General features: G+C 43.2%; 10 protein-coding genes and 1 long non-coding RNA gene across 17 annotated transcripts; 7 read left to right on the top strand and 4 right to left on the bottom strand.

Annotated features, from left to right (window-relative positions):
- Positions 1 to 36,209: 36,209 nt before the first annotated feature.
- Positions 36,210 to 37,295, top strand: LOC306712723 (urotensin-2 receptor; the record flags this gene model as incomplete). The annotated part of the gene is made up of 1 exon (XM_079182126.1): positions 36,210 to 37,295. The coding sequence occupies one exon, from the start codon at positions 36,210 to 36,212 to the stop codon at positions 37,293 to 37,295; it is 1,086 nt and encodes a 361-aa protein (XP_079038252.1).
- Positions 37,296 to 46,229: 8,934 nt separating this feature from the next.
- On the bottom strand, positions 46,230 to 66,731 carry ogfod3 (2-oxoglutarate and iron dependent oxygenase domain containing 3). The gene is made up of 9 exons (XM_079183347.1): positions 66,521 to 66,731; positions 64,723 to 64,949; positions 62,918 to 62,993; positions 62,774 to 62,816; positions 61,135 to 61,199; positions 60,393 to 60,449; positions 60,084 to 60,237; positions 55,440 to 55,563; positions 46,230 to 46,505 (listed from the first exon to the last, which is right to left on the bottom strand). The coding sequence occupies exons 1-9, from the start codon at positions 66,589 to 66,591 to the stop codon at positions 46,369 to 46,371; spliced, it is 954 nt and encodes a 317-aa protein (XP_079039473.1). The 5' UTR covers positions 66,592 to 66,731; the 3' UTR covers positions 46,230 to 46,368.
- Positions 66,732 to 66,919: 188 nt separating this feature from the next.
- hexd (hexosaminidase d) lies at positions 66,920 to 70,301 on the top strand. Of its 3 annotated transcripts, none has more exons than XM_079183345.1 (12): positions 66,920 to 67,124; positions 67,198 to 67,316; positions 67,412 to 67,527; positions 67,768 to 67,855; positions 67,957 to 68,121; positions 68,215 to 68,398; positions 68,716 to 68,787; positions 68,910 to 69,108; positions 69,269 to 69,430; positions 69,524 to 69,631; positions 69,930 to 70,019; positions 70,127 to 70,301. In XM_079183345.1, the coding sequence occupies exons 2-12, from the start codon at positions 67,230 to 67,232 to the stop codon at positions 70,296 to 70,298; spliced, it is 1,443 nt and encodes a 480-aa protein (XP_079039471.1). In that variant the 5' UTR covers positions 66,920 to 67,124; positions 67,198 to 67,229; the 3' UTR covers positions 70,299 to 70,301. The 3 variants fall into 3 exon arrangements, with proteins under 3 accessions (XP_079039471.1, XP_079039470.1, XP_079039472.1); XM_079183344.1 differs by having other exon boundaries at positions 67,215 to 67,316; XM_079183346.1 differs by lacking the exons at positions 66,920 to 67,124; positions 67,198 to 67,316 and having other exon boundaries at positions 67,459 to 67,595.
- A 953-nt stretch (positions 70,302 to 71,254) lies between these two features.
- On the bottom strand, positions 71,255 to 74,205 carry cybc1 (cytochrome b-245 chaperone 1; the record flags this gene model as incomplete). Its single annotated transcript, XM_079183348.1, has 6 exons — positions 74,059 to 74,205; positions 73,052 to 73,139; positions 72,903 to 72,944; positions 72,590 to 72,760; positions 72,338 to 72,482; positions 71,255 to 71,426 (listed from the first exon to the last, which is right to left on the bottom strand). Exons 2-6 carry the CDS (start codon positions 73,137 to 73,139, stop codon positions 71,255 to 71,257), a joined length of 618 nt encoding a protein of 205 aa, XP_079039474.1. The 5' UTR covers positions 74,059 to 74,205.
- A 375-nt stretch (positions 74,206 to 74,580) lies between these two features.
- narf (nuclear prelamin A recognition factor) lies at positions 74,581 to 81,054 on the top strand. 2 transcript variants are annotated; one of them, XM_079182454.1, is made up of 12 exons: positions 74,581 to 74,864; positions 75,424 to 75,518; positions 75,613 to 75,678; positions 76,019 to 76,147; positions 76,265 to 76,397; positions 76,953 to 77,087; positions 77,867 to 77,985; positions 78,320 to 78,449; positions 78,702 to 78,774; positions 79,059 to 79,181; positions 79,319 to 79,476; positions 79,597 to 81,054. In XM_079182454.1, the coding sequence occupies exons 2-12, from the start codon at positions 75,462 to 75,464 to the stop codon at positions 79,836 to 79,838; spliced, it is 1,365 nt and encodes a 454-aa protein (XP_079038580.1). In that variant the 5' UTR covers positions 74,581 to 74,864; positions 75,424 to 75,461; the 3' UTR covers positions 79,839 to 81,054. The 2 variants fall into 2 exon arrangements, with proteins under 2 accessions (XP_079038580.1, XP_079038579.1); XM_079182453.1 differs by having other exon boundaries at positions 75,446 to 75,518.
- Positions 81,055 to 81,921: 867 nt separating this feature from the next.
- Positions 81,922 to 84,805, top strand: LOC306713596. The gene is made up of 4 exons (XR_013767599.1): positions 81,922 to 82,168; positions 84,019 to 84,129; positions 84,224 to 84,517; positions 84,617 to 84,805. It is a non-coding gene; the product is annotated as an uncharacterized lncRNA (long non-coding RNA).
- An 895-nt stretch (positions 84,806 to 85,700) lies between these two features.
- On the top strand, positions 85,701 to 88,234 carry LOC306713595 (uncharacterized protein). Of its 2 annotated transcripts, none has more exons than XM_079183350.1 (4): positions 85,701 to 85,840; positions 86,867 to 87,232; positions 87,380 to 87,504; positions 87,605 to 88,234. In XM_079183350.1, exons 1-4 carry the CDS (start codon positions 85,765 to 85,767, stop codon positions 87,740 to 87,742), a joined length of 705 nt encoding a protein of 234 aa, XP_079039476.1. In that variant the 5' UTR covers positions 85,701 to 85,764; the 3' UTR covers positions 87,743 to 88,234. The 2 variants fall into 2 exon arrangements, with proteins under 2 accessions (XP_079039476.1, XP_079039475.1); XM_079183349.1 differs by having other exon boundaries at positions 87,610 to 88,234.
- Positions 88,235 to 88,591: 357 nt separating this feature from the next.
- Positions 88,592 to 95,560, top strand: fdxr (ferredoxin reductase). 2 transcript variants are annotated; one of them, XM_079182411.1, is made up of 12 exons: positions 88,592 to 89,020; positions 89,211 to 89,281; positions 90,392 to 90,487; positions 91,557 to 91,679; positions 91,827 to 91,940; positions 92,064 to 92,165; positions 92,302 to 92,409; positions 92,833 to 92,917; positions 94,111 to 94,310; positions 94,418 to 94,589; positions 94,668 to 94,841; positions 94,994 to 95,560. In XM_079182411.1, the coding sequence occupies exons 1-12, from the start codon at positions 88,939 to 88,941 to the stop codon at positions 95,122 to 95,124; spliced, it is 1,458 nt and encodes a 485-aa protein (XP_079038537.1). In that variant the 5' UTR covers positions 88,592 to 88,938; the 3' UTR covers positions 95,125 to 95,560. The 2 variants fall into 2 exon arrangements, with proteins under 2 accessions (XP_079038537.1, XP_079038538.1); XM_079182412.1 differs by having other exon boundaries at positions 92,305 to 92,409.
- An 8,974-nt stretch (positions 95,561 to 104,534) lies between these two features.
- aco2 (aconitase 2, mitochondrial) lies at positions 104,535 to 110,364 on the bottom strand. The gene is made up of 17 exons (XM_079181993.1): positions 110,324 to 110,364; positions 108,912 to 109,054; positions 108,350 to 108,608; positions 108,166 to 108,258; positions 107,914 to 108,072; positions 107,622 to 107,772; positions 107,408 to 107,512; positions 107,031 to 107,122; positions 106,680 to 106,785; positions 106,427 to 106,584; positions 106,258 to 106,335; positions 106,061 to 106,168; positions 105,700 to 105,978; positions 105,409 to 105,600; positions 105,092 to 105,224; positions 104,811 to 104,932; positions 104,535 to 104,692 (listed from the first exon to the last, which is right to left on the bottom strand). Exons 1-17 carry the CDS (start codon positions 110,357 to 110,359, stop codon positions 104,561 to 104,563), a joined length of 2,346 nt encoding a protein of 781 aa, XP_079038119.1. The 5' UTR covers positions 110,360 to 110,364; the 3' UTR covers positions 104,535 to 104,560.
- Positions 110,365 to 110,688: 324 nt separating this feature from the next.
- Positions 110,689 to 112,417, top strand: phf5a (PHD finger protein 5A). The gene is made up of 4 exons (XM_079183086.1): positions 110,689 to 110,794; positions 111,154 to 111,177; positions 111,863 to 112,029; positions 112,226 to 112,417. The coding sequence occupies exons 1-4, from the start codon at positions 110,743 to 110,745 to the stop codon at positions 112,313 to 112,315; spliced, it is 333 nt and encodes a 110-aa protein (XP_079039212.1). The 5' UTR covers positions 110,689 to 110,742; the 3' UTR covers positions 112,316 to 112,417.
- Positions 112,418 to 113,225: 808 nt separating this feature from the next.
- Positions 113,226 to 121,696, bottom strand: tefa (TEF transcription factor, PAR bZIP family member a). 2 transcript variants are annotated; one of them, XM_079182341.1, is made up of 5 exons: positions 121,469 to 121,696; positions 117,023 to 117,406; positions 116,542 to 116,747; positions 115,600 to 115,811; positions 113,226 to 115,169 (listed from the first exon to the last, which is right to left on the bottom strand). In XM_079182341.1, exons 1-5 carry the CDS (start codon positions 121,551 to 121,553, stop codon positions 115,145 to 115,147), a joined length of 912 nt encoding a protein of 303 aa, XP_079038467.1. In that variant the 5' UTR covers positions 121,554 to 121,696; the 3' UTR covers positions 113,226 to 115,144. The 2 variants fall into 2 exon arrangements, with proteins under 2 accessions (XP_079038467.1, XP_079038466.1); XM_079182340.1 differs by lacking the exon at positions 121,469 to 121,696 and adding an exon at positions 118,643 to 118,911.
- Between the last annotated feature and the right edge of the window lie 200 nt (positions 121,697 to 121,896).

The following is a 121,896-nucleotide window of genomic DNA, read 5'->3' on the forward strand; positions in this document are numbered from 1 at the left end:
AAGTCGGCGTTGTTTGGTAAACAATTTGAAAAAAGCATACATAGCATAAATCCCTCTCTTTACCCCTATTATATTTATGATGACTCATCCTGCACGATTACCTTAATTTCATAGTCATTTTTTATGTTCATATACATACTTTTGTAAATATATTTATATTTGTATATAGTAGTTAAATGTATGCTTACCTCTGTTCTACTTTCTTGTGCATGTTTTATTTGTTTATTTGTATATTCTGTGTATGTACGTTGAGAGCAACGGAAAAACCGGAGTCAAATTCCTTGTATGTGTCCACATACATGGCCAATAAAGCTGATTCTAATCCTGATTCAAACCAAAACCTCATTTGGCAAAGAAAAAAGCTTAAGTTCAATTTAAATGTATTTTAATTCTAACTCATTGATTTCTCCCTCTGACTGCATCCTAGTGTTTCATCAGAGACAGAGAAGGAGTGGGAGGTACAGTGGGGATAATCTCATTCCAGATTGTGGTGGTTCTCCAGCGACGCTTCTTTAGTCACACCAAATTGAAATTGCTCTTTAAATTACAGCACTATATTCCATTTAACGTGGCGCTGTGTCACATTACGGAAGCCAAGGAGGACCTAATGTGCTAATATGTTACTCTAAATAAGTGACAGCTATTCTGCTTTAATTTACTTTGTATAATCGCAGACGGCCGTGTGAGCAGCGACGCGTGTCAAGAGTGTGATCAGTGGTTTCGTCGCGAGTGGATCCGGCAAGCCTGTCAAAGAGCGCAGCGAGTCAAACTTTTGAAACGTCAGTTAGAGTGGAACTAACTGACTAATGTCTGGTAATATGTGCAGCAGAAGTCAGACTCCATCAAAACATGTCGGCCGTTGTTTTAGTCAAGAGTGAAGTAACTGATGTAATCTTACCTTTAAGTGTCCCGCGCCAGTGTATGCAGACTATTTCTTTTCCTTACTCTTAACAAACACACACACACACACACACACACACACACACACACACACACACACACACACACACACACACACACACACACACACACACACACACACACACACACACACACACACACACACACACACACACACATAATGGTAATAAATGCTCAAACTACTTTAGCAATTAGTGACTTAATCCGTTGCTTTGCTCTGGTATTATGAGTGTGCTGGAGAGGTCGCCAAGCTCTTCTTTGATATATAAATTGACAGATTCATGTAAGTGCTCACTGGTGCCACGTCCCCGGCCGGGATTATTCGACTTGCTTTTTGGAGTGTTGGGGCGTTTTATTGACCTCCGACAGCTTCAGTCCGGTCACGACCGGATGATAGTGTGTGCTGGTCTCTTCAGTGTTTTCTGGGGAGGTCAGGGACGAGAGGAGAAAATGAAGAAGGCAGTGACAGTAGAGACCCCGGTTCAAGACCCCAATTTCCACCATCGAGAGGCCAAGCTGAAGGCTCTGATTGCCCATTTTCTGGCTGCACTCTGGGCAACTATAAAAGCAGGCGACATTTGTGCTGAAATGATTAAAAGGAAACGAATTCATGCCTTCTTATTTCAATGAACATTTCAGATGTTTGTCTAGTACAGAGATGGAGATGTGTTTTGTTTTTTACAAAAACACACTTTCAATGCTTTGACATTCACAGGTCAAACTCCAGTCAAGTCCACTGTGTAAGAGTAATGGCTGAAGTTTTAGAGGCACTCTGTGAACGAGTCTACAGGAGGGATGAATATCATTCCTCCAATAGATGTTCCCTTATTTGGTGTCCTGATAATTAATGGTGGAGAGCGTCTGTGGGACGAGATCTGTGAAGGCCGTTGCATATTATCATCATCACTTTCACTGACGGACCTCTTGTGCCTTGTATAGAATCATCTGTATTCGTTGTGTGTCTCCACTTATTCATTCAGGTTTCTCTGCATAATTTGTCACCTTTCTATGGCTAAAAACCACTGGAGGTTAATGGAAAACTGTTTCTTTGTCATTTGGGTGAACTGACCATCTAATTGTTAGAGCCTGCTCTAAATATAAGATTGCATTTCTGCTCGTGATTGGATTCAGGGTTGAGCCGAGCTGCCTGGTGATGAGATTTAAATTAGTATGCTCATCATTGACATTTCAACTGCTGCAACACATTAAGGCTGAGCTATTATTAGTAGCTAGTATTAGCTAACAATAATTCATATTACCTGGGGACCTTCAGTATGTTGTCATACTTGCGGAGGTCGTGTGTGATCTTAATCCGTAACTATTCAAGGAAACGCTCCACTGCAAATAACCAAGTGATGATATCAGACCCTCTGTGATGTGGAGGCGTTTTGTTTTTTGTTTTTTTCTGAAAGTTTTTAGATTTTTCCTCGCTTTTTCTCCCCGCAATGATTGAAGTCGGATAAACGGAGGAAAGGTAATCTCATTTGATCAAACAGATATCGACAAACTGCATAACTTTGAAAAAAGGTCATAAATCGCAATGTATGAGTCGCAACACTCAAGACATAATTATGGTGATAACAAAATATTGTGGGACCTCTGGTGATTCCCACCACTAATATATATTATATAGTAAAAAAATATATATATCTTATTTGTTATTAATTAGCGTTAAATACAGACTTCCCTATAAACAGAGACATGTGGGGTTGATTTCTCAATGAAGTCGTCTGGTAATACTAGTCCTCTGCAAACATGACTTCAGTTTTTGGAATTTTACGTCAGTAACAATTAATTAAATCACATCTTATTAAATACCGAACACAAGATCTCCATCCTCAGTGTCCTTTACAGTAGAAGTGTCCTCATGCTGTGCGCAGCATAATGTCATAAATGAGCAACATTTCTTCATCAGAAGTACGGCGTTGTCAGTTGACTTGTTTATTAGCAATTAGCAACACCAAATACTGACCTGCACATTCCCAGAGCTGTAACATATGAGACGATAGCTTCCTTAACGTTTATGTCAAATACTGGGTTGTCAGATTTAACTGGTTCGCTAATGTTTTAAACACAATAGCACACAAGAGGATTAATAAACCGTAAATACATTAGAGAATCCTGTAATCTCACTCGTACGATGTATCAGTATATCAGCAGTTTAGCTGACCGGGACAGAGGCTTGTTGACCGCATTTAACTGTGAAGGAGAAAAGCGTTTGCAGACGTACAAGAAAATAGATCCAGTCTGGTCAGAAAAGACTACACGGAGATATGACAATAGAAGCCCTTCTTTAACACTGCGTCACTTCCTGACGTCACAACCAATTCCACCACAAGGACGCCTTTCACCGTAACACTCTGACCTGCAATTACCTGCTTCATCACTCAATCAGCAGATGCACTCTGGGACAGGAAATTGACAAGACGATCGTGGCCAAAAATAGCTCGGCCATTTTCCTCCAGTCACACGAGTTCCCCGTTTCGAATGCCTGAGCACAATGTCAATCAGCCCTGAAGGGAAATTAACAAAAGGTCTGATTGGACTGAAAACGCAAATACGCCTCGGTATGTCACGTTTGAGGTTATGTGCGTATTTTTCATGGGTTCATTCCTAACCTTATAGCTGTATGCGTCAATATTATGAAATATGGCAGAAACGTGTGCTCCTTCTGCTTTGCAATCACGTTGGCCGGCGCTGTTCACCCATGTGGTTTTAAAGTGTTTTTATTACATATAAGATGGCGTCATCTCTTATTTACTGCTCTACTTACAAAGAATATTGGTCTTTTAAAGTCCGAATTGTCTGACATGTATTCATGAAAAGTTTGTTGCAACTCACAGATATTTAGATATTTAGGCATAGACATACATTTAGACATAAATACAGTCACAACCCAGAATAAGGATCCCTCCATGGCGGAAGAAGATCCCCACTATGATCTCAGTGAACAGAGCGGAGATCTGCTGCTCCCACGACAATGGGACATGTTTTACAAACTGTTATGACCGGTGTTAACTGTATTCATAGAGTATGTAGAATGTTAATGTTGGCATGGTTTAGTCTAATCTCCATAGCTCTGTGTCAGCGCTAGAGAAAGGTCTGGCTCCACACATTATCATTCCGCTCCGGCTTGCTTGCATTTCTTTAAAGCAATCACAATTGGTGTTAAGCCTAGAATGCAGCGGCCCTTTCAAAAGCCATAGCTCAGACAGTGGTAGGGAAGGAGAACGATTAAAAAAAAGCAGCCAATTGCAGACTTCCACCCACAGTGTACATTAGTCAGACAAGTGTATATCTTTTCAAAGGGTTCTCCTTCACTGCCTTAATCTGTGTGTCATGTGATTCTTTTAATATACAACTATGATGCTTAATCAACTCAGAGTGGTTTTTATCTTAAAAATCACTCAACAAATCCCAAATCTGCTACGGAAAGTGAAAGTAAGAGCTCTTCTATGACTTGGATGAGCATGAAACGCTCACGGTTAAATAGTTCAAATAATAGTTCAAAAGCTTGAGACCAGGTTCTTTTGGTGAAATGTCGAAGGTACTAGCTCGTGGCCATAAACACTTTGAAATAAACGTTATTAACCAAGACCCCCAAAGTGTCAGCAAGAAGAATTCAATCCCGGAGCCTAAAGTTCTGGCGGGTATAGAAGCTGATAACGCTGAAAAAACTGAAAACGCAACGAGCAGCTTAAAACGATTCACTCTCCAACTCGATTCAATTCTGGGTCAATTCAGCCAATATGGCGACATGTTTAGGTGATGAGTGCATTTGCTACCGCTCTGATTCATGCTTCTGAATGGCCTCTTCTCCATGGTATCGGTGGCTGAGGCTCATGGTGTATTGTAGTATTTACAGCCGTCGGCCTTGGCAAAATTATTGACAAAACAGGATTTCTCAGAAGCTGGGCATTGGGAATCCCAATAAGCTACTAACTCTCCATTGCAAACAAAGGCTTTACCACTGAAATGAACACAATTCACAGGACTATATTCAGAAGGGTTCACATTTGATGTTGGGTATTCTATTTTAGAACTTGTGGCTTCAGTGGCTCACTTTTTGCTTGTGTATTTTAATTGTTCAACTGCCACTTTATGCATTTGCAAATTAGCTGCAACTCAGCAGACTATGTGAGCGCTCGATTACTCTTTCCAGAGTATCCTGAGCGGGCAATTTTTGAGGGCAAAGTTCAGAAGACAACGTACAGCTTGATGCAGCCGAAAGTTTGAGGAAAGAAAATTAATTAAAGGAAAATGCCATCTCCATACAAACCACCGCAACAACAACGAGGTTGTGGGGCAGATTGGTCGGGGAAACCTGGCACCGGTATCAGATCATAAAAAGATCATTAAATTAAATTGTCACGATATGGATCACGTAAGATCATGTTCTCATTATGTCTGGATTTCTTGCAAAGATAATGGATTTATCATTTCAGCATAATAAGATTAAAAGGACACTTTGAACTTAGTACTGAAAGTGACAGCTGATGTTCTACAAGTGCACACACACACACACAGGTGTGTCAGGTATCACTGTACGCTTCAATTTACACGCACCTCACAGGGTAGTCTGCAGTTTATCCCTCGTTGTAGAGGCATCTCATTAGAAGCAGTCCTCCCAGCATCGGTTAGCTAAACCTCCATGATCACTCCGTCGTTGGCACACAGGGATCATACGCAACCTCGGTAGGAGGATTACAGCCATTCATCTTTAGCTGCCACGGTGCGGCTCTGGAAACGCGCCGTTGGAAGGTCACGTCCCTCAATGGAAGATCAGGCAGCTAATTGGTCCCTGATCAATTAAACTGCCTAGTCAGCGGATCGCCCTGATGTACCAGACTGCAGGCGGTCAGCCTCGGGCAGAGAGGGATACCACTGTGCCAGGAAAGGCCTATGAACCGAGAGATAAGAGTCATGGACTTTATTTTTTTTATGCACCAATTTATGGTCTAAATGTCTTTATTCCTGTCGAAAGGAGTCAGCTGAGGTGGTTCGGGCATCTAATCTGCCTCCTGGGAGCTTCCCACTGGAGGTTTTTCGTGCACGCCCAACTGGTAGGAGACCCCGGGGAAGACCCAGAACGAGTTGGAAAATGTTGCGGGGGAGAAGGAAGTCTGGGTCAGCCTGCTTGGCCTGCTGCCACCACGACCCGATCCCAGAGAAGCGGAAGTCAATGGATGGATGTTTTTATTCGTGTAACGGAAAACACAAAATGTAGGCACCAGGTGACGATGCAAAATATAAAAATTAGCTGGAACTCTGACAAATAATTCTTGTCCTGTATTTATTCTCCTTGTAGGCATTATTTACTCCGCTTTGTGTCTTTAACCTTTTTTTTTTTATTTGCATACATGTAGCACTTGTAGAATTCATTTGAATGATTTTATAAAACCCTGGACTCATGTCTTTCAGCAAGATTTCTGCTCAGATTCAAAATGTACTGCACAATCCAAAAATCCCATGTATGATTTTGAGGATAAATCAGTAATATTTTGAGAATAAAGTGATCCCTTTTTGAGAATAAAGTCATAATATTTCAAGAAAAGAATCGACTACAGTATGCTTTGCATCGCGTTGCTGCTCTGCTGGTGGTAGTACCTCTTCAGAGCCTCAGAACTCCGTTCGGATCAGCATGAATCTAAACCATTGTGGGTGCAGCGCAGCTCTTCCCTCAGCTTTTCAGTTGGAGTCGTCCTCGTAATATCATAGGAATTCTCCAAATAGTTTTTTTCTAACAGTGCTGACACAACGTTGTAGTTGACGGACAAGAATTCGGTCTAATTCTTTGAGGGCTGTATCAGAGCCATAGACCTTATATAAGAAGTGGACGTAGTCATCGTGACGTCACCCATCGGTTTGTGAACTGCTGTTTTGAAGCCTCGAGTTTGACGATTTCGTCGTCGCCATCTTGACTTTCTGCAACCGGCGAACGGAAGTTACCATATTTGGAAAGTGGAGGAGTGACGTAGAGACGCTGTATACGGCTCTAGTAGCGGCAGCCACCTGTCAATCACAGTAAGCCCGCCCTAAAGCATACTCCACTTTATGGTCTACTTGACTCTAAATGGATCATAATTTACTAAATGTCTAAAATGACTTGAAACTAGCGTTTGAGGCCATAAACTCTTTTCTCATAGACTTCCATACAATCAGACTAATTGTCGCAACCAAAGAAGTCGCCCCCTGCTGGTCAGTAGAGAGAATGCACATTTTTAGACACTTCCGCATTGGCTTCACTCAGCACAACCGGAGGTTGCCACCTGATAAAGCAGCTTTTTTTTATCAAGATTATTACTCATTACTTATTATTATAATTCAGTGGTCACTGGTTATTGGTAGGGACATGTCCCTTGCAACTAAAGATGGTAATTCTGCTGAGGAGGTTTAGCCTCTTTTTTGACCTCAGTTCCTGCAGCCTCACAGAGCTTCTGGCGTGGCTGTTGGCACTTATAATTAATGTATGCTGGGTCGTGCCCAACTCGAGTGCTGCTGTTTTGTATGCAGTTGCAGTTATCCAGGAAGTTTTCATCGAGTACTGTAATACAAGCTGAAATGTCATACCTTTTGCTGATCTTAGGATGTAACACCCAAACACTGTCTCCTAGAAATTGAGCTTAATTAGTAAGCTGGTGGAAAGGTTACAGTGAAGAGTTCATCTATCATGCATGGACATCTACCTAATCCGCGCTGAAATCCTTAAAACCCCATGCACAAGCCATGTATTGCGCTTTCACTTCACTTCCATAGTTCTTACTCATTCATCATTCCTCGGACAGGCACAGATCATGAACACGTACACGGGCGCTAACAAGATGGAGCTTGTCAAGAGTGGAAAATTTACAAATCTGCTATCCCAAGGGTGTGATTGATCCCGCTCGGACAGAGATGGTGCGCGTCAATCAAACGTGCATCAGTCACTTTCGCCGACATACGCAATATGCGGTACCAACTGGCTTTTAGTTACGCTCTTCATATAGGGGAAAAGAAACTTAATTGTAGTCTGAAGGGCTGAAATTGTAGCGCTCTGGGAGCTCATGAATGCTGTGAAAATATAACATTAATTAGAACAGATGAGCGGAGGAGGAGGGGGGAGAGGGGACGGTGCAGCGGCTGGACAATATGTTGATGATATGCATTAGATCTCAGGCAGTCTGCCAGTGTTAGCATACATCATCACGTCATGTAAAACAGCAGCAGCATTATACAACCCCTCTCAAGGGCGTCATTTTCAGTTCACCTTCGGGGGGAGACATAGGAAGCCTCTGTACCGTGAAGAATGGTGTACTCATAACTGTCTATGCGCCTATGCATTGAGAAAAATAGGGCCTCTGAGCTGTAATTGAGAATTGCACTGCAGCAGTGGTCATTTGATGAAAAAAAACAAGTAAATGTGGACCCTTTTATATCTATAAGAATAAACTACATAAACACCTCAGTTTATAACAATACAATCCAGCACCACAGCCTCCACAATGAATGAATAAAGTACCTCTCTAAAAGACATTCATGAAGGTAGGATGTACTGCAGGACTGTTTTAGACTATTGGTTATGGGGACGTGTACCTCATCAACGTATCCTCATACATAACACTTCTGCCTGTTACATGCATACGGACTTTTCTAATTAAACAACTTAGGTCTATGCAACAAAAGTCCTTGGTTAGTTTTAGCAAAAGTTTTTTTGTTGTTGAAGTAAAATGAAAAGAAATAAAAATGATGTACAATTTTCTCTTTGAATGTAGTGAGGGCTGGTACCTAACTTGCGTTACATTGAGTGTTGCATCATGGGTTGATTATATATCATTGATGTTGCTCGGCTAGCGAGTTTCTTCAAGCCTGTCGAGTTAATCGCAGCCCTGCAAGTGATTAGTGAGTCAAATTTAGCCCGCAGGTGTTTCTTAAAGCTCAAAGTCGTTAATTCAAGACGAAGAAACATTCCGAAATCAAATCATCTATTAAGCTCCTTCCTGCATGTCATGTTCCACTTTTAAGAGATGATGCTGCAGAGATGAGATCTTATTGCTGAGCTAGCAGTAATGGCAAAACATGATTAAGTGTTTCTCGTCTCACGGAAAAGGTTGTGGCCTTTTTATTTGGGCCAAAAGAAGCAAGTGTATTTCCAACTATTCCTTTAATACCCAGCTGAAAATCCCTGTTTTACTGAACTCTTGTGGTGAAAAGGTTCGGTTGGCATCAGGTTGCTCAATAGTAGATCATTGGGGACTTAGAGAGGGAACATGTTGGTGACATGTGAAGTGAACTCACAATAAAAAGCAAATGGTTGAGAGGAAAAATACTTTCTCTGTACCGTAAACAGAGCTGTTTTGAATTATTTCTAAAAGTCGGCCGATACCCTCCACTGCTTTGTTATAATAACTTAAGGGGCTCATTTCTCAGAGGTAGTTTTTGTGTTATAGTTGGATGGCGAGCCAATGGCAGTTAACAGGACAGTGGGAGTTCTTAACAATAAACTCAACAAACAACACTCTTGCAAAACTCAACAAAAAGAAAAAGAGGAATTTTTTAGTTCTTAATAGTTCTTAAAATTATTTGATAAGTTGAGAATGTGTTGCAGATACAGGGGTGCTAAAAGGTGTAACACCCCACTTTTCAGTGCCTGTCACCCGCTACATCCTTTGTTTTAGTTATTTTGTGCAGCACAAGCTTTCCAGTAGGTTTAAATGAATATTTTGTGTAGTGTCCTGTACTAATTTGTCTGTACATATACTGTTGAGGCAGTGAAGTTTGGAGCGAATTTAGCCTGAGGATGTCAGCTGGCTGTCCAGCTTCCTGAAGCTATGGGACTGTGGTTTCACAAAGATGTGACCTGTGTGAAGGACCTTTTAGAGAGGGTGTGTTGCAGACAGAGAATCTGTCTTCGAACAGGTTTGAAGGGTTTTTTCTCTCCATCTGTTGGGACCCATTTTAAAAGTGTGTAATATCTGTTTTGTGCGAGACAATCCAGGCAGCTGCATCTCCTTCCATTAAACCACATGAAGCTGTAATGAGGAGAGGAGCTGGATTAAATGTGACAAATACCAGAAATGTGTCCGTAGTAAAGCGATTGGTCCGGTTCGTCCCTCATCAACAGGCACATGAGGAATTTTACCACGCTGTATTCACTGCATCTAGCAAGACACACGTCAGCTGAATTCATTTGGTGCTCTAAGGCAGTATAAACCCAAAACACTTTTTTTTTTTTTTGCTGTGATTTAATAGCGATAAACAGATCAAAAGGATGCCGAAACAACTCGACACGATGACGCTTTGATTTGTAAAAAGTCTGAATTCATGCTTTTTTTCAGGGCTGTACGCAAGACGACAAAATAAACAACTTTTGTGGATTGTTTTCTGTATGGTGTTTGGATCGATCGGTGCTAGGCTATTCTTACATTGTGACTGCTTTATAATCTTCATCAATCATCTCGGCATAAACATATTTTAGTCTATGTCATAGACAGTGTTCATACACATAATTTAATACACATAGGGTTCTGTCCAATCTGTCCAAATATGAGGTAACATCGTAGCGCTAATATGTTTTCCCTCAATTTCTGATTCAACAATGTCAGGACGTCAGTGACCACAGGAGAAGGATCTCAAACACTGACTGGGTTTGAGGACACCGCGTCAATTTATCGCTTGAGTTATAATGTTTCGACAATGTTTCAATGACATGTATTTGCGCGTATTTGCATCTTTGCATTTGTATGAGTCACACTGCGCAAGAAGTTCCCTTCGCGTTTGTTGTGAACAATTAGACTTGATGTTTGTATATGTGGTAAGTGAATCATGTGAAATATATTTGAACGATATTAACTGTTTCACTCTTGTCCATCCTGCTATAATTGGCTAGCAACAACTTTGCAACACATCCACCCCGTGCCCTCCCGACGCTATCGGCTAATCTCCTGCTGACATAGAACAGACTTGTCACCTCGCCAACTCCTTCTAAACAAAGTCATCATCACAACTGACAAGCTGGGTGTGCACATCTTCAACATTGTGCAGCAGCAAGCATTTAGCTCTTCTTCTACGCCAAGTCTCCTACGCTCGTCTGTTCCATAATGTGTCCACTGGAAGGTCTCCTCTGACAGCGAGGTTAGTCGGGGTGAGCGTTTAAAATCAATAGAGGTGCACTAGAGCAGCTCTCCCTCAAGGAGATAACGACAAAGAACAAATGGGGACACAGAAGGAATGCAAATGACACCACACTCGGTACAACCCGACTGAAAGATAAGAACACAGATAAAAGCACATAGGTGTCATTATCTTGGAGTTTTTTGGCATTGATGCCAGCTCCTGATTTTTCTTCCCTAAAGAGTCCATTCACATTCTCGGCCCTTCAAGACGGAGTTATTTGACTTCTTGCCCGTTCAAATTTTCGTACAATAACTTATTCAGGATTCCACTAACATCCCACTCGAAAGTAAGCAGGGCTAATTATTCTTGTCTCTGACGTTCCGATCAACCAAGAAGAACAAGTCACATGCTTCCTCTTCACAGTGGTTTATCAAGATTCATGAGGATTTATTCCAAGCATGAAAGTCAAGCACAGAATCTGAATTATGTAAAGCTCATGTTGTTATTTTTAGGCAACTCTGTGGGGGGGGGGGGGGGGGCTACTTCTAACAGCAAGGATTAAGGAAGGTTTATCATAATACCTTTTTTTCCGCCAATACAGAGATCACGGCTGTTGAACCACTGCAGATAAATTACATAGTTGGCTCAATGATTAGCATAATATTAAGGTCATTAGAAAGCAAGCAGCCTATATCCATCTCCCTAAAGAACAGACTCCAGACTTGACCACCATAATTGCACAGCGCCGACCTGCTAAAGTCATTTGCAGGACTAATTACTGCTATCCATAAAGGTTGGTGCTGACGAGTGCACGTTTATTGAACGTGAAGCCTGGTGACAGGAAATTGATGGTAAAAACCTTGGCTTTTGTCAATCATTGTACAGTCCATTGTAATGAAAGTAATGAGATGCAAAATTGAGTCTTAATGGACTTCAAGTGTATGTACTTCGCCATCAGAGGTTCATTACTGAAGAGGAGGAAGACGGTTATTAACATACCGTGTCATACGTAGTAATTAGTGGGCTAAGAAGGCGTTTGCCGGCCTTTCCAACTTGCCAACTCTTTCTACCAACAGACACACACTTTAGCGTCTGTATGAGACGCACAGTGCTTCCAACGAACTCCAATGTAAACCAATCTGCGTCGGTGTTAGACAATCAATGTAAATGATGTAGCATAGGAGAGAAAGTGTGTTTCGGGGGGCTTTGACGGGTCAAACAAACACAGGACTTTCACCCAGGAGACCAATATTCATGTCACGCATGAAATCAAGTTTGCCACGATCTTTTGTTGCAAAAAAAACACAATAACCACAAAAACCTCAAACTAATGCGCAAATTTAAAGAAAATGCATAAAAACAGGTGTATGTAGTTATTGTGTGTCTACATTAGCAAAAATGCATATTAAAATAGATTTCTGTTAGCAATTCTGTGCATGGCAATTTCTTTTCAAAGTACAATCTATGTGCTTGCAAAAGCTCTTGTCCCACCATGCTCAGGATTATATATAAAAAAATTATATATAAAGTCAAATATAAGGACTTAGCTGAAGAGTCTAGAAAGGAGAAAGCGCCAGACAAATCTCTCCCTATAATTTGAATACCGGCTCAATGAACAGTGACAAATAATGTTCCTTTCATACACCTAAAGTAAACACACTCGCATGAATGGAGTGCTGTGTACAAAGACCTGCACTTAATGCCCCTCCACATACCGCATGTAAAGAATTCACTTCAGTGATCCGCCCTCGTTTACCTGCTCAGAATTGGACAATTTAGCTCATAACGTCGCTGTGACCTCATCCCTGAGACAAACCTTTTTGATCATGCTTAACCATCCGTGTTCCATATAGATCATGCGCCGTCTGAAAAGGTTAATGCATCGCTTCAGCCTCATTACATGTGTAAGAAATTGTTTCTCATGTCCATTTCATAAAGTCACATTAGATTACGAAGCCAATGAATGTTTCTAAATTGATCATGATGAATCCTGCCGTCATAGGGATAAAACAGTCATACGTGTGCGGTCAGAGTATAATTTCTATCCAGATTATTGATTCTACATACCGCTAAGATACTACAATAACAACATCATATGAGTGACGAGGTAATTGGAATTATTTTGGGCGATATGAAGACGGCGAGGCAAAGGAGCAGCAGTTTTCACTGTGTTACACTAATTATAGTAGTAATCTCTTCATGAACACTGACATTTCACCAAATTATATTATTCTTTTCATGTTTCTTTTTTTCTCTTTTATTTTCTACAGTGTAAAACAAAGCTCACAGCTCACAACACAGTTTTTCACCTGAAAACGGCAACATTTTCATTGTCAGATCCAGAAAACGTCCCCTCTAAAGATATGGAAACGACGCTGTTTTAGTCATCATGTAATTACTTGTAAGATGCACAGATGTGTGAAATTATACATCTGTAAAAATCTGGTACCCATTTGGAGTAAAACCTACTTTGCGTCCAACGGTATTTAACACAGGACACCGTTTTACACTTGTTGGCAGCCAAATATTCAACAGCCATATGGACCAGGACGGCCACATGTTCCTGTAACTTCCCATCTGGAACGGACACGACGAGCGCTTCTCGTTCATGAGAAACCAATCTAATATACGTGACAGATCATCGTTGCTAGATACAGGCAGACATAACGCGGGGTTGTCCAGAGGTCAAAGCATTACGACTGCAACTTGTTCGTTGCGTTTTAATTATCATCTCTTCCAGGCGTAAGAGGAGATTATGCGTTCGATTATGTGTCTGTCTGTTCACAGCTAATCTTGCTTACTGCTGAACCCATCGGCCTAACATTTGTTGTGCTCATTAATGAATAAATGTCCGAGGTCTCTGGACAGAGCGGCACACTCTGCTCCACCTAGGTGGCAAAAAGTAGATAAAGAGCTTTTTTTAAATCAGCCATCAAACTCGAATTAAGGCACGTAATGTTAGAAAAGAAATTGACTTGAGGAGTAAAATGCTTCAGGTTATGGTTACGCCCGTGAGACGCAACTGAGACTCGAGCCCCTGCATAGTTAGTCAGGGTGTGGGCAAAACTGGTAGTAGTGGGATGGACCCAAACGCGGAGAGACACGGGAGCAGAAAGATAATTTGAAGGTGATTTAATAAGCAAACAAAAAATGTCCAAAAAACAAAACTTGCAGAGCAACGAAGTCCAAAAACGTGGAACCAAAATCCAAGGGAGATAACCTCAATCACGAGGGATACATACATGAAAAAACAGAGCAGAACATACAGCAAAACAAGGAGCAAAACAGGGAACATACCATAAATGATCACAGCCGGGCAGAACAGAACAGAGCAGAGCATGTAACACAACAGACGAACCGACACAGGGGGACACACAGGAGACACACAGGGTTTAAATACACTGGGGAGGGTCGGGTGATTAGACACAGGAGGATTCACACAATCACACAGGTGGGAAAAACATACGAAGGCAGGAAGTGAAGAGAACACAGGACACAGGCAGGGAAAATCAAAATACAACAGAAAACCCAACTAAACAAAACCCAACCGTGACATAGTTCATATGAGAGCGTACCTGTTGCGTGAGACGTAGGAGTGGAAAAACAGGGGTCAGGGGGGTTTTGACAGTTGTGGGTTGTATTCCTTCAGTCAAACATTACACCCGGCAGAGATCTGCACTCTAAGTGCACTTTTCTACTTTTATGTTTTAATCAAACCCATTTTGCCGCACTGATAAAAACCTTGTGTTTAGTTATTATACAGTTTCCAAGTAAACTATGTGTTAGTAGATTCTGGGAGACAAAAACCGTTGGTCCGCTGAGGCGCTGTCCATGTGCTGAAGTAATTGTTCCCCATCCCGATGAAACTTCAGGGTCCCGGTTTTGGAGGTTTGAAAATAATGTCACCCTAAAGTTGTGTAAAAAAAAAACATGGTAACATGTACTCGACAAAGACTGCAACAGCTGTCGCCTCAAACTTTGTATTGAGACAGAAAAAGTTTCATCACTGACACAAACTAGTCTTTGTTGCCAATGTTAACACCGTGAGTGTAGACATACATGTGCTATGCGACACGTGCGCTAACTGAAATCCCTCCTTCGCGCACTCATGCCACGCCACAGACACCGTTCATATTCATCCTAAAAAAAATTAAGACGCATGAATAAAATGGCGGAAGTTAAATACCGGCCAAATACCAAATTGCATGCGATTTGGCACACAGTCTCGGTGTCACCAGCTGCTTCTTTTCGCCTGCCAGCGATGAGCTTCTCCAGGAGAGAGTTCCAGCCCTTTCCCTGCAGGTGCAGCTAATAAGCAGGCATCACTATGGATGACACATTCACTGAAACACAAGTTCAAGTCAAGAGGTGTGGCTGTCGAACCCTGGCATTTGCAGAGTGCTTGAAATAACTGTGCGCAGGTTGGCATGACATGATACATCCCATGTTCTTAACGTTGATTTTATTTCATATATACATAACCAAACTATGTGGAATGCAATCTCGTTCACTTTACTAGGGAAGAAAGCTCTGGGCAAGCAGTTAAAATGTTCATTCTATTGACTCTTATTGTGCTACAAATAGGTATTAATTGTGTGAATCGCTATATTTCAAAATAAAAGCATGTATCATGTTGTGACGACCCCGTCTACCTGGGTGGCTGCTTTCCTTGCAGGTGTGGCAGAGGATCGTCAGGCAGAGTGGGAACACCTGAGGCAATTAACAACACTGGCCCTGTGTGCCAGTGCACCCTTTATAAAAACCCTCTGGATCCTCAGTTGTCTCTCGCTCCTTCCTGAGACACCCATTTTGGTTTTGGTTGCGGTTATGGTTGGTTTCTACACTATACAACACTGCATATACACGCACCCACTCACTTACACTGCTGAAATGACTGACTTCACATGTCAGTTAGTTTATGTTTGTCTTTTATATTACTTTAAAACCTAATAGATAAACTGCTTCATTGAGTGCGTCTCGCTTTTTTGTCATGGCTGTTCGGGCCCGGTTTGTGACAATGTTCACAAAGCTGCTTATTTTTGGGGCTGTGTATTTGCATCTTTCCTCGCTGTATCTCTTGGATAAAAAGAAACGTGTTAGAGAGGATGTCTGGTTTCTGCCGCCCACCAACTCCTGATTGGTGTCATTTCCAGCTGCTTTATAATCCTCCACAGCCTCATAAACGGCCTTGACATTATACACACGCCACAAAGCTGGAGAAGTTGTTCTGTGTAGAGTTGCAAGGCTGAAAACTGAGAGACGCACCAATTAATACTGGCTGCTTTAAAGAAGTCAAGGGCATGACCCGAAGAGAAAAAATATCTTTGAAGTGACGTAATCCAAAACAAAAGTACAAACCAGGAAGTTCACCAAGTTCTTTTTGATGACGCATGAGATTTAGAAAGATCTTAATATTCCAAACATACTCAATAATTATGCTACACAAATATTCTGCTGAGTGTTTACTCTAGATTGCCTCCTAATAGCAACAGCCAACCCCTACTTTACATTTGCACCAGCTAACCTCAAACAACTAGAATGTTATAGTAGGCTTGACATTAACTGGGCTCCTGATAAAAGGACAAACACAAGACACCTTGAGTTGTGATGGCTTGTAAAGCGTTTGCTTACTTTGACAATGACAAACTCTTATTGTTGGTGTTTTTCCCATTATACACTATAGTTTCATAAGTTGTTTCAACATGATTTTTAAACATTTAGAAATAAAGGCATATGAATATTATGTATATGGATGAAATAGATGTATAATATGTACAAACAAAGGATAGATAGATGGATGAGCAAGTGATCGCAAAGGACAAAGCCCTTGAATGTGTCAATTTTAGAACGGTCAGTACTTTGGGCTTTAACTGGGTCTTTAAATAAAAGCCAAGAATCTAAAAGGCTACAGAGGTAAAAAAAAAAAATAAAAAGAACAAATAAATGTAATTTAAAATAAAAAGAAACATGTATCGTTGCCAATCTTGCAAACATCGTGAAACAGCAATTTGCCATTCAAAAGCACTGATTAACGCCAGTAGTGGGCTGACATCACACTGACATTACAGGCTGTTTCTTCAGATAATTGATGTCACAGAGGTAGAAAAATAAGCATGACAGGGATAAACAGAGCATCAATGGGTAGCAATTGATACATTTTGGGAAATTTAGTTAAATATATAAATGAAAGGGTTGTTACCAATGTAAGAACAATGGTGGGTTGTTTATTATCACATGATACATTTATCAAGATGGATGAACATCAAAATTCATACCAGTTATTGACTTGACCTAATGTGACCATCATATAAATCATATAATCATATAAATCATTTACAAAAAGTTGGGTACTCCAAAGTCTCAGTAGCTGTATCAAAGTCATTAAGATGCATCATCTAGGCACCGTGAATGCCTTTACTGAATCAATGTATAGGTGTTTCACACTGTTGGTGGCATTGGGGGAAAATTCAGGGGATCACCAAAGTCAGAAAGATTCATCCTCTGGGGACCATGAGTATCTGAACCAAACTTATGGCAATCCATCCAATAGTCATTGAGATGTGTTATGTGTCGTGTTGTTTTCTCTCTGCTCTCTCTCTTTATCCCTGTTTGGACCCCTCTATTTAGGCGCCACCCTTTTTCCCTGCCCAGCGGCTGCAGCGTGTGAGCTCAATCGCCGAATGGTGGTTAAAAGGCCGGGAGATCCACACGGACACCCCCCGTGGTCCAAGTGGCAGTGTTCAAGCTGTGTGTGTGTGTGTGTGTGTGTGTGTGCGTGCGTGCGTGCGTGCGCACCTATCCAACAGTGGGCTTAGGCGTGGTTACACAGCCACTAACTGTGCACCGAGGAGCAAACAGGGGACATTTTTTAGGTCCCCTGATGGTCATGCCTTATATCAAGCTGAAATCATCTCCAAAGCCCTCTGGTAGATTTTTTTTAATTTTAGCCAAGTGGGGACTTGCATGTGTGTGAGTGTTTAAGTCCATGCGCAGCACTCATCCTACAGGCTGGGGCAGGGATTTTAACGACCCCATTCACACACGTCGTTTAAACACTCCTCCATTGTGTGAATGGCTTGCAGCCCCAAGCCTGTCTTTCAGACTGTGGAGGGGCTAACAGGCCACTTAGTGAAGACATCAGTCTCTTGAAACATGTTTGTTTTAGAAAAATGGTAACAAAATAATCAACTTTAGTGGATACCTTAAGTTTTATTTTTGGCACTGTATTAATTTAAATGGCTACCAAGAAGGCAGGAGAGCAACGTGTATTTTAGAATCTAAAAGAATGGAAGAAAATACAAAAACAACCAGGGTTAAATTAAGAATATAATACTTAAGTACCTAAATACTTAATAAGATTCTTTCTTTTCAGTTTTAGTTCACTAAAAACTGATTTGTCATCAGCCTTTCCAAAATACTTGCCTGACCGGTTTGCACAAGCACTGGATGTAAATCAACTTTTCAATATACTAGTGTGCTCAGTCTACACTTGGATTCACTTTACAGTAAAAAGGTCCACACTTGTACTGTAAGGAATGACAGAGGTCCACCGTTGGTTGGTAAATAATGACACAAGTTCCCTCTTGGATAGCATGGAGTGACATTAAAACTCCACGTATGAAAAGAAATAAGCTAAATTAATAGTACTTGTGAAACAAATTATCTAAACTAAATAATTCTATATTATTCTTTAAACATGTTGTGTTTTTGAAAAATATACATAAAGGCACAGCTGTAGTGGATGGCGTAACCATTTTCAATCTCAACACTATTAAAATGAAGTGTTACCCAGAAGGCAAGGAAGTAATGAGAACTTCAAAATCTAAAAAAAAAAAAACAGAAAAAAAAAACAGGATGAAATTAAGAATAAAATGGTCACATTTGGATCCTTTCTTTTCACTTTTAATTTTTAAAATATTTTTTATTATGAGACTTTGCCCTTGGACAGTTTTTACAAGCACTGGATTTCAAACAATTTTACAATGCATCTCTGTCCTCAAGCTTTATTTATTGGAATTATTGTTGTTGATTCATAGTACAGGATGAAAAAGGTCAACACTTGTATTGTATGGAATGACAAGATGTCCACAAAAAAAAAATCAATATTGTATGTCAAAAACATTAAAGGTAAAGTATGTCGAAGAAAGTCACAAAGTCATTGTATAGTATGCTGAAAAATTATCAAAGTATAGTGTGTCGAAAAGGTCGTAAAACGTCACAGTATAGTTTGACGGATATAGTCACACTGCCACTGTCACAATAATATGTCATAGTTTAGTATACCATAAAGAAATCGCCCCAAAAATATCAGATACAATAAAAAAAAGACATAAAGGTCTATGGTACCAAAGTGAGAAAATAAAAGTTACAACTGACTGCATTTGATAAAGGTTCCAAAAAATAGAAACACACACGGCTAATTTCACCCTTTAACAGGAAGCAGTCTCACAGGCAATATACATGTTAGCCCCATCGAAGCGTGTTGTCTCCACTTTTGTTTAGAGCTCTGCTGTATGTTAACATGTATTGGCGAAACAACCGTGTTCTTTTGACATTTACTTATTCTGAAAACCACTCTGTCCATATTCTCCACCTCTTAACTCCACAAGGAAGTAAAGAACGGTCATCAATGGCAGAAAGTGTGTGAACTGAATCACTTCTCTGTGCCCGCTTCACGCTCAGTGGGAAATATCGCATCTCATCATCGTGGTTAGCAAGACCAAACACTTTAGAAACACATTTCTCAAATCAAACACTATAGAAATGATCCCTGAAAATATAGTCTTAACAATCTTATGGCTGAAAACAGTAAGTCATTCACAGGACAATAATTCCCTCTGAGGGTTCCTCTCTGCCATCAACAAGCTCCTCCTCGTCCTGCATCTCATCCAGTCATGTGTGTTTATGTAAATTACACAATATTTCACAGCTAATCTCTGCATGACTCTGACAGCACAGCGGTGATACAAAGAGATATCAGATACAATAAAAAAAAAGACATAAAGGTCTATGGTAACAAAGTGAGAAAATAAAAGTTACAACTGACTGCATTTGATAAAGGTTCCAAAAAATAGAAACACACAAGGCTAATTTCACCCTTTAACAGGAAGCATTCTCACAGGCCATATAAATGTTGATCCCATTCGAAGCATGCCAACTTTCAGAAAGCACAGCGGTGATACGAAGAGATCACAGTTCCGTTTTTCTCATACTGCACGCTCACTAAGATAGCAAGCCTGCAGTTTAAGTACTTCAGAGATCCTACAGCCTCGTCCTCCTTTACTGGGACCCCAAAAAGAGGAATTTTAGAAAGCTTTCAATTAAAAATGAATATTTGTACTAAGATGAGAGTCCACAATACCTTTTACATTTTAAACATTAAGCAGAACATCCTTTGTCACAAAATATTATGGACCAAGTCAAAGAAAAGCCATATTACAGTATGTCTAAAAAGTTTAAGTATTGTATATTGAAAAAAGTCATATAAAGTATGTCCAAAAAGTTTTTGCCAAATCCATGCAGCATAGCTAAATTACAGCTAGCTGGCTAACCTTAGCTTGCTTGCTCGCTAACATTGTAGCTAGCAAAATATGAATTACTTCACAAGCTAAAAAAGTCATAGTTTAGCTTTAGCATGTCGAATAAAGTAATAAATAAGTCACAGTATAGCATATTGAATAAAGTCATAGTAGGCCTATATTATGTCAAAAAAAGTCATAGTAGTAAAATGTAAATTGGGTAATCTTTTCTTCCAATCAGAGCGGTGAAACGTGCCACGCAAACAAAAAATAATTAATAGAAAGACTTATTATTATTATTATTTGTCTTAATAACTATTAACCACCAAATACTTCAGTTCAAAACAGTTTTAAGGTCTTAAATCCATCAACTGACTAATTCCCAAACTCAGGAGCAGGTGAGATTGGATGTTGCTATAGTTACCATCAAGTACACGGGATGCAATATATTAGCATTTGAATATGAATTTGCAAACATAGACAGCTTATTAACTTAAAAGGAGAATTTGTTGAGTTACTTGCAACAGCTTAAACTTTTGTTCTGACTTGTGACTCTGCAAAGCAATAGACACATTTTATTTGTAATATACAGTGTTATTTCATTACTGCTAACGGGTCATAATGTGTGGAGTTTTGTGAAAACTGTGCCATGGAAAACATAGTGAACGCTGGACTAGCAAATAGTGAATCCCTAAAAGAAGACATTATCTGCCCTTGAGAATAGAATAGAATGCTGGATGGAACACGCACTGTTCTGTGACTCGAATAAATTAGAATGTTGACGTGTCATCTTATGTATGAAGCCAGGTTAATATGCAAATTAAACTCAGTATCTTCCAAAACTTTACAGAGGACAGCCGGACAGCTCTGAGGCTCTGAGGCTCTGAGGTAGGCCGTGGGAAAACAACTGCTCATAATTTATAGTACAGTTTTATTTTATTTGACTGTGGTCAGGCTTCCTGGGGGGCTCCCTGTTGACGTGAAGGTCTATCATCCGGCTCGTTGGCTGAGGCTTTTCAACCTATTACAGTCGGGTGTTGCCCTTTCATGTAAGCAGATTCATGCTCACTGTGTTGAGCTGTTTGGAGAGTGTCCTGCAGTATATGTTAACAACTACATTCTGGTTAGTAGCCCATGGCTTCTCGGAACCAAAGGTGACGGTGAGCGTTCGAACTGTGGGGAAGACTCAGTAGCGCTCTGCCAACTGCAGTTGTAGAAATGTTGTATAGTATGGAAAAAAAACAACTCCACACAGGACAGCTGGACAGCTCTGAGGTAGGCCGCAGCATATTTTCAGAACTGCCCCCCAGGTAGTAGCTGGCTTCTCGGAGCCATGCTGACGGTGAGTGTTTGAACTGGGGGGAAGACTCAGTCGCGCTCTTGAGTCCTGCCAGTGTTAGCTCGCTGCGTGGGGCAAGCCGCAGGCTGCCGTCAGCAGAGTGTAAAGATGGTCGGCCAGTTTTCAGTGCTACCTGGGGGCAGGAAGTCTTTGTGCCAGTCTGCCTCAGAGCTCACTTCAAGCTTCCCGTGGGTCTGATGTAGGATGCTGTGGTAAGATACTTGCACCAAACTCCTGTCGTGTAAAACAGTAGCATATCTGACCTGTAACTTTGGATTCAGAATAGACTTTGAGTGCTACCACTTTTTGTTATTTGGCTCAGGATGTTTGGTGCCACCATACTGATTTTAGGATTACCAAATCCCTCCTTGAATATCAAATTGTTCACATTGATTATTTACTTAGTAGAATAAAAAAGAGCTTATCTTACAGGACAGAAAGGGAAATGTAGACATCTTTATTTAAAAAATATAATGAAATTAAATGTATTATAGTCGTCATTATATACATATGAAATTCAAGCTCTGCATTTAACCAATCCCTAGCATATTGGGAGCAGTGGGCTGGGTTTAGTGTCTTGCTCAGGTATACTTTGGCACAGGACATGTAGCAGCCAAGGATGAAACCGCCGGCCTTGCGGTTACTGGACGACCCTCTCTACCCAATGAGCCACGGTATTTATAATCACACAGTTGTAGAAATGTTGTATAGTATGGAAAAAAAACAACTCCACACAGGACAGCTGGACAGCTCTGAGGTAGGCCGCAGCATATTTTCAGAACTGCCCCCAGGTAGTAGCTGGCTTCTCGGAGCCATGCTGACGGTGAGTGTTTGAACTGGGGGGAAGACTCAGTCGCGCTCTTGAGTCCTGCCAGTGATAGGTCACTGTGTGGCTTAGCTCACTGTTAGGGGGCAAGCCGCAGGCTGCCGTCAGCAGAGTGTAAAGATGGTCGGCCAGTTTTCAGTGCTACCTGGGGGCAGGAAGTCTTTGTGCCAGTCTGCCTCAGAGCTCACTTCAAGCTTCCCGTGGGTCTGATGTAGGATGCTGTGGTAAGATACTTGCACCAAACTCCTGTCGTGTAAAACAGTTGCATATCTGACCTGTAACTTTGGATTCAGAATAGACTTTGAGTGCTACCACTTTTTGTTATTTGGCTCAGGATGCCTTGATTTTTGTACAATTACACTTGTTTTAACTTATATTCAGGAGGTTTTCATGTAACATAAACATGAGCAGCCTCCCCTCTCCAACCCAAACACATTAACCAATGTACCTGTAGTGTTACCTCAACAATTATGGATATAATAGAATAAAAATAAATACAATGAAATAAATGAAAGGAAATAAAGGAAAAAAGAGAGTTCTGTCATCGCCTGTATTAATAGAGAGCTGGCCAACCAGATTTTAACTTGAGTTTTGTTCAAAAGGCAAATTATTATTTCACTTTTGTTATGACTGCGAGTCATAATATAGGATTTTATATGCTGTGTGCCTCCCTGCCTGAGGTTGGGGCTGTGTAGTGTGACAGTTTTCAGTGCTACCTGTAGGTGACCGGTGATTGGACGGGGGACTCATGAGGCGGGACATAAGAAGGCACCTGTGGAGGCCGGCCGTCTCTCTCTCTTCTCTCCGACTCCCAAACGGACCGTGCTGCATCGGATACAGATCGGGGCGACCGCCCTAGTACATTCTATAAACAGTCCCTGTAGTGGTAGGGGTGAGCCGCTCTTTTGTTTACTCTGTTTTCTCCTGTTTTGGGTAGGGAGTTAGGGAAGCTGCCTGTCTTTTCTTTTGTTCAGTTTGGGTAGGTTAGATAGTTGATTAACAAAGCTTGTTTTGTTTATTATTTTGGGCCAGGCTCACCCTGACGTATGACCAATGGCGTCACTAATAAATATCATGGACTGAACATTGGGATAACTGGTCGTTCTTGGGAGTGGGAGAGAGAGAGGAAGTCCTTATACTGTGTTGCGTCCAGGTTCCCCTAGACCGGGCGTAACACTTTTCACAATAAAATGAACGAATGTGAAAAGCAAATTCCTTCTTTAAGCTGAAAAGGACAATTTGTCCGAAGAAGAATGTAATAGATTTCTTTTTTTCTGCATTGTAACATAAATGTACATTATTTCTGCTCTTGAGAAACATTTTAAGAACTCCAATATGTTGATACTCTTTGAAAAAAACCTGCTTTTTGTGTGCTGCCAACCTAAAGTCCTCACGTGAAGTCATTCGATCAGAGGAAACGCTTCGTCAGGCTTCACGTGACGAGTATGTTGTTTGAAATTCTGCCTCAAGTGAGTGTGTGTGTGTGTGTGTGTGTGTGTGTGTGTGTGTGTGTGTGTGTGTGTGTGTGTGTGTGTGTGTGTGTGTGTGTGTGTGTGTGTGTGTGTGTGTGTGTGTGTGTGTGTGTGTGTGTGTCAGATGTGGTGAACTCCTCCGTTCAAGACATAAGCTGTTGTTGGTAGCGTGACCAGTTGAGTTTGAGTTAAGTAGTGTCTCTGTCCTTTTAAGTAAGTCGTTTTCAGTTGTTGCCTTGTGAGCATTTCAGTAACCGTTAAGAAATCGTTTTTGTTTACCCATCCTTTACTCATCCATCCCCTCATCCCCTTGACCTTACTCAGGGAGCGTAACAAGATGTTTCATTGACAGAATATGACAAAAGCATTTCTTCCTTGGTCGATATCAAACCACAATGCCACTTGTTTTATTTCTCGTTGCATTCGATGTGACATATTACACGAGGATTCAGACGTGACGACTTGAGTCCCTTTCACTGAAATGACACAGGTTCCGTCAGGGTAAGGTTGCCATTCGGAGCAAAAGCTGGAGAGAAGTGATTTGACATTACGGTCCAAAAATGAAGTGCTTCATGGAGCGATAATACGCCTTGTTGCTGATTGACCTGAGGGGCGTCTGCATCGTTCAGACAGGAGGACAGCTCCACTGACACCCTCAATCAAACCAAGCTTCAAGCTATGATTCAAAAGAAATCAGCCGTGCTCTGTAATGTATTCCATTTCATCGCTTATCCGCCTCTAGAGATTTCTCACTGTGTATAACAGAAAGCCTGAAGAGGGACGATAACGCTCTTTGCTTCAATTTGAAGTTCTTAGTCCAAACATAAATTCAGTTTTTTGGGGGGCATTTGGGACGCTGAGCTCAGTTCCTCCATGTGTCAAACTATCTGAAGGCCCTATTGCTGCTCTCGTATTGATTGTATGGCCATTCCGACATGATTACCTCTTGTTCCCACTGACAAAGTTAAAAGAAAAAGAGCTGCTTAGCAGTTCTCCCAACTCACTATCGGTGTAGAGTTATGAAGATAAAGCTAGTCTGAACTGCCAGTTACATTCTATGTATTATGTAGATGAGGCAGAAAGAGAAGCAACAGTCACAGAATAAACAAGGTGCAACAAAACCTCAGCTGGCTGAAAGTCTATAATATCTGATTTAAGTGGGATGAAAATCCTTCATTTTTTTTATATCAGCTATACATGATGAACAATTTTGGAAACAGCATGGTACGGGTTTGTTTTGGTAAATGTTCTGCTTTCAATAGCCCGACACTTATTAACTGGTAATTAACAGGTTCATTTTTTTGAGAAAAAAACCCACAAATGGTGCAAAACACAAGAACTGCTTTCCTTTTATTAATGCTCCACTGACTGGATGCGCTTTTACTGCCGCATTTCGAAGCCATATATCAATCCAATTTGAATGTTTTGTGTTTCTGTTGGCTTACCGGAATTCATTCCCGCATTTTGATCAGGTCACGGGTGTCCCGATTGACCGACGACCGATTTTTATCCGCTGATACCCTTTCCCAATAGTTTGATCGGCGGTCTAAAAGCCGATCAGAAGAGCCGGACCAGCACCGCGGAGCTCACCGCGATGCTTCCTGTCTTAACCGCTCAATCGGTCAACATGTTTACTTCACATATAGACCGTAAATTAACCTATAGATCGACATGCGTAACCGGAGGCCGGGGCGTGCGTGCAGGTTATTTCCCGCGTGCATCAAGCGCATCAATCACTTCTTCCATTTCAGGAAACAGGAGTGATTCCTTTGGGAAATAAGGCCAGCAACATCAGCCAGCTAACAAAATAAAGAACGGTAGAGCCAGATCACAGATATATCTACTAGCTGCCAGTCTGATCCATAGGCTGAAAGTGACTGGGACATCATTCCTCATCTAGACCTCCACAGTGTATTCACAGTGCACATCACAGATGGTCTCACGATACCAGACTCCATCTGTTAAACTGAGTTCCCACTATGAAGTCAAAGTCTGGAAAACATCCCCTGAGGATCAGTTGAGTCTGGTCAGATATGAAGTGTTCAACCTCAGGGGTTAGTGTTGATGTCTGAGTGAAGGACAGAATTGCCAGTCCTCTGCTGTGCAGCCTACTAATAGTATGATATAAGTGGCCTTGCCAGACCATAATAGGCCTTTCTTAAGACAGAATGCACCAAATTCCAAAGTCACCTACTTTGGAGTTTAAATTTGGCAAGATGAATGGGACACAGCGGTAAAAAGAAACTGAAAGCGGGAAGTTATAATTTGCGATTGGGATAACAGTATTGTTGCTGACAGCAGCAGCTCCGCCAGCAGCAGTTGTGTGCACTGATGTGTGACAAATGAATCGCTGGTGAAAAGTCCACTTTCAACCACGTTGACCGAGATAAAGTATGTGAATCTGTTGCACCAGCAAAAACAGTAGCTTTCAACTCTTGAGTGAGACCGGCAAGAAAATGACATCAACACTACAGAAACATCAGCCCAGATATCTCCGAAAGCATTGGAGCAACTTTTCATGATAAATGGTTCATTTTGTTTAGGGATGCTCTCCAAATACCCATGAGTGGAGCCATTAGTCGGGAAGGCCCCAGGTGGACTAACATATTGTCTGTATAATCACGGCCCCAGGTCCTAAAAATGACTCAATTGTGCTGAAGATTTTAATAATGATTCTCATAATTGAGGTGTATTGAGGAAAAAGCATCAATAATCATGCTTATTTATAGAGTATGATCATATCTATAGATAAGACAAAGAACGAACCACAAGCAAATTCAAATACCGAAGTCGAAGTAGTGTAATAGTGTTGCGGTTTTTTATTCTAAATCAAAAATGGAATAAGTTTAAATTGAAAATCACATCAAATCGTGACCTTGAAGTCGAAAGTCAAATCAAACCGTGGATATGGAGAGTCGTGACACCCCTAGTTAACGCGTCCTGGCATGATCAGGCGACAAAAGTGCAATTGAAAAGATAAGTGTGTCCACGGCTCGAGTGAACCATGAGGTTCCAGTTTGTGTTTTTTAACGACTATTGGATTGACATTTAAGAAAGTCATTCAATTTCCCCTCAAGGTGAAATGTAATGCGTTTGGTGACGCTTTAACGTCATCATCGGGCCAAAACATGAATTCATCCAATACTTTTGGTTTATGTCCAAATACCATATAATGACACTCCATCAGCCCGAGCTGTTTTTAGTGCTAATTAGCAAACGTTTAGCATGCTAACACTTCAAATATAGTAAACGTTACCTTCCAATCATCAGCATGTCAGCATTGTGAGTGTGTTAGCATGCTGACGTTAGCTTTTTAGCTCAAGGCACCAGCTGTGGCTGAGTACCATCTCTCAGAGGACTATTGCTTCTGTTTGACACTTGAACATAAAAAGAAATGTCAAAGTGAAAGCAAATCTCTCAATCGTGATCTGAGTTAAGCACATTGATTGCATAAATATTCACTCACTTCAAGTCGATATTCATGAGAGGCACCGTTGAATTTATGTGAATTGATCTGAATCAGCTTTGCACATCTGGACACAGTCAGTTATCCACTATTCTTGAATTCTTCAAACAAAAAGGTCTTACCTTGATTGATGCGATGAATGTAAACATAAAAGATGTATTTAAATCTGCACTGTATGTAGGGAGAGACACTATTCTTTTCATGTTTTTTTCAGTTGTATACTTTGCCATGAAATGATCCCGGATTCTTTTTTAATGACAGCTCGTCCTTTTTCAAGACACCCAAAATACAAGAGTCTAACATATTGATTTTTCATGATATCACACGTTATATTCAGGCATCTTTTCATAGCACTAGCAGTCAGTGAACATCCCTCAAGTCCAGCCACAAAGCCTGAAATTGACTGAGGTCTGGACTCTAACTTGGTCACTCCAGCATATTACCATTGATTCTTTAAAGCAATTCATGTGCAGCTTAAGCTTTATCTACAGCGATGTTGAAAGACAAATCTCCTCCCAAGTGACAGTTGTATATTGCAGCAGGTTTTCCCCTCTGCCTTTATGTTTCCCTCCACCTTCACAAGTCTCCCAGGAGGCCTGCTGCAGACAAACATCCCCAAAGCGTCATGCTGCCACCACCATCCTTCATGCTAGTGCTGGTGGGCTATGATGACTTTGTTCTCACCGATAAACCTTTCCTCCACTTGGTCTCAAAGTCGCATGACCCCCCCGGGAAAAACTCTAGCCCAGATGCCTTTTCGGATGATTTTTTTTGCACCAGCGGCTGCATATCACACGGTGTAAAAGTCAGAAAATGTGTTTGTTGTCTTTGTGATTTGGGTAAACTGAACATTTAATCTTTTTTGTGAGATTATAGATATTTGGTCTCATGCAGCAACCTTCTCTCAACCTTTACTCTTCTATTTTCTCTTAATTTTTTGTTTATAACAAAAGTCAACTCCAGATGCACCAAACGTTCTTAACCATCCAAAATCTGCTCTTATCCAAAAATAGGGCTGAAACGATTCCCAGAGTGTCGTCCCCCAGGTTTATTAATTGATGGAATAATCGGTAGAATACGAAAATAATTGATAGCTGCTGCCCTGGAGGATAATGAGACAATTCTGGGGATGATTGGTGCAGCTATTCAGCCCAAGACTACAGCTGGGAGGAGAGTGGACGGCTGCTCCAGAGTGGGAGGCGCTGTGGTTTACGCTGGCTGAAATAGAGTTTCTACTGTCTGTCGTTGAAGCTGGCTTTGCTGACGGTGCGAGGCTAGAATTAGGCACAATTTGTGCTCAAGTGGATACCGAGAAACAAACATGGTGTAGCGGATGTGTCTGGACAGATATAGGTAACCTAATATGGGTATAGGTAGGTATAACTAAACTTGGGTTTCTGGTAGTGGTGGTCATTTAGTAGAAAGCCACCGCTCTGAGAAATCAAAAGGAATTAAGAGGTACTTAAGTCAGCAGTCAGACGGTGGTCAGTCAAGAAGATGACAAGGGGGACTGAGTTGAGCAGGCTAAACGTTAGCGTGAATCTAAAACGATGAAAAGAACCAGTTAAAAGGCTATCCTGAAAAAGAAAGAAGCAACCTAAATAAGTAAAGGAGAGAGTTAACAGCGACAATGTTGATTTAAAAGTTGGTAACCCTATTGCACACTCTTATAGTTTACATTAATAGTTCATTTGAGGTTTGGTAGTCCTCATGCATCCGCGGGAAGTGGCATATTAAAAGATGAATCTCTGGATTTTATGAATTGATAGCTCCTTTGAATGAATATTGATTTGAATCGGATGATCAATTTCTTTGAACCCATCCCTACTCCTAAATGCGGTGGCGTAGTTGTAGAGAGCAGTATAAAATGGAAATACATTCTATCACTGAATCGAACCGTGGAGCATTTTCCCTCCGTTGTTTGTTTAAGTCTGCATTGATGACAGGATCATTGCAACTGTTGCTGACTCCTGCTCCTCCATGTGACAAACTGGACCAGCGCCAGACCACAGCCTCCTGCCGGTCGGGCCTCTCAAAGGCAGCAGACTCTCTCTCAGTTCCTGGGATCAGACAAAAGCAGTCTCTGCAGGGTGTCCACACCGTCTGTAGGTTGGGGAAAGGGAAATGGTATTGTCAGTGTAGACGTTATGTCCTTGTGTACCCTTAAAATATTGTTTCCTATCACGTCATGTGAAAAGCTGTTCCAGTATGTTTTGTCAAAGGTTCACGAAATGTGTGCGTCTATCTACCCAGTGACTTGTTTTTCTTGCCGCTGTTTATATTCATTATGATGCAAATTCAGAAAAATGCATTTTCTTTTTCTTTTTTTTGCATGTATTTCTTGTGTTGCAAATGGCCTGCAACTGCATTTCGTTGTGCATCCCTGTGTTGCATAATGACAATAAATGATCCTTGAATATGTATTTTTAGGGATATTTGTGTATATGTACATTATTTATGTGTTGATTTAAATGTGTACCATATTACTGCCTAACCTCAATCGTCACCCCTCACACCCATTAAACCAGATCACAAATAAGATGGACACAAACGTGCGCACACACACACACACACACACACACACACACACACACACACACACACACACACACAAAGACCCGTCTATATACATTTTGCTGGACCTCTGTTTCTCACTCTTATACTCATCAGTCTAAACATTTGTTACTCTCCTCAGTTTGCTTTTGTCCCTGTCTTACTTTGTATCATTTTTTGAGTCGTTTGTGTTCATGTACTTGTCTACACTTGTTTTGTAGTTACTTTTCGACAAAAAAAAAAAAAAAAAAGTAAAGACCGTGGTGGGCTAACTTCTAAAGCTGAGGAGAAGACAGGGTATCATCACATGAAACTTGGGAATGTTAGTGGTCCATTGACAGCCAGCAAAACATTGCTCCGAAGTTAAGCAAAATAAGGCATCACCATTTTCAAGGGGATCCAATTTGTAATTGCAATGGGCAAGAAATAAAAAAAAACACAAAGCTTTTGTTACATTGTGAAGCCCTTTTCATTTGTTCCATATAGACAGGTCACTGTTTATATATTGTACGATATGTCTCATGTGTGACTAAATTGATGTGAATTGTAGCCTGAGGTTTACACTACTGTTCAAACGGTACTGTTAAAGAGCCAGCGGGCCCTTCGCCACAGTATTTTGTAGAAGAAGAAATGACAAGCCGTGACCCAAATCGAGTAAAATGTTCAACTTCTCAAATGGATTTAATGAAAAGATGGTGCAGTTTGAACCTGAGCTGAAAATATCCCCTGCAGTCGTAGTAGTAGGGAGCTCTCTTGTGCAGAGAAATTGTTCCTGAAAGTCCCCGTCCCACACATGTTTCACGCAAACGAGTAAAACTGCTTTGTTTGTTGTGTCTGTAGATTCGTCCATTTGTAATGCAAAATGACCACTTGCCTAAATTCGAGCTGTGGTCTGTCGTTTGATGTCATCTGACATGTCTTCAATTCGTCTACTTATAGTGTCATTTGACAGAAGTGTAGTTTTCAGTTTATCCTCTGCTGATATTAGCATTAACGCCAAATATTAAGGAGTGTGAATAGACGGCACTCCGCTGCATAACAAATCCCCTTCAAAATAAAATGAAAACATTTTCAGGCAAAGGCCCACGATCCCACCAGTTGAGAATCACTGTATTTAAACGATGAGTCATTCGTTATCTCTACCAGCTTTCCAAATTGCCATAATGTGTAGTGTGATTGTTAACGTGTTTGTCTTTATTATGTTTCTAAGTAGTACCCTGCCTCGAATGCAGTGCGTGCTTGGATAGACTCCAAGCCACTCGTGAATGGAGTAATGAACGTAATTATATCGAGCAATTATACACCAATCACTCCTGTTTTGAAATCACTCAAGCCCTTTGTGGTGCAAATAAAAGCCACATTTCCTGTTAGTCCCTTTCATCGTTGCGCTGTAGATGAAAGGAAACAACAATGCGGTTTCTAGCAAGGAAAGCTGATTTTAAGGTTAAAGGGTCTGAAAAAGGCCAGGTTGACTTAAAAATCAGGCCAAGACACACAATTTGTGGTGCTTGCAGGAGGAAATGATTGATTTAATTTGTAACTTCAATCAGTGAAAACGAGTGTCGACACCATCACGACGTAGTCCCGGTCCATGTGAGCGTCCTAGATGTCACACACAAACACTCGCCTCTCTACCTCGCTAACAAAGAGACCAATTAGAAAGGCCTTTACTGAGAAGTGGGCGGTCACACACAGGTAATCAGTGCAAGAAGAGCAAACACTACCAGGCAAAGAGCAAGATCTCCCAAAAACATGATACACAAACACAAGGATTGCTGGAAAAAGCGATGAGTTCACAAGGTAGAACAAAGACAATCTGGCAGAGGAACAGGGGAAAAAAACGTTCTCGATGGCATGTCAACGCTGCTAATAACTACTCTGGATCGTTTTTGACTGCCGTCTGTACCTATTTGCATTAAGAGGCGCTTGCGGTCCGCCTTCCTCCAGCGTCATTAGCCTATTGCTAAGCTTCCGTGTGAAAACAGAGTCATGGGTACATCCCAAGTCTCTTAATTGTCATTTCCTCGCTTGAACCGGAAGTTGTTCTGCGCCGCCATATTGGCGGCCGTCCCAAAGCTCTTATTTAGCTCTGAGGATCGAGGAGGGACCTCCGAGGAGCCATGAGCGAGGACGCACAAGAACAGCCTTCCAGGAAGTGTTTTAATGGACGGCCCGCCCCCTCATTGTTTATCAGTTATGTGATTGGACGCTGCAGCCGATCGGACTGATACGATTTTTTTCAACATGTAAACAGTGACGACGGATCGCAGATTAAACTCAAGCTTCATATTTGATTAGTTTTCTGATTCACTATCTGGTTTAAATATATCTATATCGTAAACTGAACAACAAAAGGACCACAAACAACTTTCTTCATTTATTAGAATGATTTGTCTTTTCATGATCTGATATTTCCCTCAATCGTCTTTGCTACCTGGTGATGAAATGAGTGACATTAACAGTGACGGGCCTTGGCATTGTGCACCTACGTACGCAACATGACGGTGGACGTCGTCAGATGTCGGGTGAGTGCAAGGGAGTTAATAGGCAACGTGGGACAGAAGGCAAAATCAGGAGAGCCATTGAGGGCAGGTGTGGATAATCACGGAGGCGGGAAACATGTGAGGGCAGGAACTGAAACAACAGGAGGTGTTGGTCTTTCACAATGAAACAGAAAAATTATGTACACTGAGTTGCAGGATTTCACCAAGGATCACGCCGAATATCACTATGGAAACAAAGCATATCAGAGTGGACGTGAGCCGAGAATAACCAGGAAAAATCTGGCATACTATAAATCTGAAGTTATGTGGGCCTATGCATTCAAAGCACACGGTCTGATCCGGCAATGGCGGCAAATTAGATGCCGACAAAACTAGAATTTGCAAGACCGTGCACACATTCGAATGTGCACAGTCCTACTGTACACAGAAGTCCTCTTCACAACCCATAATGCGCCAAAATGAGTTCTGTGGAAACATTTCTATTTTGAACTAACAAGTCTGACCTTTCCACATCTGCACTCCTGCGTTATTCCACAATCTGGATATCAAGCGCCTTGTAAATAATGTATCAAACACCTCATCTTATTTCCATCTGCGACCGTTGCCGCCACACACACACACACACACATGTTGCGATGATCCCACAGCAGATGTTGTTTTCTACTCGCCAACACGGAAGACGCGGCAGACGTGATGTCATTTGCTGCCGTCCAAACCGTCAGCACGGCGCCTGGCATTGGGACTCAGCGGACGGTGCCACTGCGCCGAGAATTTCGAAAGGAGAAACTCATCATATTGTAACGGTGGAGCTGTGATTTATGCCCTCCCTCCCGAGGACGAATGTGATGAATGGATCGCCTCTTGCATAAGACTTCTCAGGCTGAAAAGTGTCTTGACAATAGAGCCTGGCCTTCACCGCACAAAGCCACCTCTGCTTGGAGACGAGATACATTCTGCACACAGCTATTCTTGCTTCCTTACTCTTCTCATTCATGCAGATAGAGATGGCATTTCTTCTTCTTCTTCTTCACCAGTACAATCTTTCTACTTGGCGGATGCTTTCCCCTCGTCCCTATTCTCCCATCACTCTTCCTGTTCCCTCCCTTTCTTCTTTTCGACCCATCGCCCCAATTCCCATGCCTCCTTCCATACAAACAATACTTAATGTGCAATCAGACCCTTTTTACACACAGTCCATGGGGGAAATAAACACCAGTGCTCTCTCTCTCTCTGCTTTAGCTACGATGACGTGCTGCGCAAATAGTATGTGTCCAGTATTTGTGAGGCCGTGGGATCTACAGTATTAAAATAAATAAAAATAAATAAAATGTGGAACATGCAAACCGTAGTTACGCCTGAAATTGATTTGAAATATTCCCAATCCCAATAAAACCACAGAAAGCATATATGTGTGTGTGTGTGTGTGTGTGTGTCCTTATCATCCACCTAACACAATACAATTGAAGAAAATTGAAGAAAAGCATAGCAAATGCTGGATTGAGTCAGCAAAGCCCCGATTTGGTTTGTTAATATTTCACATATCACACGTCCACATTGCACCAAATTCAACACCGTGCACCCTCGGGTCCCCCGCTGCGATCCACCCGCCAAGTGTGAAGTGGATCCGATGAACCGTTCTCAAGATACGCAAAGGACACACGGACAAAGACTTCTGGCTTTATAGATAATATTGGCTTTATAGATAATATTGATGCAACAACGCAAATGTATTACGAGAAAAGAAATACTTGAGACACATTTGCAAGGCCTCAAAGATACACAATATCTTCTGCATACTCCATTAGTTGCACAAATCTAAGCCTTTTAGGACTCACACCTGCACTTTAAAACTCACATTGCATTGCGTTCGTCACAATGTTCACGTGTCATCAGCAGCAGACAACAGATGTAACACAGGCCGAACCAGTCTGACATTTTGTTCTTTTTGTTTTCTCTCTCTCTCTCTCTCGCGCTCCACAATCTGTGTGGCATTAAGATTCATATTGATCTGATTCTTACTGTCCGTACGAATCTGCCTGACAAGTGCAGAGCTGTGCAACATCAAAGGAAGTACACGTGTTCCTGTGGTGTACCTGCTGTACAGGAACTCTTGTCCTGTAGCAACTGATTCAGTCGTTTATCTGGGAAGTGTGTGTGTGTGTGTGTGTGTGTGTGTGTGTGTGTGTGTGTGTGTGTGTGTGTGTGTGTGTGTGTGTGTGTGTGTGTGTGTGTGTGTGTGTGTGTGTGTGTGTGTGTGTGTGTGTGTTTTAAGTAGGAGGGAGGATGTGACATGCAACTGCAGACAGACATTATAGCAACAAAGTACAGTGGGTGTCACTTTGTTAACTGCCACCTCGCCTTTTTGTCCACTACACTTTCAGTACAACATGAACCAACTAATGACCGTTCAATTTGTGGCTCCGGTGCTGCTCTGCCCATGAGCTGCCCATCTAACTGTGATTGATGCACATACACACACACACAGACACAGACACACGCACAGAGTGCCTCAGAGTCTATTTCTTTTTTTTCTTTTCTTTTCTGGCTTTGAGGATGGATGGTACAGTATCCATCCAGGAGATCAGTCACCCGAGGATGGATAGAGTCTGAGGACACCGCTGTCTGGGAGAGATTATTGGCTCGTGATTACTGGCTCAGAACATCCTCATCGATTAAAGAAGACAAGAGGGGCTGCATGAGAGCTCACTGAAATGAAAGAAAGAAAAAGGACAACCGAATAATATTGGGTGGGGGGGGGGGGGATATATCCTGTTGGTGTTGTCTGTGTGGACATATTAAAACAACATGCATGCCTCTCCTTCCCTGTTCATACCCAATAGGTATGATGTCAAAGTGCCTGGTTTATTGAATTGCTCACGCACGGGGAAATATTCGGGACATTAATTGGATCTGGTCTGTGGCACGAGAGTCAGGAGCTCTCACGGTGCGCGCGTGTGCGCAAGTGGCCAGTGCGAGAAGGGCGGATTAATGATCAACTCGTCGTTATCAATCTGGGGAAAAGGCGCGTTGGAGATTAATTTGGGAGATGTAGAGCAGTTTGTTTATTTATCTTTTATGTTTTTGGAATCATGAACGCTGCAAATCCGCGCGTAAAAGTGACTCCTGCCGCTGTGGCATCAGGTGCGCACTCGGTGCTGATACCAAACTTTACCCCCACACACACACGCACACATTCATATTTCTTCCAATTAAACCGAGCGGAGACCGGGTGCACGTTGCACCCATGAGACGGCTGAATATCATGGTCCATATATATTTTTTCTGATATCAGATCTTCAGAGTGAGTGTCCTCCAGGTGGTGACGTCAGGAGCAAAGAGCAGCAGGCAGAGAGCAGGAGAGGCGGAAAGAAAATCAAAGAGGACGCAACCTGTGCCACCGGCGCGCATCTTTTCCCCAAACTTCTCCGGCACCGTCCGAGAGCACGGAGCACAGCAGCAACAACAACAAATAAACACACACACACACACACACACACCCGGAGATCATCGAGCGAGCGATGAATAACAAGTCTGTCAGTTTGAACGCGAGTCCGCCGCCGCGGGTCGGCGGCTCCGGGACCGCGGACCACGAGCTCGTCATCACCTCCACTTTCGGGACGCTCCTCTCCGTCGTCTTCATCCTCGGGGTGTCGGGGAACGTGTACACGCTGGTGGTGATGTGCCACTCGATCCGCTTCGCCACCTCCATGTACATCTCCATCATCAACCTGGCTCTGGCGGACCTGCTCTACCTCTCCACCATCCCGTTCGTGGTGTCCACCTACTTCCTGAAGGACTGGTACTTCGGGGACGTGGGCTGCCGCATCCTGCTCAGCCTGGACCTCCTCACCATGCACGCCAGCATCTTCACGCTCACCGTCATGTGCACGGAGCGCTACCTGGCCGTGACCAAGCCGCTGGACACGGTGAGGCGCTCCAAGAGTTACCGCAAAGCCCTGGCGTGGGGCGTCTGGCTGCTCTCGCTGGTGCTCACCGTGCCCATGATGGTGATGGTCGCCCAGACCACTAAGGACACGCCGGACGGGGGTGTGAAGAGGATGTGCGCGCCGACCTGGGCGCCCCTGGTTTACAAAGTGTACCTGACCGTCCTGTTCGGCACCAGCATCATGGCGCCGGGGCTCGTCATCGGATACCTGTACGTGAAGTTGGCCCGCACTTACTTGGAGTCCCAGCGCAACACCGCGATCAGCAGAGGCGGCAAGCGGTCCCCCAAGCAGAAGGTGCTGATCATGATCTTCACCATCGTGCTGGTGTTCTGGGCGTGCTTCCTGCCGTTCTGGATCTGGCAGCTGCTGTCGCTGTACCGCACCGAGCCCCTGAACCTGGCCTCGCAGACGCACACGTGCATCAACTACCTGGTGGCGAGCCTCACGTACAGCAACAGCTGCATCAACCCGTTCCTCTACACGCTGCTCACCAAGAACTACCGCGAGTACCTGAAGAACCGGCACCGGAGCTTCTACAGGTACACGTCGTCGTTCAAGCAGCGGCCGCCCAGCCTCTACTCGTGGGGGAGGTCGGCGTCCTCGAGCAACCAGTTCGAGTTCAACTCCGAGACGCTGGCGATGGGGACCCTGAAGTGACTTGCGAACCACGTGGGAGAGAGGAGAGAGCTTTTGTGGGCGCAATAGGTAAGTGTTGACACCTAGCAGGCCAGCGCGCTTTCTCAACAGGGGCGTAAGTAGATACTGCTTGGCACAACTGCCCCCCCCCCCCCCCCCCCCCCCCCGTTTTTTTTAGGGGCTGGGTGGGTAGGGGGTTGGTTACAGTGATGCTATTTTAAATGCTGTGTTTGTAATATATCTATGTTGAACTGGCAATAATATATTTGCATGATAGATATTCCTATAGCGCAAAACCTCTCTCCGTAATGGTTTTCATTATTTTAAATAAAATAGTCTGTTGCAATCTTTAACAAAATGATATGCTTATTCTACATATGTTTTAAAAACTACTAATAAAGTATTTAACGAAAGAAACAATTCAATTAAATGAACAATTTCTTATCATCTTTGGTATTTTTGTCATATACAGATCCAATGATTGTAGTCGTCCAATGTCAAGTCTCTGTTTGATCATGTGACAAGACACGTCTGTGTCCTTATACGAGGGTTTGGCGTGATATCGGGAAAAGTTACTCCTCATTTAATGCGCGTTTCCCTCCCGAAAGTCCAGCAACACCTGTCAATTTCAGCTCCTTACACGCGTACAGTATTTTCAAAATAAACTCCCGTCTTCACAGGAAACAACTCAGTTAGGTTTAGGCGCCAAAACCGAGGAAAAGATCGTAATTTGGGTTGAAATAACTAGGGAAGTGACGTTACTGAAATCCGCAAGTTACGTGACAAATACTGCTACGTTGACTTCTCATGTCACGCGGGGAACAAACGGCGGGCTCCTGGGCAGAAGATTGTTTTTCTGGTTGACCCATGCACCCACCGCCACTGCTGCTTGATTTCGTACGAATTACAGCTCATTTTCTTTCGTAGGTGTAGCTTCGAACGCTGGATGAGAACAGCCTGCGAGACAATACGATATACGGTATCTAGTTCAAGCTCCAAATCTGTCCCGAATGACGAGTCGAGCACATCTGCGAGCCGAGCGAGCGGTCATGCCTGTCAAACTTAAAAGAGGCCGGTAGGTAACTAGTGCTCGCCATTAGCAGTGTGCTCCGGGGCCCATCGTAAACCACCTCACGCCACTGTTTCTCACAGTTGATTGTTTCTGTATGGATTATTTTCAAGCGAAGAGGCGTTTCTAGTCACTACAACATTCATTCTAGTTAGAGGAAAACCGACAGTTGTTTCGCCCCAAGGCCCATTGAGCCCCATTAGCACAGTGACACTTCTCTCTGCCGCGCTCCTTCGCTTCTTCAACCCTCAGAGGAGGAACCGATCGTACGGGGCCGCGTTAAAGGCCTCAGCGGTGATTACAGAAGCCGAAAACGTGTGTGTTCGAGACAGACGTGATTTAAAGAGAAAGCTTATAATAGGTTAGTTTCCACTGCAACGACTTGGTTGGTTATTGCAGCAGCTAACTCAGTTTAGAGAAAGGACTATAGTATCTAAACATACAGTATATAATAATAGCATATGTTCTAACATTAGCTTGGCCTGACTTGGCCTGGGGCAAAAATGTTTTAGGATCCTCACAACTTTATTAGGAATATTCATCATGGGACTGCTCCTGCAGGCCCGTGGGTAGAGGCTCCGAACATGAAACGCAACATCAGCAGTTTGAGTTCAGCCGGGGACATTTGTTGCAAGTCGTTCCCCTGTCTAACCTTCCCCTCATTTCCTGTCACCTCCGCTCTGTAAAGTCTTTAACAAAGGCTTACAATGCACCCGAAATAGGTTCACGATTCGACATTCAGAGCATTGATATAGCAGCAAACAGCTATTTGCATATCTAAAGATATAGTGGAGTAATGTCTGCCTGAGCAGAGAATGAAGTCGTTCTCCCTCTGTGTGTGTGTGTGTGTGTGTAGTGTGGAGGCAATAAATCTGAATTTTGTATTTGGCATCTTTAAAAAAAACATACAATAAAAACCATCATAAAAACATGATATAAAGTAAATGTCTCATAGGTTTTGAGACAGGACCCCTTTACAAGACCAAAACAATACTGTTGGTGTTGTCTGTGTGGAAATATTAAAACAACATGCATGCCTCTCCTTCCCTGTTCATACCCAATAGGTCTGATGTCAAAGTGTCTGGTTTATTGAAGTGCTCACGCACGAGGAAATATTCGGGACATTAATTAGAATCTGGTCTGTGGCTCGAGAGTCAGGAGCTCTCGGTTTGTGCGAGCTCTCACGGTGCACGCACGCGTGCGCACGTGGTCAGTGCAAGAAGGCCGGATTAATTATCAACTCGTCGTTATCATTCTGGAGAAAAGGCACGTTGGGGATTAATTTAGAGTGGTTTGTTTATTGGAATCATGAACGCTGCAAATCTGCGCGTAAAAGTGACTCCTGCCGCTGCGTCATCAGGTGCGCACTCGGTGCTGATACCAAACTTTTTTCATATTCACCCCCCCCCACACACACACACACACACACACACACACACACACACACACACACACACACACACACACACACACGCACACATTCATATTTCTTCCAATTAAACCGAGCGGAGATCACGTTGCACCCATGAGACGGCTGAATATCATCTTCAGAGTGAGTGTCCTCCGGCGGTGACGTCAGGAGCAAAGAGCAGCAGGCAGAGAGCAGGAGAGGCGGAAAAAAAATCAAAGACGACGCAACCTTTTCCCCAAACCTCTCCGGCACCGTCCGAGAGCACGGAGCACAGCAGCAGCAGCAATAACAACGACAAAAATACCACAGCAAATTTGCAACTAATCAAATCATCAATACAAATTCAGGGGCCCCCGAAAGGTCTTGGGGGCCCCGGGGCTGTTGTCTTCTCCTCCTGGTTCACTTTTTATCTACCACACAACATCATTAAAGCTCAAAACAATCTATTTCCCGAACAATCACATGCCGAGTGAAGCCAGACGGGTGTTTTGCTTTGTGACTAAATTTAGCGAAGAGGAACTGATTTGAGCCCACATCTGGATCGCGAAGGCGTCCTCTGGCTGGAGACGGGGGGGGGGGGGGGGGGGGAACTGCACCTGAATTGCCAATCGCTTTCACTGAATTTGCACGCGTCCTCCCACAGAGGCTGCACACACTTCCACTATGGTGGCAAACTCAGAGCCAAAACCTCCCACTGCTTCCAATTGGTCTTCCAATTGGTCAGTCTGTTAACTTGACTGAACTGCGGCCTACTTCCCAATGTTGAAACTTTATCATAGCATTGAGCTTATGTGATATTTACACTTCTTTTTTTTTGTAACTGATTACGTGATTTGCTTCACATCCAAAGAGACTTAAGGAGCACAGAGAAGGTGACGGCTCCTTCGGTTCAGGATGTTCCTTTATGCGTGTATCCTAATGAGTGATGCATAAACATACCTCGAGTTTTATGGAGAGTTCATAGCTCTTTAATTGAGATGGCCCCTATACTGAAGGGGACGGCCTTTTACTTTTGTCTGACTCGTTAAAGTCTTATCCGAACATCTGCTGTGCAGCTACTCTGTCCTTTGTAGATTCTCCAGGCAGCGACTGGAGAACAAACTGAGTGTGTACAGCGAGCTGGGTGGTAATATTATGGACAATATGTCTGGACAGTTCCTCAAACCGCGACAGACGTCTTGATATCTGAATGTTATCTAGAGCCATGACATTTTCAAACTATTGTCCCAGGCGGGAACGCACACGTTGCCACACTGTTTTGTGTGTTTGCATGTAAAATGTCACAAACTGCATAAATTATTTGCAGCCAATGGCCCCTTGGTGCTCCACAAACATTGTCACAGGACCAGATCTGCTCTGTGTTGGATTTATCAGCTTATGGCTGCATAGATTCAGGATTCATGAGAAATCTAGGAGGGATTTGTTGCTTTCTCTCCAGAGCCTCTCCCTGAGCTGGAGAGAAGCGCTTTTTTTTGTTGCTGTGCAACACCTTCATCCTCAAAGACATGATTAAATTGTTCTTAATATACAGTAGCCTAAAAAGTTAATATAAACAGTTATTATCTCTGTAATCCCTCTATAATTACCAGGAGGATCACACGCGGGCATGCATCCGTGCAGTGAATGTGCACCACTGTGTCTGTCCATGGCTAATCTCGCATTCTGCAGCAGCAAACTGCATAATATTTTGGACGGCCAGTTATGGCATGCATGCTCTTCTCAAGACGCCTTTTAGTGCCTGGCATATACTACCATTGACTGTCTGCTGACTCCTCACACACTCCTAATCACTCCTACTCTTAACTGGCCCCCAGCCGTTGATTCACGGTCCAGTGCATCTACAAACCCCCCAGCTGCTAGTCCGCTGCTCTTTCAGTTTGCTCACTTTTAGTGTTTTAGCTACCAGTACACACTCTGCTGAGTACCTCTGGGCTGCTGCTCTTGGGGCCAGAGACACCAGGCGGTGATTGAGAATAAATGAGTCTGTACATTTAATCCAAACTTCAAACTGACAAAGATCTAATGGGCTGGATGGAGGTACTCCTTTGCTCAATCAGAAATAAGATGCATTCTCTGCAAGTTTCATTGAAGCTAGACTTATGTGTCTAATTAATTATGGATATAGATTTTTTTTCTTGGCTGCCCCAACAGGCTGTCACCTTATAATGTGTTTGCAAATAGTCACCTACTTCAATCCGGTCTCACTGCCAACGTCAGTGCCAATCTGCGTCGGTATGAGACAGCCGGAGCAGCTGATGAAGAATAAAGAATGAGAATGTCAGCGTAGGGTACGGTTCAAACAAACACAGGACTTTCACCCAGGAGACCACTGATCCCGTCCCGTGTGAAACCAAGTTAAATCTGACCTATTTTATCATACTTTAGTAACTTCTGGACTTTACTAACGCCAGTTGCGTAACAAGCGTAGCTGCATGCATGTAACGAGCAGAAACTTAACACAAGAGTCCAACATTTTCAAAAGAGGGGTACCTACAGCATCACAGTTTTAAGCGTAGGGCCACTGACCAAATGGCATTAGAAGAGTTGGGAGTGAGATTGTGTTTCTTAATTACACATCTACTGGATGCAGAGTTGTGTTTCTGGCCACTTGATGAAGTCCAATATTCACAGTCCTATTAGCTCTGTTTTGGTCTCCACCAACTCTGAAATATGGAATATCTTATGCTCCACCATGTTCACCACTTATAGTCACTTACTGTGTCCGCCTACCGTTTGGGAAGGTTATAGAGTACAGTGTGTTTTTAGAGATTTTCCACTGATAACAGCTACTTGCCTCGTCTAAAGACAACCTTGACGAGAGCAGTGAGACTCAACCAAAACAGTTAAAGTTTGGTCATAAAACCAAACCAATGAGCATATCAAACCAGTCATTAACATAACTAAGTGTGCATCGTAATATTTGTATCAATACAGATGTCTGTTTAATGGTTTTACAGCTTCGGCATATTGCAGAAATTCGCCTGCTTGTAGTCTTTTAGTCAAAGCTGAAAAAATGTGAGTGATGTCCCTTTAGTATTTTCTTACTGTTATACAAATGTTCTTAAAGGCTGTGTATTAATCCTCATGACTAATATATGACAAATAAATGATTTTAATCCATAAAAATGGTGGAGTGACATTTTTATGAACAGAAGAACCCACCACTCAAAACAGCTTGTAGTTAGAAAGGACAGACTGTCAAAAATAGATACAAAAAATAAAATAACCTTTTGACTAAACATCATAAATTCACTTTGGAGACATTCTGAAGTGAAAATGATATTCACAGCTGCAGGGTGACTTTAAATGTCAGAACACAATGCATGTGTCATTTCTTCAGGTGTTAAAATGCAATCAGAGGAGTCTGTCATATCATCTTTTGTTAGACAGTAACTGAAGACTTTCCATCTTACAGATAGTAGCTCTTTTGTGGTTTGAGATCCTAGTTGTAACGTTAATAACGCCATCACTCTGCCCCTTGACCGCTATCGAAAACTGTGTAGGTGTTTGAGTTTGTGGCTTGAATTAAGATAAGCTTTGATATTTGCTTTTAAATGAAAGATTTAGGTCTAAGTGGAGGGAGTTATTCCCACATTGTTTGGGGAAAAAATAACTGAAGTACCAAGAATCTTAAAAGTAGAATTGTCAACTTGTTACACTCCGTTTCCATTTTCAGTCTGACTTTGCCGCCAATCTAGCCCATTTCCCATCAATTGTCCCAAACCGATCACTAGAGACCAACGTATCTGCCTGAAGCGAACAGCACTTTAAAGCGACATCAATGCGTAGCCAAGCCAACATACTGGCTTTGACAGGTTTTTAAGAGCAGAGCGGAGCGAAGTAAAAACCATGAACCACTGTGCCTGTGGCACTGATTGTTGGTCCATTTGCGGCGCTCATTGGATCAATTGGATTGGATTTTCAACCCACTGTTTCATGGCATGATGCCAGATGAAGCGGTCAACTCGTTGGAGTGGGCGGATTCGAGGTTGCGGACCCAGGCGAGAGATTGATTTGAGCCGTGAAGACTTTAGCTGAAGTTGTGGGGTCGACATCATTTTTGTCGACTGCGTGAAAGGTTTCGTCATCGGTAACAGAAATCAATAACTCATCTTGACAGCATTAAAGGGGATGGTGAACGAATAGGGTAAAAGACGTCCAATGAGGTTTGGACCTACAAAGAATCCTCTGACCGGGTTGATCAATATGTCACAAGAGCCGGACAACATGATTGTGTGCTTAACAGTGACCAGAGCATTTGCTTTGAAGACTTAAAAGAGATCGATGACTCCTGTGATGGGAAAACTAGCCACGGGCATCAGGTTTACTGCTCTTTATGTGAGTAGATTAAAAAACGTTGACCAAGGTGCTGAAACACATGCGACAGGCGTCAATGACCCCGTCACACTGACGCCTATACTTTCTCTTTGTTGCTATTTTACCGCAATATATCCAGCATTAGCAACTGCCATTCTTCCCACACAGCCCACCTCTACGCGTAGGACTACCGCTCTGCTTCTCGACACTGATGAATGAATGTAATAATAGGTCCCTCAGGAGCTGAGAGGAGCAATATTGCGCTATAGGCGCAGTGGCTTACTACTCTCTACCAACTCTTAGTGTAGGCGGAGATCAATCGAGCACTAAAGGGAGATTGAATATAGGAAATCTATTCGTCAGGTAGCCACAAACACAACACGAATGAATGCTTATGTTGTTCTGTGTCTGCTGGATGTGTCATTAAGCCTGTTTGCCGACATATGTATGATGTTAAAGCTACAACCTCTAAGATCTCCGTTTCATTTTCTTTGGCGGCACCTATGGCGTAATTGCATGTGTGTCTTTGAATCTTACTTTCGTAACACTGGAAATGCAAGGGCTTTATTAATCCTGCAAGAGGACATTTTTTGGTGACTTAAGAGACATTTATGAAAATGAAAAGCTTTGAGATGCTTCAAAGAGCGCGAATGAAGAAAGAGGCCGTTGACACAGGACGTTATTTTCTGTTTGTTTAAGAACGGTTACATTCTAAAAGCACAAATAAACACATCCACACCTCACTAACCTGCGGGGACGGTGCTGGATTTTGAATGAATGCAGCTCAAGGCACGCTTCGTCCTTCTGTGGCCTGTCTGCTTTAACCAAGTAAGGTGATAACACGTTTTCAGCCATTTCTAACAACAATGAAAAACATATGAATTGATGGATTGCCCAAGTCTTACAAGTTTGCCAATATATTTGTAGTCATGTTCAGAAATCAAAAGAAAGCCATTGGCTGCCTAGAGAAGGTAATAAAAAAAAATTTTAAAAAGTTGTTAAATGTCATAGCAGGGTTTGCACATAACGAATATGTGAATTCAAGTAAACTAACGAAACGTGCTAAACCCCTGGTATGGCCCTGAAATGGAAACAGCTGCGGGTACTTTAAACTGACTTACGTGATCGAGCTGACTGCATAAACAAAGACCGTGTTCAGAATGCCAGCCCAAATCCTTTTTTTGGCAAATGCAAATTTGTATAAGAAAGTCCGGACAACAAAAAAAACACATGAAATGTGAAAAGGTGTACGACATCAAAAGATTAACACTACGTTTATTGTGTAACGTTTATCTTGTAACTGGTAGTAACTTTTACTTAGGCTGGACTTTCACTATCCTATGACTAAGCACTTTAACAAAAGTACGCAATCCAGACAGCCTTATGGTTAGAGACTTGAAACCGTAAAAAAAGGATATTTGGGATTGTGATGGACTGAAATTAATATTGCAGAGAGAAACTATATATAGATACTATATACATACTATGGTTCAGTACGGTTTGTTCTGAACAGTTATGCGGAAAATAAGAGGCAAGCACGATGACTGCTCGGGAAGTCTTAGTGCTCAGGTAGTGAAGAAATGAGGCAAAGAGACAAGAACTTTTCACGTCAGTATTTTATTTCAAACCGTCCTCACCGACCACACTGAAGTAATTGGTAACATACTAGAAAGAGCAATCACTCCTGGACAAGGAGAGGGTTCTTCTTAGAAGAAAACGCCTCCTGGGTCATGAGGTGGGAGCGAGTATGAGTGGGGACTTTGTGATGAAAGGTTGATTTAGAAGGAGATTCACCAAGGAATTGACAGCTCTCCTCAAAATGAAAAACACACCGCGACACAGAAAACACACAATCCCACTTAAGCTCCTCTGAAACGGTATCAGTCGAGAGAAAATCTCTGCTTGAGCCGTCCTCCTTATGATCAAAAGAAACAGATTATGTGTATAAATAATATACACATATGACTAAATCTAGCAATTATGCAATTTATTACGCAATAAAAAAAAAATGTATTAAAAAAGAAACCGCTGTAGAAAATTGGATAAAAGTTACAAAGTAAGAAAAGTAAGAAAAAGGTGAATGTGTGTGCTTTATTTCTGTAGCAAAATCCGTGCGGGGCAGCAAGTGAAAATTAAGGAAAATAACATGATATTGGCGGTGCAGCTGCGGGACACCAATGTGACGAGTAAAAATCTCACTTCTTCCTTCCCCTCCTTTCTTGTCTCTCCCCTCTGGTCGCCCTCTCTGCAGGGCTTTTCCCGCGCCAGTGAGCAGTGGGCGTGGCCCGTGGGGGGCCTCAGGGCATGGCGGGGTCAGAGATGCCGTGTGCTGGGTCGCAGGTGAAGGACACGGTGATGGCGTAGCGCGTCCCCCACGCCACCTTCTCCACGCGGTGGAGGTTCTCCGTGCCGGAAGAGAAGAAAGAGACTCGTCCTGGGCAAGGAGGGAATGAGAGGAGAGAACAAATGGTTTAAAAAGGAACATTTTGGGAAATACGCTTATTTGTCGTCTCTCTAAGACTGAGATAATATATCAACAATAGGTCTGCATTACAGATCTGTCAGGACGTGGCTCATAGCTTGGCATTAAAACTGGAAGCAGGAGAAACTCGCTTGTTTGAAAATGCAAGAAATTCACCCACCAACACCTCTGCAGCCCACTAATTTACACAATGTTATTTACATTTATGTTTTTTTTAAAGATACAAGTCTACATTTTGGGGAATATACTGACTCGCTTTCTTTCTGAAAGTGACATCAGAAGATTGATATAAATTACACGTCTGTGTGCCACGTTCGGCGTCGGAGTCACAACGCTGTTAGCCTAGCTTAGCTTAAAGACAGGTGGGGAAACAGCTAGCCTGGCTCTGGCGAAGATTTTAATAAAAAACACCAACCAATGTTTAGCCCATTCAGTGAACAGAAATTATTTCAGGTGGAGTTGAATAGCCCCAGTGATGCCAGTTGGTTTCCCCATTTCCTACAGTCTTTATGCTAAGCTAGGCTAAACACGTCCTGAGTTGAGCTAAATTGCAGTTAGCTCCAACATGCGATTCTTTCTAAAATTGTCACGTTTACATTTCTCTTCATGTTGTACAAACAACACACATCGTATTAATTAGAGAGCTTTAGAGGTTTTGAGTCATTTCTGAACCTTTTCAACTCTCTATGCTAAACTATTAGCAAAGATTAGCACAACTCCAGCTCTGTATTTAATGCACAGAAACGAGAGCAGTAATCATATCCTCATCTCAAACTTGGAGAGACAATAAAAAATAAAAAAAGCAAATTCCCCAATTGTTCATTCAAAGTATATCATAAAGAGTTGTCCATGAAACAGAGGGGCATTTGATGAGGATCCAAAAAGACAAGACACAAGCTGGAACCCTGAGGAGATAAAGGGACCCGCAAGGACACACTCGGCTTAGTCCAGGATTGTATTTTAGCGAAAGCTGAGATGCATACTTTTGACTGTCTGATTTAAACCCTTTTTTAAGTTATTTCTTTCTTGGACAGACACACAGTGTGAACTTGCACACAGCGTGTTGCCTCTGGGTAAACTCTTTATTTAACAGAAGCTTTGCTTCGCAGTGCCAGCTCGTGAACTATTGCCGTTTACCAGCCAGTCTGGTTCTTTCTGAACTCAACCCACTCTTGCATTGATGTTTACATAGCTCGTCGGGCGGTTGTGTGCCATAACTGAGAGGTTTATATTTTAAAAGTTTTCAGGCTCTTGATTTGGTACAAAACTTCCAGGTTCTTCGCCTTTTGAAAGGGGTTATCTCATTATGTGAATATGATTAAAAAGCTGGAGTCGTTGTGCGCCAATTAGTTTGCTCTGTTTTCCCTCCAAGAAATACTGACGACTTAAGTCTGTGTGTTCATCTGCGATTGTGTTTGTGTGTGGGAGGGTAAATCCCACTGGCAGGGCACTGGCTGAGGTCGTCGGGGGAAATCAGTGCTCGCAGTAAAACAATGGAACACTGAAAACCCAAAGACTGGGAAACAAGAAGAAAGAGAATTAATGGCACACAAAAAAAAAGAAAAGAATGTGAGCGGCAAGACAAGTGGTGGTCGGCTTGTTTTCTGTCATTGAAAAAGAGGGCATTTTCCCCCCCCAAGTGCTCAAATTAGCCACACAGCTTTAGATAACTGCACAATGAAATAATCTTTGAAAGTAATCCCTTGCACTTGTCAATATAAACGTTCCAAGTGTTTGCTGTGAAGGGCCCAGCAGATTCAGTGCAGTCAGCAGAGCAGATTAGTGGCAACACAATGGGGGGATGTTTACGGAGGAAATTCAACAGGGTTCACACTCTACCAGCAGTCACTTTCCAGGACATTCTTCAAAAAACAGTGGAGATACCATTTTATTGTGCGAAAGTTTTGTTACCAGTGGAATAACCCTCACCTTCTTTCAGGACTAGGAGTAAAAAAAAAGCTTCTTTTTTTAATAGACGTTTTTTATTTCTATTTCTGAGAATAGTTAGGAGAGCTCTTGAGGTGTGAGAGTGGAGTTTAATCCCAGCTTTAGGGTTAATGCAGCAGTTCTTGTCCGTGAGTAGATACGTGCTTCTTTCTGCACAGCGATACCATAGTTTGGTGGAAAGAAAATAGTTCCTACTATGAAACTGTTCACATGAAGGTCTGTGGATTATATTGACTGACTAGGTAATTATTTCTGGAAAGAATTTTTCAAACCTATTGTTTTTTTGCCAATATTTCACACCAAAGCCATCTAGATCGCTAAATAGCATACAGGTAAGAGGAAAAATATGTATTTTGATTTTGGGGTGTACTGTCCTTATTCTGAACCTGAACTGCAACTTCCCCGGTCTATTAAAGTACACTGTCTTGATGAAAACCGCTGTTTTTGTTGCTGACTTTATGTGGATGCAGAGAAGAATACGTGCTGTCCCTGCAGAAACCGATGCGCTCACAACCATACACTGTTTGTTTTGCAGCCTGAGTGAAACTGAAGCTTTGTTATGCTGTCCCAGAAGTAAGAAAACCTCTTTTAAAATCCCATTGACACATGTAATAACGCAAATAATTAAAAATCAAGCCTTAGAACAGAACTTCTAGCTGCTGACTGCTAACAGCGTGAACAACGGCAACAGTTCGGGCAGAGCTAACAGAGTTTACCTGAGGGTGGACACTATGCTTCCACGACATCAGCGTCGGTTGGGACGTCTTATCAGCTGTAACGGACATATGAGAGCAGTGTAGCGGCGGCTGTGAGCTAGCGCGCTCACATGCACTACAAGTCACGAGCGGCTGGCCCAGCTATGCCAACAAAGCAAGGAGAAGCTCTATTAACACACAGAGAGGGAGAGCTACGTCATTCTCTGCTCAGGAAGAAAATGCTCCTCTATATCTTTACATAGCAAATGCTGCTATAATAATGTTCTGAATATCAATTAGAGAACCTTCAAGAGTTCGTACTGGGAAGCTGATTTAACTCCAAAAAAATAATCCGCTGATTTACAAACGTCTCTTTCCCAATTCTGCGGGAAAACGTTTTTTTGCAGCATCACCAGACAGACCTAAAAGTTGTATTCCATGGTTGGGCAACTACAAAAGTTGTCTTCAAAGCCCGATGCTCTTCCTGGGGACTTGGGCTAAAACGTCTCGGCTCAACAACAGAGGCAAACCAGTGAGCAAATTGAGGTCGCTGTTGACATGTAGACAGCAGGACAGAAAGGAGCGAATGCTGAAATGGAATTTGCTGAAATAATACATTACATATCAAAGAGGCCCGGGTTTCTGTAGGGACTAAACAACCCTACTGAGACCAAATGTGAAACTATTTTGTTGAGCCACATAGAAGTGGAAACGTTCTCTTTTGTTCCCCTGAGTCGTAGCAATATACTGTTTCCAGGAAACAATCCGTTTTTCTAAACCGCCTTTTATGAAAAAGGCAAGCTCCCGGTACTATTCTTGTATCATGTTCAAACCCTGCGTATAAGGATTACTGTCTCCGTCTTGCATCAACGGAATGAATTGGAAATAAGTGTTGTTCACCGTGTGGAATCTTCCTCATAAAAAAAAGCAGGCTCTGCTTGAATGTTTAAGCTTAAGGAAACTATTTTAAGAGACCGAATCCCAATTACAGTCGATAAAAGTTTAGCTCAAGAAAATATTTTCCCTACTTGGCCCTGTAGCATTTAGACTTCCATTAGCAATGAGGTACAATGATCTAATAGAAATTAATTACGTGGAGAAATTCCTGTCTTTTAGCATCTCATGGGGGGGGGGGGGGGTGGTGTCTAACAGTGTGTCTGCACTGACGTAGTGTCTGGCCGGCAGGAGCTAAGGGGAGAATGAAAATACCTTTCAACTGGCTGATTATCAGTCAACATGTATGCAGATATCGATACATCTATAGTAAGCTCAAATCGGCTGACATTAACAGCCATGTCAGTTTATCTGTCAGGCTCTCAATGGTACCAACCTCGCCTCCAAAAGTCTGGATTAAGGCGCGTTTTTTCCCAATGAAGGCAACACTGGCCAGCACTGCTGTGTGGCGCTGCTCCGTTAATGGATAATGCATAGCTTAAAAGGCGTGGTCATGGCTGCAGTCCGCCTTACACACTGGGTTTGTTACAGTAGCTTGCTATGCTGTATCGTGAATAGGTCGGGGGGGGGTTGTACTTAACGTCAGTGACCCAAAGGTGACGATTGTGCAATGTCGACAAGATGCTCAACCCTGCGTGACTCGTCCAAATGCCCACAAACGCCACCAGCACGGTCACAAGGCGCACAACACGTCAACGCACTGTCCAGTCAATGGATCGATTACTCCCACAGCCTCATGATGGATTAGCAGAGGATGAATCACACAGGCTGCACGGTGTGTCTAGGGAGGCTGGGATGGACGTTAGAGGTTGATGACGTGGGGTGATGTTGAATTAAAACGGAGGTCGAAGATTCCGGATAGATCACGGGTGGAAAATAATTTACGGGGAACCATCTTGGAGCCTGGTCTCCAGTTTTCGTAATACAGGCGAAACAACCCCCTGATGTCATCATGGGTGGGTTTTTTTGGGGCTTGGAGGCTGCAAACTTTTTGGACTTTGGGCACAGAGTTTAAAATGCATTGGCATTCACCAGGCAGGGGGGCGGGGGTCTAACAAAACTATGCTTTTGGTTGCATTATGGGAAGTGTAGGATCCAGCTTTTGGAGGATCTAGTTTTTGGAGCTCCATACTAAGGACTTGAGATGTTTCAACTTTCGAAAGGGCCCATTAAGGACTAATGATTAATGGTACGTGCTCTAACTAGTGATCTACCTGGGCACACCCAACTGGTCAATGAAAAGACAGGGCTTAGATAAAAACTTTAAAAAATGATTTCACAACCACTACAACTAAAAGAGCTACAATTACCACCTCACTGATGTATGCCTCCGCCAACTAAGTCAAGTTGCAGTTTCGATCCATGTCTGTCCAAAATGTTTGTGAGAAGTGTGAAAATGTGTGTGAAGTTGTCAAAATTAGCATGTAAATTGCCAAAAACAATGTTTAACAATGAGCTGATTAGAATTTGGTGGTCAAAAACACAAGTAGACATTTTTGCTAAATTTGAAGAAATTCGATCAAGGCGTTCCTGAGAAATCGCGCTCACCAGAGTGGGACAGACGTGAGGCCACAGGGATCTTGACCTCATCTTAACGCTACTGTAACTAGTGTTCCGTTTAAGTAACTTATCTCCATTTCGGCTGAATATCTACATTGTTGAATTAAGTCTCATGTTCCAAAACAAATGGGACAGCAAACTGAAAAAGAAAAAAGCTAAATCTAAAAAAGAAAAAGAAAACTCAGCCGATCTTGTGAAATCATCCCTGTTATGTGCCAAGAATCATTTCAGACATTTCATTTTCATTGTATTCTGTGTGTCTATGTGTGCAGAACCGCAGCCGCCAAGGGCAAGCTGGCGGTTTTCAGGTGGCAGCCCAGCTGAGGTTATCTAATTCCCCTGTGGTTGTCTACGCTGGCAGGTTAACCCCTATTGGCTCCTCTGAATGGCAAACGTGCCTTTTCCACCATCTGTATCTGCCTTTTTCAGCCAACCACCCTATCTCTTCATCGCATATCAACTCTTTATCTATCTCCAAGACATTTCCTGTCTGTGCCCACCCTCCTTACCGCCTCTCTCCTTGCCCTGTAGGGGACGCTTTCACATTCAGCAAATCCATCAGTCGTCTCTCTCGCTCTCTTCTAATCCTCCACTCTTTTTTTTTGTCCACCCTTCCTCTTAACTTCCTCCGCAACTTGCACAATACTTCCACTCCAGACACCCCCCGATGCTAATTGTCATTACATTCTTGACTTCCGTTCTCTGGCAGCTATTTCCTGATTGTCGTCACGGGGGGGGGGGTTATAATTACACCATATTCGACGCTGTCGCTTCAAAGAGCCGTAATTATCTCAGCGAACTAATCATCCGTCCAGGCATGAGGATCAGACTCTCACCAGGTCGAAGCCCGTCTGTCAACTGCCTTGCATGACGCACAAACAGTTTCTCAACGAGGTCGGATGTGTTTCAGAGGAGACAAATAAGTGATGTGGGCTGTCGATGCATAATGCATGGGGCTTTGCGGCGTCTCCCGCTCGATGCACCTGTCTAAATAAAAATCACAGCGACGGGCGTAATCACAGAGGTCGGGTCTCACCAGCTGCTTTGACAGGCCTGTCATAGTTGAAATCTCGAGCAGGCTCCAACTCCGCTGAGAATTAGAAATCAATCAAGGAGGACCGTGGTGAGACCGTAGTTCTCTCTTGTCCCCATCCCTTCGCCGTCTCCTTCTAGCAGGTTGCGTTGGGTTCAAGATTACACTGTCACCATAATCTCCGCAGTTTGGAGGTTATCCTCAATTCACCGAAGCAAGATGCCCGTCATGAGAGTGACGAGGCGGCACACGCTCTTTATTACCATACGTCCTCCGGTCAGCGTCCGTCTCCGTTCCATCATAGGACGGAGGGGCGTGAAGGCGGAGGGAAAAGTGAAAAATTGTAGGCGAGGAAAGAGAAGGATTGCTCTCTTTTTTTGTGGTGTAATTTAAAAGCAGCAGAGGAGTCAGATTAGAGGCCAGGAGATGATGGACCAATGGGTGAGATAACGGGAGGAGGGCAGAGCGGTAAGGGGGTGGGGGGGGGAGTGGAAGAAGGGACAAGGTGACCGGAGACGGCAGGGGATGCTCACTGTCAGATATGATAAAAGTGGAAGTAAGGCTGTCAGGGACAGGTAACAGCCTCAGGAGACGGTTTCCATGCTGAACAGATTCACTCAGCCTTTGCTCAGTGAGGAGCCCACAGCGCCCACAGAGGCCATGCAATGAGTGCTAAGCTTCCACTTTTATAGAAACCTCCTTTGGAGTATAAAGTGCTGCATAAAAGAGGCATAGGCTGCAGTCATGAGATAAGAGTCAATGGTACAAATATAGCTCTTGAATAAACTGTTCTAACCTGTTGGCTGATTGCCAACTCCCAGTTAGAAAGCCAGCTAGCTTTGTGGTTGGCTAATGCTAGCATGCTCCCAACTTGGGAGCGTGTTACTAGTTAGCTCAACAGCTAAAGTAGTTCGCCATCTGCCCCTGCAAGAGGTCACCAAGTCACCAAGCCTCTAGCATAGGAGTGGAAGGTACAAATTGTATAGAAAGTACACCGGTATGAATTTGCCTTCTGGTATGAATTTTAAAATAGACTGCACCGATCGATCAGCTGCTATTGAAAGTGAAGACATAAAGCTCACAATTTGTCACAACTGCATATCCAAAATAAGCCGTGGAGGAACAACCTTCAAACCATTTGGAACAACTAACTGAATAAGACAGTCGCTATATTGTAATTTATTTCCGTGCACGCTCGTTAACAGAGGTTGCGTTGACTTGCATGGTGCGTCCAAGTGGTACTCAGTAAAAGATTTGTATCGGGCGAAGGTATATGCCGCTACCATGATGTGTTGAAATCGAATCTTGTAAAATTTAGTTTTTGGAGAGAACCTTGAATAAATACAGTTGTTTGAAGGAGATGTTTTCACAGCAATATTAGAGAGGGAATTATGAGCTGTTTAACTTCCTAACAGTAGCTCTAAGCAGCTTATAATACATCATTAAAACATCAAAGGAAGTGTTTGAATAAAATGCAATCATTTATTTCCTATTCATTTGAATTAGGCATTTTCTGTAAATAACCACACATTTTACAGTGGTTTACAGTGACTTAAGGTTGGTTGAAATTATGCTATGCAGTTGCCTTACCTGTGCTCCACCCCTTCAGAAGCATTTATATTGACGTTATATATATATACCGTCACTGTCTGTGCTTCAAAATTATACCGTGATATCAATTTTAGACCATAACGCCCTGCCTTAATTTAGCTGTCAATTCCCTTTCATTACTTTTTGGAATTTGGCATCTAAGGACAGAGGGTGTTTTATGTGCAGACTGTAAGCCCCTTGAGACAAACTTATGATTTAGGGCTACAGTACATACTGTAAATAATACTGACTTGAATTACACAAAAGCTCCCCCCCCCCGGTCCACTTTTAAAATTCCTCAACCTTTCTTTGACTTTCCGTAACGTAACCACATTGCCTCCCATGACCTTTCCGTGTTGTTTTTGAGCTCATTGTTAAGGCGAGTGTTTTTTTTGCGCTTCACCTGGCTCCGACATAATTTTTTCCCTCGGGAAGTTGAATAGTTTACAAAAAGTTTAAAAAAGGGGTACAAGTCAAAACAGCGGAGCAAAAGGGCTGAAGATGTCTGACACAAGCTGTCAAACTCATTCTGGCACATTCCTTTAAAGCGAGCAGCTTGCAAACTTCCCTTATTTTCCTTCCCGTTACCCCAATTTCCTTGTTTTTAAAGTCCACACAATTTGCCGCCTAAGTCCCATGTTACCTCAGGGAATTGTCTCTGAAACCCATGTGGTTTTTGCACAATCCATTTACTCACAGCCTTGCCTATATTTTCTTTACGTTCTATACATAGACAGACCACTGGATTTCCCCCCCGAGATCAAGATGCTGTTATGTCTAACCTGTCTCGGGTACTATGTGCGAGGTAAAGCCTAATCCCCTGAACCTTCAGTCGGAGCTGCTTATTACCCACTTACAAAAGGATTACGCCCACTAAAACCACCTCCAGATTCATAATGCAGCCGAGTACAGCAATTATAATTTGCGGCTCTAATAATAAAATCCTTTATCTATTTTTAGTGAGGGTTAATAGGCTTATAGACAAAGCCAGGGGTTACCAGGCGTTACTGCCGATATTCTGGATTTACAATATCCTGCCCATCGCTGTCTTTGCAGCTGAAGCGGCAAAAAGCACTACGTGGGTCTACATTAACAGCTGACAGTTACCTGCCCGAGGTTCCACTGTCCGGTTGTCATTTGGGTCCATGAAGATAAATCTTCCTCCGGTGAAGTCAGAGCCGTAGTCAGACAGGTACAGCAGTGAGGTGTAGTCGAAGGAGCCGTAAGTCACCTGACGGAGAAAGAGAGAGGAAGGCAGTATCTGCATTAATCTGAGATATATGTATTTACCATTAATAAGGAGATGTTCGCATGCAGAAGCGTTGACCTAAGATGGTCTTAGGTCAGCGCTTGTGCATGCCAAAGACTGGATGTTTTACTGATGAGAGGAGGAAAAAAAAGAGACTGTTATCTTTGACTAAATGCATATTGTTTAACAAGGCAATTAAAATGCCGACTGGGGGAGCTGGGGATCGACTGCCGATCTTCTGATTAGAGGACGACCCGCTCTCTCCCTAAGCCTCAATCGTACTGCCACTAATTCATGAAGTAAATAAGAAGGCACGACTCTGTGGAATTCTCTAACCAGCAAGCTCAAAGCAGATCAAAGATATTAAAACAGTCCTGATTAACACTTGGCCAGAACTGTAGCCATGACACCAAACTGGTCAGTTGTTATGCCCTTACGAGTCAATGCTAGAAATGTTTTGCGTTCTTATGTTTTTGTTTCATTTGAATGTTTGTGTTTTGTAACGGATGGCTGTTCGTGTTTATGATCTAGATTTGAAACTGTGACATTACAGTTTAATGGTTGCCCATTAAGGGACTAGTGTTGGAAATTAGCATTGGATGTAAACACATGTACAGTTCATAGGACACTTTTATGTTTGTTAAACATGTACAGCTCTTCAAACTGGCTGGTTTACCTATTCAAGATCATTTAAGGTGACGCAGAAATTTATTTACGCACAATTTCTTCACTCTTCATGATTTATAAAAAAGGCCTGTTGTGAATTGGGTTGCGATGGTTTGTCATTTCTAATAAATAGGTCCACAGTAAAGAAAAAAAGGTTTGGGAAACACTGTGCCAACAGTATGATCTGTATTTGCATTCATAACATTTCCTGTAAGATCCAACATCAAAGCACTACAGCTTGTGCAATCTGAGCCACTGTCTGTCACCATTCTTTGCATGTATTATTAATCAAAAATGTTTAGCGTTTTTGAGAATTGATGCAGTATAACAAAACATAATATTGAGATATTCAAGTGTCTCGATTTTTTCTTGCACCCCTCGTCAAGACAGCTCACTAAAAAACCCAAGAGTGAAAGAAAATTGAGCACCAGCACAAAGTTGAATAAAGACCATCTCCAGTTGCATCATGGGAGGTGTGGAATCCAATGCTTTCAGAGATGGACCCATACAAGGGACTTATGCTGTCGGATTTCCGACTCGGAAAATTCGGCACCGAGCCCACCAACCCTCAAAATCCAATCCAAGTAAAAAAGCTTAAGTAATATTCTGTTTATTAGCATTTCTGTCTTACTTGTGTCTCATTTAATCAGTCACACATACAGTGCTGTCCAACTTCTATGTGTTGGCATGTTGCTACGGTGTTTGTATGACCACACAGAGCCTCCAAAGCTTGGCTTTCTCTCCACTGCAGTGTCTCAGTCACGCTTGAGGCCACTCTGTCAGACATCCTGGTTGGAGAGAGTAATGTGTGCTGCTGACTCCTCACCTGAACTGCTCTCCTCAAAAGACCTTTGGGACTGATTAAATACAGCAGAGTCTTAAAAAAAAAAAACCTGTAAGCTTTTGCACTAACATGAACCTCATAACATCCAAAAGGGATACATAAAATGTGGGCATACTTTGCAAGTCACACTGGTGCAACCGTTTATGCAACTAAATGGATTGTGGTTTTAAGGCAGGCCTGCAATCTGGAGCCCCGCCTTAAGATAAACGAATGAATTGATGCCAAATGGGACTGTGCTGTGCTGGGCTGTTCACGCTGCACAACAATAAGAGATGCTCAGATCTTAATGACACATCAAAGAGTGAGTTGACGAGGAAACCAGGAGTGGCTGTCTTTTCAAAGAGTCAGAGAGTCATTTTAGTCAGATTGCTTTCACTTGAGCTCACCTCGAAGTGAACTGCTGGGAGTTCCAAGAGTCGCCGAAAAGAACTTCACACCACCCCACACTCTGAAAGTGCAACTTTCCACATTACATAACAATTCATTTATATGAATTATCAGCTTGTATTTTGTCAGGACATCTCTCAAGGGTCCCCGTTTGGTCGCGCTTTCCAATAATTGTCGTTCATCATTAGCCAAGAAGAGATTTGTATCCACTCTATTCGACTTTTAAGCCAAATAGACTTGCCGCCACTTTTATAAGCAGAAGTTCTCAGTGCCTATAACCGCCACTGCTGGCATTAATTACTTTTTTGGGCCACACATATCATCAACATATTCATTTGTTACGGTGAATGTGTGAGCTAACGTTTTCCAATCAGCACATCCAGCAAAATGGAGCGACGTTAGTCCAATATTCCCTCTTTGTTTTTAGCTCCATTTTGGTTTCTACCAACCCCTGTAAAAACTCTCTGGCTCTTTAGCTGCTAAAAGCTCCGCTATGTTTACTAGCTAGTCGCCATCTTTACCTGCCTGCTGTTTGGTTTCGGGGCAGGTAGCTTTATGGGACAAAAAGCAGTCGCCTTTTTGCAGTTGACAACAAGGTCAATGCGAGCAGAGTTTGTGGGCCAGACAACCAAAACAATGTGCTAAAAGATGCTCAAATGTGACATAGAAGTGAGATGAAAATGCAGCTCTTAAGGGTTGGTTCACCAAAAACAATTTCTCAATCACTTGAAAACAGTGTCTGAAGGCAATTTCACAGGGACGACGAATACTCTATTAACCAACTGGTTTACTTCAGCAGCAAGACAAGACAAGGTCAGGAATGAAAGAAAAAATACTGCATTTGACATTAGCGTTAATTCGGTTTCATTAAGATGGCAAGATCATCCCTGCCATTACGACTGGTGCTATGACACCGTATCAGTGACATGATCGATGGGGAGAAGATCCACCAACAAAGACGTCTGAGGCCATTTACATTTAAATGAGGGTTAGGTTAGCCAATTAACACCAAAATGGCGGCAGAGACAGATGGGGAAGAGACGTGGATCCTTACAGATTACATTATTCCAGCTGTCGAGGGCCAGCGGGAGAGGATGAGGTGACAAATATTAATATGGACGAGGCAACTGCAAACACTCCACAAGAAATATTGCGAGCAAAGTAAATATGGACTGTTGGCCTCTTTCTCATTTCAGAGAGGAACACAGGAAAATATTGAGGCAGATGCTTCAAAAGCTTTATGAATGCAGCCAATACATAACATCCCCAGGCCTAGACATAAAAATAAAAATCTTTCTAAAAACAACATTCAGGGATGTCAGCTGTATTTCACGCAATGATCCGTTTTATAGCCTTGGTACGACAACAAGAATAAACATTAAATAAGAACAAATATATACTCCCAATCAGAGGAATCCCTAATAAATCAGGAGTTACCCACTATAATAAATTCCACTTTTTAACTAAATAAGTTGTAAAGCATTGAAACTTTTCCCCCTCAGACACACATCCCACTTGTTTGAAACTTGCCTCAAGGTCTTCTATGAATCCCGGAGCAACTTTAACGTCTCATGACAACGAACAAAGTGCAAAGTGTGGGGAGAGGATTAAAGCAGTGACAAAAAAGCTGCTCACCATGAATATTTATAGAGAATCAACGATGTATCACGTGAACAGTTCACATAACACAACAGAGGCATGGGCTCTTGGAAATTAAGAATCCATCCTGAAGGGGAATATTTCAGACTTTGTGTTTCTTCTCCTTTCTTATTTTAAGAAATTATTTGAGAATAACTAAAACCAGCAGAAGCTCAATGTCTGAACTGATGATTCATGTGAATGTGAGAGAACCAAAAGGGATTTTCTGGGTACAAGTTAGATGTTTGTTTTGTTTTTTTATTTCTATACCGACTGTTCTTCCTATTTCACAAAGATCGGTGTCCAAAATTCATTTCAAGATAACAATTTGAAGATGATCGAAATCGTCTGACGATTGTACACCAAGTTACGTGGCAGTTCACATCCAAGTCTCTCCAAAATGTCATCCCTTCATCATTTTATCCTGTTGGGACATTTTGTGTGAAATGGGTCATAACAAGCACATGAATTCTTGAATTCTTAACTGCAAATTCACTTCATTCTTGGAGTCAAAGTGGACGTTTGTGCCTAATGTGAAGAAATTCGCTCCCTCTTGAGATCGTGCGTTCATGATAATGGGACGGACGGACGGCCAGAAGGACGCGACCCCCTCCTCCCACTGTACCTGAGGGTGAGCCCAGCTGACCTTTGGAAACTCACTTTGGGAGCTTGCATCTGAAATGGGATCGTTTCCATTTTTACACAAACCTAATGAACAAAGGGGAGGATTGGACGCTAGCTTGACTGGAAACTGGAGAGCTTTGCTTTCCGGTTAAATCAATCCATTGAAGATATCAAGATGATTCCCATAAGCCCGTTTAATGGAAGCAGATGTAATCCAAGCCATGTCATTAGGGATGCACCGATCCAGATGTTTTTGCTCCCAGTAAGAACTCTAACTCTTAACTCCTGCTTCTCAACGAGGTCACCCGAGGTAGAAGGAGTCGCGGCTGTTTTTATGCGTTACCTTATCTATGTGCGGGTGCCAGTACTCGTCATGCTGGGTCTTCGCTATCGTGCTGTTGATTCTGGAGAAGAAGGTGGGCTTGGTGAGGTACATCAGTTTTGGGTCCAAACCAAACGTCTCAGCAATAACTGCCTGGATTCGCTCACGTACGCTTCTAATGGTGAACAAAAAAAACAGACAGATGAAAGTCAGATTGAATGATCGGAAGTATGATTTATAACCGTCGTAGAGTACCGTCTACAAAGTACCATCATTTGAGTTTATGTCACTTTTTTTCAAATACTTTTTTTATTAAGATTCCTTATTCACCTGTACAGCTGGAAATCCTCTTGTGTGAACACATCACTGAGCTGGTCCCCAAAATACCTGCAGCCACGATCACAGGCAGAAAGTTCCGCACGCAGACAAAGACACACATGAGCGGACAGACAAACACGAGCACAGACACAGGAAAGAAAGAAGAAAAGGGAAAAAAAAGAGAGCAGAGGAGATGGGACCCGTTAGCATAAATCAACGTTTCGCTGCACGGCACAGTGCACCATTACCCAGACGGGTGTGCCACCCAGCCATCCAAACACAGCAGATAGTAATCGACTGACTGCTTCACATGAGGGAGTCCCCAATGAGGGGTGAAGGGTGGGAAGCTGCCTGGGAGTGCCATCGTCATCGCTTCCTGATTAAAATCAGCCAAATGGTCCTTGAGGAGCCCGTGTTGGAGAGAGATATTGGGGGAGGGGGTGGGGGGGGACTGAGGGAGAAATGAATGAAGGGAGGAGGTGTGAGGGAGGGAGGTGCAGGTGATCCCAAAAAAAAAGAGAAGATAAACTGGGGTTCTGCTGGCAGTGATGAATGAGGGTCGTATGGGTCACTGGAGCTGGAGAGGACAGCTCACAAGGACCGGCATCAGTAAGATTGATGGCTAACGCCATATATTTTGGGGAATGTGTTTATGCAAATTAATGTTACAAATTATGCAGGGTGTCGTCATTCCCGCTGGCATAAAATGAGTGTACACACCGGAAACAATAAAAGACAATATGTCCTTTCCCACCTGTAGATGTTGACAAACTGTTTACCCATCGACAACGCTCCAGAGTGAAGGTCCATTATGGAAGCCTGGAGGCGTTAAAAGGAAGAAGAAAAAAAATAGGAATTAGTGCAAATTAAATACCAGTAGGACTAATAAATGCTGGCAGTTGATGTCATCGTTTCAAAGTTTATCGCTGCTCCCTCTGTGGCATTCTCGTTCTGCCCTTTACTTGTTATTGCTCGACAACTCCTTTGGGACACTGCTCTGATTTTCACAAGCTAAAAAAAGAAGTTATTTTCTCTGAAGCCCCCCCCCCCCCGCCATGTTGCTCCCCACGCCCCTTCGCTTAAGTGTCTTAACACTCCATAAACAGTCCCTTTATTAGGCTGAGGGCCTGAACTGCTGGGGACGGACAGCAGGGGGTAGGGCATGCCAGGGAATCCAGACGTAGATGACTCCAGGTTCTATCTGCTCATCAAGCCGGAGCTCCGCTTATTGCGGCAGCCTGCCTCCTAGTGTCGAGCGAGGTTCCTTCCAGCAGGCAGTCTGTGTATTAGGGAGCATGCTGTATGGGGGTAAATTCGGGACAAATATGGGATTTCTAAGCTGATGCTGGTGGCAATAGCTCTTAAATGAAGATATTATTTTTCATGTAAAGAATATTGGAAACACTGCCATGGCATATTCAGGTATTACAAAACAGATCAGATCATTAAGTGTTAACTCACAGTAGTGATAATAATAGTCGTATTCTTTCCTGCAGACTTTGCAAAACACTTTGGTTTGGATCTCATAAGGCAGCAATGATCCACGAGTATTTCCCTCCCCACTCCTGTGTACCTGTTCTAACAAATGTATTTTTGGATGGATGTCTGCAGGACCCGGGACACCGGAATCCATGTAAGCGATTGGATTTTTAAAATTTCCCTCAAGTGTTTTAATCATAGACTGTATATAAGAAGTGGACGGAGTCGTCGTGACGTCACCCATTAGTTCGTGGACTTCCGTTTTAAAGCCTTGAGTTTCGTGATTTTTAGGACAAATGGGACTGGATTCGAGTTGTGGGACACAACTACTCGGAAGTCGGGACCGTCCCGAATATTCCGGGACGTTCTCACCCTAAATGTACCAGTGATTTTGTGTGTCGTAGTCAATCAACTACACATTGTGAATCCTTATTATACTTGTGTATGAATCAGTTAAATGTAGTCTGTTATTAAATGGATGAAGCGTTAAGGTGGTATTCTATTATTGACAACAAATCCCATGAAAGGATTGAAAATCAACAAAGAATTGATCCTACTAACAAGTATTATCTGTGTATCTAAAGACTGATTGTGCCGTAGAGCTGTTGAGAACTTTTGCACTGGGTGACATCTTCCTTCTTTACCAGGAACACGCTGCAAGTTTAATTTGTATTTTACTTTATGCTTCGAAAAGCGGCCAGCAAACACGTTTAACAATGGGTAGAAACGCGCAAAAACACCTTTTTGGGTCCCTTTTAAATGAATGTAAGGAGAAAAGCAAAGAGGCGATCACTAGAAATCAACAAGAAGAACGGACCGGCCTCTGATCAAGTAGACCCGAGTCAGTCAAGCATTTATCAAGCCCCGCCCTTCTGAGAAATGATTCCAACAGTTTAATTTGCCGTTATACTCACTCCTCCCTCTGACCCGGCCAGCGCCAGCCCTCTCTCAGCCAGCCTGCGAGTGGGAGACAGAAAGCATGACGAATGATTCCGCTGCGCTACAGCGATGGAGGACAGAGAGAGACACGCTGCGCATCGTAGGACTAGAGTGTTTACCTCCTGAGGGCCTGAGCTTCCTCCCTCGTCACCACGCCGTCTGTGACCGCGCGGCCACACTTCTGAGGGGTGCATCCTGGGAGAGAGACATGTGAGAGAAGGATTTAGAACAATGGTGGGAGTAGCCTCGGGTGCTTTGAAGGCTTTGGGCCTCACAGCGGGGAGAGAAAGTGGCCCTGTGGACAAACAAAGTGCCATGTAGGGAGTTCATTGGAGGTCTGCTCATTAATGCCAGAAAATTAAAAGGCTTTCCCGCCAACCTCTTGATGATTAGAAGTCTCTGCTCGGAGCTTGAGCCCCCCCCCCCCCCCCGCTGCTGTGTTTCCTTTAGACACTGGAGCCACACTGTTTGAACTCCCAGCAGCCTAATGTGTTTAAAAAGACAAATTTCCAATTTGTTCTCTTCTTTCTGCCAAAGATGTTCTCAAAGCGTTTTCACATTTCACGGGAGATTAGGGGGGACGGGGGGACGGACATTTATACAGTACATTTGGAAGTGTCTGTTAAAGTGAGTAGTGGATGGATCTGCAGGGAATCATGAGTGCTCTGATGCCAATAACTGAGCAGAATATTTACTTTCCTATTCATTTACGATTTGTTTATTTCCAAGTTAAATGAATAAATGTCAATTTTATTGGAAATCTGCCATCAGCCAGGCTGAAGGAGACAAATATAAGTCATTCTTCTCATGACAGATTAGTCTGTAAAAATAAACATTGCCCCTCGTACAAGCGCATCCTCGTATTTTCAACTTTCCTTCATGCCAACAATGCGGATGAATAAATGAATACTCAGCAAAACTGTTACATTCATCCTGTGAGCAAGTAGACATTAACGGAGAGTCCAAACCGAACTGATTTTCATTCTGCAGAAGCACAATTATTCATCCAATAAATAATGAAACTGTTATGTAAAAGATGTGTCCGAATGAGAAAAAGCAATCGCTTTAACAGAATGACGTATCCAGCAATATTACGTATTCCATGTCTGAGAATGGCTTCTGAGTTGGGATTGTTTATTAAAATGTATATTTCCAAAACAATGAAAAAAAACATTATGCTTATTTTTAACCTTATTTCAGTTTAGTCTTACGTTTGGCTCAATTTGGGGGGGGAAACTGCACTTTTCACTTTACAGTGAAGTTTCACTTCAACAAATAACATCATCAGAGATGCTCTGCTCCCTGCTGTGCTCTGACCGCGGGGACGGTTCACGAGTATGAATGAACACGTCTACGTAGGAGGCTGAGGTCTCTTGGCTTTTTAGCCTCGTATCTAAGTGCACAAACAAACTGGTTGGTATTTGCATTATTTCAGCTGGTCCGCCGATCAAATAGTACAGATACAGTAACACAATGCTCAGCTAGGCTTGTGCTACGCCGCCATCTAGTGGATTGCTACCATGCTGTTTCACACCGTTTCAGGAATCAGGAGAAAAAGGTTTGAATTCCCATTTTAAAAGACTTTTTCAACCCTTTAAGTTCCAGTTTAAATATGTTGTTTAATGATAACAGAATTCACAGAAATTCAGTTTGATGGTGTGTCAGAGAACATTGTTTTCCAACCTCCAAGATTTTATAACTGACTAACGTTGGAAATTAGGTGAGACATTTTTTCGACCTGGATCCTATATTCCATGTTTTGTGTCTAAGTGACTAATGAGTCAAACATTAATGTTAATATTTTACCAGCATTTGGTATTTATCAAGCAGGCGTGACTTTATCTCGGCCCAGTCAATGATTACACAGCAGAGAGGCGTCAGCTGACCGCCTGACACAGTGCAGCGGCGCGGACCAGAGCCTCACCTGGATAGCGTTTGTAGTTCTCGTAGTCCTCTGAGCACTCGACGGAGTAGACTCTGGGCCGGGGGGAGACCAGCTCGCCTTGGCGGACTAGCGTTTCCGTGATGTCACTGTCCAGAGAGGTCACGTACAGCCACACCGCCGCCCCGCACAAGGTCACGACGACCAGCAGCACGGCCACAAGCCCTCGGGAACCCCTCCATGCCGATCCCTGCCGCAGCGCATTACCTCTGAGCAAGACAGAAACACCAAACACGGGCTCAACTAACTAGAACAATATGAAATTCTGATTGAAAAAACAACATATGGACATATTTATGTTTAGGAGAAAGATTAAATATCTAATCTTTAGTAAATGGATTGTCAGAAAGAAATGTTTATAAACCAGCTATGATAGGCCAACCGTCCAGTTCACACAACCAACAACCCTGAGTCAGCTGTAACAACTTAAAGTCACAAGTTGTCTTTGAGAGTCAACGAAAGAGAGAAAGAAGTAGAAATAATTAGCTAAAAGTAAGTAAAAGCAATGGCACTGCTGTCCTCAGCAAACACCTCAGTGCCGTCTGACCTACTGGAAGAGAAACAGCTTTGGTGACATGGCCACACTGTGTACAGATAGGCATGCAAAAACACAAGAGGGAATATAAATAAATGAAAGAGCTTTCTTCCCGGCAATATTCCTGCCAACATCTGTCACAGGCAATGCTTGGTGTGTGACGGTGTGAATGTGCGCTATACAGTACGCGCCATCCGTGTGAATGTTAAGGAATACATATTCATGTTGTGCCAGAGCGTGTATATCTGTGTACAAATCCAGCGACTGTGTGTGTTTATGTGAACCCATTCGATTGTCTGAGGGAGCATGCATTCACACACACACACGAGTACGTACGTTTCTATATGTGCATCTAAAGAGTCCTCTCCTAATTTCCTGCACATTTTTCATGCAAGTGCGCAGTTTGGTGTGTATGCAAACGTGTGCGAGGCCTCACTTGCATACATCCAAAGCTGCCTCATTTACTCCATTCATATTTCATTATAGGCCTACAGGAGAACAGCCATTAGTCTTCAAGGTTAATATCAGTGGACTGTTAGTGAGACTAATAATACATGTGAAGTGCTCTGTAGTCTGAACGCACGGAGGAAGGGGAATCACTCTGTGATCTTTAACGTGATTCAACTAACAGTTATTTTCATTACTGATTGATCTCAATAATCTGTTGATGATTGAGTTAAGCAAATAGAGGGATGTTGGTCCTGCCGCCAACCTCATCTTAACATACAGAAATGCACAAGTGAAGAAATGTAAAATGACAGATTAAATAAAAGTAGAAATGCAAAAACACAAAAGAGTAAAAGTAGAAACCTAGAAAGAAATTGAAAACATTGATGAATCTATTCATGTCCCAATGAATTAACTACAAGTATTTCCCTAGTATTCATGCAACTAACATCAATTCAATCTATATTTCAGCATGCATGTATATTTATTTATGTTTGGTAACAACAGTATTTATTTATTAGTTTATTTGTGATTATCCTCCAGAACACAATCAGGAATGTGATATGTGGAAGACCATATGCTAACTCAAAATAATGCTACACATTAGCATGTATACATTTATTTTCTCTTTGAAGACTATATTTATGATAATAGTATCAATTTGACACTATTATCACCATTTTAGTCAGGTCCTAGTTAAGGTGCCCCCCTCCTTCCTGGTGACAGTACCTGACTTGCACAGCGCCACCCTGTTGGGCTTCACACAGGCAGCACACTAGCGTCGTTTCACTCACTCACCTTTTAATTTTCTTCTCTATCTCTGTGGCATTCGCGCCCTGTGGATTCGCCCTCATTCGCAGCAGCGCCATTTTGACTCAATTTGTCTGCTAGGTAGCATTAACAAAATTACCGTCATACACGGTTATTCTGGCCTTGACTAACCATACCGTGTAGCTCGCTAACAGCTCGTACCACCACCTGAATGCCTCTCCACTTCCTCGTGGACGCTCGCCCGCCAACCCATTGGCTCCCCGGAAGAGAAAGCTATGTTTTCATTGGTCCCCGTCCTGCTCCAATTGAGTTCGACTACAATGGGTAGTTGCAAAAACATACGATTTGGGCTATGTGCTTAACCTGCATGCTACTCTGTCCTATGCTTTGCATATGTTTGCAGACGTTTTACAGCATGTAGAGTGCGTTCTTCTATCCATTGCTCTGCCTGCGGAGACTAAACTAATCGATTACCTACACCGCGTGTTTACGTTGAATACGTCAGGAAGAGGTGGACGTTTCTTGTGCAGGAACAAAAGTTGATCCGCCTCACAACAATAACATCCTCCTCGGAGTGCCAGTGCTCCCCTAATATCCCATCTCTGGTTCTGGCTTGGTCTCTGCGGTCCCGGTGAGTCAAAACAAATGATCTGATGTTCATTCACAAACATACAAAACATAATCACCTGTTCTTAATATGAAAGTCTGTCCGTGCCTGCAGTCTGTAACAGGCAGAATGAAGAGTCCACCGTGGCCTAAAGGAAAGAAACTGGTCCACCTGGATTTGAAAGGTGCCCCTCCGAGGGTAGAATACCTTCACAAGGTCAGCACACAGCAGCTTCCTCTGTAATCTGATGCACCACTGTAACTGTAATTTTTTTTTTAAATCAGGTTTTCTGTCCACTCTGTGTGTTTCAGCTCATCGAGCTGTTCTCTCAGCTGGGAGTCGATGGCCTGCTGGTGGAGTATGAGGACATGTTTCCTTATGATGGGGAGCTGAAGCTGCTGCAGGCCACAGCTCAACCGGTTTACAGGTGCGGTTTGGTACAGAAACACCCGGACACCGCCTGATTCATTCCTGATTTATGGACTGGGTGGAATTGTATGTGCTTGTTTATCTGCCTTATCATGCTGTGAGATCCTGTAATACTATAATAATCCTTCCTGTGTGGGATAAACAGATCAAACTTCATGTAGTCTGGCGTGCTATAAAAAAAAAAAAATGCTTTGGTTCAGTAAGTTCAATGTCTGTTTACCGCTTGCTCTGTTCTCAGCCGAGAGGAGGTACTGTCGATGCAGGACTTTGCCAAATCTAAGGGCTTGGAGGTCATCCCACTTGTGCAGACGTTTGGTCACATGGAGGTGAGGCGAACTGTTTGTATTGGCTACGAGTGCTTAGTCTTCAGACGGTGTTCAGCATCCGTGTTTGTTGTTCACCGGCGGCCGTCCCTCCTCTGTTACAGTTCGTGTTAAAGCATCGGCCCCTGTGGAGCCTGAGAGAGGCGGCGCCCTGTGTGGGCACCCTGAATCCCCACCGAGAGGACGGGGTGAGGCTGGTGATGGAGATGCTGAGGCAGGTGGTGGAGCTGCATCCGGGCTTGAATACGCTGCACATCGGAGCAGATGAGGTACGGATCGGTCCCTCGGCAGACGTCAGCCAGTTGTGGCGGCAGGCGTCATCATTTCATCATCATTATTATTGTTTTTTTTAATTCCTCAAGGTGTACATGCTCGGCGAGGGGGAGGAGTCCAAGCAGTGGTTGGCTTCGCCCGGACGTACGGTGGAACACCTTTTCCTGAGTCATGTGACCAAGGTGGCCCAGGCCATCAAGGAGGCGTGGCCACACATGACCGTCATAATGTGGGATGATATGATGAGAGGCATGGGCCAGGACACACTAAAAGGTACTGGTTCCCTACTAAACCAGATGAGCACTGGTGTCTGAAATGAGTATAGTTACTCTAAAAAAATATAGAAAAAAGATGTCAACAACAAGGATAATAGCTAAGAAATAGAATACGTGTCGGTTGATTGCTCAGCTGCATCAAATTACATCAATGTCATGTGACTAAAGTAGAAGCTTTTTGATGCTAAGAAGCCCCATGAAAGAGGCAATTTAATGTAATTGTTTACTGGTATTTTAGTTAAAAATGCAAAGTAAACACTGCATACAAATCAACGTCTTGACTGTTTTCATTGAGATCTTTTTATCCATGTATAGCTAGTGGCCTGGTGGGATTGGTCCAGCCCATGTTGTGGGACTACACCCCTAATCTGAATGTGGACACTACTGGTAGGGAACCTACCTCATACTGTGGAACTTAGTACTCAAACATCAGGCACTTACACAGCGACAGATACACTGCAACATGCCCAGAGCCTTGTTAGTAGTGATGTTTATTCCGTGTTGTCCAGTGTCTCTGCTGGAGAAGTACTGCAGTGCCGGTATGTCCGACCTGTGGGCCGCCAGCTCCTTTAAGGGCTCCACCAGTGTTTACACCTGTGTGCCCAGCACGCAGAGACATGTGGATAATCACGAGCAGTGGCTCAAGGTGGCTGCTGCTTTATCTGCCGCTGTAAACCTGCAGGGCATCGCCATCACAGGCTGGCAAAGGCAAGTATTCAAGGGATTTATTTTCAGTTTCTAGTCTATAAATATATTGTCCTTTTTGTGGCTCAGACTTTAGAATTTGTAAGGGTCCAAAGGCCTTCATTAGCTTTTTAACACAGAGCCTTTTACATGATCCATTATACCCCCCCTCCCCCCCTGTCAGGTACGACCACCTGTCGGTGCTGTGCGAGCTGATGCACGTGGCCCTTCCGTCGCTAGCGGCCTGTCTCCAGACGCTCAGCCACGGTCAGTTCAGCGCCGAGGCTCAGAGCAAAGTAGCCGAGAGTCTGGATATCTCCTCAGTGGAGGTAGAGGCCATGGGGAGGTGAGGTCAGACGTTGTTTCGTCGTGAACTACACTGTCACTGTTACAGTGTGCATCTTTAGGCTAACAGGATCTTGCTCCGTGTGGCCTTCAGGACGACTGCGGACGAGTCGCTGTTCCCAGGAAGGAGGCTGGCTGAGTTAACTGTGGAGCTCAATTCACTGCTGAACTCGGAGGACATACGATTCTTTGAAAACGACATGTGAGTTATGGGCGGTTATCGCAAGATGTTAATTCCAATGTCTCTCCGATGATTGTTTGACTTTCATTCATCAGCAGATCGATACCACTCTCATGTCCGTACACTAAAATGAAGATGCAGCCAGTTAGCTTAGCTTAAAAACTGAAAACAGGGGTAAAGGTCATATTGGCGGTCGCCATCTTGACTGCTGGCCATAGCTTCCTATTTAGCATACACACACACGAGTGGTATCAATCTTCTCGTCTAACTCTCAGCAAGACAGCGAACAATATTTGTCTGTATGCCTGTGCTACTGTAGGTATGTTAGAGGTTGGTTCAGCCCCTACCACCAACAGAGGAAGATGATAAGCCCTCTCATCGGCATGCAGATTCACAGCCAAGCATCAACGTGAGAATAATAATAATTATGCCAAAGCTGCACTCTCTGCGTCCTGAAATTGCTTCAGAACTCGGTTTAGCATTTAACAGAAAGCCCATCTGATCACGTCTTCTCAGGTATTTGACTACGCTACAAGAGAAGGTGGAGGCAGTGAGAGAGGAGATGGTGCGTCTTTACCCAGAGTCGACAGCAGAGGAGTGGATCGAGGAACACGTCAGCCCTGTAATGGCTCCTTTACAGAGGATAACGGAGGATATCGGAGCCTGCGTCAGTGAGCTGGTGCCGTAGAATATTTCAGGATCTTTTTCTGTGACTAATAGCGCTAATTGCACCAATTGTAGCAACAACAAAAAAAAAGACTTTATAGTTTGTTTGTTTTTTATATAATTCCTCCAAATGTATCAAAGACAAGACAATGTACGTAGACAATAAAATCAACCAACAAAAACATTCTTCTCATTTTCTTTCCAGCAGAGCAGAGCACACCGACATTCACCATCTGCCATCCTAACAGCCAATGATTCCATACACTTTAAAGAAGTTTGTCCAAAGCACCGAAGTGTTTGCCTGAGATTCAGTCTTTGGTTCACAAAAAGTAAATAAACATTTAAAAGACAGAACAGCAGCAGGCTAAAGCATTTCACATATAATTAACTCTCAACTGAGCCGCGAGAATCAGCCATGCCCGATTACAGTTTGCACATGCGTTCATCCGGATTGCGGACTGGGTATGAATACACATGAAACCAAAGGTGGTCATCAACTGGGTGGTCCGGGAAACTGTGGGAAAAGCACTTTCCATTGACTTGCACATAAACACATATTATCAGGAAGGCAAACTGTAATCTGGAGTGTATTCCCAAATAGTAATTAGATCAGAAGAGCTAAGGCATGATATTCACTTCCAGAGAACTGCATCTAAATACAATGAAAGAGTCTCTTTTTCCATATTTCCTGGGACTGTCTTAGAAAACATTTGCATGTCAAATCATTTAAGTTGTTGATATTTCCATCCCAGTTCGCATGAAAATAAAGAAATATTTTTACCATAGTCTCCCGAGGAAGGAAGTATGCTGGGAGAAACTGAAAGAGGCTATATCCTTGGTGTTTCATGCACATGCTAACAGTACAACACGTAGTGAGGGTACCACTTAAACTGCCCCCTCTGTAATGCCGTAGCAAGACCATAATGCCCCTAAATCAATCCACCCGAAGTTGCAGCAGGGTTGCAAGTCGCAGAGGGATCAGAGTTTGTCTGCTTCACCATCTGAATCACTGCTGTTATCCAAAGAATCTTCTTCCTCCTCCTCCTCCTCCTCTTCTCCATACTCTGCCTCTTCCTCCTGCTGCCTGCTTTGCTGCAGCTCCTCCAGGCCCAGGAAGCGCTTCAGCAACGCAGCCAGCGCCTCCACATCACTGACAGAAGGAGAACAGGATATTCTGCATTATCTTGTGTAGTTTGTTATGCTTTTTTTCTCTCCATATTATTGCTTGGCTTAAGAAATAGTTTAATTATCAGACAATAAGAAGACATTGATTCGAGGTTTTGCAACAACTAAATACATTCACGACTGTTAATAGAATCCTTTATTTCAGCGGAAGCCTTGCGGAGTAGTTGTTGCGCTGTGACAGCTAATGGGGATCCTCGTAATTAAACCCAGAATACGGCATATTTTAAATTTGCAGTGTGTGAAGTGTTGCCAACACAACGTTGAAGTTCTGAAAAAAGCGGGCAAACATTACATATATAACAACGCAACATTAGCATAGCATACCGTGTTTCTGACGAATTACATTTCTAAATTCACTCTCCTTTTGGCTCTATGTTGGTCCGACCCCTGAGAAAAATATCTGCCTCTTTAGCTCTCCACTATGTTCACCAGCTAGTCGCTAACTTTGTCTGTCGTTTGGTGCTGAGCAGCTAGCCTTCAGTCGCTGTCTCAAGTAAAGTTGTGGGTAGTAAAAACCAAACCGATGAGCTCGAAGAGGCTGAAGCGCTCCATAGAGCTGAGTTAGGTGGTTACGTTGACCCATTGTTAACGATATACATTTTCAGAATTTCAAAATGTATTTTTGAAATATAATTGCAAGACTTTTTTTTCCCACAGACGGTGGGGGACACACCATGATCTGAAAGGATTCATCGCGTCGTGTTGTTTTAATAAAGTGAGCCGTCACTGTGTCGTCATGTTGTCCACATTAACAATGAAGGCTTCCACACAGATCAAATACATCGTCTAGCTATTGCTGAATACATTCAGGCCTGTGGTGAAGGATGCAGTATAGCTAACTTTCATGTGTTGGAGCTGTCGGCAGCAGATACCTACTTGCGTTCCCCCAGCGTGGCGCTCTGAGTCAGGGGGTAGGAGAAGCCGGCAGCCACCCGCAGCATCAGCAGGTAGCCCTTCCCCAAATAGCGAACCTTCTCCTCCTGGACGCAGATGTCACACAGCTGTGTCAGATCTAACACAACTGAGAGAGAGGGGGAGGAGAGGGAGAGAGGGGAGGCTCAGGATCTATGATTCTGCACTCTCACTCTCTGCAGAGACTGCCGTACTCGCTCTGGGGTGTTTACTGACCTTTCTCTTGCCCCTTCTTCCATAACGTCAGGACTAAAGCGTACAAGCTAAACGTCTTGAGCTCAATCAGGTTCTTGGTTTTGTCGAACACAGCCTCCTCCCATTCCTCCATGTTCTGCATGGCTACAAACAGACAGCCTGCCACGTAGAAAAGCTTCCACGGGATGCTGTCTGTGTGGTCCACGGGACACATAGGATTATAAAAAGAAAGAACAGAAAGCAACGCGAGTTGAAGCAAGCAGGTGTGGAATGTTATGTAAATCGGACGTTGGGCAAATTGATTAACAAAATAAGATAAATTCAGTTTGTGTACCTGAGCTGTAGTACGCAGCTGCCAACCCAACAGATGCTATGCCTGCAATTAAAATGAGGCTTATTATTATTAGAGAGAATGCAGAGGAGATGTTTATTTCATATTTGATTGTGTACACTGTATGAACATTTGCACACACACACACTTACCGACAAGAATAGACCAGGAACGAATGCCCGGAGATCTCTTCAGATGAAGCAGGGTGGAGCTGTGCTCCGCTACGATCATGTATCCCATCTGAACAGAAGCAAGAATATTAACCCTATTTCAAGTGAAAATAATACCCCTACCTTAAAGGGCCAGTTCACCCAAATCATAAAAATATCCTCCAGGTTTGACGTTTATTAACACATTTGTCCTATTTCAATAGGCCTTTTTTCACAGCACACATTTAGACTTTCTATGTTCCATAACAACAGCGTGACTGAGCTAGGCCTCGCTCAGCCATTGTTAGTAGGAAAGCACGTGTTCCTCATAACACCACAAATAACTGTGTTCTATACAAGTGTACCAGTAAGCCACCATTCAGCAGAATTTATTGTAGTGTCTACTGTGACACGTCAAATTGTCTTTTTAAAAAAGGTATATTGATTCGCAATAAATGAAATAATAAATGAATACTTACTGCCTTAACGTGGGTTCTGTTTCATCACCAGTGAGTCGTAGAGCCTCACTGTGTATACATCTAGTTTTAAGATATTCATTATTATGAGCTTGTATGTTGCGTACTTCTAAATTACTTGAATTGAATTGAACTGGGCCCAGGTAGTGTTCTGCACTATGAAAAACTATAAACTATGCACAGAGAATGGAACCCCGAGTAGGTTAATCCAGCCATTGTCTGACCAGTTCCTTTGGATAATCCAGATATGTTGCTGACAACCTCTTTTCTTATATGAATGGAACTCTTTTCTACCTGAATATATAATCACAGAACTGATAGCCATCCATTTCTGCATGGCTTCATATCACAAGGGACAAGAGAGAAAATATATATACATTGTTTCGCAATTTGGGTGAACTGACCCTTTAATTCGATCTGAAAACCAAGTAAGACATGGAAGGTGATAGGTTGGATGTGATGGGAGTCCCCACACAACTGTCTGTCCAGAACAGTACAAAGATACCAACTGTGCGACATTGTTGTTTCACTTACCTTAAACTCTTCTTCCTTTCTGTAAATGTGCGTCTTGCAGGTTTAGCAAAAGAGCATTTGTACGAGGAAGCACGTGTACTAAACTATAAGGAAGTTCTTTTCACATTATTGCAGCAACTGTCCTGCATGGGTAATACTTCCTTCCTGGATCCGTCTGCGCTGATGGACGGGATCAGGTTCTCCCCGCCTTCAAAATAAAAGCTTTACCTGCATTTAATAAAAGGATTGGGCTGTGTAGTCCGTTCACTACGCAAGACTTTCACTTTCCTACAACCCAATTACATTTTCAAAACCCAGTTTTTATTATTTATTTATTTACCAAACTAGGCTTAACTTTGGACAACTTTCCTCACATACTTTGAACCAATTATGAGCTTTTAACGCAAGACATATGATATTTTTGAAATTTTTATTTGCAATGAGAAAATGCCCTTACTTTGGCAAAAAGTCAAAGCTTCCGGAGCAGACCTCTAAGTCGTTTGCGCATGTGTGGATTCACCGGGGGTGCACAATGGAGTCAGACGTACATAGATATGAGTGAATACTAGGGGACCCCGACGCCTTCGAAAAGCGCTAGTTTGAATACCGGTATTATGCAATAACCGCACAGGTTCAAGCGAGCAGTGGCGGTGACACCGACCACAGACCACTTGACTTGATACTAAAACAAAGTGCTGAGTAACTGCCGAGTTCACCTGCTGTGCTGTAGCAGTCTTCTTTAACCATTAGCTGCTCTCGTCTGACTGTCCTCTGCATTTTTTCCCCCATGTCTTTGTCCGACAGAGCAACGAAATAAAACTCTTCCGGTGAGTTACCCTTAAAATTCGACCTTTTAATGTCAGCACGAGGCCTGCTGTCACACTGTTAAACCAACACATTGATTCAATTATGTGTCAAGAGCGAGGGGGAGGGGGAGGCCTGTAACGTAATGTTTAAAGTTGGCTCAAATCGATTTTGACGTAAGTTACGTTAGCGGTACACATTGTGTAAGAAATTATCGCGAGCTGTATTAAAAATATTCACCACAGAGTGGACATTTGTCGGATGCTACATTGTGAGTGTGTTTGTATTCATAATATGCATTGAGGGGTTTCACAGGATGATGTAATAATTGGCTTTTATGGCTGTTTTTGTTTGGTGCTGTGTATGTAATTAACATTGTAATGACGGGGTAAGCTAGTTCCTGTTTGTTGCCAGTTTCCCCACCGGTATAGAGCTGCTGTCTGGGTGATAAGTGGGCTGCCTGTGATCGGATATACGGTCAGAGGAGGGTGGAGCTGATCAAACCATCATCACACAAGCAGCGGGCTGCAGACAACAGTCATGATGTGAGGAAATGATCAACACTGCTGTCTGTCTTAACAGATGCATCACCCTCAATTCACAGATCACCGCCAAGGAAAATGTCCGAGGTCAACATACCAAAGCGCAAGGAGAAGTGTGAGAACTGCACCAAACAGGTGAGTTTCTAGACCAGTATCACCGCGCGTTGTTTTAAAACTGTGTCGTTCTGTCAATCGTGAGTTTGACATTTATTGATCTTCCCACACACAGTGCAACAAGAAACAGAGTGACGATGGTGCCGACTCGCACCAGGAGACAGCGGAAGTCAACGGGCAGGTAATGTCTGTTTTTACTCACGGATTTTAAAGTTATTATAGATCGATCTTGTTTACTAAAAGACGGCTCCTCCCGTTTCGTACGTCAAAATCACGTGGAGTACTGCCAGGACTGCAGAACCGGTTGGGTCACTTCTTCTGGAGCTTTCTAAAGTCTGACAAATAACCCTGGATACGAAAAATGTACGTCTTTACCGAGCATGCGAGGAAAGATGGTGTCAAATTGCATCATGGGTAGTGTCGCGGACTCATGGTGGAAGTCCACGACTAAATTGCCCCTTTTTTTTTTAAATCTCTCAAATGTGTCTCTTTTAAAACACTCCCCCTTTTGTTCTCCTAAGGTGCACGAAGGATCCCAGCTGCTGTTTAGTGCCTGCCTGTCCTGCGAAGGCTGTCTGTCAGAGGAGGAGAGCCTGAAGATCTCTCAGCAGAGCCTGGAGCAAGTGGAGCTGGTTCTGGCGCTCAACAAGGTACAACGCGGCCTTCTGGAACCCGAGAGAGTCGAGGAAGCCGTCCGGTTGCACTTTTTGAGCGATACCTTTCTTTACATTGGACCCCGTTGTTTTGTTTTCTCTGTCCCCCGTCAGAAGTGTGACGCGTCGAAGCACAAGGTGCTGGTGGCGTCGGTGTGTCCGCAGTCTCTGCCTTTCTTTGCCGTCAAGTTCGGTCTGGACGTCACCGAGGCCGCCCACAAGCTCTGTGGCTTCCTCAAGAGTTTAGGTGAGCGAGTGGGAGTCGCGTGTCACAATGGGAAACGATCTCAACACAGTGTTGAAGGGCTCTTGTATGCAGTTATTTGAGGTATTGTTGTGCTCCTGTATGATTTATTTGTCTGCGTGTCACACATCAGATCCAGGATCTGTGCTTCTTTGTTCTTTCACATGTTGTGCCTCACAATGTCATTAAGTTTCACCGTTTAAAAGACATGTCCTCATGACTGGTGTGTAGAAACTTCCCCCCCGCTCATCGGCATCTATCATAGATGCTCGACATTCTCCCTGAGCCACCGCCTGTGTTCTGTTCCAGCTATTGAATCATGGCTGAAAGAGAACCCACATTGTTCTCACTCCTGTATTTTGGATCTTGTGTCTGTATTTATATGTTGACGCGTCGCTTTTCTTTTTCTATATGATTTCTGTTTTATTTAGTTATTTAAAAAGCTTCCTGTTGACAGGTGTTTTGCCGCAAACGCTAAACACAGTGCGCCTGGCCTCTATGCATGAATGTCAAACTACTGTCAACTAAACTAGTGTCTCTGGGTTTTTTCCCCTGCAGGAGTGCAGTATGTGTTCGACACTACTCTGGCGGCAGGCTTCAGCATCTTGGAGAGCCAGAAGGAGTTTATTCAGAGGTTTCGCAGGAGGCACCGCGACTCCCACGCCTTGCCCATGTTCACCTCCTCCTGCCCAGGTAAACCTCCCTTTCCTCCAGTCCTCACCCCTTCTCTCATTCTCCACCCCCCTTCTGCGCTGTTTTGTTCCCCACCATCGATTTTCCCGCCAACTGAACTAAACCTCTAGCCTTTTAGTTGCACGCCGTGTGCTGAATAGGGGGAGACGGAGCTCGTTATTAGATGTAGAGATAGCGGTGGTGTGTGCTGGTGAGGAAAGATAGAAAGCTCTTCTTTCACCACTCCCTTCATCAGAGATAAACAGCAAGGGTTAAAGACTTTCTTGACAAATCCGTAGACTAGACTTTTACAGGAGTCTGACATTATTGTAGGGACGAACCTGATGAGTCATTTCATTATCGATGAAACTGTTGATTTTTTTTTTTTTTACTAATTTATTCATTATTTAGTCTTTACAAATGCACATCACATTTTTCCCCAGAGAGTCTTAAAACGTCAGATTTTGCCAAAAGCCATTAATATATCCCATGTGTAATAATATATAAAACAAAGAGAGGCAGTACATTCTCACAATCGAGGCGCTGGAAGCTGAGAACTTTTGTTTATTTCTTATCGGTTTTGCTTATTAATAAATGACGAATAATCAACTTAACAAAATTGCCGGCTGTTCATTTTCTGTAGATTGACTAATTGTAACTGTAGTGGAAAGCAGACTGTTCATCCAGTAATCATATTAACAAACCAGGAAGGAATCTAATATTTGGGTATTCGAATTGAATACAAAGATTGTTCCACTGTCTGCCTGTACGCCGTTAGTGAATTCGGGTGTGCTTTTCAGGGTGGATCCGCTATTCAGAGCGCGTGCTGGGCAGCCTGGTCACCCCTCACATCTGCACAGCCAGGTCTCCTCAGCAGATCATGGGCTGCCTGGTCAAGGACTACTTCTCTAAACAGCAGGTGAGCATTCACCGCCACGACGGTGAACATGCATTTAGTTTTGTTGTGGGACAATTTATCGGCAACACCGACAGTTGTATCGATAAGAGCTGGAGGCAGCGGGTTAAAGAAAGGTGAGCTGTGCGAATTCCTGACTGAGACCAAGCGGCCTCACATCAACCGGATGCAGAACAGAAATACGGAGGCGTCTTTCCCCTACCCTCACTTTGAGTCATTTATTCTGAGTTGTGTCGTAGCCAAACTCTGTCCTGTCCAGATGTTGTAAAAAAATGCTTCATAAACAAAACAAGTCTTTCTTATCATGTTGTTTTTCCTCTTCCTTGTCTGTGAACAGAAGCTGAGTCCGGGTAACGTGTACCACGTGCTGGTGGCTCCCTGCTTTGATAAGAAGCTGGAGGCCGTCAGAGAGGAGTTCTACAACGGCCTGCTGGAGGCCAGAGACGTGGACTGTGTCCTCACCTCAGGTTCAGTCCTCTTTATCTCCCACGCCGCTGCCTCGAGCCAAACGATATTAGCAAATGTCGATTAGTTTGTTTCAACTCCTAGATTATGTTAATGATGTATAGAGGTCAGGTGTGTCCGAGGACCCCAGCAGTGTAAAACGAGTAGCACGATTTTATTCCATTTCAAACGAGGCTTATCATCAAATGCATTCTGTCATCATACTATTTTTAGATCATGTGGTAACAGTGATTTTTATTTTTTCCCTTTTTAAGGTGAGATCTATTACCTGATGGAGCAGAGGAAGGTTTCAGTGGAGGAGCTGGACTCGGTTCCACTGGACCATGTGTGAGTTAGTTCTGTCCTATCGGTTGTGTTTGGCGATAAAACGATGAAACGCATTGAAGCTATCATGATGCAGTACTGTGCTAAGTAGTGCAGTGCAGCTTAGACTGTTTGACTATAAAAAGATATTATGTACATGCTATTGTTTACAAAGTTGCCATTGCAAGTATACAACAAGTCTGCATATATTCTTTGATCATTTTATCCATCCACCCTACATGTTGTTTACAATAACGTGGGACTCACAGTTTCATTATGTTCACTGGGTGTTTGTGTCGTCACTGCAGGCTGGGAGAGGCCGGAGACGCGGCGCTGGTGAGGCACGAGGGCTTCCTGGAACACATCTTCAAACACGCCGCCAAGGAGCTCTTCGGTCTGGACGTCCACGAGGTCACGTACAAGACCCTCAGGTGAGAGACGCCTTGTTCTGCTGGAACACCGTGTAGCTTCCGTACCATACTTATTTTAGAGAACTTTGTTTCATATCGTCTCTTCCTTTTTGATTTGGACGTCAAATATCTGAAAACTTGTTGGGTTTTTTTTGCAGGAACCGGGACTTCCAGGAAGTGACCCTAGAGCGTGATGGGGAAACTCTGCTGCAGTTTGCCGCCGTCTACGGTTTCAGGAACATCCAGACTCTGGTTCACCGCATGAGAAAGGGACGCGTGCCCTACCAGCTGGTGGAGGTGCTGTCCTGCCCAGGAGGTAACGCCACCCACAACCAAAAATATTGCTTTAAAGTGAGAGAAACGTTGCTTGAAATCCTGCCTTTCGACCTCGGATCTGCCGTTTTTTAAACCCTTCTTTTGTCTCCCCACGTGGCAGGGTGCTTGAGCGGCCGCGGGCAGGCAGAGAGCGACGCGGACGGCCGGGTGGATAAAGACCTTGTCCAGCAGATGGAGGAGGCCTACAGCATCCTGCCGGTCCGTCTGCCGGAGGTCAACCCCACCCTGCACACCCTCTATCAAGACTGGCTGCAGGGCCAGGACTCCCCGCAGGCCGGCGCACTCCTGCACACCCAGTACAGAAGTCAGATCCACACGCAGCCCCCGCACATGCAGTGGTGAGGGCGAAGGGGAGGGTTTTGCCGTAAAGACATGATGGCAGTCGAATGAGCGCTCTGCCTCCTGGTTGATTCCGATTCCGCTTGGACCATCCCATCAGTCATGCTGGCTCCACGAAAGACGAGCTGCTCGTCGGACCAGTGAGTGTCAATGGGTGCATTTCTTCCATTAGGCCACAGGGGGGCGGTGCCTGTGTTTTTAAAATTTGGTGGATCTCCTGTTCCAAACCTGAGCCAGAGAGCCCGGAGTCCAGAACACACATTCCTCAGCAGACTGGAGCAGTGATGCGTGATAACGGCTTCCAAAAAGATTAGGTACAGGGTCAGCCAGTCAGCTGATCTGCCGGCTGCTCTGAGAGATGAGGAAAATCCGTAGCATGTGCAACTTCCCGTGTCAATCTCCAGAGCAATAAGCCACGGAGGAGACGTACGAGACGCTTTCTCAGCACGACTGGAACTCATGAACCGAACCCGCTGATGCTGAATGTTCATCAATGTGTGATCCAAATATAAACCGCCCGATACGAAAACATGTCGTTTTACGTTGTGTTACAGTTGTCGCCGCTGTTCCTCAACGACACGTTGATAACTATGCAGCAGTGTGGTCGTCTTCTCTCAACAGTCGATGGAAGGCGAGGCCTGCAGGTTAAAAAGGCCGTTTGATGGCACTTAACCTGACAGTGAGCGTCTCCACCAGCCCAGTGTTGAATCAGAGTAATTCCTTTTTTTTAATGGTACATGATGATTTTGTTTGTATTGTCACTTTGTTCCCATTCCGCAATCGAGTAAGTTATATGTTGTTGTTTTTTTTCTTTGTTTTACAAGATCATGTGTGACATGTTGCGCACTAAAATATTCTGACAAACGAGTTGTGGATGATGTCATTGTTCACTGAACAGCCTCTGCCTCCAGCAGAGTGAAAACCTTTTGTGCTGCTGGTAAATCCACAAAACACAGTTTTTCATGCTAAATTCATTCATTGTCATCGTATTGGGATATCTCAAAACTTGGAGCAGATTTAACCAAAACTGCCTTCATGGCTCAATACGACGAGAGGTTGGTGAAAAATGTGTTTTCTCTTTTGTCATGTGACTGAATTGAACCTTCAACGGGGCTTCATGTGTGCAGCATGTGTGGTGCTGAAACAATCTATCGACTCATTGATCAAAAATCTAATTGAATCAACACTTTTTATAATGAAATTCTTTGATTAAAAATTGCCAAACAGGCCTGAGCACTTGGCTGCTTTTCTCTTTCTATCAGTGGTAACTAAATCATTTTGGATAATGGACAAAACAAGCAATTTCCTGGTGTCTACACCAAAAAAAGATAAAGGAATAGGAAAAGAAAATCTGCTTTTCTCTCCAGTACGGAGCGGAAGTCAGGGGTCAATTAGCTTAGCTTAGCTTAGCATAAACACTGGAGTGGGGTCGGGGTCGGGGGGTGGGAGAACGTCAACCAAAACCTTCAAATCTCACTAACACGTCGTAGCATGTTTGTTTCATAAAAACAAGTAAAAAGGAATGTAATGTTTGTCGTGTTGCCGACAGTTAGTCTTGTTATCGCGGTGAGGGTGGCGGGCGGGCAGCCAGCCCAGACTCAACACAGATAAATCGTGAAGGTGAACCGGTTACTGTTTTCTTGTAATAGCAGGTAGCATTTAGCAACATGTATAGAGGCCTGTTTGTAGACGTGACACAAACGGATGACCTGACATGTATTATATCGATGACGTTTTTATTTAGAGTGTCTCTGGAACTCAACATTTCCTAAAAAACACAACGTCAGAGAAACAATGTGATCAATGTACTCTGACCCGACCCTTTCATTGAAACATAATATAATTGAGCCTTTTTGGCTTCTAATCTGCTCATTCACCCATTCAGTGACCGCATTGAGCTCCATCAGCGCCACTTAACGTCGGCCACTCCTTCGTGAGGATCACCTGAAGAGTTTGATGTCGCGAATGGAAACCACCGACCACACAACCAACTGTCACTTGGCAAACAACAGCAGCAAGGGCCGGGCCTGCGAGACGTCTTTGTTCCATTTCAAAGAAAACGTGAAATTATTTTCAAGCCAAACTATTTCCTCCCATGCAATCTTTCCATTTCATACGGGTTATTTATATTCCTACTCATGCTTCAACGTGTCTTATTCCATCACTTATCCTGTTACTTTCACTTTCCCCTTCAGTCACTTACATTTAGGCATGTGTTTACTCCAGTGAAAAGGAGATCTGTGGGTTGGGAGCCACCAGTGTCACCAGTCAGGTTTTTGTTGTTTCTCAGAATCTTTTCCTGATGCTCACATCAGAAAGAAGCACTCTTTGAGGTAAGTTCCTCTCTTTTCCTGTGTACATAGCAGTTAATCACTCAGAAGCTCAGCTGTGGTTTTAATGGGGGAACCGAGTTATTGATCCAAAGAGGTTGATACAATAAAATAATCCTTTATTAGTCCTGCAGCGGGGAAATGTACAGGATTACAGCAGCATAGTGGATAGTGCAAACAAGCGACAGTAAGAACAAAACAAGTGTTGTAAATAAGTAATAAACTGAAGAATATTAACTAAGTAAAAATCCACAATAGTTAAAATATAACTACAAATATATATACAATCATTTTAGTATTGCACAGTGTATTTATAGTGCACAGATGTTTAGTGTTGTGGTCTACTGGGAGCAGATACAGTTTGTGGAAGGTCTGCAATAGCGGCAGAAGAGACATTTATGATTTCAAATGAGGAAAAGCAGCAAAACAACAATGTGCTGTAAAAGTTAAATGAAGAGACATGACGGTAGGACTAAAGCAGGCTGTTATTCCTATAAATCAGCGCCTTGAGGAATGCAGGTCTCGGATGTCTGGAGTTGCCGTGACGAGTGTTGGAATCTATTTTCAGGATCAACACGCAATATGATATAGTTGTAGCTGCTTCTGTGTAAACTACAGGGGTGTGTTCATTTAAAGAACATTTCATTCATAAAACATGGCGAAAATAGTTTTTTACCCCTTGGAGTGATAAAATGAGATATACATCAGTCCCTCTGTAAAAACCTTTGAATTTAATATGCCGACAAAATGAGACGATCATTTTGAAGCTGGCTTCGTCCGATGTGATAGATTTCTATTCTGGAAACGTACGCAAATTAGCACATATTTGATAAAATAATGCCTCATTTGCAAAATTAAATATTACATTTCACAAAACTTGTAATACAAAACATAATGTAAGTAATCAAACAGACACTTAAAAACTCAAAAGCACAATCTATCTAGCACTAATTATTGAACCTTTAAACATAAACTAAAGAGAGGGCTGAACGCAAACCAAAACCTGCAATCACGTGAAATCTCACCTGAGACACTGCCGTTATATTATCTCATTGTCTTTGTAATGTATTTATGTATTTTATTGTTTCGTATCGCATTGTGCTGCACAGTGCTGTGCTGTGGTGTTTGCTGGAGCATTGTAAAGATGTTAGGCCACTAAGAAATTGTAAAAACCTGCTCAGGGACTGCATGCTCTCTAGCCATAACTCTGGCACATTTACATTGAGGTGGAAACTGAAAAATGTGATTAATGTGCACTGTCCCTGGTAAATAAAGATAAATAAATAAACGGGTAAAGTTTCATGCTGGTTAAAAATGTCCCCCGAGTCAGCTGTAGTGTCCGTTAATGGATATATTCTTAATGCGGTACAAATTTGGACCTCATTGAAAAAGTTAGCAAACAATGAAAAAGATATTCATGAAAAAAGAAATGTATGACTAGGAAGTAGTTCAATTGGACCTCTTCCAAACTGCTCTGTAATCAGTCATCCTGTTTGGGTTTAGCTTTATCTCATCTGTGAGGTGCAACAAAAGTGACGGATCAGAATCCCTTTAGTAACTTTGATCAGACAGTCACAAGGCAGCACAGTGACATTATGTAAAACATCAGGAACTCATTTGAATGAGAACATAGAGAACTTGAGATGATTTTAGGTTATTAAAATAAATATTACACTAAAGAACGAATGACAGATTAACACGCACCAACCCATCCAGGTTGTCTTATCTGACCGTTTATGACAATAGGTGAGCCTTGTTCACATCTACCAGGCTGAGGCAGAACAGTACAGAGGCCCTCCGTTCTTCACATCTTTTTTTTCTCTCTCTCTCTCTCTCTCTCTCTCTTTCTGAAGACAGCGACACTTGCAGAATGTCTGGCCTGTTGTTGAGCTTGAGTCTGCTCTATGCTGCTACTTTTCTACAAAGCAGTGCCTCAGCAGATGACTGTGATTCTTTGACCAAAAGTAAGTACGGTATATTGCAAATACTAATAATTCTGAAGTAAAAAAAATAAATAAATGGAAATCATAACATAAATGCCCTTTTTTTCTCATCCAGCGGTGTGCCTGAAGTGCAACACAACGGTGACAGTTGAAGCTGGACAAGCGGTGACACTAAATTGCTCTATAATTTCTAAGAACTTTAATGGTATTGCTTATGCGTGGTATGGAGGCAAAACAGAAATAACTAGTTACAGTAGGTCCATGGAATACAACTGGGAATGGGATAATCAGACATATGTGTCGTTGTCCATCTCAAATGTTGTGAACGACACAATTTACACCGTTAAAATTAAGGGAAATCGGGGTCAAGCTGAATCTGCAATCAAAGTACAAGTTATCAAGAGAAATGGTGAGTAGCTTCCAGGGTCTTAAAGTCTTTTAGCAAAAGTATATGTGTCCGTATATGTTTGTGTGCATTAATATCATTATTATTATCCATTTCATACAGAAACAATTGGATTGGAATCAGCAACAATGCCTCAGCCGGCCACCATTGGGAAAGCCTTCATATTGTTTATTTTCCTCCCCCTCATTGCTTCGGGCATTTTGTGTTTCCTGTTTGGAACCAACAGAGGCAGAAAAATAAGGAACGCTATCTCAAAAAGACTCAAAAGGACTCAATGAGACCACAGTGACATGACCACTGCACCGAGGAGTGAAGACTTGCTGACTGCCTGACATTTGCTTGTCTGTGTTTGTGTGTTTTCTTTTATTAAATATGTGCTGCTCACAGCAGCTGGTTGTGGAGCTTCCTGCCTCTGAAAAACAAATCATACTCACATATTTTTCATAATGCTTTGAGGTCTTTGTACAGATTGAACCATGTAAATATATAACGATCTGATTAAAAGGGGCACACGTGTGGTTGTACTCCTCGAGACCTGTAAACAGACTCTGATGTGCAAAATCGGTTGCCCTTTAATTTTGAGGAATTAATGCTTGATGATGTCATCGGGGTTTATCTCAGCTTGGGACTGCAAAAATAATATCATGAAAAGACATGCGTTACATGCTCTGTCACGGTCTTTGAAAAACATTGGCATTCAGCAGTCTAATAAATAGAAGATGCTGTCGAGTTGCATTATGGGAAGTGTAGGCTCCGGCATTTTTACGGAGCTCGACCCGTACAAGGGATTCAAAATCTGCCTATTTTTGTTGGTGTCACTTGCAAGTGTACAACTTTATAGAAGTGCAAAAACAAAGCCTAGATTCATTGTACATTAAAAAACAAGCAGTGTAAATGTGTTATTGTGTACATAGGGACTGATATGCTGGACAAACTGTGTGTGTGTAGAATCTAGATTGGGGCTATAGGTTAACTCAGCCTCTGAACATATAACATGTAACAGCTGTACGGGTGATGGAACACCACTTGAAATAAAGAGGAATGAAAAGATTTGTCTGCAACAAGCACTTCCACATCTTTGAGCTGATGCTCACAGCTCACACCCACACACACACACACACACACACACACACACACAGCTGATGAACACCAAGTGATAAGTGTCAGTCACATTTCCTCTTGTTCACACAGTCAGGCTGCTGCGTCTCGGGTCGAGTCAGCGGTAGCTTGCCTGCAGCCCACCTGGCGGGATGAAGGCCCACTGGTGGAGCTGCATGTTGGGGTTACTCTGTGTGTCTTCTGGGGTAACGCTCAGCGCCTCGACAGGTGAGTGTGTGTGTGTGTGTGAAAGAGAGAAAGGATGGATGTGCATTTTTGGGGTTTAATAAGATGAAGAAGTCTTGAAGGGTGAGTCTGAGTCATCTTTTCCTGTTTGTTTGCAGCCTCATCCTGTTGTTACAGTGCATCTGAAAGCAGCGACTTAAACATTAAAGAACCAAATAAACTACAAGTAAAAGTCCTTCATTCATAATCCTACTCGATTAAAAGTAATTTTCAGCTAAATGTACTTAAGGCATCAAAAGTACTATTTCTGCAGCAAAAATATCCCCTGTAACAGATACATAAGCATTTTACTTGTGTAGCAGGTCATAGTGCAGTTGGTTTTGGCTCCTTCGCAAACAGGGGTTGGGGCCCCTCCAGTGGGTTACAAAACAAATCTGAGCGGTTGTGAGAGGATTCATGTGGCAGAAAAGAAGTTCTGCGATGAAATATGCGATAATTATGTCTACTTGTGCCTCGAAGATACCGAAAACCATGTAAGAGGTTTTGCATATCCGTCTGAAATGTAAAAAAAAAAAGAAACTAGACACTATGTTTTGTAAGCCAAAACGGTTGGGAGCGACTGATTTAATCTTTGACAAAGCATTGTATGTTATCAGCTCCTTAAGTTGTTGTATGTTTGTGAAATGGGACTCAAATGAAAAATAGCCTTTTGGCTAACTCTGGCGCATTTACAGAAATGTGTTTATTAATGTGCACTGTCCCTTATCAAATAAACCAATAAATAAGATATGAATCTGAAGAGTAACCTGTCAGCCGAATACTAAATAGCCTTTTCCCCATGAAATGATGTGAAGCAGAAGGGCAGCATCAAATGGAAAGTACCTCAAAGTTGTACAACTTTCCATTGTCTGAAACCGTCTATAGCTTTGTTTACAAATTGATCATTCAAAGTGACTTCTGAAAGTTTCCCCTGATACCATGAATCTGATTTTTTTTTGTTGGGGGGGGGGGGCAGTGAATGGGGACTTCAGGTGAGGCGGTCTGTAACAATCCATCTCTCCCTGACAGTTTCCCAAGACCCCACGACCATCTCTCTAACGAGAGTCAACTCCTCTGCTGAGATCACCTGCTCCACGTCGCAGTTGGACCCGTTGAGCTTGTCCCTGCACAGGCGTTTTCCCGACAGAACGCTGATTGTGTTCCTGGCCTTGAAGAACGGACTGCTGACCAAGACCACGCCAGATGCAGGATTTCGCGGCCGGATTCGCGCAGCTCCGAGCCAGCGGCTCGGGGAGGGCCACGGGTTCACCGTGCAGCTGTCTCTGCTGGGACTGGAGGACACGAACCTGTATTACTGCAGCTGGGGGTTCTTCAAAACAGAGACGACGACCTCTGAGAACCTGGCCAGCCCTGGCACCGTTATAATTGTCAGAGGTGAGAAGCAACAGTCGCTTGAGTTCAGACATGCACACATACAGACACACACACACACACACACTTTGCGCAGTCATATAAAAAGGCCTTTGTCCCTAACTTACTCCCCCCCCCCCCCCCCCCCCCCCCCCCCCCCCACACACACAGAGAAAGACCCCCATGAGCAATGCAGGGACCACATCCTGGATCGCATCCTGATTGCCTTGAGCGTGGCAGCGTTCTTCATCGTACTGTTCCTCTGCGTCGCAGCGCTGATCGTGAGACGCAGACGAGTGAGTAGCTATACGAAGCGGATCGGGCCTGCGCTCGCGATCGCGCAGAGACGAACGCCGCGGCGCTCCAATGACCGTGTTTCCTTTGTGTTTTCCGCAGTTCAGAAGGCGCTTCAGACCGGCCAGAGCCGCACAACCGACCAGACCCAACAGGCCTCCTCAGCACGTCTGTCCCCAGCATGGAGACCCTTACTTAGTGACATCTGTAAATTCTTCGTATTTCAGAGGCATTCTGTAATGCTGAGAGTCGATGATGATGATAAGAGATGACGATTCTTTGAAACTGGTCGCCTGTACAGTAGATTTACTGAGCGACGGGGTTGGTAACAGATGATTGAGATATAATTGAGTCAGCGGCTCGGCTGACGTGCTACATCCAGTAAAAGGTGTCTCACGTATTGCTCTGCTGCTTTCCATTTCCTTTTATACAAAAATGTGTAGAATCTGCAGAAAAGGTGATTGAGCTACCACATCCTGGCTGGTGTAGCCTACAGGTGTTTCGTGAATACAAACTGCAGCGCGAGCGCTTTTGTTGCTCCCTTGTGTTTAATTACACGCAGGCTTGATCTATGGACTCGTGTGCTTGTTCTTTGTGGTTCCTTTCAATTTCCTTTGAACTTTCAAACAAATGTGGCCCACATGTTTCTGTCTGATATGTACGTTGAATCTGATTTTTTTCCAATTTTGATGTTGAGTCTTAAAAATACTAATAAAGTTTGTTTTTAATCCACCACTGCTTCTGTATTCAGGAAAAAAGAAAAGGAAATCCATCTCAAACTGTCATTTACATTATATTTCTTAGTATTGCACCATGCAGACTTCTCTGTCTGATAGGGTGGAACTTTCTTTCGACACGTAGGCTAAAATACCAGTTGTTGTCAAATAGGCTGGATTATCACACACAAACCTAGATAACATACTATTTCCGTAATGCAAGCTGTCAGTCAATGATAGTTCCCCGTCGAGGAAAAGAGCTAATTCATTTAAAAAAAATTATCTGGTGTACATCGTCCCTGTGGAACTTTACGTGCTGAATAGTCGTTGTTCCACGGACCGCTGTGAGTGTGACACAAGGTGCAGCCTTGAAAACAGTCTGTTTTGTTTACAACAGTGCAACTATGTGATACACTTCATATTTGTGAAATAAAGAAGCGCGGCTCGAAACGCGTGCATGTAGGCAACTATTGGCAACAGTTAGCTACATTTAGCTCCATGTAGTTAACGGTTAGTACCGGTTGGCTAGCTGAGAACACGCAGCCCAGGAAAGGTGGACGTTTTTCACCTTGGCTTTTGCTCTCAGTCCTGCTGACTGTCCAAAGCTCATAGCATAGGCAGGAATGTTGAGCTGATTAACAAATACCAGGAACACAACGCAGTGGGTTTCACTATTTCTAGATTTAAAGCCAGGCAGCTTGTCCGTAGCCGAGGGAGAAAATGAGCGGCCATAAGATGCTGTTTTCCGGGTTGAAGCTGTGGACCTCAGGAAGAAGTAGATGGATAAGTCGACTTCATGACGGTGAGGCGCTTTGAAACACGTGTGTGTTAACGCCATTTGTATTTAACCTAATAATGCTTAATATATTATATTATATCATGAATAGTGGTGTCACTTCCCCTTGCTGTCTGTGAACTGCCCGTGCCCTCACCAGTGCTTCCTGTTTATTTCTATTCTAAAGAGGATTTGTTTGTCTTCGCTGGTTCCGCAGATTGCAGCACGAAGGTGTGTATTGTCGGAAGCGGTCCAGCAGGTTTCTACACGGCGCAGCATTTGATCAAGGTATATATTTCCAGTTTTGGTAATGAGTTTATATACAGTAAGCATTAGAAGTGGGCAACATCTACCACATTATATATATATATATATATATATATATATATCATTGCATGTTGCCATGTTGATGTATATGTAGTAACACTTCTGGGAAATTAGAAACTGGCATCCGACAAATCAAATTACTTCAACATTTTATAAAAATGTACATAAAGCAGTCCTGCTCGCTGATTTGACACATTTCCTACAATTGCCTAATATGTCCCAGTCTTTTACGGTGGCAACGCAGTGCACTTTTTCTTCTTTCTCCTACGTTTCAAATGATATTTATTCAGGATTAATTCAGTCTTATTTTAAAAGCCAGTGAAGTTGAAGACCTTTCAGCTTGACCCGTAAAAGAAAAAGTTCTTTCCCATAAATTCTGGTGTTTTGATATTCCAGTAGTGTTCATCTGTGAAGGTGTTTTTTGTTTTTTTTGACACAAAACATCTGCATCTAGTTTCAACATTTCATCCGACAGACCCACCTTGAACAAATAATCAAGTCAAAAGAGAAATGGGTGTGCACCTCCCAGCTCACCCCCCACTTACTAACTGACTGAACCTTATAGGTGCTCATACTTATGAACGCCTATAAGTAGAACAGGAAACAAGTTTTAGACCGCTTTGTGACCTTTCTGAGTCACCATGGCTCGAACACTCTGCACTCGGCTTTGTTAGAGCTATTTATTCTAAAGCGTTAGCTGCTGGCATTTATGTTCATTGCAAATGCATCAGTGTGGCTCTTTGATGGTTTCCTTTGCTCTTCTTTTTTTTTTTTCTCATCAACTTTCCGAATGCTTAATAAAGAACAACATGTAACACAAAACCACATTTTGAGTCAGTAAAGAACAGATCGAATCTGGGCACACGCTACTTTATTTTGTACTCCTCCAACAGTAATTATCATTCACACAGCCCATTTTTAACGTTTAACTGGTGCATAATAATACCTGTATGTCATTTTGTACTTTGTAGATTTGCCTGCCGCATCTTAAACTGGGCACCTGGATTCAACCGCCACCATTTCCCTGACGTCCTCCTAAATTTGAATTTTCTTTCCTTTCTGTCCTCCCAGGCACGTCAAGATGTTGAGGTGGACATTTATGAGCGGCTGCCCGTCCCCTTCGGTCTGGTCAGGTTCGGGGTGGCCCCTGATCATCCTGAAGTCAAGGTCCGTGATCCTAAACGGACGTGTTCGAGAACAGACACTTGTCCATCACTACTTTGGTATTTGCAGTATAAGAACAGGGGCTCTGGGCAGGTACTGACGGAGCCAGCGGGCCTGCAGTGTTTGTGGTATGCTGTGATGAAAGGGTGACTTACAAAAGAAAGCAACTGCCTACATGATTATTTATGTTGTCCTCTCTGATCATGACTCTACTCTTAGTTGACTCTCGGTCTACACTCTCAGTTTCGTCGTCCCCCCCAACAACCATTTAGCCTGGCACGTCCTGTGGGAAATACTAAACACTTACTAAAATGAATAATAAAAACAAAGGGCGGGTAGCGAGATTGCATGGGATGCAAGTGCAGTTAGTTCAGCTCGGGAAAACACCTGCATTAATTGTATCCCGCAGGCGACGGGAGTGAAATTGAGCAACAAAAGCATTCTCGGTAGTTAAAAGTTGTTTACTGTGTTTCAGCAACATTCTATGTAAAAAAACCAAAGTACTTAAAGGTGTGCTATGCAGGATATTCCTAAAATAAAACAATAATTTCAGATAATCCCTCACAATTATGGCTAACTAGAAGTGTGTGGCGGGGTGTCAGAGACCCTGCCCTCTGCCTGTATTTTCTTGCTTTCCTCAGGTTCTGGGTGTCGGCCTTTGTTGCCTTTGGGCACTGTGGCGCAGACGAATCATCAACTCCAGAACCTGCCTGAGAATCACCACGTTTCTGCGTTTCCTTCAGTGTCAAAGTCATTTAGTGCCAGTGGGTACATTGTAAACAAGAACTGCTCATTTGGTCAATTCTTATTGGTGCAGTTGTGTCCATTTCGCCCTGCGGATGTCCCACAGTGTCCCTGTTGAGCAGTCTTATCGTGGTGTCCTCACTACAAAGTATCTGAATCCAGTTTCCCCTCCATATTACAATAAGATGCACGAACCTGTACTCGTCACTCTTGATTATACCTGCAGCCTGAATCAGACTTAATGGGGTTTAATCACCACTGTAGGAGCAATCCAACCCTTTTGTATTCTTCCCCGTTTTGATGATGCAGATCTTTTCCTCTTCCTCAGAACGTCATCAACACGTTCACGCAGACAGCCCGACAGCCGCGCTGTCGTTTCTACGGTAACGTGAGTGTGGGGACGGATGTGAGCGTCGAGGAGCTGCGGCACGCCTACCACGCAGTCGTGCTGGTAAGAACCCGAAAAAAAGGCCCCGCTGCGTAAATAAATAAATCACCTTTTTTAAATAAAAGTTCTTGTGGTGTGTGTGTGTGTGTGTGTGTGTGTGTGTGTGTGTGAGCATAAGCTTCCCTTTCTCATTATTTATTTTATTTGTAGAGTTACGGGGCCGAGGGAAACAGGAGTATGGGGGTGCCGGGAGAAGACTTGGCCGGGGTGCACGCTGCCAAAGACTTCGTGGGCTGGTACAACGGGCTGCCCAGCTGTCGAGAGGTACGCCTCCATAGGCTGTGTCCATCAAACGTGAAATGTGATTATGAGAGAAGTCATGTTCCCCCGTCCCACCCTCTCTGCTGTCGGTTCTGCTCCTCTTTATCATTGTCTTTGTCCGTTCAGCTGAGACCAGACCTGCGCTGTGACACGGCAGTCATCCTGGGACAGGGCAACGTGGCCTTGGATGTAGCCAGAGTCCTGTTGTGTCCCCTTGACATTTTGAAGGTGAGGAAAAACACACAGCCTTCAGTTTGGCGGAACTATGTCTTATCGCTTTAATCGACTCTACAGCTCCGGAGGAAACCAGTTTCTATTCAGGAGGAGCATGTTACTGAAGTGGAAAATGTGTCGTGTTTTTCAGAAGACTGACATCACCCAGCCGGCTCTAGAAGCCCTGGCAGAGAGCCAGGTCCGCAGGGTGCTGATCGTTGGCAGGAGAGGACCCATGCAGGTCGCTTGCACAATCAAGGTGTGCGACAGAAAATCCTTCAGCTGTAGCTGGTGTCTTTGTTTAATACCATGGCTCTAAGCCAAGTGTTTCGAAACGTGACTTTCATTCAACCACAACAACACACCACTACATTCTGTTTTTTTCACTTTGACCGACCGTACGTGCTGTACGAGTCACATGATGCAATAACGATCAGAAACCGGGACAGAAACGTAAAGAAAAGAGGTTTTATTTCTCTGTGGGGTCTTTCCATAATGTTGTCAGACAGTTATAACAACAATCTGATTGCACGGCAGCCCTCTAAGCGGCTGCAGAGTTGTCACTCAGTGCTGCACCGATTTCAAAGCTTGTTGAATGGGGTCCAGGTTCAAAATAAAGTACCGCTTTAAATGAGTTTCTAGTGCAGCCCAGCCAACCCTGCTATGCTCTCCTCGTCTACAGGAGCTGAGAGAAATGGTGAACCTGCCGAACACCAGACCTGAGATGATGGCGGCCGATTTTGAGGGCGTCGCCGAGGCTCTCAAAGGTAGGAAATTAGACTTAATCTTGATATTTCACTTCCTTTTCGCTGCCTCGCCATCATTCCGCTCTCTTCTTCAACCAGTGCGGAGACCAGGGCCTAAGAATGAGCATGGTTCACAGCTCAACAGCTTACACACAGTCACGTATTTGTTTCATGCAATACAACAGAATAAGAGAAGTATTCTTTTCCCCTTTTTTCTTTCACCAGACGTAGCGGTACGGAAACACGTAAGGTAGCGCATGTGTTCGAGAGAGAAATGCGACTTTGACTAATGCAGAGGCTGCTGATAAATGTCACAAGACAGGAAGAAGTGTGTGCTGTGGTTAGCAGCCACAACACACTCCGCTGAGACCTATAGCCCGTATAGGTGACTAGAAACGGTTTAACCAGTAAATACAGCTGGTGGTTGCTATGGTTTTCTGCTGCTGTAAGAAGCTGCAGAGTTGTGCAACACCACACACACACACACACCGCCTTCAGCGCTTTGGGCCGGTCTTCGTCCTTGCCCCGTGGATAACGGGCCTCCTGTCATTGTGACAGCCTTGATCTCATCGCTGTCAAACGCGATAAGCAGGAAGTGACAGATGCTATTAGAAACGTGGCGGTTTGTGTCCGTCTCGCTGCTGAACATGCCGGTGATAATATTAGCAGCGCTGCCGCTGCAGTGGCGGCTGGTTCGTGGTTACGAAAAAGCACGCACTGACAGGAAATGTGCGAGGACCAGTTTGCTTCTTCAGGTGTCTTAAATGTGGATGTGTTTTGGTTCTTCTGTGTTTTCTCAGACACGCCGACACACGTTCCATATTTTCAATACATACGCAGATGAAAACGCGTATGTTTATGTATGTACACACACCCACATAAAACAAAGAGCAAATCATGACTGAAAACATTTGAGTCTTTACTATCAACATTCTGGTCTATGGTCTTTACATATTTTAGTCATTAATACATCTTTTTAGTCTAATGAAAGCCAAAAAAAGGGTAAAACTAAAGATTTTCTGTTTGTGTTAAAACAGTACTCACAGGACTGACTGTCCTTGCTGTTAATACTGGCCATGAAGAGATCAGACAGAAATACACACACACACACACACAGCCATTCAGCGTCCTGAATGTAACTTCTTTAAACGTAAGAGAAAAACAATCACCCGACAGATGTCCATTTTAAGCGTAGGTCTCTTGTGCCGTGCCAGATTTGCCGAGGCCCAGGAAGCGGCTGACGGAGCTGATGTCGAAGACGGCCCTGGAGATCCCCGGAGAGAAGGAGCAGCAGAGGCGAAGCGTGGCCTCCCACACCTGGGGCTTTCGGTTCTTCCGGAGCCCCGTTGAAATCCTGGCCGACCCCGACCGCGGCAGGGCAGCTGGCATCCGACTGGCGGTCAACAGGCTGGAGGTAAAACAGGATTGTAATATATTTTTGTAATCTAGAAGTCCCTGGAGCAGTTTTGCAGCTGTGTTGTTCCTTGCCTGGGTTAAAGGCGGTTTCCTCTGCACGACCAGGGCTCAGGCGAGGGAGCCCGGGCGGTGCTCACTGGCGAAGTGGAGGACGTGACCTGTGGCCTGGTCATCAGCAGTATAGGCTACAAGAGCCTCCCCATCCATCCGTCGTTGCCGTTCGACTCCCGCAAAGCCGTCGTCCCGAACAACATGGGCCGCGTTCAACACGCTGCAGGTATACTCGGGCAAATGCCACGAAGAACGAGAGCTAAAGCCTAAAGGAAAAATGTAGTGAATTCATCTTTCTGTCTAGGTCTATACTGTAGTGGCTGGCTGAAAACGGGCCCCACCGGGGTCATAGCCACCACCATGAACAATAGTTTTGACACCGCTCGATCCTTGATGGAGGACATGGACTCGGGAACGTTGGACGTGTCCGCTGCCAAGCCTGGTTCACGAAGCGTCAGTGCTCTGCTGGAAAAGAGAGGTACTCTACTGTCCCCTTTGGGTCTCTCACTGCTTCCTGTTATCTGACCTGCACGTTTACATAATCGTTCAGATTTGTAAGTGAATTTACAGTGTTGATTTGGCCACAAGGTGTCTGTTGACGTCTGTGATTTGTGTTTTTATCGCCTGTAGGAGTGAAACCAGTGACTTTCTCAGACTGGGAGAAGATTGACGGTGTGGAGACGAGGAGGGGGGAAGCCATTGGGAAACCCAGAGAAAAACTTCTGACTGTGGAGGAAATGCTGCAGGTGGCTCGAAGTTAACTGAACACTAGAAACAGTGCACTCTGAGTGACTGTTGCGGTGTAAAACCAACAGTTACCGTACCGATGGGGATCAATGACTGAGCACAACGGGCACAGAAAGGAAATGGCATTATGGAGCACTCAACATGGACTTAATTCACATTGTGCTGTAGTTTACCCCAACTGTATCGCTCTACGGCGCTGAAAGACTGAGCGGGGAGTTTCTTGTGGCACTAACCAAAAAAACAAAAACAGGACTCTAATGGATGCTAATAATAATGAGCTATTGTGTATTTTATTATATATTTGGTATGTATGCTAAAGAGCAAAAGACGATGTGGTGGCTGAATTATCTTTTGCACTCACATTTCATGTAAGGATATTTGAATATCTTTTATACAAAATAAAATCTGACTTTTGTCCTTTTATCCCTGTCCTGGAGGAGCATTTCCTACCGCCGCATTCTAAGTATTTACTGCTGTGTCAGCTTAGATGCCTTTCGTGGTGGGTTTGAAGATGATGCATTATTGTGGATCACAATTATTAAACTTTTGAACTTTTGGCTCATCACCTTTATAAACAGATCAATCATGAACGTGTCAAACAGGTTTGTTTAATTAGCTCAGTGGAAAACCTGAGTCATCATTCCTGCAGGATCCTGACATGAACAAACCATTTATGATGCCGAACACTTAGTGACACAATGGCCACAATTATTAGTTCAGGCACAACTCCTCAGATGGGCGTTGGTTTCTCAGATGCCTGAGGTAGACCAAAACACAACCATGTTGAAATTGATCACTATATTGACTCACCCCGTAGGATAAAAGTTGCAGAATATGACCACTCTGGAGATGGTGTATACAAATGTGTTTCTTTTAAAACTAGAGCCTATAGGCTTTAAAATACACAGTTGTCATGGGGGGGGGACATTCCCCACACATTTACTTTAAAGAAACTTACTTTTGCTGAAGATAATATATGATGGGATGTTGGCACAGTTAAGGCCATCCCATTGACAAAGAGACATTTTTACAAAAACAATAAAGGTGGTGCAGCAAAGCAAAATGTGTAACGTGAGGAGTAAAAATCCATTTTCTTTTTCACAATTACTTATATCTCTCTTTTCAGGACAAACTGAGCTATGGCAATATGTTCGCTACAGTGATGCCAGTGGAATTTATAAATAGTTATATCACCATGAATACAAAAGAAAAACAAAATGGAAATTGATGCTGTTGTTATGCTCTGTTGTCATATGAATATATGTGACTGGTTCTTGTGAGTTTGTTGTCATTGTGTTAATTATTTAGATTTGGACTATATGCATTGTCTGTTAATTCCGAAGCATACCATCACACAGAGTTCTTTTTTTTATTTTGTATTTATTATACTTATACTTATACTAATATCTATCTAAAATTTGTATAAGGGAGCAGTGTCTTCCTCAAGGACACTACGACTCAAAACACGTCCCAGTCAAGGATCGATCCGACAACTCTGCAGTTACCAGACAACCCTCTTAGCCCAGTGGACTAGTCTTGTTGAGCTTTTTAAAGCCTCTCAGAAGTGCGGGGGCTCAGATGTTTTATGTTGTGGTTTGTTTTGTTCCCGGTCGAGAGGTCACACAGTCCGTTGTCTCCTACGTGAGCGCAGTCCACCGAAAACATTATATTTCCCACAATTTAAGCTTCTGCATTTTCCAAATGCACTAGTATTATTCAAACCTATTGTTTGGTTCGTAAGCCTCGTACCGAACGGTTTAATATGAATACGTGTGTTATTACACCCCTAGAAACAAATAACCGTAGCTGTGGCGCCATCATGAGGTTATTAGGTGGTATTTATAGACCAAAAATAATGCATGAAGAGTGGAAATTGTTGAGTCAGTGGCAAAAGACAAATATTGTTTTCACAAGAATCTCAAGCTCCTCTTCACTCTAGCGGTGACATCACGCACTCTTAAGCTTAAAAAATGTGGAAGGAGATAAGTGCCAACAAATGTACGGAAGAAATATAAGAGGAAGTTGGATGAAAGATTTGAAGAACAATACTTGGAATCCACCAATAAAGAGGAATGAAAAGATTTGTCAGCAACAAGCGCTTTCACATCTTTGATCAGATGCAGCTCACACACACACACACACACACACACACACACACAGCTGATAAACACCAGTGACAAGCGTCTATAACGATCTGATTAAAGGGGCACATGTGTGGTTGTACTCCTCGAGACCTGTAAACAGACTCTGATGTGCAAAATCGGTTGCCCTTTAATTTCGAGGAATTAACGCTTGAAGATGTTATCGGGGTTTATCTCAGCTTGGGACTGCAAAAATAACATAATGAAAAGACATGCGTTACATGCTCTGTCACGGTCTTTGAAAAACATTGGCATTCAGCAGTCTAATAAATAGAAGATGCTGTCAAGTTGCATTATGGGAAGTGTAGGCTCCAGCATTTTTACGGAGCTCGACCCGTACAAGGGATTCAAAATCTGCCTATTTTTGTTGGTGTCACTTGCAAGTGTACAACTTTATAGAAGTGCAAAAACAAAGCCTAGATTCATTGTACATTAAAAAACAAGCAGTGTAAATGTGTTATTGTGTACATAGGGACTGATATGCTGGACAAACTGTGTGTGTGTAGAATCTAGATTGGGGCTATAGGTTAACTCAGCCTCTGAACATATAACATGTAACAGCTGTACGGGTGATGGAACACCACTTGAAATAAAGAGGAATGAAAAGATTTGTCTGCAACAAGCACTTCCACATCTTTGAGCTGATGCTCACAGCTCACACCCACACACACACACACAGCTGATGAACCTGTCAGTGCAGCTGCGTGTTGGGGTTACTCTGTGTGTCTTCTGGGGTAACGCTCAGTGCCTCGACAGGTGAGAGAGTGTGTGTGTGTGTGTGTGTGTGTGTGTGTGTGTGTGTGTGTGTGTGTGTGTGTGTGTGTGTGTGTGTGTGTGTGTGTGTGTGTGAAAGAGAGAAAAGATGGATGTGCATTTTGGGGGTTTAAAACGATGAAGAAGTCTTGAAGGGTGAGTCTGAGTTTGTTTGCAGCCTCATCCTGTTGTTACAGTGCATCTGAAAGCAGCGGCTTGAACATTAAAGAACCAAATAAACTACAAGTAAAAGTCCTTCATTCATAATCCTACTCGATTAAAAGTAATTTTCAGCTAAATGTACTTAAGGCATCAAAAGTACCATTTCTGCAGAAAAAATATCCCCTGTAACAGATACATAAGCATTTTACTTGTGTAGCAGGTCATAGAGCAGTTGGTTTTAGCTCCTTTACACACTTACTGTAAGTAGCTTAGTCTAGTGGTTCACACATGGGGTTGGGCCCCTCCAATGGGTCACAAAATAAATCTGAGGGGTTGTGAGAGGATTCATGTGGCAGGAAAGAAGTTCTGCTATAAACTTTAAACTTTTCTTTAATATTAGTTTTTTTGTGAAATATCCGATAAGTATGTCTATCTAGGTTTTGCATATCCATCTGAAATGTAAAAAAAAAGAAACTAGACACTATGTTTTGTAAGGCAAAACGGTTGGGGACGACTGGTTTAATCTTTAACATTGTATGTTATCAGCTTATTATGTTGCTGTTTTTGTGAAATATTAATCTGAAGAGTAAAGCTGTCAGCCGAATACTAGCATTGCATTACTAGTTCGGCACCCGTCAAGAAGCTGCCGATTGTTGTTACAACAGGTCAGCTGCCATAAATCAGTTTTATGATTTGTATAGATCCTGAGAGTAACCACGTTGTACTTTTTTGTTTCTCATTCATTTTATTTAAGTATGATTTTGCTGGTTTTGCAACATGGGGAACATAATACACTCTATCCAAATTATTACTTTTATAGTCATTTACAACAATCGGCTAAAATAATGAAAATAAATCATCCGTTTTATTATCATTGAAAAGTATATATATATATATATATATATATATATATATATATATAAAAACGTTTTAAAATGAAAACCCATAAAATGTCCAATCCAACAATACATGGAACCTACATTGGAACCATGACATTCTAGAACTCATGCGTTTGGAAGCCGTGATGTCACAGACCAAAGGACAGAAGAACACAGATCAACACAGATCAACACATTTTCGTTAGGAGACAAACTGCAGCTGTTATTTGTGGCATAAATTACAAACCAGTAGTCAAAATGGATAGTGGCGACGGATCTCACACCCTTAATGGTAAGTACTTGGTTTATCAATTTAAAGACCTCTCTGTGAGTCTGTGATTCTAATCAAAAAACGCTTTTTGTTAAATTAAGTGATTATCTCCTCATGCTCTGCTAGCTGTCTGTTCTGTTTGCACTGAAAATATTGTTCATTCACAGCCCTGGCTCTTTAAAAAGGAAATTAAGAATGAATCAGACTATGCCACTAGTGCTGTACCACACATATATATATATATATATATATTTTGACATTCAAAGCTTCTATTGAGGTTTTCGAATAAAGCTTTGAATGCCTGTTAATAGAGCCTGCCTTGGTGTGTGGCAAGCAGGAGAACAAACCGGCCACATTGAAAATGTTGTTTTTGAAAGGCAAATGCCCACGAATATTGATTAAAGTAGAACATTTTGTTAGTAAAAAAACATGTTGTGAATTTTGGAAATTATTTCATCTATCTTTTTAACTGGAAGAATTTCAGATTCCACCTTTAAGGAAGACTGATTTCTTAGTTTAATGCAATAAATGGTCAATTGACAATGATAATGATAAAATGCTTCTTTACCTTGCAGAGCTTAGATTCCCGTTTCCTGACAATGCACAAGGAGATCACCTTCGCGCTGGACACTTGGTCATATTGAATTTTTTCAATCGAAGACGTAGGCTGCAGATCTTGCCTATAATTTTAGAAATGGAAGAGGAGATTGATGAAGACCCGAACGCCAATGAAATCGAGGACAACAATGAAGACCAGGAGGAGGACAACAATGAAGACCAGGAGGATGACAACCAAGAAGAGGACAACCATGACATCAATGAAAACCATAACAGCCTCGACAGCAATGACGGCATTATTGACAACAATAATGAAGATGCAGAAGTGGCTGGTTGTAGTGCTTGGGTTGAGGTTGGAGTCAACCAGGGGGATGAAGAAGACCCCCTGCCTGGAGTGTCATGGAAGAGGTCAAGAGAGGACGACGGAGAGGACATTGAAGAGCGAAGCAGCAAAAAACGCAGATGGCGGGATAAGTCTGCTGAAAGCAGCACCGACAGTGACACTGACTTCAACGGTTATAACAACAAAACTGTAAATGACCCTGACCCTGAAGACGATCCTCTGCCTGGTCCATCCAAGAAACGGAAGAGAAAGACCAACAGAGTAGATGAGAGGAGCAGCAAAAAAAGCCGATGGCGGGATAAGTCTGCTGAAAGCAGCACCGACAGTGACACCGACTTCAACGGTTATAACGAGAACACTGTAAATGACCCTAAATCTGAAGAAGACCCCCTGCCTGGAGTGTCATGGAAGAGGTCAAGAGAGGACGACGGAGAGGACATTGAAGAGAGAAGCAGCAAAAAACGCAGCTGGCGGGATAAGTCTGCTGAAAGCAGCACCGACAGTGACACCGACTTCAACCGTTATAACGAGAAAACTGTAAATGACCCTAAACCTGAAGAAGACCCCCTGCCTGGAGTGTCATGGAAGAGGTCAAGAGAGGACGACAGAGAGGACATTGAAGAGCGAAGCAGCAAAAAACGCAGATGGCGGGATAAGTCTGCTGAAAGCAGCACCGACACTGACTTCAATGGTTATAACAACAAAACTGTAAATGACCCTAAACCTGACCCTGAAGACGATCCTCTGCCTGGTCCATCCAAGAAACGGAAGAGAAAGACCAACAGAGTAGACGAGAGGAGCAGCAAGAAGTCAAGACAGTGTTATGAGTTTACAGAGAGCAACTCTGACACAGTTACTGTCACAACCGGCCATGATCTTCCTCACAGTAGTGGCAATATTGAGATGTCCGAAGATGCAGGTGCCGCGGGAGAGACCGACAAGAAAGAGGAGGAGAAGGACCCACGTGCGGGCAGATCTAGGAAGAGGTCGCGGGAGGACGATGAAGAAGAGGATATGCCCCCCAGGAAACGATTCAAACGTTAAGATGGGACACCTGCGATGAATGGATGGATTTATCTGGACCCTGGTCCTTCCTCCCGCCATGGCCCTGCTGACTCCCACTGCTGATATCATTCAGTGTGGCTTTGAGGCACAAGGCAGTAGAACTGTCTCTCTCTCTCTCTCTCTCTCTCTCTCTCTCTATCCTTCTGTCTGTCTGTCTGTCTCTCTCTCTCTGTCTCTCTCTCTCTGTCTCTCCTCTCTCTATCCTTCTGTCTGTCTCTCTCTGTCTCTCTCTCTCTGTCTCTCCTCTCTCTATCCTTCTGTCTGTCTCTCTCTCTCTCTCTCTGTCTCTCCTCTCTCTATCCTTCTGTCTGTCTCTCCTCTCTCTCTCTGTCTCTCTCTCTCTCTCTGTCTCTCCTCTCTCTATCCTTCTGTCTGTCTCTCTCTCTCTCTGTCTCTCTCTCTCTATCTCTCTCTCTGTCTCTCCTCTCTCTATCCTTCTGTCTGTCTCTCTCTCTCTGTCTCTCTCTCTCTATCTCTCTCTGTCTCTCCTCTCTATCCTTCTGTCTGTCTCTCTCTGTCTCTCTCTCCTCTCTCTATCCTTCTGTCTGTCTCTCCTCTCTCTATCCTTCTGTCTGTCTCTCTATCTCTGTGTCTCTCTCTATCATTCATTCAGGTCTTAGATATTTTCAGAAGACTTTCTCCCCTTTCACACTCCCCCCTCCCCTCCCCTTTCTAGTTGGTATAATTACTCACATTACTATTCTATATTACCGATACCATTAATGCTCATTACTGACTTTGCTTCTTCACCGTTGTCTCTGTGCTTTCTCCCCTCACAGGTTCCCGTGGATCTTATACCTGGACTGGCCTCCTGCCGTTGAATGTGTTGTACCTCTGTAGTGTTCATTCTATACACGTGACATCTATTGCACTTCTGTCCATCCTGGGAGAGGGATCCCTCCTCTGTTGCTCTCCCACAGGTCTCTCCCTCTTTTTTCCCCATTAAAGGGTTTTTTGGGGGAGTTTTTCCTGTTCCGATGTGAGGGTTCCGGGACAAGAGGATGTCACATGTGTATAGACTGTAAAGCCCTCTGAGGCAAATTTGTAATTTTGGTCTTTACAAAAATAAATTGAATTGAATTGAATAAGTACTACAACCAGTCATTCATTGATGAAACAAGAGTGTTTTAAGACAAATCCTACATCAGACATGTTATGTGTCAAGTGTGCAGCATTGCTGGTAACTTACCAAACCCGCACAGCAGCAGAGTCCTCCAGTTCTTTGCATGCGGACTGAAATCTTTATTATTCTAACTCAAGCATCCTTCCGGTTAAATCTAGGAGCTTGTATGAGTCCCATAGCACTCTATAATCATGCAGGAGTGAGATAACCATTCATATTCATGAATCATATTCAAAACAAGTTGCCAACATTAACTCAACTTGAAGACTTTGCACTTTACTCTTCTAACGGTAATGATGGATTTAAAGTGTTATGTCGTGCATGTGATGGTGGATTACCATTTAGCAAAACACCTGAGTAGGCCTTCCACTAAGACCTAATATTGTGGACTTTGTCTATTACTTCTATTATTTTAGTTGTGTGTAATCAAAGTGAGCTGGAGCCAGATTAGTCTGGTTTGGAATCAGATAATGAAGAGAGAGGCTCTTTAGACTGGTTTCCTTTCCAGTATGTCTTGCATCTCAGTTCATCAGTGCAATCAAGGCCAGGGCACATGCACTACTTTATGTCTTCAGCCTGTGCCAGGCCTTACCTTTGGACAGATGTTCCCCGGTTGTGGACTTACCGTAGCTGTATATTTCTACAAATACCAATAACCGTAGAAAGACTGTAGTCACGTCTCTGGAGCCAACGTAAATTAATCGGATCTTTGATTTATTTTACAACAGATTGGCATTTCTGTTATAAAGAAAACATCTGGGAGAAACACAACACTTGAATGTACAGGTAACCAAAAACACTTGACATACAGTCGGTTAGAGGAAGCTAGTGGTGTCATCCTTCATCTGGTTAACCTCTTGACGCATTCAGTTTGCAGGAACCAGGACGGGAAATACAGTATAAATAAATACAAAAACACATCCGGTGTCTGATCCGTTGTAATGATCACCTTGTTGAGGTTGATTATATCCACAGAGCAGCAAAACGGGCTGACACGGTCATCTGGGGTTCTTATGTGTTGCCACGTCACTGAATGAAAACAAGTGATAATTTACAGTCCAATATCAGTTTCACATTTCTCTCCACCAGTAACAGACCGTTACTTTCATTCTCTTCAATCCAGTTTTTGTTGAGGTAAAAGTAACACGTTACACTGCAAAATAAAGGGCGACGAAAACACAGGAAACCAGATTAAGTTCGACCTCGTGAAGAGGTTTAAGGAAGCGATGGCGTCAGGGAACTGTATTCTCACACGGTATTAAAGCATAGTCTTTCTGTATATTAGGGAATGTCTGCAACGGTTCTCTGAAACCGTTTTGTAACATTGGCAACATGTACTGTGATGGCTGAAAGAACATGGACACAAAAACGGACCCTTAAATGCTCCGGTTAGATATAAAGTAATCTGTGATGTTGAAGTTATGCTACGTTAGCTTACTTTACTTTTATGTCGGATCCACTCACAGGGTCAAACTGGCCCATGCACTTATGTGATTGACTACGTTTTCCAATAATACCTTCTAACAATCCCCAGAAAACAGCTGCGTCCACTAGGTGCTGCTTTCAAAACCGTAATCTAGATAAAGAGATCTAGCTGCTGTGCCTTGTAGACACTGCAGTAACTCCTCGTGGCCACTGGGGGGCAAACGGGCAGACCTCAAGGATACGAGTATGTATGACAATCGGTTAACTACAGCTGATTATCGGCATGTAGTGTGCAACACAACGCTCAAGACAGTTTGAACAGCTGCAAAAAAACAATGGCAGCACATCAGCTGGCATGGAATTATGTCAAAGCCGAGTGTGTTCAAGGCTTGTTTAGTTTCTAACGCTTGACTCTGAAACAACAGCGTACAGTACCTCCAAGAACGCTATGGACTGACAAATGAGCATATTAGAATCATCTTACCGAAAGACCAGGTCCCATCATTGCATCATCGACATTAGACTGAACTTATCAACTGACAACATTTAACTCTTTGGGAGGTATATAGTCACACTTCTTCAGTCCAAACTGTGTGTGCTAATGCAGACAATGAGACAGACACTAAAAAGCATCTACATTCTTCTTCCCACACAATCCTGACCCCCCCCCCCCCCTTTTTCCCCGCCCCCCTCTGAAAATCCCTTCTTCTCCACACGTTCGTTCCACCGCCTCACTGCAGCTCCTTCATCCTGTTGAGGGCGGAGCCTGCCTGGAACCATTCGATCTGTCCCTCGTTAAAGGTGTGGATCAGTTCCAAGGTCTCCTCGCTGCCGTCGCCGTGCTTCAAGACGGCCGTGAGAGGCTGAGGGGAACCAGAGGGAGAGAGAAGAGGTTCTCATTGCGGACGCTATTCATGAACAGCTGGAGAAAGGTTACTGCAAGAAAGACATTTTTTTTTTTCAGCTGTAATGTCCGCTTACCTTTCCTGGCGCGAAGGTTTTGAGTCCTCTGATGGAGATATGGTCATCGGGGCAGATCTTGTCATAGTCTGATGGGTTGCTAAACGTCAGTGGCAGCACACCCTGCTTCTTCAAGTTTGTTTCTGAGGACGTGAGGGAGACAGGTTTGTTATAATTGAATGTGTCAGACAAAAACAACCATTACTTTGCACAAATACAGGAACAAAAATAAACTACTAAAATGACAGAACATCCAAGACTCCTCGTCACATATTGAATCTAAAGCAGGTGTTGTGCCGTACCATGAATTCTGGCGAAGCTCTTGACAATGATGGCTCTTCCTCCCAGGTGCCTGGGCTCCAGGGCGGCGTGCTCTCTGCTGGAGCCCTCGCCGTAGTTGTCATCTCCGACCACGACCCAGGACACGCCGTTGGCCTGCGCACAACAGGAAGCAGAGGGGAAAAGTGAAATGTTTGATGGAGGCCCACTCCCAAGTCTCCGAATCCAAATTTAAAACCAATACAATGCTAACAAACAAGGAAACCCGATGGAATGTATAGATGTGCTGCCAAAGAGCAGCTTTGGGCCCAGTAATCCAGCTCCTGTACCCTTTCCTCACCTTGTAGTGGCGGGCCACGTCGGGGACTCCTCCGTACTCCCCCGTCAGGTAGTTCTTGAGCTTGTTGATGGCATCGTTCTCGATGTTGACGGCACCGATCAGCATGTTGTTGGAGATGTTATCCAGGTGGCCGCGGAACTTCAGCCAAGGTCCCGCAGCGCTGATGTGGTCTGTGGTGCATTTGCCCTTCACCTGTGGAGACAGCAAATGGACACAGGTGCAGTGAGAAGGTTTAAAAAGACTAACTGCTACAGGGGTTGGGTGTCATTTAAAAAAAAAAAAAGACCAGACCTTGATTAGGACCTTCAGGTCCTCGAGATCACTTCCGCTCCACTTGTCAAAGGGCTCAAGCAGCTGCAGCCGGTTGCTCTCGGGGCTGACGTCCACCCTGAGGCTGGTGCCGTCGGGGGGCGGGTGCTGGTACGTGTCCTGGCCTGGGTCAAAGTCCTTGGCGGGTAGTTCATCCCCGTAGGGGGGGTCCAGCATGAACTTCTCACCGCTGGCGGCTGTAAGGTAATCCGTCTCTGGGTTGAAGTTTAACGTGCCGGCGATTGAAAGGGCGGTGACAATCTGAGGACGAAGGGGGAGATGGAAATGTGAGTCGTGTGTACATTAACTAGCCAAGTGTGCCGTGCCGATTTAGTGAGTTTACCTCAGGGGAGGTAACAAAGGCGTGGGTCGCAGGGTTAGCATCATTCCTGGCTGTGAAGTTTCTGTTAAAGGACGTGACGATTGTGTTCTTCTCTCCCTTTTTCACATCCTGCCTGAATGCAAAACACACACAACATTAACTCAAAAAGGAAACACAAGTGGAAACTCTCTGGACACTGTAGGTCATGTTACAAACACTTGCCTGTCCCACTGTCCAATGCATGGTCCACATGCGTTGGCCAGGACCACCCCTCCAACATCCCCAAGGATCTTTGACTACAGGAAGACACAAAAACACATCTGAGCTTATATTATCAGCGTGGCGGAGGTGCAAGTCCCTGCCTTCTTTTTGTGCTCAAGCACTCACGTATCCATCCCTCTCGATGGTGGCACGAATCTGCTCGGAGCCAGGGGTGACCGTGAACTGAGCTTTGCACGTCAGGCCTTTATCCAGAGCCTGCTTGGCCACAGAGGCGGCGCGGCCCATGTCCTCGTAGCTGGAGTTGGTACAGCTGCCGATCAGACCTAAAAAAAACAACAACAAAAAACACATTCTGACATGTAGCAGGAGTGAGACCAAAAACTGTGCAGCCGTGTGTCCACCGCTGGTCACTTCTTACCAACTTTCACCTCCAGCGGCCAGCCGTTCTTCACAGCAACAGCACCTATTTCAGACACTGGGTGAGCCAGGTCAGGGGTGAAGGGCCCGTTAATGTGAGGCTTCAGCTAGAAAAAGAAAAACACAACGTTGACGTTACTCAAGTCATTCTCAAATAAACCTCTCTCTCTCTCTGTGTAATCGAAGCAGGCAAGTGAACCTCTCACTTGTGCCATTCAGTCATGTTTAATTATAACGGTGCTCGTAAATCACCAGAGCAGAGACCTTCATTTCTTGTCACTCTCTACGGGTATTCCCCTGATGCTCGACACACTTTAAAGTACCCAATGAAGGCAGAAAGAAAAGCGCAGACCTCGTCCAGATTGAGCTCGATGAGCTCGTCATACTCGCAGCCCTCATCTGGCACCAACAAGTCGGAGAATTCATCAGACAGGGCAGCGATCTCTGGGAAGAAACGAGAGGAGTGTTGAGACACTAACAAGACAGCAGGCGTTCATTTATACCAGGAAGGTTTTCCATGAAGATAGGCACCGACATACACACAGTTTAGAATGCCAGAACAGATATTTTCTGATTGCATCCTTTCATTTGTAAAGGAGGTGAAATGGTTTATTGGTGCCGATCTAATGCAAACATCTAGGATTTTGTGCAGTTTGGCTTTCTCTGACAGTTGACGTAGGACGGATGGAACAGATACAGTTTGATGGAGGGAGATGAGCCTAAACATACGTTCACGTCCCGTCTTCTCCAGGTACGTCTTCATGCGGTGGTTGTAGGGAAACACCGAGGTCGTGGCGCCAATCTCTGCTCCCATGTTGCAGATGGTGGCCATACCTGCACACAATAAAAACAAGTGTGTAATACATATGAGACAAACAGCTGTGAAGAAAAAATAAATAAAAATACATCAAAGTGTAATGAATTCAGATTGAATTTTACTGACCAGTGCAGGAAATGGAGTCAACTCCTGGTCCGTGGTATTCTACAATGGCTCCAGTGCCGCCCTTCACCGTCAGGATGCCCGCCACCTTCAGGATGACATCCTTAGGAGACGTCCAGCCTGAGAGGGAACCGGTCAACTTCACACCGATCACCTTTAAAGAAGAGACGGGTGAATTTATCGTGGGAAGAAAGTTCAGAGGCAGAAAGAAAACACAGGAAAAGCGTGACTGGAAACTAAAGTCAAAAGACGACACAGTCAACAGAATGTGTGCAACACATTGTATTCCGCTCACCTTGGGGCACTTGAGCTCCCAGGCGATTCCTGCCATGACGTCCACAGCGTCTGCTCCTCCAACACCAATGCAGATGGAACCAAGCCCGCCGCCGTTTGGTGTGTGGGAATCTGTGCCAATGAGCATCACTCCCGGGTAGGCGTAATTCTCCAGGATGATCTGTTTTTGTGCGAAATCGGAACGTTTGGCGTGCTAAACTTACAGTGGCTTGTCGCTTTTCGAGGCACTGCATCCAAACTTCAGCGGTAATACCTGATGGATGATTCCAGAGCCCGGTTTCCAGAAGCCAACTCCATATTTTGCCCCAGCGCTGGACAGGAAGTCGTAGACCTCGCGGTTGACTTCCTGGGATGAGAACCATGATGAAAACCCAAGTGAACAACCGATCACTTTTGAGACATTAGCAGGATTACCATGAACAAATAGGATCCCTCACCTTCGCTCTGGCCAGATCCGTCACCCCTCCGGTCTGGGCCTCGATCAGATGGTCACAGTGAATGGTGGAGGGCACGGCCACCTTGGGCAGGCCGCTGCTGATGAACTGGAGCATCGCCATCTGGGCCGTGGCGTCCTGCATGGCCACGCGGTCGGGACGTAGCCGCAGGTAGGTGCGACCGCGGTCGATCTCCTGTTTGTGGGGGTCATCGAGGTGGCCGTACACGATCTTCTCCGACAGGGTGAGCGGCCGGTTGAGCCTGGACAGAAAAATGAAACGTTTTATTCGTAGTGGGATGCTGCGGCAAACATTAAGGGAAGATTCAGACGATGAGAATACAGCGTCAACATAACAACAACAAATAAATGAGCTAAAGACGACAAGAAGTGAGAAGATAAACCGAAAGGTCAGGCTGACAGACGGGAGTTGGCGAAGGCTACAAATACGATGGAAAACTGTGGTAAAGGTCAAACACTCACTCACACAGATAAAGGGAGCGTTTTGGGAGAAACAGGGACGTGAGCCACAGCAAACAAGAGGGGAAGATTAGGAGAACGCTGACCTTTTTCGCACAATGTCAATGTTGGATTGGAGCCTCTCGTAGTTGACGAAGGCGCTGGGCTCAAAGCGGCTCATGGACACTTGGGCTTTGGCTCTGTAAGCTGCCGATACATGCAGGCGCCGCGCACCATGACCCAGAGCCAGCTGCAGACAACGAGAAACCCCCAAAAAAAACATGCAAGTGATCACAGAGCCGCAGACAAAAACAGACACACCGTTATAACTTCTGCACCGTTTGACCACTGACAGTAAAACTATAATATATGGTGGATGGTTTATGACTGATTTAACGGTTCAGAGTAACGGCCTGCAGGAAGAAACTGTTCTTAAATAACCGTAAACATCTTAAATGATGACGTTATCAAAGAAGACACACAAGAGAACAAACAGCTGAAGGTCTTTAATGACAGACAGACAAAGTGTGCTAAAGATTAGCCTTCATTCAGTGAAAGAACTGACAGTGAGCAGCTGAACCCACAACCATTAATCACTTGACTTTTGGTCTCAAGTAGCTGTCAATCAATCAAGAGGCTAAATCAAGAGTTAATACATCAATAGGAATTATAATTGTGGGTTCAGACATCAATCACACTTAATCACACATAAGCTGCGCAATCTATTACTTATTAACGGTTTTCAACGTGGTATTATTATGAGCTGAAAGAAAATGATATCTGTCATGTCGTTAACTAAAAGACAACATGTGATTTTTTTAATCACCAAGCCTACATATATTGTTTGTGTCTGTATCAGAACATGGTGTTCTGGTTATCTGCCATCAACTAGAGCTCACTTTGGGTTCAGATATTAAGAGTTTAGACACCTGTTGGTCCGTTATTATTAGGTCAGATGTAAATATCTTGACAGCACACTGTTGTAAAGTTAACAGGGTGTGTGTCCCTGATATGTCCAATGACAACAGAATGAATAAACTAGTTTCTCTTGGCACAATAGCTAAAAAAAATGTGCAAGATTGTGTGTGCTGTATTACTTTTATTAAATATGTTTTCTGTTTTTCCTGACACGCTGCTCTACTGTGTGTATGCTGGGAGCTCTCACCTTGTGGTTAACCTTGCTATTAAACACCAAACTCCACTTCTATTGATAACCTGGCCATGTTAATTCAAGGACTGGTTAAATCGGTAATGAGTCTTTGGTAAAGACAAAGGTGTTTTATTAAGCTAGTGACAAACTAAAGATGCGTTCAGTGCAGTCAGGACACGATGACCTGACCAGTGAGTCTGTGACCAGTGAGCCTGTGACCGGTTCACAGCTTAATTATCATCAGCAACCACTCTTAGAACTATAAAATTGTATTTTAACATTGCAATAAATTTATTAAATGCAACATGGTAAGTGACATCTTTCACTGGTTTTTATATATGGTACAATTAGCCCGTTTTCGTCTCTTACCTGGAGCCGGGCGACGGTGAGACAGTAGGTTGCCATTTTGTTCACTGACAAAGATGTGTCGCGCAGGGCTGACGTCACACCTATTTATACCGCGGTCTCGCAGGTCCTTGAAGGACAAATGTTTACGTTAGTTTTACTTTTTTTTAGATTGTTGAATAAATGTATTCTAAACTTAGATTTATCCGTCTCCATTTTACGTATTTTTTACAAAAACACATTTTAAAATTAAATTTCACCCATGCAAGATATAATTTTAGTGTCAATATATGATTTACCTTTATAAAACTGAAAGGATGAGGACACTTTTTAACTCTTTTTGGAGACGCTAGGTGGCGGTAATGCAACTCCTCATCCAAAGTTTACAGGTCAAAGGTCAGTGTTGAACCAAGTCTGCAGCGCTTGCCTTACGTTAGCCGACAATGGCTAAACATCACCCAGATTTGATCTTTTGCAGAAAACAAGCCGGTGTCGGTATGTGTAAAACAATTTAATATCACACGTTTGCTAACACTGTTTGTTGGTTTTTAAACGCATTCGGGTGTCTGTGTTTTATGTTTAGCGCGAGATAACGTTAGCTGCCATGCTAACGGTAAGAGCATGGATTTCATTGAACGAATGTTAGCCATGGTGTTAGCTTAGAAACGTCTACACGTTTAAGTCACCGGAATGACTGTTACAGTTTCACTTAAAATTATTTCAGTGTATTTAACAATGGGTTTTACTCTGAGTATAAGGAAGTTAAAAGCTATTCACGCTAATCTAGCAAAGCGATATGAATCAACTGTTAGCATCACTCACTGGCTCTGACTGCTATTGTTTTTATTCCTCAGCTATCGGGAGACTCTGTGAGAAATGTAAGTGTTTCCTTCTGTGGTATCACAAATGAAACGTCACGTGTCTTCCTTTGAGCTCGTAATTGTTTGTCTGCTGTCTTAAGTCTCACTCATTTTGTTCACTTTTGCATCTGTAACGTCAGTCCTGTAGGTCCATGTCTTGTACAGTAGGCCCTTTTCAGTGCAGCTGTTTTGACGTGTAATTGCAGGGTAAACACTGGTGAGATTGAAAAAAATACATCATTATGGCCCTGTTCCATTTAGGTGGGCTGGGGCCCTGGTATTGTGCATGCTGGCTCACTGTAGTGGCTGTGACACTAAATAGAATGGGACCTTAATCAGTTTAATCAGTTACACCTGCGTTCATCCTGCAATTGCATGTGAAAAAGGGCCTATGAATGACATAGACATACTAATCTTCTGTATTAATATACTTACTGCCACTGTGTTACTAAACCTTTGCATTGATACAATGAATATACTTGTAAGCTATTATTGATTGATTAATCAATCAGTAATTAATGGTAGACTTATAGTAGAGTGAAGATTTACACCTTTTAGAACTAATTTATCCCCAACATTGTTTCAAAAGTTCATTTAGTTGCTATGATGTTTCAACTATGGCTGTGTTAAACAACACAAATATTTTCCTATAAACCTATTTTCTCAATCAAACCTCTCATCGGTCTCGTCCCCGTCCTCTCAGGTGATGGCAAATGTGTCATCTGTGATTCCTATGTGAGGCCGTGCACGCTGGTGCGCATCTGTGACGAGTGCAACTACGGCTCCTATCAGGGACGCTGTGTCATCTGCGGAGGGCCGGGAGTTTCTGACGCTTACTACTGTAAAGAGTGCACCATCCAGGAGAAAGATGTGAGTCCCTTTTTTATTATCCGTCACTGAAAAGACACCGTATAAGGATTTAACCGAGCCGTGTTGATGAGATTTTTGTTATCTGGCCTAACGCAGATAAACAGCACTTTGAAAATGAATCCCAAATACAATTTTGTCTCGCTTCTTTAGAGATGAGAATGTTACTTAACCGGGCTCTTTCTGTTTCCCTTTACAGCGAGATGGCTGCCCTAAGATTGTGAATTTGGGCAGCTCTAAAACGGATCTGTTTTATGAAAGGAAGAAGTATGGCTTCAAGAAGAGGTGAAGACGCCACGGCCTCACTGCTTGTTTTTAGTTTTTCAGCTGATGCAGATTTTCTTTAAAACCTCAAACATTTTTTGACTTTTCAATAAAACTCTGTTTTGTATTTTCTCTCTTGTTCCTGTTTTGAATGCTGAGTCTTCCTACGCTCGCACAGTGCTTAATATTAATAGTCACTAAACATCTGGCTACTCCGTGTCACTGAAACATTCTTTGACAAACAAAACAAAATGTCAATGGGTTCATAATTAATATTTAAATATATTTTGATATTGAACCAGGCTTAACCAGTGGGATTATGTTTAAGGTTTATGTCATTTTACTGCACGGATAACTGAATTATTTATTTGTATTGCTTTGTGTTCTCATTGCTAAGAATCATCAATGAACATGTCACAGGTTAAAGATTCAGCTGCCAAAATTCTTGTTTTTTATATTGACAAACTTATACAATAACACATTTTTGCATAGCTATGGAATTAAAATAGTAAACAAAGTGATTTCCATCGTGACAGAGTGGAGACTGTATTAATAGGTTGCTTTAATATGACAATCAATTTCTTCAGGGATGCTGAATGAGCTGGTTTCAGTTTAACAGTGAGTGTCACACTTATCCATCTTTTTACAGCTTCTCCATAATCTCCCTCCACCAGATGGCAGTGTTTCAGTCTTCTGCTCACTTTAAGAGTACACACATGAACACCAAACTGAACCATCAGTGATTCTCCACTCACTGTATCCCTTAGTTTCAGATTGATGAAATTAATCAAATGAATGCTTGAAGACAGGGTTTACAGGGTTCACTGTGGACCTGAGCTGTGATTTATTTAGATCAGACTAAAGTCTTCTAAATGAATTCTCTGCTAGAACCTAAAGAAATATCCCCATAAGAAAACATAACGCTGTCAGACTCTCAACAAAGCTTTATTTATACATACTGTATATACAAGACACAAAGACAGAACCAGGAAGGTTACACCCCCCACCCCCCACGGAAGTTAATAAATTGGCCTGTTTCAGATGGAAGGCAGATGCAATAGTTATTAAAACAGAGAGACTGATGATGTACTGATGTAGAAATTGCACTTGTGGAGACGGACTTATTTTAATTGATGCAGGAAGTAAAATTATTTCCACAAAAATCACTGGACAAATAGGACTGTCCTGAGTTTCAGTTTTACTCCAGAAGAAAGAATGCCCTTTGTTAACTTCAACAAAAAGAATACATGTACTAATAGATAAAGATGCGTTTACTGCAGTTTAAAAAACTAATAGTTTAAACATTTCACACCTGGGAACCCCTTCCCAAAACAGACCATAATATTGACTATATTTCTAGTTACAAGCACACTAACAGAAGAACAGAATAGCTAGTTTGTCAAGAATATGAGTGTAAAATCTGTTTAACTACGGATGTTATTACTGTTACACAATACACCCCCCTGTAATCTGGCAAACTGCACGGCGTGAAGCGGGTTTGAAGACCCCAATACAGCACTACTGAGGCCTCCTGGTTTGTCAAATAATAATATATAGGCAACAGACAGAAAATAAAAAGCAGTTCACGAACAAATAAGAAGTTGGGTGATAAAGGCTGATAAATGTGTCTACTAACACATACTAAAACCTGCTGATACAATCTAAATCCACATTCTCCCCAAATCAAAAGGTTTTGAGTTCATAGTTTTGTGATCATTTCAAGCAACCCATTGTGAAGAACGGGAACGAACGAGCTCGATCACTTCAACCGATGATGGCGCTGTTGGAGTTTTCAGGCTTAACGAGGGAAACACTTTGCCTCCAGCTGCCATTAATAAGGCACTGGTGAGAGTCCCGTTAGCGTCAGACAGCTTGACTTCAACACTCCACGCTTACCAACGCACATGTCCGCTCATGAGATGGTGAGCTCTTACATTTCAGGAATTCACTTGAAATCTATCTAAAACGTACGTTTTTCAAAAACTTGACTGAGTTTTTTTTTAATGTCCAATGCAATGTAACGTGATGGAGGGGAAATAAAAAAAAAAAAAAAGTGTATTAGGCTACAACTATTTACAGTACATGCACGAGTGGATTCTACACACAACGTATGAAAGGTTACTGACGTAAATGGACGAGTCAGTATTGACAACCTGCAGGAGTCCTACTCTGAGAGCAGTGTGTGTGTGTGTGTGTGTGTGTGTGTGTGTGTGTGTGTGTGTGTGTGTGTGTGTGTGTGTGTGTGTCTCTGAGCTTCTGGTAATGAGCACTTGTAGGTGAAGAGAAGTAAACAAGGCTGCACTCCACTGTAATCCCCTGAAGAAGCTTATATTATTGGAAATGTTGCAGTTAAAAAGTGTTTTTTTTGTGGGCAAAGAAAAGCCCAGGTCTTCACACAATCTGTCATGTAATATAAATTGGAAAATAAAACGGTGAGGCAGGTTTCAGAATTCATTCAAAACGTGGAAAGAATTGGAAGCTACCTGCAAACCATTGTTTTTACAATAATAATAATAATGACTATTCTAGTCTAAACTATTGCTACCCAAGTATCATCTAAAAAATGAAAAACCCAGCGTTTCTCCAAAATAATCTCTTTCCGCCAAAGGCGTACAAAACATGATAAAAGTACACTTCAAAGTTGTGTACTGGAGAAGCACTTGAATATCCTCTCATACTCACGGAGAGTAAATCAAATTCTCAAAAAAACAAAAACTCCAGAAATGAAAAAATAAATGTCAACTCTTTACACGCTATTGCAACACCAGTCGACGCCCTCCTCCTCTTCATCATCTGATCGATTCTAGTGTTTGATTTATTCATTCATTTTATAAATCAATAAATCAACCGCTTTCTATTGGTCTTCTTCCAGCATCGCTCTTAAAAGAGAACAAGGACGACAAGAAGGAGAGCGTTACACATTATTCACAAGGTCACATCGATAACTTCTGAGGTAAAACTGCTCGGGTTGTTGTCCGTCATATTCCTCATTTCTAACACTAAAGCCCATTCAAAACCAGGGCACGTCTGACCCAGCTCTGGTCAGGAGGAGGGTCTACTTTTTGGGTTTGACTGCTACTCTCAAAGGGGCATCACTCTCCCCGCCCCTCTTCCTCTTAACTCCACCCCAAAAACAGTCAAACACCGTCATCTGGTTTTCTCTCGCCGGCTAACAATCAGGACTGCTTTACGAGAAACAGTGCCCAAATGTGTCAAACCCGGACAAGTGAAAACCAAAGAAAGGTACTATGCTGTCTGACATAAAGACGTCCATTCAGAATTGTGTATTAGCTTGTCGTGTTCCCTTACAGTGGTCCAAATTTGGCTTCGTAGCAACCCGCTGTGCTCTTGTAGCGGCTGCAGTCCTTCCGCAGCTCGCCGACTTCCGTCCGCAGCGCCGCGTTCTCGCGCTCCAGGAAAGCCGCTCTGACGGTGATCTGGTTCTCCTTTAACCGGCGGGCGTCGCGGGAGCGCTTGGCCGCCACGTTGTTCTTCTTCCTTCTATTCCAGTACCTGTCATCCTGTAGAGTTTGAGAGAGAGGGGGGAGAGAAGAAAGCTGAGGTAAATAAACACAACACCGGACCTTACCGCGCCTTCTGAGCTCGGTTAGTCAGATAACCCGGTTTCACAGCCTCATGTATCCGATTGTCTACACATTAACACGAATCTGACCACAGCTATGTGCGTAACACATGGCCCGCAGCCAGGCGCCGTAGTGCGCGTGAAGGAAGGAAAACATCAATTTGAAGATTGTCAAGAGTGCTGAGTCACTGTGAGCTGCTTCATGACATGGCCTTTTCTACTGTGTATATTGCCCTTGGACCACGTGTGTATTTACAAAATAGTGGATGAAATTGGAAGCCAATAAAACCGTTGCATTCCATTCCTTTAAGTTAACATTATTTAATATCTAATAGTTTCCACGCAGTCCCTTAAGTAGAGACAGTGGGGACCTGCGTCTCTACAATTCATCTTTGAAAAGTAAATTAAGGCAAAAAAAAAAAAAATGGGTTCTAATGTGTGGAGGGAAATTGCCAAGAGTTTGGGGAAAACAAGAAAGTGTCAGCAGACGTGGAAATATATAAAAGAGCTTTTTGTGAAAACAAGGAAGAAGCATTGATTTGTCACTTCCTGTTCCCTCGACTGTGCATGTGTACGTCGTGTTTAAGTTTGCCAAAATCTATTGAGGCGTTTTCCATAAACCAAGCTATGCACAAACGCAGTGCAACAAACAGCTGCCCCGGCCGTACCTTCTGCTCGTCCGGCACGTACACTTTCTTGGCCTTCTTGATCATAGGTTGTGGCTTGAGCTCCTCTTCAGAGAACTTGTGCTTGCGAGGATTAAACAGCTCGCCCCCGGGCACACTCGACAGGACCAGGTCGGTGGGATCCGGCTCATAGTTGATATCGACCTCGATCTCATCGGGGGTCTCCTCGTCGCTTTCAGTGGTCACCTCTGAGCAGACAGAAGAGGAGCACAAGAACTGAAATATTGCACTGTCAGCACCATGAAAGCCATTTAAAATGTTTATTTAAAAAACATTTTCAATGTAGGATTTCTGTCCACCGTAACAAAGACATTCCAACATGAACCGACTGCTAGCAGTCCTGTAATAAACTAATGTTTTTTTCTGTGACAGAACCTGAATATCTGGTTTTCTGCCTGAGAAAAAAACACAAGTTGCAGATTTTTAATGGAACCCTGCGTCTAGTCTCTGCTCCGCCGCTCACCTGCAGTAACATCGCAGAGGATATCAGAGTCACTCTTGGTGATGATCACCACTTCCCCCTCACACTTGTCCAGTTCCTGAATGGGCAGCAGGCCCAGTGAGGACACGCTGGCTGGCTTGGCAACCTTCACCTGTGCCTTTAGTTCCTCCGTCGTCGTGGAGGTTCCCTCTGCGCTGCTCTTTAGAGAGCCCACGTCCGGCAAGGTGGGGATGCCGTTCTCCGTGAGGAACTCCTCCAGGTCCATGTACTCCAGGTGGAAGTTCTCCCCATCGTAAGGAATGGTTTTATCCCAGATAGCCGGGGTCAGGGCAGCCGAAGGACCCATATCGCTACATCCTCCGCCAAGGTCAACATCTCCCAGACACAGCTTGTCCTTGTCCGTTTCTGAAACACGGGGGAAAAAAAGATGCACATTTAGATTAAAGAACAGCAGTATTCACAGAAACTGGACTTTGTTTGTCATGACCCAGAAGGCCTTCAGTGTTTTCTAATCTAATGTTCACTGCTCAAGTGAAGCACAATTGAGAGTGCGTCCGCTTGTTTGTTTTTCCTCTCCAAAGAAACTCAATACAGAACGGTCCCTCAGGAACCAAACCACCAAGTTTTTGTTGCACATTTCAACAGTATGACCTAGTCGTAACTTTCCAGAACTGCCACAGATGGCAAATGCAATTCTCACAACTGCATTCTAGTACAAAAACAACCAAACTTCTGCTGAGGTTCATGATTCAGTCTGAATATCAGCATTGAACACATTCAAAGTCAGATTGGTATTTATTGATAACTTTTAATTTGGACCTACATAAATAAGCCAAGAAGTCCTTCATGTACTACTAAAAGCTCAGCGGAGTCCTTGTGAGACCCACGTACAGTATATTTTATATATATATATATATATATATATATATATATATATATATATATATATATATATATATATATATATATATATATATATATATATATATATATATATATATATATATATATATATATGACAGTAGAAATTAAATAGCTCACGTTAGATTAGAGCATTAACGTTTGTGTAAATTATTAACTACAGAAACTGACACCTTTCACCACAAGCTTTGACATGTCAGGTCACAGAGACGCTACTTCCATTGACACGTGTTTAACTTGCATATTTCCGTCAACAAATAAAACTCATTTGCAACTTGGAAAGGACTACTTTATGTCAAAAGACATGGGCATTCAGGGGCGCGTCTAGAAAAGCCCAGATGGTGAGGGGAGCCACACAGAATCCACCCATCAAAGCAGAAGCATCGCAGCCAGGTGAACAATGAAAGCAGCAAAACAAATACTTGGAATTCTAATAAAGTCAACTATTTGATAGCGGACTCAGATTTAATCCACCTAAACAAAGTGCAATACGCAGTGCCTGTATCGAATGCCTCACAATAGACTGGAGAGGAGAGCCCTGTGACCACCGTGCTGTGTGTACACGAAGTGTCACGTTACGAGTTAGTATCGCTGCATGTTTAACGCACTTGGATACCCGCTGTCTGCTACATTGTTGTGGTCCCTTTAGCGTTATTTCTGCATGTTTTTCGCCTCTGACGCTACGCGGTGCGCTCCTTCCCCTCCGTTTAATGCACTTACCGTCGTCACCGTCCAGAATGTTCGGTGGTGGCATTTCCATAATCTTCTTCAGAACCACGGGGAATGAACTCGGTGCCCCCGTGGCCGTTTCTAGTGTGATGATAATTGGCTCCCCTGACATTTTCCTCCCGTGTTGTTACAAGTTACTGGCAAACAAATAAAAGCAAGCTAAACAGCTGTCCGTCTGCTCACGAACACCAACGTCAGCTATTCAGCGCCGTCTCAGGGTGATTCAACGGTTTTCACGTATGACAACGACGGTCACTGCATCCCTAACAGCTCTCTTCCTCCTGTAAACGAGTTTGGAGGTGTTGGGAACAAACCGTCCCTCCTCTACAAAGATGTCCACCCAGCCGTGTGTTGATAGGCGGGCCGGGCCCCTCGTTTTATGAATATTAATTAGGTTAATCAAAAGAGGGCGTGGCTTATAGCGAGGAGCCAATAGCAGTTGATACGTCGCCGGTGGCTGAGATCTCATTGGTTGACCGAGTTATATATCTATAGGTTCTACAGAATACATTAACAGGAAAACGTGCCACGAGCAACATCGTAGGTGTAGCTATTTATGTTAGCACGGCCTGGTTCCTTGAATGAATGAGGTCACGATTGATGTTCGCCACCAAATTCTGTTTTCTTATCAAGGTTTTAAACTATGTTTGGTTTGACGTACATGTAAAAACGTGCAGCTGTCGCCGGTACAGTATGTACCAATGGCACAGAGCCTGTCCAATGGAGCGGCGCTCTGTTTCTGTCACTCACGTGCAGGCAGGAAGGGCCGCGCACCAGTGCAAAAGTAGCGTTACATTTAGCTCCCACCCCTTTCGGTGTAAGTTGCAGTCCTTATGGGTGCATTGCTAGAGCTGAGCAAACAGGTCAAGGGCAAAGATCAGTCTCAAAACAACCTCCACTTTTTATTTTATCAAGAAAAAACAGGATGTATGTGCACTTGGTTTTCAAAGTAATATTGTTCTAATTATAGTAAATCCTGTTTTCTTTGACAAAGGATTACATTGAAATGCATGGGGCAATGATGCATTCTCCAATGTGTGTCTTTGTCACTAAATGGAGTGTTGAGTCTATTTTTATGCCTAAATCAGTATCATAAACTGCAAAAGGCAGCTCAGCACAGCCTTTGTGCACACTAGGGTTTTAGTGTGGGGGGGGTGTTTACTGTCCAATGTGGCTTGTATGCATGTCACAGACTAACCCTTCAAGGTCAGTTGCTACAATACATGAGCTCAGTGAATGTTGTGTTCACACTGAACATCACCTTCTACGTCACCTGGTGAAGCACCACACCACCTCATTTAAAACCTCTGGCATTACAGACAAAAAAGGAGACTATTTGTAGTTCGACACATAAATTACACACATTAAATTTGAGCTCTGCATTTAACCCATCCTAAGCATTAGGAGCAGTGGGCAGCGGTAAAGCGCCGGGGGAGCAACTCCGGGCTCAGTGTCTCGCTGAAGGACACTGCCACATTACACAAACTTCTACAGAAATATGAATAAGTATGCATTTTATGTGTCAAAATGTTGTACGTATACCCACCCTGACTTGACCTTAAGAATCTTCCATTAAACGATCTGCTATCACAGAATACTGGCCTTTTTTGTTGTTGCCAGAAATACTTGGTTGTAAGTTTAGGAAAAGATCATGGTTTGGGTTCCAAATATCACTTTCTGGGAGAAAGTTTAACAACTTAAAACTTTGGGGGCTAGTCAAAAGTGTGATCATGTGACACTCAAGGTATAGTCCATGTATGGCTGTCTGTGTTTGGCTCACATATGCATGGCAGCACATTCCATCAGTCCACAATGCCATTTCCCAGTCTGCCAAAGTTAATAAAAAGTGAATGAATCTTCCTGAAAACGAGCGCTATTATAAGCATGACTGTGCCGTTTTTGTACATAATGACTATGCTGTAAAAAGCCACGAATTCAGTAACACGTCACCAAGACTCCCTGTACATTCAGAAATCTACAAACTTTGGAGACTTTGCAGCATATCTTGCTTTTTTGACGCCTTTGTGGATTTTGTGAGGCGTTGATGAGATAAGTCATTGTTCATTATCGCACAGTAAACACACAGATTATATGTACATATAAACATAAAGCTATGTGATGCTCACAGGTCATATGTTGAGTTGTGCTCCCACAGGTGCTCCGGACAACAACACAATCTAAAAATAAAGAAGCCACGACTTTGAAGCCTACTGTAGTCTGATGTCCCTAAACATAATCCAGAGAAGGCAAACAGGGCCATCTAGTGATTTAATTATGAATCTACAAAGCCCACCAGCTCACTCAATCACACACAAATTGCCAGCAACAGACAGAAGAAGAATAATGGGACCAACCATAATCTTATTTCATCAACGCATAAACTGACATTTGTTTCCCACTAAGTATTTCAGGGTAATAATGTAGAGATAATTATGGGCTGACTTTCATACAGTTCTTTGGCCGAGTTTGAGGTAACGGTCTAAAAATAAACCAAAAAAATGGTCAAGCAAGTAAGACACTGTTCTTGTCACTTAGCTACAGCAGCCGTAAATGGTGGTAAACTATCGATTAATGTCGAGAAAGATAACATTTTAAATAAGGCTGTATAACAAACGGGTGATCCGAATCCCGGTCAGCCTCTGGACGCTAACTTAAAAGACAAGACCCTTGCAGTCAGCTGACACACGTTCACCAGCCAGCTCAGCTGCGGGGATTACGCAACAAGCACTAGTTTGCAGATAATTCAGTTTCATTGCATGAAACTTGACAGAAAACTTCAAGAAAACACACGAGTCAGTGAGCAGGTAAGCAACTTACCATCATCGTCAAAGTTCGGGAGAGTAAACGGATTATCAAGAAGAGCCCTGAAAATCTCCGGGATCTCTGTAGTCTCTGAAGTCATGTTTATATTTTTTAAATTTGAATCAACCGATATTTCAGAGCTCACAGGAAGCTATATTACAATAAAGTCAAATGAGGCCGACTGAGGCTTACACAGGCCTTACGGCTCCCATGAAATGATTGAACAACTAAAATCGTAGCAGGTTACACACTATGAACTCTGACAACTAAAAAAAAAAAAAAAAGAGTTACTTAACAGTTACAGTCCGCCCACTCGGCTCCCCCGCAGCCAATCAGCAGCGTGCTTCCCGCAGAAATCGACGGTGAGAACGCCGATTGGTCAGTGAGTGTGTCAATCACAGCGGTGACAAACCAATCTTGAGCCTTGCCTTGGTAAGAAAAAA

The sequence above is a fragment of the Pholis gunnellus genome (assembly GCF_910591455.1).
Source record: "Pholis gunnellus genome assembly, chromosome: 21".
Lineage (NCBI taxonomy): Eukaryota > Metazoa > Chordata > Actinopteri > Perciformes > Pholidae > Pholis > Pholis gunnellus.

Excerpts from the sequence above, each read along its gene's own strand:
- ogfod3 (XM_079183347.1), bottom strand. The coding sequence starts at position 66,591 with ATGGCGCTGCTGCGAATGAGGGCGAATCCACAGGGCGCGAATGCCACA. Across the intron at positions 62,994-64,722 it reads GAACTACAAACGCTATCCAG|GATGCACCCCTCAGAAGTGT; the intron begins GTGAGGCTCTGG and ends TCTCTCTCCCAG. Across the intron at positions 46,506-55,439 it reads GACAGTGGAACCTCGGGCAG|GACGAGTCTCTTTCTTCTCT; the intron begins GTAACTGTCAGC and ends CTCCTTGCCCAG.
- hexd (XM_079183345.1), top strand. The coding sequence starts at position 67,230 with ATGAAGAGTCCACCGTGGCCTAAAGGAAAGAAACTGGTCCACCTGGAT. Across the intron at positions 67,856-67,956 it reads AGACGTTTGGTCACATGGAG|TTCGTGTTAAAGCATCGGCC; the intron begins GTGAGGCGAACT and ends CCTCTGTTACAG. Across the intron at positions 69,109-69,268 it reads GCCATCACAGGCTGGCAAAG|GTACGACCACCTGTCGGTGC; the intron begins GCAAGTATTCAA and ends CCCCCCTGTCAG.
- narf (XM_079182454.1), top strand. The coding sequence starts at position 75,462 with ATGTCCGAGGTCAACATACCAAAGCGCAAGGAGAAGTGTGAGAACTGC. Across the intron at positions 75,679-76,018 it reads CAGCGGAAGTCAACGGGCAG|GTGCACGAAGGATCCCAGCT; the intron begins GTAATGTCTGTT and ends TGTTCTCCTAAG. Across the intron at positions 78,450-78,701 it reads GGACTGTGTCCTCACCTCAG|GTGAGATCTATTACCTGATG; the intron begins GTTCAGTCCTCT and ends TCCCTTTTTAAG.
- LOC306713595 (XM_079183349.1), top strand. The coding sequence starts at position 85,765 with ATGAAGGCCCACTGGTGGAGCTGCATGTTGGGGTTACTCTGTGTGTCT. Across the intron at positions 85,841-86,866 it reads AACGCTCAGCGCCTCGACAG|TTTCCCAAGACCCCACGACC; the intron begins GTGAGTGTGTGT and ends TCTCCCTGACAG. Across the intron at positions 87,233-87,379 it reads CACCGTTATAATTGTCAGAG|AGAAAGACCCCCATGAGCAA; the intron begins GTGAGAAGCAAC and ends CCACACACACAG.
- fdxr (XM_079182411.1), top strand. The coding sequence starts at position 88,939 with ATGAGCGGCCATAAGATGCTGTTTTCCGGGTTGAAGCTGTGGACCTCA. Across the intron at positions 92,166-92,301 it reads GTCCCCTTGACATTTTGAAG|AAGACTGACATCACCCAGCC; the intron begins GTGAGGAAAAAC and ends CGTGTTTTTCAG. Across the intron at positions 94,311-94,417 it reads TGGCGGTCAACAGGCTGGAG|GGCTCAGGCGAGGGAGCCCG; the intron begins GTAAAACAGGAT and ends CTGCACGACCAG.
- aco2 (XM_079181993.1), bottom strand. The coding sequence starts at position 110,359 with ATGGCAACCTACTGTCTCACCGTCGCCCGGCTCCAG. Across the intron at positions 107,773-107,913 it reads GGGAGCTCAAGTGCCCCAAG|GTGATCGGTGTGAAGTTGAC; the intron begins GTGAGCGGAATA and ends TCTTCTTTAAAG. Across the intron at positions 106,585-106,679 it reads GCCGCTGGAGGTGAAAGTTG|GTCTGATCGGCAGCTGTACC; the intron begins GTAAGAAGTGAC and ends TGTTTTTTTTAG.
- phf5a (XM_079183086.1), top strand. The coding sequence starts at position 110,743 with ATGGCTAAACATCACCCAGATTTGATCTTTTGCAGAAAACAAGCCGGT. Across the intron at positions 110,795-111,153 it reads CAGAAAACAAGCCGGTGTCG|CTATCGGGAGACTCTGTGAG; the intron begins GTATGTGTAAAA and ends TTTATTCCTCAG. Across the intron at positions 112,030-112,225 it reads GCACCATCCAGGAGAAAGAT|CGAGATGGCTGCCCTAAGAT; the intron begins GTGAGTCCCTTT and ends TTCCCTTTACAG.
- tefa (XM_079182340.1), bottom strand. The coding sequence starts at position 118,763 with ATGTCAGGGGAGCCAATTATCATCACACTAGAAACGGCCACGGGGGCA. Across the intron at positions 117,407-118,642 it reads CATTCTGGACGGTGACGACG|AAACGGACAAGGACAAGCTG; the intron begins GTAAGTGCATTA and ends CCCGTGTTTCAG. Across the intron at positions 115,170-115,599 it reads GAAGCCAAATTTGGACCACT|AGCGATGCTGGAAGAAGACC; the intron begins GTAAGGGAACAC and ends TTCTCTTTTAAG.